Raw genomic sequence first — 144,179 nt, forward strand, 5'->3', positions numbered from 1 at the left:
CCACAATATACAGCATCCCACAGTATACAGTAGAGCAGTATAGCACCCCACAGTATACAGCACCCCACAGTATACAGTAACCCACATTATACAGTAGAGCAGTATACAGAACCCCACAGTATACAGTAGAGCAGTATACAGCACCCCACAGTATACAACACCTCACAGTATACAGTAGAGCAGTAAAGCACCCCATAGTATACAGTAGAGCAGTATAGCACACCACAATATACAGCACCCCACAGTAGAGCAGTATAGCACCCCACAGTATACAGTAGAGCAGTATACAGCACCCCATAGTATATATCACCCCACAGTATACAGTAGCGCAGTATATAACCCCACAGTATACAACACCCCACAGTATACAGTATAGCACACCACAATATACAGCCCCCCACAGTATACAGTAGAGCAGTACAGCACACAACAGTATACAGCACCCCACAGTATACAGCACCACACAGTATACAGTAGAGCAGTACAGCACACCACAGTATACAGCACACCACAGTATACAGTAGAGCAGTATAGCACACCACAATATACAGCACCCCACAGTATACAGTAGAGCAGTACAGCACCCCACAATATACAGCACCCCACAGTATACAGCGCCCCACAGTATACAGCAGCTTACAGTATATTAGTATAACAGCCCCTGTCACCTTTTCCTGATGTAATCTTCACAAACAAAGCTCCACAATTCTGGCAAACTTCTCCTGCAGCAACACTCCTGGTAGAAAGGACCTTTGATTACTTCATAGCCATGTGACCAGTAATATTGCTAGGTTACTGGTCACATGGTGATGATGTCATCTAAGGTCCTTTATCCTAAAAGAATCACAGCTCTCACAGTTCGCTGCCTGGAGTGCCAGCAGGCAGGGCATGGCAGCACCCCCCTGTGTAGCTGATAGCATGACACCCGGGGCAGTGGCCAGCAGGGCTCAAGAGTCAGCTGCCTTGGGCCCCCCAGGAGCAACTGGGCCCGGGGCAGCTGCCCCTTTTGCCCCTTGTTAAAGACGGCCCTGAGAAGGAGTCAGCAGATGGATTTAGGCGGACTTCACCTGACTTCTGCATCGGGGGATATGCAGAGACCCCTCAGGGTCTGTATGATCAGTCTGAGAGGCTCTGTGCCTCCTGAGACCCACAGCGTTTGTAACACCCACTAGTGGTGACTTGTGGTGGGACACGGGACCATTCAGATGACTTGTCTTCATGGGAGAGCCGCTGCTTGTTGGTGGGAACATAATAGTTAATGACATGAGCCCTAAAAGCCATAGTTTCCCAAATCTGCAATGTGCTGACCACTGACCCACTGTGCCACCATGTATGAGTGACTGAATGTTCTCCACCCTGGCATATCATTAAAAAAGTCATTAAGAAGGAAAAGACCCTCAGCCTGTAGAGTGCTGCTTCTGTGGCGTTCTTCTCATGTATATGGGGGGGGAGGGGGGCTATGTATGATTGGCATCTCAGTAGTAAAACTAATAGAGAGAAAAAACTGTGGATTGTCAGGAGGTTTATTACAGAATTTACCCAAAATCAGAAAATCTCTTCTTTTGCGTCCAGCATTTATATATTCTGCAGTACCAGCGATGTCCAGCATTTATATATTCTGCAGTACCAGCGACGTCCAGCATTTATATATTCTGCAGTACCAGTGACTAGAGATGTCGCAATCATAAAATTTTCCGTTCGCGAAAGGCGAACACGAATTTCTGCATATGTTCGCGAACGGGCGAACCGGGCGAACCGCCATAGACTTCAATAGGCAGGTGAATTTTAAAACCCACAGGGACTCTTTCTGGCCACAATAGCGATGGAAAAGTTGTTTCAAGGGGACTAACATCTGGACTGTGGCATGCCGGAGGGGGATCCATGGCAAAACTCCCATGGAAAATTACGTAGTTGATGCACAGTCGGGTTTTAATCCATAAAGGGCATAAATCACCTAACATTTCTAAATTGTTTGGAATAACGTGCTTTAAAACATCAGGTATGTGTCACAGGATATCAGGTGAGAAGCTGGGGATAAGGCCACCTCCTAGCAAATCCCTAACAGCTCTCCCTATACCGCTATCCCCACATTCGTGCCTGTCCTCGTGCCTGGGCTGAAAATACCCTAGAATCCCTGAGATGGTGAAAGGGGAATAGGGGCAGACTGCTCCCTCAAACCTGGAGGGGACAGACGTAACTCAAACAGCCTAGACAGCAAACAACAAGAAATCAGAAACCAACTTATCTTATCTGAGCAGGAACAGCCAATCCTTCCTTCCTTGCTTCCAAAGCCAGACAGAAGCTATAACCCGCACGGAACACTGGGAGTGGAAGTAATTTAAACCAACGACCCCACCCAGTGCACCTGAAGGGAGGCGGAACTAGCACGACTCCAAAACAAAAAACTAAACACGTGCTGCTAATCTGGCAGACCTCCGCACATAGTCAGAGCGGGGCATGACAGTACCCCCCCTTCTACGGGTGACCTCCGGACACCCCGGACCAACCTTATCCGGGTGGGATCTGTGAAAAGCCCTCACTAGTCGGCTGGCACTGACATCCAGCGCCGGAACCCACATCCTTTCCTCAGGGCCGTATCCCCTCCAGTGTACCAGGTACTGAAGGGAACCCCAAAGAACTCTAGAGTCGAGAACCCTGGAGATCTCGAACTCTAAATTTCCATCGACCAGAACAGGAGGAGGTGGCAATGGCGATGGTGCCACCGGTTTCACATATTTTTTCAGTAAAGACCTGTGGAACACATCATGGATCCTCCAAGTCTGCGGAAGATCCAGTCGAAACGCTACTGGATTGATCACCGCAGATATTTTGTACGGACCAATAAATCTTGGACCCAATTTCCAAGATGGCACTCTCAGTTTAATATTTTTAGTGGACAACCACACCAGATCACCCACACACAGGTCCGGACCAGTCACACGTCTCTTGTCAGCCATTCGCTTATACCTCTCACCCATCTTCTCCAAATTCACTTGGATCCTCTGCCAGATAGAAGACAAGGCAGAAGAAAATTTCTCCTCCTCTGGCATCCCAGACGAACTAGTCCCAGAAAAGGTACAAAACTGAGGATGAAAACCGTATGCGCCAGAAAATGGCGACTTACCCGTGGACTCCTGGCTACGGTTATTCAAAGCAAACTCTGCTAGTTTGACAAGAATGAGGACCAGTCCTCCTGATTCTCAGCCACAAAGCACCTCAAGTAGGTCTCCAGGTTTTGATTAGTACGCTCTGTCTGTCCATTCGACTACGGATGGAAAGCCGAAGAGAACGAAAGTTGAATGCCAAGCCGAGAGCAGAACGCCCTCCAAAACCTGGAGACAAACTGCGTGCCCCTATCGGAGACCACATCCGAAGGAATACCATGCAATTTCACAATATTATCAACAAAAATCTGCGCAAGAGTCTTGGCATTAGGCAGACTAGTTAATGAAATAAAGTGAGCCATTTTACTGAAACGGTCAACTACCACCAAAATTACTGTTTTACCGGAGGAACTTGGCAGATCCGTAATAAAGTCCATAGACAAGTGCGTCCAAGGACAAGACGGAATAGACAAAGAAAGAAGTGAACCAGCCGGTCGAGTATGAGCAACCTTTGACCGTGCACAGGTTTCAGAAGCTGCCACGTAATCCTCAATGCTCTTACGTAACCCTGGCCACCAGAACCTCTGGGACACAAGGTCACAGGTGGACTTACCACCAGGATGTCCAGCAAGGAGAGTATCGTGATGTTTCTTGAATACCTTGTATCGCAGTCCTTCAGGAACAAACAACCTCCCTGGGGGACAAGAACCAGGAGCCCTCTTCTGGGCTCCCAACACCTCCATCTCCAATTCGGGGTAGAGAGCGGAGACCACCACCCCATTTGCCAAAATCGGAGCAGGATCCTCTGAATCACCTCCCCCAGGAAAGCTGCGAGACAAGGCATCTGCCTTGACGTTTTTAACCCCCAGTCGAAAAGTAACTGCAAAATTGAACCTGGTAAAAAACAGTGACCATCTGGCCTGTCTAGGGTTCAGACGCTTGGCTGATTGCAGATAAGCCAAATTCTTATGATCCGTATATACTGTAATGGGGTGAGACGCCCCCTCCAACCAGTGACGCCATTCCTCAAAGGCCAACTTGATGGCTAGCAACTCTCTATCTCCTACATCATAATTCTTCTCGGCGACCGAGAGCTTCTTGTAAAAAAAAGCACGCGGGACCCATTTGCCAGGAGATGAATCCTGCGACAACACCGCTCCAACCCCCACTTCTGATGCATCAACCTCCACCACGAATGGCTGAGACACATCGGGCTGCACCAGAATGGGAGCAGACGCAAAACACTCCTTAATAGTTGAAAAGGCCTGCAATACCTCATCCGACCAGACAGAGACATCGGCGCCCTTCTTAGTCATATCAGTGAGAGGTCTTACAATGGTAGAATAGTTCGAATTTTTTTTCTATAATAATTAGAAAACCCCAAAAACCGCATCAAAGCTTTCTGATTTTCTGGTCGGTCCCATTCCAGAACCGCCCGGACCTTTTCGGGGTCCATACAAAAACCAGAGTCAGAAAGCAGATATCCCAAAAACGGAAGCTCCTGCACAGAAAACACACATTTCTCCAATTTGGCATATAATTTATTCTCCCGAAGGATCGTCAAAACCTGTCTCACATGATCCTGATGGGTCTTCAGATCAGGGGGGTAAATTAAAATGTCATCCAAATAAACCACCACGAACCTCCCCACCAAATGATGGAAAATGTCATTGACGAATCGCTGAAATACCGCTTGCGCGTTCGTCAACCCAAAAGGCATCACCAGGTTCTCAAAATGACCCTCGTGCGTATTGAAGGCCGTTTTCCACTCATCCCCTTCCTTGATTCTGATCAGATTGTAGGCCCCTCTCAAATCCAACTTGGAGAACACCTTGGCTCCAACAATCTGATCAAAAAGGTCGGAGATCAAAGTAAGGGGATACGGATCCCAGACCGTAATACGGTTCAATTCCTGGAAATCCAAACAAGGTCTCAGCGATCCATCCTTTTTCTTTACAAAGAATAAACCTACTGCCACCGGAGACTTAGATGGCCTAATATGACCTTTTGCCAAACTCTCGGCGATATACTTCCGCATGACCTCTCTTTCGGGTTGAGAAAGATTATGAAGCCGAGACTTTGGCAACTTAGCCCCTGGGATGAGATTAACTGGACAATCATAGTCACGATGAGGGGGCAATTCCCGAGCCCCACCCTCCGAAAAGACATCCGCAAAATCTGAGAGATACTGAGGTAGAGCCGTAGTGTACACACCAGAGATAGATGTGCCAAGACAATTATCCGAACAAAATTCACTCCAACGAATGATTTGTCTCGCTTGCCAGTCTATAATTGGGTTACGTTGTGTCAACCATGGTAACCCTAAGACTATAGGAACGGGCAAATCCTTAATGACAAAACAAGACATAATCTCAACATGTGAATCACCCACCCTTAACTGAATACCATGAGCAATATGAGTGAGACTCCTTTGAGAAAGAGGAGAAGAATCAATTGCAAAAACCGGAATCTCTCTTTCTAAAGTGCAAGTACTTAGACCTAGATTTTAAAGAAAAAGAAAGTCAATAAGATTTACCCTAGCACCACAGTCAAGGAATACTTCAACAAAAGAATTTCTTGAGTCTAGCGCCACCATAGCTGGAAGGAGAAAACGAGTATCACAGTGATCTTTCATACCTGCTTGCTCCACCACCCCATTTACACTACCAAGAGTCAGGGATGTTTTTTTTTTCTTTTTCTCATCAACATACGGTTTAACAAAAGGACAAGCAAAAATAAAATGACCACTTTTCCCACAGTAGTAACATAGTTTATGCAATTTCCTAAAGTCTCTACTACCAGAACAGAAAGATACCTGACCCAGCTGCATGGGTTCCTCCCCTACCCCAGAGTTACCTGTAGCATCACCCTGGGAAGCAGTTGAGACGAAACCACTCTCAGAAGGGATCCCTTGCGCGGAGGGAGCCTTACACCTCTCTCTAATATGTCTATTTAACCGTACTGCCAAAGAAATTGCATTCTCCAAAGTATCTGGGTACTCATGAAAAGCAAGGGCATCTTTCAATCTCTCAGATAACCCCTGACAAAACTGACTACGTAACGCGGGGTCATTCCACTCTGAATCGTTAGCCGATCTCCTAAACTCAACGCAGTAAACCTCTGCAGTATGTTCACCCTGTAATAAATTACGCAATTTAGATTTCCGCCATCGAGACCCGATCTGGGTCATCGTAAATTAATCCCAGGGCCTTGAAAAATTCTTCCACCGACCGGAGGACCCGAGAACCGGGCGGCCGAGAAAAGGCCCAGGATTGCGCGTCCCCTTTAAGCAGAGAAATGATTATACCAACCCTCTGACAGACCAAACTCCCCGTTTAACGCACCGCAAACAGCTGCAAACAGTCCATTTGCACAACCACAAACTCCCCATTTGGACAAGGTTGGATACCAAGCTAGCCATGTCCCGTTTCTTGTCCTCACTGATGTCATTGAAGGTCTCTTCCTCCACCCAGCCACGTACAACACCAAGGGTCCCCGAAAGGTGACAACAAGCCCCCTGGGATGCCTGCTGTGGTTGGTCTTCCACCTCCTCAAAGCCATTTTCCTCCTCTGACTCCTCTTCTTCAGACTCCTCTCTCTGCGTTGCCGCAGGTCCAGCAATCGATGACGACAAGGCTGCTTCTGGTGGTGATGGTGAACACAACTCTTCCTCTTCATGCCCATCTATGGCCTGATCCAGCACTCTTCGCAGGGCACGCTCCAGAAAAACCCCATATAGGAAGAGGTCGATGATGTTGCCTTGGGTTTGACTGACTAGGTTTGTCACCTCCGCAAAAGGACGCATGAGCCTACAGCCATTGTGCATGAGCGTTCAGTAACGCGGCAAAAAAATACCCAGCTCCGCAGAGGCTGTCCTCTTTTTTTATATAAAAAAAAAATCTGTTCTTACCAGTTTATTCTCTGTTTTGTCCCCTATCAGGGGCCGGTGTATGGAATAGATTTTAGGAACCAGGAGATGGAAAAAGATGCTTGGTCGGTTCTCCTACTTCCAATTTGGGGCACTGCGCGTGCGCCGTGCAATGTTCTGCGCCTCCAGATATGAGTGGTGTGTTAAGAAGTACTATTCCTATCAGTTTAATCTCTGTTACAAAGGGAAAAAAATGGAATAGACGGCTCTACCGCTCAGGCAAATGATCGAGGTGCGGAGCTGCTAGAACTGACTCACCCAGTCAGGAGTAGATAATTTGAAAGAAAATAAGTAAACAGGCACACTCTGATTTGGGTCAATATATTAATTTATTTGTATATATAGTGAATGTAAGATGTATTAAAATAATGTTCAATAAAGTGAGGCAAAGGTGTAGCAATAGTATGAAGAATCGTATTGGGGAATTGAGTTCTGCTAACTGTCCTTTTTAATGGACAGAAATAATGGATGTAGAGATGAGTGGGTTGTCACTAAAAGGTCACCAGCTGGTATTGCGGATGTTATGATAATAAAATATATATGTACAGTACAGACCAAAAGTTTGGACGCACCTTCTCATTCAAAGAGTTTTCTTTATTTTCATGACTATGAAAATTGTAGATTCACACTGAAGGCATCAAAACTATGAATTAGCACATGTGGACTTATATACATAACAAAAAAGTGTGAAACTACTGAAAATATGTCATATTCTAGGTTCTTCAAAGTAGCCACCTTTTGCTTTGATTACTGCTTTGCACACTCTTGGCATTCTCTTGATGAGCTTCAAGAGGTAGTCACCTGAAATGGTCTTCACTTCACAGGTGTGCCCTGTCAGGTTTAATAAGTGGGATTTCTTGCCTTATAAATGGGGTTGGGACCATCAGTTGCGTTGTGGAGAAGTCAGGTGGATACACAGCTGATAGTCCTACTGAATAGACTGTTAGAATTTGTATTATGGCAAGAAAAAAGCAGCTAAGTAAAGAAAAACGAGTGGCCATCATTACCTTAAGAAATGAAGGTCAGTCAGCCCGAAAAATTGGGAAAACTTTGAAAGTGTCCCCAAGTGCAGTCACAAAAACCATCAATCGCTACAAAGAAACTGGCTTACATGCGGACCGCCCCAGGAAAGGAAGACCAAGAGTCACCTCTGCTGCGGAGGATAAGTTCATCCGAGTCACCAGCCTCAGAAATCGCAGGTTAACAGCAGCTCAGATTAGAGACCAGGTCAATGCCACACAGAGTTCTAGCAGCAGACACATCTCTAGAACAACTGTTAGGAGGAGACTGTGTGAATCAGGCCTTCATGGTAGAATATCTGCTAGGAAACCACTGCTAAGGACAGGCAACAAGCAGAAGAGACTTGTTTGGGCTAAAGAACACAAGGAATGGACATTAGACCAGTGGAAATCTGTGCTTTGGTCTGATGAGTCCAAATTTGAGATCTTTGGTTCCTACCACCGTGTCTTTGTGCGACGCAGAAAAGGTGAACGGATGGACTCTACATGCCTGGTTCCCACCGTGAAGCATGGAGGAGGAGGTGTGATGGTGTGGGGGGGCTTTGCTGGTGACACTGTTGGGAATTTATTCAAAATTGAAGGCATACTGAACCAGCATGGCTACCACAGCATCTTGCAGCGGCATGCTATTGCATCCGGTTTGCGTTTAGTTGGACCATCATTTATTTTTCAACAGGACAATGACCCCAAACACACCTCCAGGCTGTGTAAGGGCTATTTGACCATGAAGGAGAGTGATGGGGTGCTGCGCCAGATGATCTGGCCTCCACAGTCACCGGACCTGAACCCAATCGAGATGGTTTGGGGTGAGCTGGACCGCAGAGTGAAGGCAAAAGGGCCAACAAGTGCTAAGCATCTCTGGGAACTCCTTCAAGACTGTTGGAAGACCATTTCAGGTGACGACCTCTTGAAGCACATCAAGAGAATGCCAAGAGCAAAGCAGTAATCAAAGCAAAAGGTGGTTACTTTGAAGAACCTAGAATATTACATATTTCCATTTGTTTCACACTTTTTTGGTATGTATATAATTCCACATGTGATAATTCATAGTTTTGATGCCTTCCGTGTGAATCTACAATTTTCATAGTCATGAAAATAAAGAAAACTCTTTGAATGAGAAGGTGTGTCCAAACTTTTGGTGTGTACTGTATATATATATATATAAATAAAATGATGCGCTAGTAAAACGAAGAAGGTAAAAAAATAAGTAAGATAGTTGTCCTTATAAATAGAATCGTCTTTTCATGAAATAATAGCCTCAGAATAATAATACGTTTTGCTCCTTCTATAGGGTGGTCTTATTCTTTTATGGTGATATCCTCTAGATAGGAGATAAATAAATAGGTGAATATTGCGCCTTGTGACTCCTTTTATATGATCCCGCTATTAAATGGAGGGTACGTGATGCGCCTTATTGTTATAGGTCAGTTAATTTTCATAGAGCCGCAAGCATGTACATGAGTATATTGTAGCAATAAAATGATGTTATGCTTCTCATGCGGGTGTCCCGCACTGTCTCTGGCTACAGAGGTCACTAACCCTTCACCCGGCGCTGCTGTCTTCGGTCCTCTGGCGGTGATCTGTTCTCCCTGGGCGGCTGTCTTGAATCCAGGAGTCGGCGGTGTATCTCGCGTTGCCAGGGACGCCGGGAGGCGTGGTTCGCGCGTCTGTAGGGTGACGTAGGCTGTCACGTGATCGCAATCTTTCCCGGCTTGTATTGAATGGTCCCGGCTTATTCTGAGTAATCCTCTAGCTCCGTTACGAGTAGTGGGTATTCCGACAATCCTCTGCTCCTTAAACGCGTTTCGGGAGTCTCACTCACCCTTCATCAATAAGTGGAGGATTGTAGTGAATACTGGAGTATTTATAGGGCAGAGGCAATTGACTCATTTATGATCTGATTGGTTTTTTCACTCATTGCATATATTTTGTTCTAATTGTCTTGTTGGAATCTAATATGGTAGAGTCTAGTTTGGCACATTTAGTTTATTACTCAGATAAAGAGATGGAGAATAATAAATGAATAAAAATATATAAAAATGAATAAATAAATGAAAAATATTGGAATATATGGAAAAGTGTGTCTAATTAAGATTATTCCTTTGATCTATTTTGCTGGGTATTGTGATTATGTTCTTAGTGCGAGGGGTAATAGTGATAGTTGTAGGTTCATTGCTTAAGGGCCTACATATAAACAGTGGGTCAGGTAATGATGGCCTATTTAGTGAGTATGGGCTGTTGTGGAATGGGGGGGATATTTATTTTCTGGATCTTCACAATTCATAGTGTTTATAGTGTAATAAGGTGGTTGTTGTTGTGGTTCTAGGTTTAGTTGATTATTTTCTATGTTTAGTGGATGAAGATTTTTATCTGTCTATACTGTATTGTTGAAGGTTCCTGGTAATTAATATATAGTAGTAAGATTTGCCCATTCTATCACTGGTCCGTGGGGTGAAAGACCCAATGAATGTCACTGTTTGTCATCCCTATATATTTAAATGAAGAGGGAAAATGCACAATTTAGCAAAAAGGGGTAGATATAGTGCGGCAGAGGAAGGTGCTTACTGTGTAAAGTGCAGTATGCAGCATAGAGAGGTACTTGCTATATAGATGTTGATATTGTTTTGTATAGGTTTATTTGTGTATTTAATGTCGATATGGGTATTTTATATATTTTATATATTTTCTTGTGGTATTACTGGTAGATCCTGATGTTCCCTGGTTGTAAGTGCACAGTCGGATGGAGCTAATATGTTGTTGGTCCGTAGTATAAAGACCCAGTGACTATTTGGGTTAATCATCCCTGTGCATCTCCAAGAGGGTGAGCGTCATATAACATAACAACATCAAGGATGGATAATGGAGTAGTGAGGGGTGGCCGTCTGCCAAGGAGCAACTGGAAGAAGTAGAGAAGACCCCACCGGTTACTCGTCGGCAAGCGGCAACCCCACATTAGAGGAAACCGAAAATTTCCATCTCTGCGTTCAGTCCATTTGGCAACACAGAGTTGAATTCGAAGATCCTCCTGGATTCTATTCTTGACATTTTGTGTATGAAATTGCCCCCCCCCCTCCAATATTTTTTTACCTTTTCAAGTGCCGCATATTTTAGTCCACTAGGGTCCTTGTTATGGGTTAGCCTTTTCTTATGTTTGCAATGTGTTCGGATACTCGTTTTTGGAGTGTTCTTTTAGTACGGCCAATGTATAATTTTTGACATGGGCATTCTAGGGCATATATAACTTCTGTCGAGCTGCATGTTAAAAATTCTTTGATTTCTTGTTTATGGAAGTTTGTTTTGGATATGACGCAGGTGGTTTTCTTCGGAAAGGATGTGGTCCGACAGTCCTTACATTTTCCACATCTAAAGAAACCTGTGATGTCTGCCCATTCTTGAATTGTTGTGGACTGTCTTGTGCTTTGTTTAATAGTGGGGGCAATTTTTAAACCTAAATTCGGAGCTTTAGTGAATGTGATTAGTGGAATATCTGTAATGGTGGACCCTATTCTTTTATCCTGTTTTATATGATACCAATGATTGTTTATGATCTTTTTGATTTTTTTGTATTGTGGATTGTAGGGTAGTATGATCCTGGGTGATATGTCCAGTTCTTCTTGTGTCTTAGTTGTTTTGTTAAAGAATGATTCCCTTTCCATTTTTTTGACTTTATTCAGTGATGTCTCTAGCAATTCAATAGGGTATTTTTTATCAATAAACTGAATTTTCATTTTCTCCGATTCCTCCTTAAAATGAGATTCTATTGCACAATAAAAAAATACCCTATTGAATTGCTAGAGACATCACTGAATAAAGTCAAAAAAATGGAAAGGGAATCATTCTTTAACAAAACAACTAGACAGAGGGTGAGCGTCACATAACATAACAACATCAAGGATGGATATAGACAGATAAAAATCTTCATCCACTAAACATAAAAATAATCAACTAAACCTAGAACCACAACAACAACCACCTTATTACACTATAAACACTATGAATTGTGAAGATCCAGAAAATAAATATCCCCCCCATACCACAACAGCCCATACTCACTAAATAGGCCATCATTACCTGACCAACTGTTTATATGTAGGCCCTTAAGCAATGAACCTACAACTATCACTATTACCCCATTGTCACGGCGGACAGGATCTCAGATACACAGACAACCAAATACACAAGTGTCTAGGCTAGATGCTGGGGACAGGTCACCTCCTAGCACATCCCTGACTTCTCTCCCTATACCGCTAAGCCCACATTCAGAACTTGATGGTAGGTATGAAGTGTCCTCGTGCCTGGACTGCAAACACCCTAGAATCCCTGAGATGGTGAAAGGGGAGAAGGGGCAGAAGACACACAAATAGCCTAGACCGCAAACCACACAAACAAAAATCAAACTTATCTGAGCTGGAACAGACAATCCTTCCTTCCTTGAATCCAAGGCCAGACAGAAATCTATAACCCGCACTGCCCTCTGGGATTGAAGCCAATGACCCCACCCAGAGCACCTGAAGGAAGGCGGATCCAGCATGATTCCAAAACAAACAAAAGGTTAGACACGTGCTGCCAATCTGACAGACCTCCGCACACTGTCCGAGCAGGGCATGACACCCATGCACTAAAGAACATAATCACAATACCCAGCAAAATAGATCTAAGTAATAATCTTAATTAGACACACATTTCCAATATTTTTCATTTATTTATTCATTTTTATATATTTTTATTCATTTATTATTCTCCATATCTTTATCTGAGTAATAAACTAAATGTGCCAAACTAGACTCTACCATATTAGATTCCAACAAGACAATTAGAACAAAATATATGCAATGAGTGAAAAAATCAATCAGCTCATAAATGAGTCAATTGCCTCTGCCCTATAAATACTACAGTATTCACTACAATCCTCCACTTATTGATGAAGGGTGAGTGAGACTCCCGAAACGCGTTTAAGGAGCAGAGGATTGTCGGAATACCCACTACTCGTAACGGAGCTAGAGGATTACTCAGAATAAGCCGGGACCATTCAATACAAGCTGGGAAAGATCGCGATCACGTGACAGCCTACGTCACCCTACAGACGCGCGAACCACGCCTCCCGGCGTCCCTGGAAACATGAGATACACCGCCGACTCCTGGATTCAAGACAGCCGCCCAGTGAGAACAGATCACCGCCAGAGGACCGAAGACAGCAGCGCCGGGTGAAGGGTTAGTGACCTCTGTAGCCAGAGACAGTGCGGGACGCCGCACTCAGGCACAGAGCGCCCCTTCCTCCCACCGCACCCGCATGAGAAGCATAACATCATTTTATTGCTACAATATACTCATGTACATGCTTGCGGCTCTATGAAAATTAACTGACCTATAACAATAAGGCGCATCACGTACCCTCCATTTAATAGCGGGATCATATAAAAGGAGTCACAAGGCGCAATATTCACCTATTTATTTATCTCCTATCTAGAGGATATCACCATAAAAGAATAAGACCACCCTATAGAAGGAGCAAAACGTATTATTATTCTGAGGCTATTATTTCATGAAAAGACGATTCTATTTATGAGGACAACTATCTTACCTATTTTTTTACCTTCTTCGTTTTACTAGCGCATCGTTTTTCTAGCGCACATTTTATTTATATATATATACATATATATTTTATTATCATAACATCCGCAATACCAGCTGGTGACCTTTTAGTGACAACCCACTCATCTCTACATCCATTATTTCTGTCCATTTAAAAGGACAGTTAGCAGAACTCAATTCCCCAATACGATTCTTCATACTATTGCTACACCTTTGCCTCACTTTATTGAACATTATTTTAATACATCTTACATTCACTATATACAGACGTGGACAAAATTGTTGGTACCCTTTGGTCAATGAAAGAAAAAGTCACAATGGTCACAGAAATAACTTTAATCTGACAAAAGTAATAATAAATTAAAATTCTATAAATGTTAACCAATGAAAGTCAGACATTGTTTTTCAACCATGCTTCAACAGAATTATGTAAAAAAATAAACTCATGAAACAGGCATGGACAAAAATGATGGTACCCCTAACTTAATATTTTGTTGCGCAACCTTTTGAGGCAATCACTGCAATCAAACGCTTCCTGTAACTGTCAATGAGACATCTGCACCTCTCAGCAGGTATTTTGGCCCACTCCTCATGAGCAAACTGCTCCAGTTGTGTCCGGTTTGAAGGGTGCCTTTTCCAGACTGCATGTTTCAGCTCCTTCCAAAGATGCTCAATAGGATTGAGGTCAGGGCTCATAGAAGGCCACTTTAGAATAGTCCAATTTTTTCCTCTTAGCCATTCTTGGGTGTTTTTAGCGGTGTGTTTTGGGTCATTGTCCTGTTGCAAGACCCATGACCTGCGACTGAGACCAAGCTTTCTGACACTGGCTAGTACATTTCTCTCTAGAATTCCTTGATAGTCTTGAGATTTCATTGTACCCTGCACAGATTCAAGACACCCTGTGCCAGACGCAGCAAAGCAGCCCCAGAACATAACAGAGCCTCCTCCATGTTTCACAGTAGGGACAGTGTTCTTTTCTTGATATGCTTCATTTTTTCGTCTGTGAACATACAGCTGATGTGCCTTGGCAAAAACTTCGATTTTTGTCTCATCTGTCCACAGGACATTCTCCCAGAAGCTTTGTGGCTTGTCAACATGTAGTTTGGCATATTCCAGTCTTGCTTTTTTATGATTCGTTTTCAACAATGGTGTCCTCCTTGGTCGTCTCCCATGTAGTCCACTTTGGCTCAAACAACGACGGATGGTGCGATCTGACACTGATGTTCCTTGAGCATGAAGTTCACCTTGAATCTCTTTAGAAGTCTTTCTAGGCTCTTTTGTTACCATTCGGATTATCCGTCTCTTAGATTTGTCATCAATTTTCCTCCTGCGGCCACGTCCAGGGAGGTTGGCTACAGTCCCATGGATCTTAAACTTATGAATAATATGTGCAACTGTACTCACAGGAACATCTAGTTGCTTGGAGATGGTCTTATAGCCTTTACCTTTAACATGCTTGTCTATAATTTTCTTTCTGATCTCTTGAGACAGCTCTTTCCTTTGCTTCCTCTGGTCCATGTCGAGTGTGGTACACACCATATCACCAAACAACACAGTGATTACCTGGAGCCATATATATAGGCCCAATGGCTGATTACAAGGTTGTAGACACCTGTGATGCTAATTAGTGGACACACCTTGAATTAACATGTCCCTTTGGTCACATTATGTTCTGTGTTTTCTAGGGGTACCATCATTTTTGTCCATGCCTGTTTCATGAGTTTATTTTTTTACATAATTCTGTTGAAGCATGGTTGAAAAACAATGTCTGACTTTCATTGGTTAACATTTATAGAATTTTAATTTATTATTACTTTTGTCAGATTAAAGTTATTTCTGTGACCATTGTGACTTTTTCTTTCATTGACCAAAGGGTACCAACAATTTTGTCCACGTCTGTATACAAATAAATTAATATATTGACCCAAATTTAGAGTGTGCCAGCTTACTTAATCCCTGTTATGTCCCTTATCAGGGGCCAGTCTATATAATAGATTTTAGGAACCGGGAGATGGAAAAAGATGCTTGGTTGGTCCTCCTACTTCCAATTTGGGGCACTGCGCGTGCGCCGTGCAATGTACTGTGCCACCCTATATGAGTGGTGTGTTTAGTACTATTCCTATCATTTTAATCCCTGTTATGTCCCCTATCAGGGGACGTGTATGGAATAGAGTTTAGACAACCACAAAGAGTTGTCAATAGTTGACACACTCATGACATACATTTTATTCCTCTATGCGTCAATCTTGCTGTAGTGATGACGGTGCTCGTGCGCACGTTTGGGAGATTGCAGGCGTTGGTGGTTTTTCAAAGCCTATGGTCGTGCTGAGGTAGTTCAGTGACAGTTAATTGAACCAGAAAACAATGATTCTGCAGTGTGGGCCCATTGCTGGCCTAGTAGGCTTTAATGATCACCTTAGATGATCACAAAGAAAATTAATGTTTTTTCTATTCAAAATTATCCAGCCAATCGCATTTGGTCTGTTCACAATGAAGCAACGACCTTATCATCTGGGGTGTGCCAACATTGCCATTGCCAACACACTCATAGAGGTGGTCGCTTCATTGTGATACGCAAGCCCCTTCACCACATCAAGGTAATGATCACGAAGGGGAATTGACACATGTATGTGCCTTTTTTTTTGGTTTTTGCAGCCAAAGTGCAGCACCAGAGGCCAGAAAAATTGATGTTTTCCAGGCAGAAAGTGCACTAAAACATTGCGGCTTGAACCCTAGTTGGTGGCGGAGAATTCACGCAAGTCATCCGGCATTCAGAGATAAAATGCAGCAGCGTGTGGACCATTTTTAGCCCAAGGCTCATCTCATCTCTTCAGGCCTTTTTTAGTCGAATGTATGGCCCACTGTCTGTCCCTTCGGGATCCATGCCTCATTCATCTTAATAAAGGTGAGGTAATCTAGACTTTTTTGACCTAGGCGACTTCTCTTCTCAGTGACAATGCCTCCTGCTGCGCTGAAGGTCCTTTCTGACAGGACACTTGAAGCGGGGCAGGCCAGAAGTTCTATCGCAAATTGGGATAGCTCAGGCCACAGGTCAAGCCTGCACACCCAGTAGTCAAGGGGTTCATCGCTCCTCAGAGTGTCGATATCTGCAGTTAAGGCGAGGTAGTCTGCCACCTGTCGGTCGAGTCATTCTCTGAGGGTGGACCCCGAAGGGCTGTGGCGATGCGTAGGACTTAAAAAGCTCTGCATGTTCTCCATCAACAACACGTCTGTAAAGCATCCTGTCTTTGCCAGCGTGGTCATGGTAGGAGGAGGATTACTTTCACCTCTTCCCCTGTTAGATTCCCGTTGTGCTGTGACACCCCCCATATACGCTGTGTAAAGCATACTTTTTAACTTGTTTTGGAACTGCTGCATCCTTTCTGACTTCCGGTAATTTGGTAACATTTTAGGCACTTTATGCTTATACCGGGTGTCTAGTAGCGTGGCCACCCAGTACAGGTAGTTCTACTTCATCCTTTTTGTTCGAGGGTCTCTCAAAAGGCACGACAGCATGAAAGACCCCATTTGCACAAGGTTGGATGTCGAGCTACTCATGTCCCGTTCCTCGTCCTCACTGATCTCACTGAAGGTCTGTTCTTCCCCCCAGCCACGTACAACACCACGGGTCCCAGATAGGTGACAACGAGCACCCTGGGATGCCTGTTGTGGTTGGTCTTCCTCCTCCTCCTACTCCTCAAAGCCACATTCCTCCTCTGACTCCTCTTCCTCACACTCCTCTTCCGGCGTTGCCGCAGGTCCAGCAATCGATGCTGATAAGGCTGTTTCTGGTGGTGGTGATGGTGACCACAACTCTTCCTCTTCCTTTTTACACTCATCTACGGCCTGATCCAGCACTCTTCGCAGGGCACACTCCAGGAAGAAAACAAATGGGATGATGTCGCTAATGGTGCCTTTGGTGTGACTGACTAGGTTTGTCACGTCCTCAAAAGGACGCATGAGCCTACAGCCATTGCGCATGAGCGTCCAGTAACGTGGCAAAAAAATTCCCAGCTCCGCAGAGGCTGTCCTAGCACCCCGGTCATACAAATACTCATTGACGGCTTTTTCTTGTTGGAGCAGGCGGTCGAACATTAGGAGTGATAAATTCCAACGTATCAGGCTGTCGCAAATCAAGCGGCTCACTGGCATGTTGTTTCGCCGCCGCTGAATATCTGAAAAGTGCGCCATGGCCGTGTAGGAATGCCTGAAATGGCCACACACCTTCCTGGCCTGCTTGAGGAGGTCCTGTAAGCCTGGGTACTTATGCACAAAGCGTTGTACGATCAGATTACTGTCATGGTCTTACCTCCTTGCTGTTCCCTTCGTTTGACATGTGCTGGCGGCCATCTTGGTTTCTGGGTTTTCTTGTAGCCTCCCACCCTGCGGCTCCTCCTTCCCACTGGGAGGAGCTGGATGCCTAGCTCATATATATAGGAGGTCTGTGGCTTCAGTTCCTTGCTTGGTCCTCCTGTGTTCACATGCTTCCAAGACTGCTGCTGCTTCTGGTTCCTGATCCTGGCCTCGTCTGACTACCCCGTTGGTTCCTGATTCCGGCTTCGTCTGACTACCCCGTTGGTTCCTGATTCCGGCTTCGTCTGACTACCCCGTTGGTTCCTGTTCCTGGCTTCGTCTGACTACCCTTCTGGTTCCTGACCTCTGTCTCCGCAAGACCCTGCTTCGGTTTAGCCATCCGTTCGGACTTTGCTACGGCTTGCTCTTCAATAAAACCTTCTTATTTTCCACTTATCTCTTGTTGTACGTCTGGTTCATGGTTCCATGACATTTACACACATGTGCCATGCACAGCAAATGTGTCAACTTGCCCAAATTCAATGCCGCCAACAAATTGCTTCCGTTGTCACACACCACTTTGCCGATCTCCAGTTGGTGCGGAGTCAGCCACTGATCCACCTGTGCGTTCAGGGCGGACAGGAGTGCTGGTCCGGTGTGACTCTCTGCCATCAGGCAAGTCAACCCCAAGACGGCGGGACGCTGTCGTATCTGGGATGTGGAGTAGCCCCTGGGGAGCTTGGGGGGTGCAGTTGATGTGGAGCAAGATGCCGCAGCAGAAGAGGACTCAGCCGAGGAGGTTATGGAAGAGGATGGAGTAGGAGGAGTAGAGGAGGTGGCAGCAGGCCTGCCTGCAAGTCGTGGCGGTTTCACCAACTCCTCTGCAGAGCCACGCATTCCATGCTTGGCAGCCGTCAGCAGGTTTACCCAATGCGCAGTGTAGGTGATATACCTGCCCTGACCCTGCTTTGCAGACCAGGTATCAGTGGTCAGATGGACCCTTGCCCCAACACTGTGTGCCAGACATGCCATGACTTCCTTTTCCACAATAGAGTACAGGTTTGGGATTGCCTTTTGTGAAAAGAAATTTCGGTCGGGTACCTTCCACTGCGGTGTCCCAATAGCTACAAATTTTTTGAAGGCCTCAGACTCCACCAGCTTGTATGGTAAAAGCTGGCGAGCTAAGAGTTCCGACAAGCCAGCTGTCAGACGCCGGGCAAGGGGGTGACTCTGTTACATTGGCTTCTTACTCTTAAACATTTCCTTGACAGACACCTGACTGTGGGCAGATGAGCAGGAACTACTGAAGGTGAGAGGCGGAGTGGCGGATGGTTGAGAGGGGGCAAGGAGGACAGCAGTTTTTGACGTGGCTGAAGATGCTGGACCAGGAGGAGGATGGTGGCTTTGAGTTTGTGTGCTGCTTGTACTCGTCATCATGTGTTGATCCCATAGGCGTTTGTGATGTGAGATCATGTGCCTTCGCAAAGCAGTTGTACCTAGGTGGGTGTTGGACTTCCCACGACTCAGTTTCTTTTGGCACAATTTGCAAATGGCATCGCTGTTATCAGAGGCAGACACACAAAAAAATGCCACACTGCTGAGCTTTGCAATGACGGCATTCTGGTGGTGGCAACAGCATGCGTTGATTGGCGTGCTGTCTGGCTGACCCCGGGTGCCGATACATGCTGTCTGACAGTGCCACTAGCTCCTTGCAACGCCCTCCCCCTGCTTCCAACTCGTCTCCTCCTCCTCTCTGTCTCCCCATCTGAACTTTCCCCCTGTTCTTCTTCTCTTCGAGCAGGCACCCACGTGGCATCCACGGACACATCGTCATCATCAACCGCTTCACTTGTATCTGACAACTCAGCAAAGGAAGCAGCAGCGGGTACAACATCATCATCATCACACCGTACGTCCATGTGTGTAATGCTGCCTGACTGAGACATATCCCTGTTATCTACATCCCCTGGCAATAATGGTTGCGCATCACTAATTTCATCCAACTGATGTGTAAATAACTCCTCTGAGGGATCAAGTGAAGCGGCTGTGGTGGTAGTGGTGCTAGTGTTGGTGGTGGTGGCAGGCGGGCGAGTGGTAACTTGAGAGGTGCCCGAAGCTGAGCTGGAGGAGGATGGTGCTTCAAGGTTCCGAGCGGAAGCTGTAGAAGATTGGGTGTCCTGTGTTAGCCAGTCAACTATGTCCTCAGAACTTTTTGAGTTCAGGGTACGTGGCCTCTGAACACTGGGCATTATTCTAGGGCCAAAGGAAATCACAGCACCACGACCACGACGGCCCCTGCGGGGTGGCCTGCCTTTGCCTGTCATTTTTTTTTATTTGTTGTATTATGCGTGCAAGCTACTGTGACACCAGATAGGATTGGTGGCACTGGGCAAGTGGGCACAGTATACGCTGTGGGCCTGACACACACGCTGGCAGGCAACTGCAATTAGATTAGAGGAGAAAAAAAAAAGCTGACTGATGCACTAGCCCTAAAAAGGGCTTTTTGGGATGCTGTCCTTACAGCAGATCAGATGAGTCTTTGAGGACTGGAGTGGACACTGAATACACTGGACTAGCTATCGCTTTCCCTATTAAATCATCAGCAGCAGCAGCATTGTCCCTGCTCTCACTAACACTGCAGCTTCCGAATAAATCTAAGATGGATGCTGTCCTTGTTTTTTGCTAGGAGGTGGGAGGGTCTGGGCGGGAGGGTCTGCTGCTGATTGGCTGGAATGTGTCTGCTGACTGTGAGGTACAGTGTCACCACCAGACATCTGAGAAGCTCTGACAGACGTTCTTCAAAACCTCCTGCTTGAGGTTCTTTTGTTTTGCTTTCGTTTTGTCATCTCGTTAGCCTCTCTCAGCTGTCATGTAGTTGCACTGATTGCATCCCTTTAAATCCCTTCCCATACTGCATCACTTTGCGGTTTATACAACTTCCTGGAGTGTGTACATGCTGGATCCTTGTCATGGTCTTACCTCCTTGCTGTTCCCTTCGTTTGACATGTGCTGGCGGCCATCTTGGTTTCTGGGTTTTCTTGTAGCCTCCCACCCTGCGGCTCCTCCTTCCCACTGGGAGGAGCTGGATGCCTAGCTCATATATATAGGAGGTCTGTGGCTTCAGTTCCTTGCTTGGTCCTCCTGTGTTCACATGCTTCCAAGACTGCTGCTGCTTCTGGTTCCTGATCCTGGCCTCGTCTGACTACCCCGTTGGTTCCTGATTCCGGCTTCGTCTGACTACCCCGTTGGTTCCTGATTCCGGCTTCGTCTGACTACCCCGTTGGTTCCTGTTCCTGGCTTCGTCTGACTACCCTTCTGGTTCCTGACCTCTGTCTCCGCAAGACCCTGCTTCGGTTTAGCCATCCGTTCGGACTTTGCTTACGGCTTGCTCTTCAATAAAACCTTCTTATTTTCCACTTATCTCTTGTTGTACGTCTGGTTCATGGTCCCATGACATTAGGACCAAGCCATGAATTCTGACGGTACAGGGCCACCCTCGCTACCTACGCTGGTTGCCAGACTTGATCAGCAGGATCACCTGTTGGGTCGGTTCGCTGTGGCGTTGCAAACCCTACTTGAACGCACGGCTCATTTAGCTTCCGTTGCCGATGGGTCGGTTGTCGCTCCTGGGCCCGCTCCTACTGCCGCTCCGGTTGTTGCGCCAGAGTCTACCCTGACACCTGTTGCTGCGCCTGTGGTGTTTCAGGGTATGACCGGTTCTGCCCCCCTTCCACAGCGCTTTGGGGGAGAGCCAACTCAGTGCCGAGGTTTCCTTAACCAGGTGGGCATTTACTTCGAGTTGCTGCCACATGCCTTTCCTACTGAGAGATCAAGGGTGGGCTTCTTGATCTCGCTGCTCTCGGACAAGGCCTTGGCCTGGGCCAGCCCTTTATGGGAGAACAACAATCCGGTGGTTGCCGAGTTTTCCGGTTTTGTTGCTTCTCTTCGGAAGGTATTCGATGTGCCGGCTCGTGCTGCCTCTGCTGCGAAGCTCCTTATGTCCATCAGACAGGGTTCACGATCCGTAGCTGAATACGCCATTGAGTTTCGTACCCTGGCAGCAGAGGTGGGCTGGAATAATGAGGCTCTGGTCGCTGCTTTCTCTCATGGTCTCTCGGATGCCTTGAAGGATGAGGTTGCAGCTAAGGACCTACCAGTGGAGCTCGAGTCTCTTATTTCTTTCCTGATTTTGATTGACACCAGACTCAGGGAGAGACCCTCCTTTAAGGAGAGCCTGCGGAGGCCTCCTAACAGATTGGCGCCTACGTTTGCTGTCCCACCCGTGCCTCCCTCTCCTCCCACGCCTCCTGGGGATGACTTGTCTGGGGGTGAACCCATGCAGCGGGGGTTTGCTCGCCTGTCTGAGGGGGAGAGGGTACTCCGGAGACGCGAGGGCCGATGCATGTACTGTGGTCTCGGTGGGCATTTTCGGTTGGCATGTCCGAACCGTCCGGGAGAACGCTCGCACCTGAGGTCCTGTCGGGGGCAGATCTTGGGTGGAGTCTCCTCGTCCCCGGTTTCCCGTGTTGACAAACCACTGATCACGGTTGTCCTCTCCTGGGTCGGGGGCTCGGTGACGACCCAGGCGTTGGTGGACTCTGGTGCTGGTGGTTTGTTCATTGATAGAGTGTTCATTGCCGCCAATTCCATTCCTCTGCAGCCTCGAGGTTCCCCACTGGCTCTTGAGGCGATAGACGGCAGACCCCTTCTGCCGCCACACGTGACTCATGAGACCCTTCCAGTGGGGATAGCCATTGGTGCCGTTCACAGAGAGTCGGTCTGTCTCCAGGTTATTTCGTCTCCACACTACTCGGTGGTCTTGGGGTACCCCTGGCTCCAGAAGCATAATCCGACTTTCGATTGGAGATCGGTCGAGATCCTCTCGTGGTCACCGCAGTGTGGGGCTAGTTGCATCCATGGGCCTGTCAAGTTGCTGTGTACTTCCTCGGACTCTCTGTTGCCTCCTGAATACGAAGAGTACCGGGATGTATTCGATAAGGTGCGCGCGGTTGCCCTACCTCCGCACCGCCCATACGATTGTGCCATAGAGTTACAATCCGGTGCCGTTCCTCCTCGTGGCAAAGTCTATCCACTGTCGGTAGCGGAGAATGAGGCCATGGAGGAGTACGTGAGGGAGGCGCTTTCACGCGGACACATTCGCAAATCCTCGTCCCCGGCAGGGGCTGGATTTTTCTTTGTGAAAAAGAAGGGCGGCGAGTTGAGGCCTTGCATCGATTACAGGGGTCTCAATCGCATCACGATCAAGAACGCTTACCCGATACCCTTGATTTCCGAGCTGTTCGATCGCCTCAAAGGGGCCACGGTCTTTACCAAACTCGACCTGAGGGCGGCATATAACCTGGTAAGGATCAAGGCGGGCGATGAGTGGAAGACCGCGTTTAACACCAGGACCGGTCATTATGAATCCTTGGTTATGCCCTTTGGGTTGTGCAATGCGCCCGCAGTCTTCCAGGAATTCATCAACGATGTTTTCCGTGACCTGTTGCAGCAGTGTGTGGTGGTCTATTTGGATGACATCTTGGTATATTCTGCATCCATGGAGGCCCACATTCTGGATGTCAGACGAGTGTTGCAACGCTTACGAGAGAACAAGCTGTTCGGTAAGCTTGAGAAATGCGAATTTCACCGATCCCAGGTAACCTTCTTAGGTTACATCATTTCCGCTGAGGGGTTCTCCATGGATCCTGAGAAGGTTTCGGCTGTCTTACAGTGGCCCCAGCCCAGTGGGCTTCGTGCCCTGCAGCGCTTTTTGGGCTTCGCCAATTATTATCGGAAGTTCATCAGGGACTTTTCCATGCTAGCCAAGCCTCTCACGGATCTGACCAGGAAGGGCAGTAATCCTCAGGTCTGGCCGCTCGAGGCCATCCGAGCTTTTGAGGCTCTAAAGTCCGCCTTTGTGTCGGCTCCGATTCTGTCGCATCCCAACCCTGGGTTGCCTTTTGTCCTCGAGGTGGACGCGTCTGAGACGGGAGTAGGCGCCCTCCTGTCTCAGCGTAGAACACCAGAGAGTCCTCTGCTTCCTTGTGGGTTTTACTCCCGGAAACTGTCTTCCGCGGAGTGCAACTATCAGATTGGTGACAGGGAGTTATTGGCCATCGTGCAGGCCCTTAAAGAATGGAGGCACTTGCTCGAGGGCTCGGTGGTTCCGGTTCTCATCCTGACGGACCACAAGAATCTGACCTACCTCTCTGAGGCCAAGAGATTGACACCACGTCAGGCCAGATGGGCTCTGTTCTTGTCACGTTTTAATTACGTGGTCTCCTACCTACCCGGCTCCAAGAACATCAGAGCGGATGCCTTATCACGGCAGTACTCCGAGCTGTCCGGGGAGGAGTCGATTCCGACTACGGTCATACCCCCGAATCAGATCCTGGCCGCTATTCGCACCAGCCTGACTTCTCCTCTGGGTGAGCAGATTTTGGCGGCTCAATCTGGTGCTCCCTCTGGGAGACCCAACGGCAGATGTTTTGTGCCTGAGGAGTTGCGCACTCGGTTGTTGCGAACCTACCATAACTCCAAGGCCACGGTGCACCCTGGAAAGAATCAGCTGTCCTGGGCGGTTTCACGTCTGTTCTGGTGGCCTTCTCTACGTTCCGACATCGCCGCATATGTAGCGGCATGCTCCGTTTGTGCCCAGAGTAAGTCCCCTCGGCACCTTCCGTTGGGCCTTTTGCAACCCATAGCCACCGGGGAGCGTCCATGGTCACACCTGGGGATGGATTTCATTGTGGACCTCCCTGCATCCCGAGGCCATACGGTCATTCTCATGATTGTGGATCGGTTTTCCAAAATGTGCCACTGTGTTCCTCTCAAGAAGTTACCCTCTGCACAAGAGTTGGCCTCGATTTTTGCCAGGGAGGTCTTCCGGTTGCACGGTTTGCCCAAGGAGATTGTGTCGGATCGGGGGAGTCAGTTTGTGTCCAGGTTCTGGCGCGCCTTTTGCTCCCAGTTGGGGATTCATCTCTCTTTCTCCTCGGCCTACCACCCTCAGTCCAATGGGGCCGCAGAACGATCCAATCAGGCCTTGGAGCAATTCCTTCGTTGCTATGTCTCCGATCACCAAGACAATTGGGTTGACCTCCTGCCTTGGGCTGAGTTTGCCAGGAACACGGCGGTGAACTCTTCCTCTGGGACGTCTCCCTTCATGGCCAATTATGGGTTCCAACCTACCGTGTTACCGGAGGTATTCTCTCCCCAGGATATTCCGGCTGTGGAGGATCACCTTTCCGTCCTACGTGCTTCTTGGGTACAGATCCAGAGGTCCCTTGAGGTCTCTGCGCAGCGCCAGAAACTCCAGGCTGATCGCAGACGAGCGCCCGCTCCTTCCTACCAGGTCGGAGACCGCGTATGGTTGTCCACCCGCAACCTCAACCTTCGAGTGCCCACTCCCAAGCTGGCGCCTCGCTTTGTTGGTCCCTTCCGAGTGCTTCGCAGGGTAAACCCGGTAGCCTATGCCCTTGCGCTTCCTCCTGGCATGCGGATCTCCAACGTGTTTCATGTCTCCCTGTTGAAGCCACTGGTGTGTAATCGTTTCACTTCCTCGATTCCTCGGCCTCGTCCGGTCCAAGTGGGCAATCGTGAGGAGTATGAGGTGAGCAATATCCTGGACTCACGCCTGGTCCGCGGCCGGGTGCAGTTTTTGGTCCATTGGCGTGGTTATGGTCCAGAGGAGCGTTCCTGGGTTCCCTCCGCAGATGTCCATGCTCCTGTCTTGCTCCGAGCCTTCCACGCACGCTTCCCTCAGAAACCGTTCCTTACTCCGCGGAGGAGGGGCCCTTGAGGGGGAGGTACTGTCATGGTCTTACCTCCTTGCTGTTCCCTTCGTTTGACATGTGCTGGCGGCCATCTTGGTTTCTGGGTTTTCTTGTAGCCTCCCACCCTGCGGCTCCTCCTTCCCACTGGGAGGAGCTGGATGCCTAGCTCATATATATAGGAGGTCTGTGGCTTCAGTTCCTTGCTTGGTCCTCCTGTGTTCACATGCTTCCAAGACTGCTGCTGCTTCTGGTTCCTGATCCTGGCCTCGTCTGACTACCCCGTTGGTTCCTGATTCCGGCTTCGTCTGACTACCCCGTTGGTTCCTGATTCCGGCTTCGTCTGACTACCCCGTTGGTTCCTGTTCCTGGCTTCGTCTGACTACCCTTCTGGTTCCTGACCTCTGTCTCCGCAAGACCCTGCTTCGGTTTAGCCATCCGTTCGGACTTTGCTTACGGCTTGCTCTTCAATAAAACCTTCTTATTTTCCACTTATCTCTTGTTGTACGTCTGGTTCATGGTCCCATGACAATCCTACAACTGATCCTTTCACAGATAAGTCTGTTCATTGATTTGTGTTTTCCTGTTTGCTTGATCCTAGGTGACCCTGACTCCCTCCGTATTAAGTGTAGGGAGCCGGTGGTCGTGTCCCCTCACTATTATAGGGTGTTCAGGTGTCATACAGTCGAGGCACGAGGGCATGCAATTTTCTATCATAGAGATCTTTGCATGGGCTGAGAAGACAGGGAGAGTTTCAGGGCTTAAATAGGGGTCACCCTTTTGTTCCTTAGTTTCGGATCAAGCCAGTCGGATCCTTATTTGTAACTTCTTGTTTTCTGTTACACCATCTGTGACATTATAAACCGCCAAAACCGTCTCAAGCATGGATCCGGTTTAACTTTTGACTGAACACATGCAGGGTCTTTCATTGGAGGTAGCAGATCTCCGTAAAACTGTATCTCAGTTTCAGGTGACCGGTTCAGCTTGTGTTCATGGAGTTTGTTCTGAGCCTAAGATCTTGCTCCCGGATACGTTCTCCGGGGGTAGTGAGAATTTTGTTCGTTTTAGAGAGGCTTGCAAACTCCATTTTTGCCTACTTCCCCATTCCTCTGGTAATGAGGAGCAGAGGGTGGGGATCACCGTCTCGCTGCTCAGGGATAACGCTCAGTCTTGGGCCTTTTCGCTGCCGGTGGGGGCACGGCCCCTCCGTTCAGTGGATTAATTTTTTTTAGCCCTGGGTCAGATATATGATGATCCGGATCGTATTGCTCTGGCTGAGTCTAGACTACGTCTTTTATGCCAGGGTAAACAGTCCGCAGAGATATACTGTTCAGAATTTCGGAGTTGGGCAGCTGATACTGGTTGGAATGATGCTGCACTCCGAAGTCAATTTTGCCATGGTCTTTCAGAGGGATTGAAAGATGCATTTGCCTTTCATGAGAGACCTACCTCCTTGGACACTGCCATGTCTCGGGCCGTTCGTATTGACAGGCGTCTTAGAGAGAGAGGAGAGATAACTCCTTCCTGTCATACTCAGTCCAAGTACAGTGCGGCGGTCTCATTCAGTGTTCAGGGGTCTCAGTCTCTCTCAATCCCCTCTGAGCTGGAGCCCATGCAGCTGGGTTTGCTTGCCTCTGACAATAGAAGATTCAGCTCTCAGAGGAGGGTTTGTTTCTGTTGTGGAGGTATAAATCATTTGGCAAATGTTTGTCCCTCTAGATGATTCAGGCAGTTTTTTGAGAGTATCAAAGAAACAAAAAGAAAAAAATCCTCTAAAAACGTTCCATCTGTTACTATTGGCAAGGTTGATGCGGAAATTGAAGGTTTTCCGTTTGCTTGTAGTTCCCGTTTAGTCCTACCTGCCAGGGTGGCGCTAGAGAGCAAGAACATTTTTTGTGAGATTTTTGTAGATAGTGGAGCAGCTGTCAATCTCATTGATAATCAATTTGCTATAACACATGGTTTCCAGGTATGCACTTTGGGAAAGGATATACCTGTTTTTGCTATTGATTCCATTCCACTTTCTCAGAAATCGTTAAAGGGCATAGTTCACAATACCCGTTTGATTGTGAGTGATACTCATGTTGAGGATGTGTCATGTTTCGTCCTAAGCGGGTTGCCTACTCCTCTAGTGTTGGGGCTACCCTGACTCACTAAACATAACCCCACCATTGATTGGCAAGGAAGGCAAATAAATGGTTGGAGTGACTTTTGCAGAGAGAATTGCCTCACGACATCTGTTTCAGAGGTTTCTACTAAGACTGTACCATCTTTTCTCTCTGAATTTTCGGATGTGTTTTCTGAGAGTGGTGTTCAGGAGTTGCCCCATCACAGGGAGTACGATTGCCCTATTAATCTCATCCCAGGTGCCAAGCTGCCTAAATCTCGTTTATACAATCTCTCCCAACCTGAAAGGGTCGCTATGTGTGCTTATATCTCTGAGATTCTGAGAAAGGGACACATACGACCCTCGAAGTCACCTGTTGCCGCTGTTTTTTTCTTTGTTAAGAAAGATGGTTCTTTAAGACCATGTCTGGATTTCAGGGAGCTGAACAGTATCACATTATCCGCTTCCTCTGATCCCGGACTTGTTTAACCAGATTGTTGGGGCTAAAGTTTTTTCCAAGTTGGATCTAAGAGGGGCATACAACCTGGTCAGGGTCAGAGAAGGAGACAAATGGAAGACGGCCTTCAATACCCCTGAGGGCCATTTTGAGAATTTGGTTATGCCTTTTGGTTTGATGAATGCTCCAGCCGTCTTTCAGCATTTTGTGAACAGCATTTTTTATCATTTATTGGGGAAATTTGTATTAGTGTATCTAGATGACATTTAGATTTTTTCTCCTGATTTCAAAACTCATAAGGACCACCTACGTCAGGTCTTGCTCATCCTGCGGGAGAATAAATTGTACGCTAAACTGGAAAAATGTGTGTTTGCGGTTCCAGAAATTCAATTTCTGGGGTTTCTTCTCTCCGCTTCTGGTTTTCGCATGGACCCCGAGAAGGTCCGTGCTGTGCTTGAGTTGGAGCTTCCTGAGAATCAGAAGGCGCTGATGCATTTTTTGGGTTTCGCCAATTATTACAGGAAGTTTATTTTGAATTATTCCTCTGTTGTTAAACCATTCACTGATATGACTAGAAAAGCGGTAGATTTTTCCTCCTGGTCGGTAGAGGCGCGTAAGGCCTTTTCTAGTATCAAGGAGAGTTTTGCTTCCCCTCCCATCTTGGTACAACCTGATATCTCTCTGCCCTTCATAGTTGAGGTGGACACTTCTAAGGTGGGTATGGGTGCGGTCTTGTCTCAGGGTCTCTCTCCTGCCAAATGGCGACCGTGCCTTTTTCTCGAAGAAACTCTCCTCCGCAGAGAGAAATTACGATGTGGGAGATAGGGAGTTTTTGGCCATCAAGTTAGCTTTCGAGGAATGGCGCCATTGGCTAGAGGGAGCCAGACACCCTATTACCGTGTTTACCGACCATAAGAATCTGGCCTACTTGGAATCAGCCAAGCGTCTGAACCCGAGACAGGCCAGATGGTCTTTGTTCTTTTCAAGGTTTAATTTTGTAGTCACGTTCCGCCTTGGGGTTAAGAATGTGAAGGCGGATGCCCTGTCATGTTGTTTTCCGGGAGGTGGGAATTTGGAAGACCCGGGTCCCATTTTGGCTGAAGGTGTGGTGGTCTTTGCTCTTTATCCTGAAATGGAGGCAGAGGTTCAGGCAGCCCAGGCAGAGGCTCCTGATCTTTGTCCTCCTGGGAGGTTGTTTGTGCCTCTCGCTTTAAGACACAAGGTTTTTAAGGAGCACCACAATACTGTCCTTGCTGGGCACCCGGGGGGTAGAGCCACAGTGGATCTCATCGCTCAGAGATTCTGGTGGCCGCCGTTTCATAAGTCGGTTGAGGGTTTTGTGGCAGCCTGCGAGACCTTCGCTCGTGCCAAAGTCCCTCATTCACGGCCATCAGGTCCTCTCCTTCTGTTAGTTTACCCATTCCTTCCCGTCCTTAGACACATCTGTCCATGGACTTCATTACGGACCTGCCTCGTTCCTCAGGGAAGACTGTGATTCTGGTGGTGGTGGACCGTTTTAGCAAAATGGTGCATTTCATTCCTTTTCGTTGCTTGCCCAATGCTAAGATGCTGGCGCAGGCATTTATTGATCACATTGTCAAATTGCATGGTATTCCTTCAGACATAGTCTCTGATAGGGGCACGCAGTTTGTTTCCAGATTCTGGAAGGCTTTCTGTTCTCGCTTGGGGGTTCGGTTGTCATTCTCTTCTGCTTTCCACCCACAGTCGAATGGCCAGACGGAGCGCGTCAATCAGAATCTGGAGACATATCTGCGCTGTTTTGTGGCGGAGAATCAGGAGGATTGGTGTTCTTTTTTGTCCCTTGCTGAGTTTGCTTTAAATAACCGTTGTTAGGAGTCCTCTGATAAGTCACAATTTTTTGGTGCATATGGGTTTCATCCGCAGTTTGGGACATTCTCTGGAGAGGGGTCTTCTGGTTTACCTGATGAGGACAGATTCTCCTCGTCTTTGTCATCTATTTGGCAAAAGATTCAGGATAATCTAAAGAGCATGAGTGAGAGATATAAGCGTGTGGCGGATAAGAGACGTGTGCCTGGTCCGGACCTGAATGTTGGTAATCTGGTGTGGTTGTCTACTAAGAATATCAAATTGAAGGTTCCCTCCTGGAAGTTGGGTCCTAAGTTTATTGGGCCTTACAAAATCTTGTCCGTCATCGATCCTGTTGCATACCATCTTGATCTTCCTCAGACTTGGAAGATCCATAATGTTTTTCATAAGTCCTTATTAAAACCTTATGTCCAACCCATTGTACCCTCGTCTTTGCCTCCTTTCTTCCGATTGTGGTTGATGGTAATCTTGAATTTCAGGTCTCTAGGATTGTGGATTCTTGTGTTGTCCGCGGTTCTCTCCAGTACCTCGTTCAATGGGAGGGTTATGGTCCTGAGGAGAGGATGTGGGTCCCAGTGACGGACATTAAGGCCACTTGTCTCATCAGGGCTTTCCATAGGTCCCATCCTGAGAAGGTGGGCTCTGAGTGTCCGGAGTCCACTCGTAGAAGGAGGGGTAGTGTCACCACCAGACATCTGAGAAGCTCTGACAGACGTTCTTCAGAACCTCCTGCTTGAGGTTCTTTTGTTTTGCTTTTGTTTTGTCATCTCGTTAGCCTCTCTCAGCTGTCATGTAGTTGCACTGATTGCATCCCTTTAAATCCCTTCCCATACTGCATCACTTTGCGGTTTATACAACTTCCTGGAGTGTGTACATGCTGGATGCTACAACTGATCTTTCTACAGATAAGTCTGTTCATTGATTTGTGTTTTCCTGTTTGCTTGATCCTAGGTGACCCTGACTCCCTCCCTATTAAGTGTAGGGAGCCGGTGGTCGTGTCCCCTCACTATTATAGGGTGTTCAGGTGTCATACAGTCGGGGCACGAGGGCATGCAATTTTCTATCATAGAGATCTTTGCATGGGCTGAGAAGACAGGGAGAGTTTCAGGGCTTAAATAGGGGTCACCCTTTTGTTCCTTAGTTTCAGATCAAGCCAGTCGGATCCTTATTTGTAACTTCTTGTTTTCTGTTACACCATCCGTGACATACAGGGTCAAAGTTTGCTCAATGATGACAAATAGGGGGCGAACCGAACATTGCATATGTTCACCCGCCACGGCGAACGCGAACAAGCGATGTTTGCCGGCGAATAGTTCGGGACATCTCTACCAGTGCCGTCCAGCATTTATATATTCTGCAGCACCAGTGACGTTCAGAATAGATCATTATAAATGATACAATTATACAGATTATTAGAACCAATCATAATACAACATACATAACATAACACAATATACATAGCGGTTAACCCTTTGTAAAAGAGTGTGTTTCATTTCCTCGCCATTTACAAGGTCTGTGCTTTCTGTCAGTGAATGGAAGCATTCTTATTTATAGTCTGTCTCTACAAATCTTTCCTGACCTAATTCCTATCACAGCTGAGAGTTTATTACAACTACAAACCGGATTCCAAAAAAGTTGGGACACTAAACAAATTGTGAATAAAAACTGAATGCAATGATGTGGAGATGGCAAATGTCAATATTTTATTTGTAATAGAACGTAGATGACAGATCAAACGTTTAATCCGAGTAAATGTATCATTTTAAAGGAAAAATACGTTGATTAAAATTTTCACGGTGTCAACAAATCCCCAAAAAGTTGGGACAAGTAGCATCAAGAGGCTGGAAAAAGTAAATTTGAGCATAACGAAGAGCTGGAAGACCAATTAACACTAATTAGGTCAATTGGCAACATGATTGGGTATAAAAAGAGCTTCTCAGAGTGGCAGTGTCTCTCAGAAGCCAAGATGGGTAGAGGATCACCAATTCCCACAATGTTGCGCAGATAGTGGAGCAATATCAGAAAGGTGTTACCCAGCGAAAAATTGCAAAGACTTTGCATCTATCATCTATCAACTGTGCATCACATCATCCGAAGATTCAGAGAATCTGGAACAATCTCTGTGCGTAAGGGTCAAGGCCGTAAAACCATACTGGATGCCCGTGATCTTCGGGCCCTTAAACGACACTGCCCCACAAACAGGAATGCTACTGTAAAGGAAATCACAGAATGGGCTCAGGAATACTTCCAGAAACCATTGTCAGTGACCACAATCCACCGTGCCATCCGCCGTTGCCAGCTGAAACTCTACAGTGCAAAGAAGAAGCCATTTCTAAGCAAGATCCACAAGCTCAGGCGTTTTCACTGGGCCAGGGATCATTTAAAATGGAATGTGGCAAAATGGAAGACTGTTCTGTGGTCAGACGAGTCACGATTCTAAGTTCTTTTTGGAAATCTGGGACACCATGTCATCCGGACCAAAGAGGACAAGGACAACACAAGTTGTTATCAACGCTCAGTTCAGAAGCCTGCATCTCTGATGGTATGGGGTTGCATGAGTGCGTGTGGCATGGGCAGCTTGCATGTCTGGAAAGGTACCATCAATGCAGAAAAATATATTCAGGTTCTAGAGCAACATCTGCTCCCATCCAGACGTCATCTCTTTCAGGGAAGACCCTGCATTTTTCAACAAGATAATGCCAGACCACATTCTGCATCAATCACAACATCATGGCTGCGTAGGAGAAGGATCCGGGCACTGAAATGGCCAGTCTGCAGTCCAGATCTTTCACCTATAGAGAACATTTGGCGCATCATAAAGAGGAAGGTGCAACAAAGAAGGCCCAAGACGATGGAACAGTTAGAGGCCTGTATTAGACAAGAATGGGAGAGCATTCCTATTTCTAAACTGGAGAAACTGGTCTCCTCGGTCCCCAGACGTCTGTTGAGTGTTGTAAGAAGAAGGGGAGATGCCACACAGTGGTGAAAATGGCCTTGTCCCAACTTTTTGGGGATTTGTTGACACCATGAAATTCTGATTCAACATATTTTTCCCTTAAAATGGTACATTTTCTCAGTTTAAACTTTTGTTCCGTGATTTATGTTCTATTCTGAATAAAATATTAGAAGTTGGCACCTCCACATCATTGCATTCAGTTTTTATTCACGATTTGTATAGTGTCCCAACTTTTTTGGAATCCGGTTTGTACATAGATATATTGCTAATGCAGCATAAGTCCATCAAGTTCAGCCAAGGGATGGATGGGGATGAGACCCATACAGCTAATCCTCAGTGAGCAGCTGCTGCCCAGCAGGCTGGAAGCTCAGAACTTCACTAACCTTCACTGGTAGGTTTTCTGTCTGAGGGTTTGTTACAGTTGTATCCAGTCCAGACAATATTCTGTGAGTGAATCAGCCCAGACTCCAGACTGATACATTATAACAAGCTATACAAGATAAAGGATTCCATTGTTTGTACAGTGTAACAAACCCTCAGCTGCTTGGTCAACATAGCTGTGGCCTCTGGATATCAGCAACATTTCCGTATCCTTACAGCAAGCAAAGCATCTGAAACAGGAGAAGAATTGCAACACAAAATATCTGTGTGTGACACCCCCCTCTATAAAATAAAGGGACGAGCAAGTGGGGTTCAGGTCACTTGGACAGGGGTGGGGTCCAGTTGTGTTTCGGGAGAAGGGTGAAGATGCACTCCAGACATTTCTGCTTATGAGACTTCTCAGGGTCCACAGACAAATCGAAAGTCCCCTGTGCCTTGACCACGATGTCCCTCTCGATGGCGTGCTGCAAAAACAACAAAACAATGGATATAAAGCACAATTATGGTATCAGGAGACTTCCACAACTTCCTTGTTTCAAGATCTTTGCTTGCTGTTAGTCAATTGGAGCATTCTCAACTGTCACTGGTGCAGGGCTTCTGAGAATTGAAAGCACTGATAACCAAAATATAGTGGTGGCTGTATAATCTGTATGTAGTGAGCTCCCTCTAGTGGTGGCTGTATAATCTGTATGTAGTGAGCTCCCTCTAGTAGTGGCTGTATAATCAGGTGATTTTCCTATTTCATGACGTAAAGTCATGATTTTATTAAAGACACGGAGGCGAGTATTGCTATTCTCCTTCTTTACTCTGACCAATAGCAGCAAAGAACAAATAAAAATATTGAAACATGTCATCAGCCCCTCCCCATAGTCTCTCTATAACAGGCCACACCGCCTGCAAATCCTCCTCTTTCTTTGTAAATCCGAACCGAACAGTCCAACCGAACCGCCAACCAGGAACCGGAACAGCCTGGGAACAAAAGCGCCATCCATCCGGAAGCGAACAGGAACACCAGGAACAACCTTGAAGAACCTCCTGAAGCTGTCCACGTCACATGACCGGCTGGAACCGAACTGCCGACCCTCCGAACCAGGACGTAGAACAAAGGACACCACGGAACTGACCGATCTCAACCTGAAAAAGGCGAAAACAGAACCATGATAGAAGCAAATCGGTGCATGGTATGCACAAACAAATGGTTGCGACAAACCTACTCCGGAAAGAAAACTCATAGAGTTAAATCAATATGCAAATGACATACAATCAAAATCATTCCAATATTAAACTCACATAGGGAGGGAAAACGTAGGGTGGGCAATACTCGCCTCCGTGTCTTTAATAAAATCATGACTTTACGTCATGAAATAGGAAAATCACCTGATTTTATTACAAGACCCGGAGGCTCATATTGCGAGTTCAAAGTTAAGACAAATTTTCAATGATTGATGAGAAAGCGTGAGGACCTGGACGGAAGTAAAATTCCCTGAACGTGGAGACTCTGGACCAGTCCGCCAATTTCAAAATGTCCTCCAACCTGGCGCCAGACACCGCCAAAGAGGTAGCGGATGCCCCCCTAGCGGAATGTGCCGAAAAAATGGAAGTGTCCACGCCCGCCAACTCCATGATCCACTTCATCCACCTAGCCAGCGTGGGAGTGGTCACCGGGGCAAAAGGACGAATGAAAGATGAGAAAACTCCCGTGATCGATGAAGGGAAGTGCGAGCTTCATACTCCTTGAGGCATTCCACCGGACAGAGAGAAGGCGAGGCCGGGAAAGACGGATAAGCGACTGAGCGTATGTGAGACTTGGTCCTCCTGGAGATGTCAAAGGAGACCCCCTCCGGAGTATACGAGCGGGCATCATGATCCAAAGCCCGGACGTCGGACACCCGCTTGCAGGAAATTAGACAGAAAAGAGTGACGAGCTTCGCCGACAGTTGCCTTAAGGAGAGGTCTGAATTCTGAGGCCAAGAAGATAGAAAGGAAAGGACACAAGACACGTCCCAAGTAGCCGAAAATCTAGGTCTAGGAGGCCGAGACATCCGAGAGCCGCGCAATAGACGGCATACCAAAGGATGTTGCCCCGCAGGAGTACCGTCAAACCCCTGGTGGGACGCAGAAATGGCCGACCTGAAAAGGCTGATCGTGCGATAGGCCTTGCCCTGGTCGAAAAGAGAAGATAGGAAGTGCAAGATCTCCGTCACAGGTGCCGAAACGGGATCCAAGATCCTAGCCACGCACCAGCGATCCCAAGATCCCCAGGCAGATCTGTAAGATCTTCTGGTCCCTGGGGCCCAGGCGTTCTCCAAAAGGACTCTAGCTGTTCCCGAAACTCCCGGGACCTCCCAGGGTCCCCTGAAATTCGACACGCCAACAGGCGCAGAGATCCGTCCAGGAGAAGAGGATGTAGCTGGTGATTCGGACCTCGGAGGAGAGTCTGAGATGTCGGGAGCAGGTACGGGGTCTCCATCATCATCTCCAGAAGGTGAGGAAACCACGACTGGGAAGTCCAAAACGGGACCAGCAGAACCAGATCCGCTGAATGACGGCGTACGTGAACCAGGGTCCTGGGAATCATTTGGAAGGGGGGGAATGCGTAGAGCAGACCCCGCGACCAATCGTGTAGGAACGCGTCCACAGCTTCGGCCTCTGGGTCCGGGCGCCAACTGTAGAAACGTGGCAGCTGCGTGTTCAGGCGGGAGGCAAACAGGTCGATACAGCAATGCCCCCAAAGAGACGTTAAGGACCGGAACACCGCTGGATGTAACTGCCAGTCGCTGGAGTCGGAGAGATATCGAGAGCTCCAATCTGCCCGAATGTTCTGGACGCCCGGAAGATATTCCGCCAAGACAATCAACTCCTTGTCCAGACAGTAGTCCCAGAAATCCTTCGCCAACCGAGATAGGATGGTGGAACGTGTACCGCCCATGCCATTGATGTAACGCACTGCCGACACGTTGTCCATGCGAAGTTGAATGCAGGCCTTGGCCGTGTCTCTCGTGAAACTCCTGATTGCGAACGAACCTGCCAACAGTTCCAGCGCATTGATATGGAATCCCGCTTCGTCCGCTGACCAGCCGCCTCCGGTTGAGATCCCCTCGCAGTGAGCTCCCCAGCCCGACAGGCTGGCATCCGAATCCACTACGAAGTCCGGACGATGACCGAAAATGGCTTTGCCGTTCCAAGCTTGTAAATTGTGGATCCACCAGGACAACTCCTCCTTGGTTTCCTCGTCCAGGGAAATCCAATCCGCATAGGAAACCCCTTTCCGGAGGTGGAAAATCTTCAGACGCTGGAGGGCCCGGTAATGTAGTGGGGCTGGGAAGACCGCCTGGATAGATGACGCTAGAAGCCCTATGATCCTGGCCAGTTGACGCAACGGGATCTGGGAGGACGACTGGGCTCTGCACAATTCCTTCCGAATGGACCGAACCTTGGACGGTGGTAGGCTGAGAGTCCCTGCCGTGGAATCCACCAGAAACCCCAGGAACTCCATCTCGCGAGCCGGGGTGAGACAGGACTTCTCCTGATTGAGAAGGAAACCCAGCTCCAACAGGAGATCCATAGTCCAGCGAAGGTGAGTCAGCAACACCGCATGATCCTGTGCCATGATCAGGATGTCGTCCAGATAGACGATGAGGCGAACTCCCCGACTGCGTAGCCAGGCCATAGCAGGGCGCATCAGCTTGGTGAAACACCACGGAGCTGAAGAAAGGCCGAAAGGGAGGCATGTAAACCGCCAAACCCTGTCCTTCCAAAGGAAACATAGAAGGTCCCTGGACGCGTCCTCGACAGGGACGGTAAGATAAGCGTCCTTCAGGTCCAACTTGACCATCCAATCGCCCACCTGAAGTAGGTCCCGAAGGAGATGGATGCCCTCCATCTTGAAATGGCGGTACCTGACGAACGCGTTGAGAGCGCGTAAATTGATGACGGGCCGTAGCTGGCCCCCTTTTTTCGCCACCAAGAAAATGTTGCTGATTACCGCGCCAGTGGATGCCGGAGCCGGCTCTATGGCCCCTTTGCGGAAGAGATCTGATAGCTCTGAGTCCACACGTATGCGGCTCTCTACCGACAGCACTGCCGGGTGTGGGGGCGGAATGGATAGATGAGAAGATGTCAGCTCTATGTGGAAACCCCTGACCGTGGAGAGAATCCAGTGGTCCGAGGTGATGCGCGACCAAGCTGGAGAAAAGAGCCGGAGTCTGCCCCCTACACAAACAGTCAAAGAATTGAAATGAGGCATCGGTCTTACCATAAGGTCGTCTGGAACCAGGGTTTCCTCTGTATCCTCTAGGCCTCCAGGATCCTCCCCGGGAAGGGAAAAAGGATGATGACTCTCGCCTCTGCTCCTGGAACGCAGGTCTCTGGGAGAAGGAGCCTCTGCCCGTAGCACGGGACTGAAAATGGGCACGGCCGGACAGACGGCCCCTGAAACTGCCGGCCCTGGTAGAGACCCTACCGTGAAACACCCGCTTCATTGAACTTTGGGCCTTATCGAGTGCTGTAAAAGCACCGACGAACCGTCCTAAGTCCTTAATAAAGGACTCGCCAAACAGCAGGCCCTGGGCCTCCTTACCGGCTTCGGTAAGCGCCAAGTTGGAGAGTTTAGGCTCAACCTTGAAAAGTATGGCCTTGCGCCGTTCAATATCCAGGGACGTGTTAACGTTTCCTGCTACGCAAATCGCGCGCTGCACCCACTCGCGCAGCTCTAGAGGGTCTACCTGCTTACCCTCGGCCTTGGCAACCTCGGCCAAGTCGAAAATCTTTGCCAGGGGGCCAAATATGTCCAGGAGCTTGTCCTGACACGCACGCAGGGCTGACTCCAGACCCTTTCTCGGATTCCACCCAGATTTGGCGAGGAATTGGGTCATTTTGGGGTCTACCGCTGGAGTCTCGCAAACCCTGTTCGGGATTATGGGTCTGGGGCATTCTGCCCTAATCTTGTTGCGCGCCTCTTTGGAGAGGGGGCAACGCACTCGGGCCTCCAAATATTTGGAGACGTGCTCCAACGGCAACCACTCCGCAGACCGAGGGTGGTGTAGGGAATCCGGGTCAAAGAGCGGTTCCCCTGATGGGTCTGTCAAGGACACGTCCGCTGCCGAACCCATGGAGCTGCACCCGGGTAAGGGGTTATCTTCCATGACCCCTGATGGGTCCTCCTCTGCCTCCTCAAAGGCGTCATCTAAAGCCTCCTCCTCAGATCCGATCTCAGAATCGGAATCCATTTCCTGCAGTGCTCTAGCACTTTTCCAGTTGCGCGTGCGTTCTGCCCGACGCGTACGGGCTCTCTTGCGCGGACCAAGCGCGCCAACATTGGTGGAAACATCATCACCCTTACTATTCCTTTTTCTGGAGGCAGAAATCACTGGCCCGGTGGGTGGGGACACCATGACGGGCTGTGGGGTTTGAGAGGTAGCTGGATGGGCCGCAAGGGCCTGGGCAATAGTCTGGGAGATGACAGAAGTCATAGATCCCATGGCTGCAGCAATGGCGCTAGATATGGACGCCTGAAAATCCGTATCATGACCGCCAGGGATCGGGGCATGGCCATCTTCCCCTGAAGGGGTTAATTCCATTAGAGGAAGATCCTCCTCTGCAGGGCCCTGGGCAGCATGCACATTCTTAGGCATGATGGCACTATTAATGCTGTCAAAAATATATAAGCTAACTGCAGTATTAATGATAGAGGACACTAGATGGGGAAGGCTGGCAGAGGGGATTTGCCCCAAGACCAGTAAAGGGATAGAACCGCTAAGAGAAAAACCTGCAAGAAAGACCGAGGACGCAGCGATGCAGCCGGAGCTCCGATCTGTGATGACGTCACAGGCGGAAGCGGAAGTGCCCGAGATCTCGCGAGATCTCGGGCGCGCCTGTCAGGAAGAGCCGAGGGAGACGCCGCAGCCGCGCTGAGGTAAGCGGCGGGAAAGAGACCCGCCAGAAAGGGAGGAGGAGCAGAAGAAGGGCACAGATAGGCGCAGTAAGCGCGGGGATATGAACGGAACGCAACTAAAGGGGAGCGCAAGAGTAACCTCCTAAATGCCAGCAGGCGAGGAGGTAATAAGGGAAAACCCAAGTTCACACAAACAGAAACCCAAAAGAGCACATATATATATATACAGGAATAAATATAGCAATAAATGGCCCCAAATCGCCCCAAAAAGGGGGAAAAAACCAAAACAAGATAAACCAAAGCCAAACAGTATCACTATAAATACATGTGAGTCATAATGACATGAACAGAAAATTCTCAATACTTATCTCTGCGGTCAGCAGCAAAGAAAGAGGAGGATTTGCAGGCGGTGTGGCCTGTTATAGAGAGACTATGGGGAGGGGCTGATGACATGTTTCAATATTTTTATTTGTTCTTTGCTGCTATTGGTCAGAGTAAAGAAGGAGAATAGCAATATGAGCCTCCGGGTCTTGTAATAAAATCTGTATGTAGTGAGCTCCCTCTAGAGGTGGCTGTATAATCTGTATGTAGTGAGCTCCCTCTAGTGGTGGCTGTATAATCTGTATGTAGTGAGCTCCCGCTAGTAGTGGCTGTATAATCTGTATGTAGTGAGCTCCCTCTAGTGGTGGCTGTATAATTTTTATCTAGAGAGCTCCCTATGGTGGTGGCTGTATAATCTGTATGTAGTGAGCTCCCTCTAGTGGTGGCTGTATAATCTACATGTAGTGAGCTCCCCCTAGTGGTGACTGTATAAACGGTATGTAGTGAGCTCCCCCTAGTAGTGGCGGTATAATCTCTATGTAATGATTCCCCTTAGTGTTGCCGGTATAACCTATATGCAGTGAGCTCTCCTTAGTGGTGGCTGTATAATCTGTATGTACTGTGATTCCTTTTGTGGTGGCTGTATAATCTGTAATTAGTAAACTCTCCCTAGTGGTATCTGCATAAACTATAAGTAGTGAGCTCCTCCTAGTAGTGACTTTATAAACTGTATATAGTGAGCTCCCTCTAGTGGTGGCATAATCTCTATGTAATGAGCTCCCTCTAGTGTTAACAGTATAATCTTTATGTACTGAGCTCTCCATAGTGGTGGCTGTATAATCTGTATGTAGTGAGCTCCCTCTAGTGGTGGCTGTATAATCTGTATGTAGTGAGCTCCCTCTAGTGGTGGCATAATCTCTATGTAATTAGCTCCCTCTAGTGTTAACAGTATAATCTTTATGTACTGAGCTCTCCCTAGTGGTGGCTGTATAATCTGTATGTAGTGAGCTCCCTCTAGTGGTGGCTGTATAATCTGTATGTAGTGAGCTCCCTCTAGTGGTGGCTATATAATTTTTATGTACAGAGCCCCCTATGGTGGTGGCTGTATAATCTGTATGTAGTGAGCTCCCTCTAGTGGGGGTTGTATAATCTGTATGTAGTGAGCTCCCTCTAGTGGTGGTTGTATAATCTTTATGTAGTGAGCTCCTTCTAGTGGTGGCCGTATAATCTGTATGTAGTGTGCTCCCCCTAGTAGTGGTGGTATAATCTCTTTGTAATAAATTGGCAGTATAATCTGTAAGTAGTTAACTTTCCTAAGTGGTTGCTGCATAATCTGAAAATAGTGAGCTCCCCCTAGTGTTGGCTGTATAATCTGTAGTTAGTGAGCTCCCTCTAGTGGTAACTGTATAATCTGCATGTATTGAGTTCCACCTGCTGGTTAACTGTATAATCTGTATGTAGTGAGCTCCCTCTAGTGGTAGATCTATAGCCTGTTTGCAGTGAGCTCCTTCTAGTGTTGGCTGTATAGTCTATATTTAGTGAGCTTCCCCTAATATGATTGTATAAACTGTATGTAGTAAACTACCCCTAGTAGTGGTGGTATAATCTTTATGTATGGAGCTCCCCCTACTGTTGGCAGTATAATTTGTATGTACTTAGCTCTCTCTAGTGGTGGCTGTATAATCTGTATGCAGTGTGCTTCCTCTAGTGATGTCTGTATAATCTGCATGTAGTGAGCTCCATCTAGTGGCAGTTGTATAATCTGCATGTAGTGAGCTCCATCTAGTGGCAGTTGTATAATCTGTGTGCAGTGAGCTTCCTCTAGTGGCAGGTCTATAATCTGTATGTATTGAACTCTCTCTAGTGGTAACTGTACAATCTGTATGTAGTGAGCTCCCTCTAGTGGTGGCTGTATAATCTGTATGTAGTGAGCTCCCTCCAGTGGTGGCTGTATAATCTGTATATAGTGAGCTCCCTCTAGTGGTGGCTGTATAATCTGCATGTAGTGAGCTCCCTTTAGTGATGGCTGTATAATCTGCATGTAGTGAGCTCCCTCTAGGGGTGAATTTAATCTGTATGTAGTGAGCTCTCTCTAGTGGTGGCTGTATAACCACTTCAACCCCCCTAGCTGAAGCACCCTTAATGACCAGGCCACTTTTTACACTTCTGCACTACACTACTTTCACCGTTTATTGCTCGGTCATGCAACTTACCACCTAAATGAATTTTACCTCCTTTTCTTCTCACTAATAGAGCTTTCATTTGGTGGTATTTCATTGCTGCTGACATTTTAACTTTTTTTGTTATTAATCGAAATTTACCGAAATTTTCACTTTCAGTTGTAAATCTTTTTTTAAAAAATGACATCCATATATAAATTTTTCCCTAAATTTATTGTGTTACATGTGCTCTGACTTTCTGAGCACCTGTCATGTTTCCTGAGGTTCTACAATGCCCAGGCAGTAGAAAACCCCCACAAATGACACCATTTCGGAAGAAGACACCCTAAGGTATTCGCTGATGGGCATAGTGAGTTCATAGAACTTTTTATTTTTTGTCACAAGTTAGCGGAAAATGATGAATTTTTTTAATTTTTTTTATTTCCTTACAAAGTCTCATATTCCACTAACTTGTGACAAAAAATAAAAACTTCCATGAACTCACTATGCCCATCATGAAATACCTTGGGGTGTCTTCTTTCCAAAATGGGGTCACTTGTGGGGTAGTTATACTGCCCTGGCATTTTAGGGGCCTAGATGCGTGAGAAGTAGTTTGAAATCAAAATCTGTAAAAAATGCCCTGTCAAATCCGAAAGGTGCTCTTTGGAATGTGGGCCCCTTTGCCCACCTAGGCTGCAAAAAAGTGTCACACATGTGGAATCGCCGTACTCAGCAAAAGTTGGACAATGTGTTTTGGGGTGTCTTTTTACATATACCCATGTTGGGTGAGAGAAATATCTCAGCAAAAGACAACTTTTCCAATTTTTTTATACAAAGTTGGCATTTGACCAAGATATTTATCTCACCCAGCATGGGTATATGTAAAATGACACTCCAAAACACATTGCCCAACTTCTCCTGAGTACGGCGATACCACATGTGTGACACTTTTTTGCAGCCTAGATGCGCAAAGGGGCCCAAATTCCTTTTAGGAGGGCATTTTTAGACATTTGGATCCCAGACTTCTTCTCACGCTTTCGGGCCCCTAAAATGCAAGGGCAGTATAAATACCCCACATGTGACTCCATTTTGGAAAGAAGACACCCCAAGGTATTCAATGAGGGGCATGGCGAGTTCATAGAAATTATTTTTTTGGGCACAAGATAGCGTAAATTTTTTATTTATTTTTTTTTCTCACAAAGTCTCCCTTTCCGCTAACTTGGGACAAAAATTTCAATCTTTCATGGACTCAATATGTCCCTCAGCGAATAACTTGGGGTGTCTTCTTTCCGAAATGGGGTCACATGTGGGGTATTTATACTGCCCTGGCATTTTAGGGGCCCTAAAGCGTGGGAAGAAGTCTGGAATATAAATGACAAAAAAAATTTACGCATTTGGATTCCGTGAGGGGTATGGTGAGTTCATGTGAGATTTTATTTTTCGACACAAGTTAGTGGAATATGAGACTTTGTAAGAAAAAATAAAAATAAAATTCTGCTAGCTTGTGCCAAAAAAATGTCTGAATGGAGCCTTACAGGAGGGGGTGATCAATGACAGGGGGGTGATCAGGGAGTGTATATGGGGTGATCACCCCCCTGTCATTGATAACCCCCTGTAAGGCTCCATTCAGATGTCCGTATGTGTTTTGCGGATCCACGGTGTCATGTTTTGCGGATCCACGGATCCGCAAAACACATACGGACGTCTGAATGAAGCCTTACAGGGGGGTGATCAATGACAGGGGGGTGATCAGGGAGTCTATATGGGGTGATCAGGGGTTCATAAGGGGTTAATAAGTGACAGGGGGGGGGGTGTAGTGTAGTGTAGTGGTGTTTGGTGCTACTTTACAGAGCTGCCTGTGTCCTCTGGTGGTCGATCCAAACAAAAGGGACCACCAGAGGACCAGGTAGCAGTTATCGATCCAAACAGCGTCTAATATACCTGTTAGGGGTTAAAAAAATCGCATCTACAGCCTGCCAGCGAACGATCGCTGCTGGCAGGCTGTAGATCCTGTCTCTTACCGGCCGATCCTGCGAACGCGCGCGCGTTCACAGGAAGTCACGCGTCTCGCGAGATGGCGCGTAGACGCGTGACTGTGCGCAGAGCTGCCGCCTCCGGACCGCGATCCTTCGTTAGGCGGTCTGGAGGCGGATAATCTGTATGTAATGCGCTCCCCCTGGTGGTAGCTGTATAATTTGTATGTAGTGAGCTCCCCCTAGTGGTGGCTGTATAATCTGTATGTAGTGAGCTCCCTCTAGTGGTGGCTGTATAATCTGTATGTAGTGAGCTCCCTCTAGTGGAGGCTGTATAATCTGTATGTAGTGAGCTCCCTCTAGTGGTGGCTGTATAATCTGTATGTAGTGAGCTCCCTCTAGTGGTGGCTGTATATATCTGTATGTAGTGAGCTCCACCTAGTGGTAACTGTATAATCTGTATGTAGTGAGATTCCTCTAGTGGTGGCTCTATATCCTGTATGCAGTGAGCTCCTTCTAATGGTGGCTGTATAATCTGTATGTAGTGAGCTCCCTCTAGTTGTGGCTGTATGATCTGTATATAGTGAGCTCCCTCTAGTGGTGGCTGTATAATCTGTATATAGTGAGCTCCCTCTAGTGGTGGCTGTATAATCTGTATGTAGTGAGCTCCCTCTAGTGGTGGCTGTATGATCTTTATATAGTGAGCTACCTTTAGTGATGTCTATGGGCGAGCAGCATATTATCCTGTAACTGTAAGTCTCCATAAAGTGTAACTGAGTCCTGATGTCTCCAAGGCTTCCACATTCCTTCTCTTCTGTAAGGTTCAGACAAATATTGGGCTGATTTTTTTCAGAATTGAGTTATGGATTGCTGCCAAGACTGGATGAACAATGGTGGAGGCTAGTGTTGAGTGAGCATGCTCGTCCGAATACCAGTTCTACTCAAGCATCGCTATGCTCGGAACATGGCGGTACTCGGCCAAGTACCACATGTGCTCGAGCGCCATGCTTGAGTCTCCTCCCCGCACGTTTCGCAGCTGCTAAGCAGCTTACATTACAGTGATTGGCTGACCGGAACGCGTCATCGGGTGCTATATAGCACCCGATGACGCGTGTTCGGCTCATTCTAAGTCAGGGAGAGCTGAGCATAGGAAGGGACAGATAGTGTAGGGAGTGTAATTGAATTACATTTTTCTACAAAAACATTTTATAGACCCAAAAGTCCTTGTAAGGACTATTGTGTGTGACAACAGCAATATATGTTTCTAAATTCAGTGTTAGGGAGAGCTGTGCATAGGAAGGGACAGACAGTGTAGGGATTGTAATAGGAAGATATTTATACAAAAAACTATTCAGAGACCCAAAAGTCTTTTTAAGGATTATTGTGTGTGATAGCAGCAATATATATTTTTAGCGCATCCTGAGCTAAATACTGTGTAATAGTCCGCTGCGGACAGTTAAATTATCTGCTCCAAATCTCCTGTGTAAAGTGTGCACATCCCTAAAATATCAGTGACATCCAGTGCATTTTTCTGTAGACGGTGTCCCCCGCGGACAGTTAAATTATCCGCGCCACATCTCCTGTTTAAAGTGTGCGCATTCCAAAAATATCACAAAATATCACAAATACCTTTGTACATTTTTTTGCGCATACACTTCCAAATTCTACACTTCTGTACGTGTGACAGACTTTCAAGCATATATAACATTTAAAATGAAGAAAGCGAGCAGTAAGGGACGGGGAGGTGGATGTGCTGCTGATGGTGCACGCAGAGGCTGTGGCCCTGGGCGCGGAGGAGCAGTGCCTGCTGCCAGAGCACAAGAAAAACAATCATCCAAGACACATAGCTTCATGTCCCAGTTTGCAGAGCTGCGCAGGACACCACTCTTGAAGTCAGACCAGTGCGACCAGGTGGTCGGTTGGATTGCAGCAGATAATGCTTCCAGTCGGTTAAGAACCACCCTGTCTTCCATCTAGTACAGTCTCAGTAGTCAAGAGTCTGGTCAACACAATCCTCACCCTGATCCTCCTTCCTCCCACCATTTACAGTCTGGCCAAACAAGTGATCCCACACTTGGATATTCCGAGGAGCTCTTTTCAGCGCCATTACTTGATTTGGCCCTCTCGCCAAGCAGGCTTGAAGCGGGACATGAGATCTTGTGCCCTGATTCCCCACTTCTTAAACATCCACAGTCACAAGAAGATGACGGTGGGGAACGGCAATTAGTGTTTAATGAGGTGGATGATGATGAGACACAGTTGTCAATAATTCAACCGCAATTACTGTCTCAAGAGGTTAATAAAGAGGATAAGACACAGTTGTCAATCACTGAGGTTGTGGTTAGGTCAACAAATCAGGAGGATGATCAGAGTGAGGAAGTGGAAGAGGAGGTGGTGGACGATGGGGTCACTGACCCAACCTGGGAAGGTGGAAAGCCGAGCGAGGACAGCAGTACAGAGGGGGAGGGATAGGCAGCACTGCAACAGGCTGGAAGAGGCAGTGGGGTGGCAAAAGGGAGGAGGCAGGCTACACCACACAGGCCCGCAACTGTTCCCCGGAGCACCAGCACCCCCTTGCGGCAATCTCCCTTGCCAAGGGGTAGGTGTTCCGCAGTCTGGTGCTTTTTTGAGGAAAGTGCTGACGACAAAAGAATTGCCATTTGCAACCTGTGCCATATGAAAATGAGCCGGGGCGTGAACACTAGCAACCTCACCACCAAAAGCATGATCCGCCACATGGCATCCAAGCACCGTGATAAGTTGGACGAACGCCTGGGTCCACAATCTTTTTCTGCGGTTCACACCACTGCCTCCTCTACCCCTATGGTACGTGCTGGCCAATCCCTTGTCGAAGGCGCAGGCCCGGATGCCTCCCGCCCTGCACCTGGACCTTCGCAAGCACCATCAGCGACCACATCCACTTCTATGTCCCAGCGCAGTGTACAAATGTCCTTACCCCAGGCATTTGAACGCAAGCGCAAATACCCAGCCACCCACCCACAGGCCATAGCACTAAATGCGCTACTTTCCAAATTACTGGCCCTGGAAATGTTGCCATATAGGCTTGTGGACACTGAGGCCTTCCGCAGACTGATGTCGGCAGCCGTCCCTCGTTACGCAGTCCCCAGCCGCCACTATTTTTCACGGTGTGCCGTGCCCGCCTTACACGAGCATGTGTCCTGTAACATCACCCGTGCCCCGACCAACGCAGTTACTGGGAAGGTCCACTTAACCACGGACACATGGACAAGTGCTGGTGGCCGGAGACGCTACATTTCCCTGACGGCACACTGGGTGAACGTTGTGGAGGCCGGGATCGACCTGTACCCTGGGATGGCACAGGTGCTACCGACGCCAAGGATTGCCGGCCCTACGTCGTCCAGGGTTTCCTCCAGCACCTACGTTAGTGGCTCTAACACCCACTTCTCCTCCTCTGCCTCCTCCTCCAATTCCACCTCCGAATTATCTGCGTGCACAGGGCCGAACTGGCCTACCGGGATACCGGGAAAATTCCTGTTAGGCCGGTAGTCCTGACTGAGCACGGCTGGCCGCAGGCGACAGCAAGGAGGCTACTTGGCAGGTGTAGGTGTGTAGCTGACTGCCGCACGGCTGGCCGTGCCGACAGCGAGGAGGCTCCTTGGCCGGTGTAGGTGTGTAGCTGACTGCCGCACGGCCGGCCGCAGGCGACAGCGAGGAGGCTCCTTGGCCGGTGTAGGTGTGTAGCTGACTGCCGCACGGCTGGCCATGCCGACAGCGAGGAGGCTCCTTGGCCAGTGTAGCTACTAGCTGACTGCTGCACTGCCGGCTGTGCTGATCACAGAGAGCAGGTCGGGGCAGCACAGGACTGCACAATGTGCTGTATGACGTGACGTCGCACGTCATCAGCGCTGCTGCGTGAGTGGCACATCCGACGGCGCGTACCTTTAGTTCAGGCGGGAGAGGCTGCAGAGCACGGGTGCGATTCTGTTCAATGCACAGGAGGACTATATATCTGAGTATAAATTAAATATGTACTAAGTTGGAATAACCTAGACGTCATCTGGATATCATCATTATAAATGTACAGCTAACAGCTGGTATAAATTATAAATCTTTAATGGACCATGCTGGTATAACCTGGGTACCTCCTGTATATAATGATATATGTACAGCTGGTATAAGTTACACACTGTATACAAGAAGATGTATAACTTATACCAGCTCTACATATATAATTGTATACAGAAGATACCCAGGCTATACCAGCATGCTCCATATCACTATATACAAGAAGATGCATAACTGATACCAGCTGTACATAAAGAATTATATACAGGAGATACCCAGGCTATACCAGCTGTACATATATAATTATATACAGGAGATACCCAGGTTATACCAGCTGTACATATATAATTATATACAGGAGATGCCCAGGTTATACCAGCATGCTCCATATCACTATATACAAGAAGATGCATAACTGATACCAGCTGTACATAAAGAATTATATACAGGAGATGCCCAGGTTATACCAGCATGCTCCATATCACTGTATACAAGAAGATGTATAACTTATACCAGCTGTATGTATATAATTATATACAGGAGATGCCCGGGTTATACCAGCTGTACATATATAATCATATACAGGAGATACCCAGGTTATACCAGCTGTACATATAAAATTATATACAGGAGATACCCAGGTTATACCAGCTATACATATATAATTATATACAGGAGATGCCCAGGTTATACCAGCTGTACATATATAATTATATACAGAAGATGCCCGGGTTATACCAGCTGTACATATATAATTATATACAGGAGATACCCAGGTTATACCAGCTATACATATATAATTATATACAGGAGAGGCCCAGGTTATACCAGCTGTACATATAGAATTATATACAGAAGATGCCCGGGTTATACCAGCTGTACATATATAATTATATACAGGAGATACCCAGGTTATACCAGCTATACATATATAATTATATACAGGAGATGCCCAGGTTATACCAGCTGTACATATATAATCATATACAGGAAATACCCAGGTTATACCAGCTGTACATATATAATTATATACAGGAGATGCCCAGGTTATACCAGCTGTACATATATAGTTATATACAGGAGATGTCCAGGTTATACCAGCTGTACATATATAATTATATACAGGAGATACCCAGGTTATACCAGCATGCTCCATATCACTGTATACAAGAAGATGTATAACTTATACCAGCTGTACATATATAGTTATATACAGGCAATGCCCAGGTTATACCAGCATGCTCCATGGTCACATAGTTTAGTATAACATTTTGCACTTTTTACCTCAAAAGGTTTATTTGCACTTTTTTCCCTCTTAAGTTTTTTTTTTGCACTATTCATCAACTACTGTTTTTTTGTGTGTTTAGTAACTAATATAAAGGAAGAGTTTGGAACTGTGTCTTCCATTCCTTAAAGTAAAGTTCTTTGATTATTCTTAGTTCTGACCCAATTGGAAGGGACAATGGTCTACTGTAGTGTTTCCCTACCAGGATGCCTCCAGCTGTTGCAAATCGACATCTCCCAGCATGCCCCGACAGCCAAACGCTGTCTGGGCATGCTGAGAGTTGTAGTTTTGCAATAGCTGGAGGCATCCTGGTTGGGAAAAGCTGGTCTACTGTGATAATATGAACAATGGGGGTTCTACAAAAGAGCTATTATGGGGCAAAGTTCATATTCGTGTTTTAAAATTAATGCTTTCCCCTTTTATAAACCAGTAAATAATGACGCAATGCTGTGGGGCCGGTATGCAACTTTTTCCAGGGATGGTTTTTCAGACATCAGTCGGTAGCTGGAAGCAGTGTAGCACTGCTGTGGGGAAGCGGCAACAGGCCATGCTGAAGCTGATCTGCTTAGGGGACAAACAGCACACCGCCGCAGAGCTGGGGATAAGGGACCTGACTGAGCTGTGGCTCTCGCCACTCAACCTACCACCCGGCATGGTTGTTTGTTGTGTCTGGTAATGGCCGTAACTTGGTGGAGGCTTTGGAGCTCGGCAAGCTCACACACATACCATGCCTAGCCCACATCTTCAACTTAGTGGTTCAGCGGTTTCTCAAAACCTACCCCAATTTGCCTGAGCTACTGGTGAAGGTGCGCCGTGTGTTTGTGTAACATCCCAGAGTTATGTTACTACACTCTTTTTTCCCGCTACCACATGTTAAGTGTATTTATCTTGTCATCTTGTATAATGTGATATCACATCCTCAATATTGTGCATTTTCTAGGCCTGTTTCATGAATTTGCTGTAATTTCCATGTACACCAGCAGGTGGCAGCAATGTGTCAGCAGGACCTTAGACAGTTTAGTGTTTCTAAACTGGAATAGTTTATTCCAGATTAGCTTCCCCTTTATGAGCAGAAGTGGGCTGGCCCATGTCCTGTCTCATGGGGAAGAAAGGAAGTTAGTGTTAGTGTGCCAGCTACCCCTGCTTGGGGAAGGCTGTGCAAGTAGGAGCTCCCAGTTCTAGGGATCCCAACCCAGGATCGTGCCTCGGCTGAGGCCAAAGATCACCATTCCCAGTATGAGCCCTTCAGCCTCAGCTGGTTGACAAGCAAGCAGCCACCTCCAGACCTCCAGGAAGAGCCATTCCCTGTGAGCATAACTGTGAGTAATATCCAGAGACCAGGAGAAGCCAAATTCCTCCTCAGCTAGTCAGTCCCCAACACAGCAGAAGACAGCGCAGAAGATAGATTCCTGCCACATATCACAGAGCCATAAGCAGACGACTAATCCTGCAAGAGAGCTCCAGGCACATGCTAGATGCAGAAGAGATATTGATCCCTGCCATACATTGCCAAATACCTGCTGGGACCTAAAAGACTAATGCTGTATCTCATATGGATTAATGCTGCCTTCAGTAAAGACGAGTTGAATTATACTTCAAGTCTGGATCTCATTTACTGCTACTAAAACCCTCATTTACTCCTACTAGCAACACACTCATTTATTGCAAGTGAGCCGGGATCCAGGAGTCCAGCCGTACCCAGGTAGGAGACACCATTGACACTATACCTACTATCACACAGAGACATTATACCACAATGGCATTCCTCACCTGGTACGTGAGTTGCAACACCTTAAAGGCCCTGAGACTGTACCCTGCGCCCGCTGCAATTGGCGTCACAAACAAAAACATAGACTATTATACACATATCCTGACCCACTGCATAATTGGTGTCCGTGTAACTGTACCCACTGTACGCCTCTCAAGAGCGCGAAGATGTCAAATACTGCCCCCTAGAAGCGGGAAAACTAAAGACTGCCCACCTTGAACTTTGTATTGTAAGCCAAGGGAGTAAAGACTTCTCCCTCTGGGCTCCACCCAAATCTCTGGCACTCTTCATGATCGAGGAAGCAGTGAAGATGGCGCTCCCTCAACCTAAATGGAACCAAATGGTTATCGAGGAGAGCTGGTGTATGAAGATCACCCACCAGAGATTTAAGTCTCTCAGCTAGTGAGGAAGAGTGGGCCCTCCGTCTTTGCCACAAGCCGGAGGCAGTGGATCCCTCCGCGGCTACCTTAAAGGGCCCTGAGACTGTACCCTGCGCACGCTGCAATTGGCGTCACAAACAAAAACTATAGACTATTATACACATATCCTGACCCACTGCATGATTGGTGTCCGTGTAACTGTACCCATGGTCCGGCTCACTGCATTTGTCCATTGACTTAAGGAGGTAAGATCATTTCCAGACTCTTCCCACCAACCACTCCCCCCTACCCCCAGTAAGCACGCAAAACCTGAATTCTTGGTGGAAAGGCTATAGCAGCCGTTTATTAAATAACAATATTTTATCCAACATTATTATAATGCAAACATGAGATATACATATATGCAAACATCAACAGTACAATGTCCCAACAATCCCTTTGCGGAAGGATCCTAGAAGGCAACCCAAGCAAGCTGCTATCTTCACTCCTCACATCTTATCCTTTTACCCTCGGCCGCACTCTCCGACCCAAGGGCACCGAATCCTCCAGAATCCATATCTTCCTGTACCCCTGTAGGCCTTTTAGCCCAACAGGAGCCCCCCAGCTTTCAGCTTACCAAACCACATAAGATGCACGCTCCAACGTGTCATGCACCTAATAAAACGTAGAATTGCCTTCCAGGACCCCCCGTTAACCTGCCATCGACGCACATAGGAGACACCTCACCTATGGACGTCCCGCCAAACCCTGAACGCTGACTCCAAACCCTCCTGAAGCCCCAGCGCCCACAAGTCCATCCCAACCTCATTAAGATGAACCCCATCAGCCCTGAGGAATTGAGGTGACGCAACCTCCAATTCCCGGTGACGCACCACCAAACCGCCCTGCCGCCGCACAAAGCGCCCCACCTCCTTGTTCACCTTCGCACGCGCCTTGTTAATGCGATCCACGGACCTCGCAAAATGCCACGAACTCCTCGCCACCACATCAGACCACACGACCAGCAAATCCGGGAACTCCTCAGCCAAACGCAGCAAATCCAACTTCACATCACGTATGACATCCCTCGAGCGGCGAACGCCCAAATCGTTCCCACCCACATGCAGAACCACAATGTCAGGGCACCTATCCAGGGACGCATACTCATGGAATACAGGTAACACACGCCCCCACAGCATACCCCGCACGCCAATCCACCGGACCTGCAAGTCCTCCGGCCGGAAACCCAACTGCCGCCCGTTCCTCCGCACGTCCGCTCTCAACGCTCCCCAATACACATAAGAATGGCCCAAAATCCAGGCCAAACAAGAAGGCGAACCTGAAAACAAACAAAAGAAATTAGCACCCAAACCTACAATAACAAATTACATGCAATCAACACACCCCCACCCACCGACCTTATAACATATGAGGACGAATATAGGAACGAAAGCAAGCGGACTCCCACCTGCCAATCCTCCTAATGGCCTCGTCCCCCAAACCCCATCTAGCGGCTTCAGTCGCCGCCCCAATACGAAATGAATGAGACGCAAACCCACTCGCCTCATAACCCGCCGCTGTCAAACATTGTCGGAAAACCGCAATAAATTGATAACGAGACAAAGCCGAACCGTCCACATGAACCAGCAACGAAGCCGGCCCGTCCGGCCGGACCGCCAGAAAAATCTCCAAACACCGCACCGGGCACAACACTGACCCCGGCAGAGGCCGCAACCAAACGCACACCCCTTTACCCACCTGGTCCGTCTTGGACCTACGCAACCTACACTGCAATCCAGCCTCACCAACACTCACATCCTCCCGCAGCAAACCACCGCCACTCACTCGACTGCCAGCCACCAGTTCCGAGACCCGAAAAGCCCCAAAGAAAGCCAAAGAAAACGCCGCCCGAAACAAACACACCTCATACCAGGACTTACACACCGCCTCCGCCCGGTCCCACAACGACTGCAACACCTGAAAAGAAACCGGACGACGGCCATCCTTCCGAACCCCACTACGACGATACCCCTTCAAAGCCTGCCGCACCAAAAAACTCCTGGAAACATCCGCCATACCCCGCAACTTCAACCAAAAAGCCACCGCCGCCACCCGTTTTGCCGCCGCCAAAAACGACAAACCCGCACTAAACGACACACCCACAAAATAAATCAGCAACGAATGAAAATCATCAACCCCCTCGCACTCCCCCACCTGCTCTATCAAACGTTCCCACTGAGACCACAGGGAAGAATAAGCCGACCACGTACTGCTACTCACGGACCGCTGAATCAGGTCTAACGAGACCCCAAGGCCACGCTCCAGAGCCACTGAGGACACGGCAGACCCGTCACTTCCGCGCCCGGAACCAGACTGCGAAAACGATCCCACTGGAAACGAGAAAGAGCGTCAGCTATGCAATTATCAACACCAGGAACATGCACCGCCACGAAACACGCATTCAACCTCAAACCGGTCAAAACCAGGTGCCGAAGCAACCGCACCACTGGTGGGGAATTGGCCGACTGACTATTCACCGCCTGCACCACCCCCAAATTGTCACAACAAAAACGCACCCGCTTGTTCCTCAACAACTCTCCCCACAACTCAGTGGCCAAAACTATAGGGAACAACTCCAACAAAGCCAGGTTCCCAAGCAAGCCAGCAACCCTCCATTCCTCCGGCCAAGCCCCCGCACTCCACTGCCCCTGACAAAAGGCACCATAACCACATGACCCCGACGCGTCCGTAAACAATTCCAAATCAACATTCGAAACGGGCGCCTCCATCCAAACAGAACGACCATTAAATTCCCTCAAAAAACGCTCCCACACTTCCAAATCCGCACACACCTCACCCCCCAACCGCACAAAATGAAAGGGAGCCTTCACACCCGCCGTGGCCCTGGACAAACGCCTACAAAACCCCGCCCCATGGGCAAAATCCTACAAGCAAAGTTCAATTTGCCCAAAACCGACTGCACCCGCCAGAGCCGCACCTTCCTCGCCTTACGCAAAAAACCAACCTCACTACATAAATCAACCACCTTATCCTCGGGCAGCCTACACTCCATAGCCACACTATCAATCACGATCCCCAAAAACTTCACAGTTGTAGATGGACCCTCCGTCTTCTCCCTCGCTAACGGAACCCCAAATCGCTCCGCCACCCGCTCCATGGTATGCAACAACACTGAGCACACCCTTGACCCAGCCGGGCCCAAAAACAAAAAGTCGTCCAGGTAATGCAACACTGAACTCCATCCCGCCTCTCGCCGCACTACCCACTCCAAAAAAGAACTAAACATTTCAAACAACGAACATGAAATCGCACACCCCATGGGTAAGCAACAATCCACAAAAAACCGCCCCTCCCACTTAAAACCAAGCAAACGAAAACTATCCGGATGAATCGGCAACAGGCGAAACGCCGCCTCAATATCAGTCTTAGCCAACAATGTCCCTTGCCCAAAACGCCGCACCCACCTAATCGCCTCGTCAAATGACGTATACGACACGGAGCACAAAACCTCATCAATTCCGTCATTCACGGAACCGCCAGCCGGGTAAGACAAGTTGTGAATAAGTCGAAATTTGTTAGGTTCCTTCTTAGGGACTACGCCTAAAGGCGAAACCCACAAATCCGGCAAAGGACAGTCCACAAAGGGGCCCACCACCCTACCGGCAGCCACCTCCTTTGCAATCTTATCAGACACAACCTCAGGACGCTGCAACGCGGAAGCTAAATTACGCGCCGCAACCACCGAACCCACCGCTGTGCACGGAATCCGAAAACCGTACCGAAAACCGGCCAACAACACTGCCGCCGCCTCCCTATTTGGATAGCTCTCTAGAAACGGCTCCATCACGTCCACCCTCACCGTGGTCACCCCTCTTCTGCGTAACCTCCAACCGGAGCACTCATGTTTGAAACGGCACTCCGACAGATACTTGCAGTGTCCCTCATTGAACTGCCAGCAACATCCCCTTTTGCTTCCTCCAGCCGCTTCGGACGCCGAGGGACCCCCGGCCGCCCCACGAAAATTTTGGCGCCGCCATCAACCGCATCCACAGACCAATGTCCTTATGCTCCCAACGAATACTAGGCCTAACCGCCTTCCTCTGGCGAAACTGCTCATCGTACCTGAGCCACGCCACCCCACCATAAGTCCGATACGCTTCCCCTATGGCATCCATATAGCAAAAAAGGGCCGAACAGTGCTCAGGCGCCTTTTCCCCCACCACACTGGCAAAAATAGCAAAAGCCTGCAGCCAATTAAAAAACGTACGCGGAATCAACCTGTACCTCCGCTTCTCCTCCTCCTCCTTTTTACTCTCATCCGGCTTTCCCCTATCCAAGTTAAATTTGTCCAAAGGAAGTAACGAGAATATCTCGACATACTCGTCCTTCCAAATCCTCTCCCTGACATCACTCTTCAAATGAGCCCCCAACGGCCCCTCGAAGCACACATATACCTCCCCTTTCGCAGCATCCGCCAACCGAACCTCGTCCACGGCAGCCCCCTTACTGCCTCCACTCCCGGCAGCCTCAACCACCGCAGACCCTGCCCCCACGACAGGGGTGTCACCAACTCCCGCCCCACTGAAACGCACACCCTCCCCAACCGCCGGCGCAGCAGCCCAAACGGCGGCCGGAGACGACCCCGCCCCGGTCTTCCACCGCGACAATAACGACCACATACCCGTCAACAATTCATGAGCCAACCCCTCCTCCCCTGGCACCGAAGTCCCACCCCCCCCAACAGGAACCGGACACGACGTCCCCTCACCTGGCCGTCCCTGGGGCATCCTCCCAGCAGCCGCCGACCTCACCGATGATCCTCTCTGCGTCGACCCAGCCGAGGACCTGGACGTCGAGGGACACGCGCCGTCCGCATCATCCATCCGACCACCGAACTCCCACGCCTCCTGGCTGACTTCTCCTTCCTCCAACGACCGATCGGCTGAGAAACCCCCGCCAGAATCCACGTGGCGTGGTTGCGCTGACGCCAACTCCCTGCACGCCGACCCACCGTCAAGTGGCCGCTGCGAAACTCCCGATCCAAGGACATCCCGCCCCAGCTCCACAGCCTGCCCACTGCGAGCCGCAACTTGCAATCCTGCAGAAAAAACGTTAACGTGCTGCACCGTGGGCGGAACGAAGTCCAACCCGCCGGCCAGCGCATCACTCAGCAAACTTCTGCCTGGCACAGAGGACCGACCAGCAGGTGGCAGCATGGCATCACTCCTTAGACTACTGCCTGATACCAAGGATCGACCAGCAGGTGGCGACATAGAAGACCTCCTCAGCCCTCTGCCTGGTGCCGAGGACTGACCAGCAGGTGGCAGCACCTCCTCATTCCCCTCACTGCTGCCTGATAGCGCATACCTACCAGCAGGTGGCGATGTTCCTGCACCCTCCCGACGAGACCGCACTTCAGAAGCCTGCCGCCGTCCCTCAGACCCGGACCTTGATGCCGCTCTCCGCCTCCTGCAATCATCCCCAGCCGCCTGGCCACCACCGGAGGTAAGTGAGGCCGCATCCGCATGTCTCCCCTCGCTGCTGCTGCCGCCGGTCACACGTACAGCCTGCTGCTCCGCCCGCTGAGCCACGTCGGATCCGCCGACCGCCAGGCCCGCACCAGCCACCAGCGCAGCCGCATCAGGCCGGCCTCCCCCACCGCTGCCGGACCCACTATCAGCCCGGCCGCCCCCCCGCACATCGCGCCGAACCACAGGACCACCGCGCACCCCCCCCCCGCCGGGACCGGGACACCCGCTGGGCACTAACCCTCGCCTCCACAGCAAGCGCACCACGCTGCGCCGAAGTCCTCCCACTGCACCGGCTGGCAGGAACACTCGCCCCCCCAGCCGATCGCAGCGGAGGGTCCCCTGAAGGGCTCCTCAAACGCCGCCGGGCCCGAGGAGTCGTCTCCGGGCTCAGACGTGCAGGCGGCACCGACCTCCTAGCCCTCAACCTTCCCCCTGCCGCAACCGGAGGCACGCTAGGAGCCCCCGCTGCGGCCTGCAAACTACTCACCAGCCAAGCCGAACCATGCTGTTCGGCCGCTGCCCGCACCGCCGCCATTAAATCATCCAGAGACGCCATAACATCCAACTCGCCAGAAACACTCCCCCTTTCCTAATCCATATTAACCCTAACCTGCCTGGACACTTCCCCCTTCCAGTCAATTTCCACTGCGCTACGTCTGCGCCTCGCTCCGCTGTCATACTTCCGCAAGTCATCGACAGCTTCAGCCGATCTGTCAACGCTGCAAATTGCCAGCTCACCGGCTGTTGTGCGACGTGAGCACACGCTGGAACTCCACGTTCCACATGTTGGCCAGGCTTTGTGAGCAGCAGAGGGCAGTAGTGGTATACCAGCTGCAACATAGTCGTCGCCTTTCCAGTCAGCTTCCGCTCTTCACAAGCGAGGAGTGGGCATTGATGTCCGACCTCTCTGTGAGGTTTTAAGAAACTTTGAGGAATCAACACAGATGGTGAGCGGCAATAACGCTATTATCAGCGTCACCATCCCACTTCTGTGTCTACTCAAACGCTCGCTGCTCACAATTAAGGAGGACGCTTTGCATGTTGAAGAGGTGGAAATGAAGGAAGAAGACATTACACAGGGTGATAGCCAGACCACGCTCAGATCATCTTCTCAGCACGAATTGGATGATGATGAGGAGGAGCAGGAGACGGTTGCCACCGCTACAGAGGGTAGTACTCATGGAAGTTTAATTCCATCTGTTTAGTGTGGATGGGTAGAAGAGGATGAGGAGATTGAGAGTGATCCTTCGGATGACGACAGCGAAGTCTTGCCTGTTGGTACTCTGGCACACATGGCTGACTTCATGTTAGGCTGCCTTTCCCGCGACCCGCGCGTTTCACGCATTTTGGACAACACGGATTACTGGGTGTTCACCCTTCTCGACCCTCGCTACAAAGAGAACTTCTCATCTCTCATTCCTGTGGTGGAAAGGACGAGCAAAACGATGCAATACCAGAAGGTACTTGTTGAAAAATTGCTCCAAAAATTTCCATCTGACAACGCTGGCGGCAGAGTCCGTACTTCCTTGGCCAACGAGGAGGGTAGACAAGGGGAACACACAGCAGTTCCAACAGAGGCAGGGAAACACTTTCCAAAGCCTGGGACAGTTTCATGACATCCCGCCAGCACCCTCACCCTGAAGCACGGCCTAGTGTCACAAGGAGAGAAAAGTTTTGGAAGATAGTGAAGGAGTACGTAGCAGACCGTGTCAGCGTCCTCAATGATCCCTCAGTGCCTCACAACTACTGGGTGTCCAAGCTGGACACGTGGCACGAACTGGCGCTCTATGCCTTGGAGGTGCTGGCCTGCCCTGAGCGGGTATTTAGTGCTGGTGGTGGCATAATAACGGATAAGCATATCCGTCTGTTAACTGAAAATGCTGACCGGTTGACTCATAAAAATGAACAAGGCCTGGATGGAACCTGACTTCTCGACTCCAACAGAGGAAAGCGGCTGAACATAAAGGCACTTTAAGTATAAGCAAGATATTGCTGCATTTGTGGGAGGGGAGGCTGATTACAAGGCCATTCATACGTACCTGTGAGTCCAGGCTGGCTGATTGCTAGGCTATTTATAGGCACCTGTGGGGCCAGGCTGACGCCGATTCAGCTGATTTCACTACCTCTGAGTCAGTGCTAGGATACAGCAGCATGGTGTGGGGGCTCCTTACGGCTGGGCGACGGCAGAATGTCTCAGGAGGGCGCTGGTATTCATGGTAGGATCGGAGTTGTTGCATGGGACCGCCACATGTAGTGCTCTGGGATGAAGCAGAGTTGGGCGCTAAGGGTCGAACGATGGTTGTATTGTTTGTCCGGCTATTTCAGAGGCCTGGTGGGGCCATTGCATACAGTATTGGGGTAGCATGTGCTTAGAGTGGGCATGGTTGTATGTTTTCTGATACCTGGTTTACATGCGGGGAGCGTGTCTGCAGTTGGCTCAAGCTATGCATGCTGTGTTTAAGTGATGGTAAATGTGGATGGCGATTAAAAAAATAAATAAAAAAATAAAATAAAGCGGCTACATTGTGCGGAGGCTCGTTCACACTTTGGCAGCGGCAGAAAGTGCCAGGCGAGTGCTGGTGTTCACGGTAAAATCAGACTTGTTTGCACGAGACCCACATTGCGGTCTGCGCATACGCTGGGACGAAGCAGAGTTGGGCGCTAATGGTCAAATGACTGTTGTTAGTATAGTTTGTCTGGCTGTTTAGGGGCTTGTTGGAGGCTATTGCATATTGTTATTGGTGTAGCATGTGCCTAGAATAGGTCTCTCACGCATGGCTCCGCCATTAGAGTCTCTCACGCATCGCTTCTTCGTTTTAGCGTTACACGTATGACTCCGCCATTAGAGTCTCTCACGCACCGCTTCTTCGATGTGTCTGCATTTACGTTTTGTCCTATACACCATTCACTACTAGAGCTGCGTTCATGCGTCCGCTGCGTTCATGCGTCCTCACTTTCAGATTGCATTCATACGGCTGCTTCATACCATGTTCTTCATGCTCATACTCAGAGCTGTGCCCATACCATGTTTTTAGGCACCACTCACATTCAGAGCTCCGTTCACTCACTTGTTCTTACATTATGTGTTATACTCTGCTTCCACTTAAAGCTGCATTTCTTTAAAAAAAAAAAGGTTTGTGTTCTTTAGTCCTGGATTGCATTCACTCAGACTGGTCTCCTTTACTTCTGGGTTTGCATTTACTCAGATTGGTCTCCTGCCCCAGTTAACCAAATAGCTCCCTAGCAGTCAGTGAGCCAATAGGAGTGAGTTCCTACTATGTTTTCACAGTTGTTCATTCGTTTGTCACGACAAGGGTCTTCTCTTAGCGAACCGTAATGCCTCTGGCTCTTGATTTTTCTCCCATCTGTTTCAATTTTGCGGTTGGTTTAATGTTTCATTTAGGCACGTGGTTCAGATCATTAATGTCTATGCATTTTCCATTAGGTCTGGCTCACGTTTTAATTACTTATCGTCACTGTAAGGTCATCCAGGTCAGTCTCTTGACTAGTTAGCGTCCTAGGTTTATTGTCTGAGAGGGTCATGGTTCTGAGAGTCCACAAGTCATACTGGTGCTGCATAAGTGGTATATAAAAAATAAAAAATAAATAAAAAAATAGAAAAAGGGAATAAGAAAAATTCCCCATTAGTCGCTCACACATGGCTTCTCCGTTCAACTTTTACACACAGGACTCTGCCATTAGTCTCGCACGCATGACTCTGCAATTAGAGTCTCACGCATGGCTTCTCCGTTTTAGTTTACACGTACGGCTCCGCCATTAGAGTCTCTCACGCACGGCTTCTCTGTTTAGTGTTACACATACGACTCCACCATTAGTCTCCCACGCATGGCTTCTCAGTTAAATTTTACAGACATAAACTCCGCCATTCGAGGCCGGCTGCGTGGTCCCACCACAAGCAGGTTCCATGTCTTTTTCTGCCCTCAGACCTGCTCGCATGGCTCGGTCATCTATGGCTCGCAATACAATTTTTCTTGTGGTGGCTCGCACGCGTGGCTTGTGCCATTAGAGCCTCTCTCACATTATCGTTTTCTCCGACTCTTATTTTCTAGGTTGTTGGGTCTAAAAGAAAATCGTTTTCTTTATAAGCAGTCATCCCAAGCCTGCCTTTGCGGACATCACCTTCTCCCAGGCATGCTTACTTCATCTACAAACTCGGGCTGAGGGTTTGGTGTCCGGCCTAAGGCCTGGGTATCGGTCCGTCTTCCAGTAGGAGGTACAGTAATAAGGCGCAGTTTACGAAGTCTGTCATGACTACAGACACGACAAGTCCTATCACGACTACAGGTGCAGCATACATGGTGTATCACAACTGCAGGTATTATGTGTACGTTCTGTCCTTATTACAGGTAACATTAGCTCGTTAATCGAAATAGCCATGTATTCCTGTGTATGGTTCCCCAGCCCTGGTGAGTTTACACGTTTCACTTATTCTACTACTAGAGTAAAATGGCATATGCCATGTTTTAACTTTTGGGTCCTTTATAAAAAAATATAAATAAAAGCATGGCCTGGGGAATAAGTAGAGGTGAAGTATTTTGCTAGCAGGAGCAGCTGGTGTCCGATCAGGGCCCTTGGCGAATGGTTGGAGTTCATTTAGGCCCTTCCAACAGATTCGCCATTGTGTCAGTCTGCAGCTCTCAGGATTCAGACCTTCTCGTTATATTTTCATATGTTGTTAGTCAACATAGGAGTGAATCGTTTCTGGTTACAGGCCGCTCTTCCAAATAGCACTGGCCACCCCCAAGAACGATGTGCCGGTGCACAAGACAAAGAGGTAAGGTAGATGAAAGTCACTGTTATATACGGTATATTCCGCGCCTTCATCGTGAAAGGTCTTTTACATTCAAAAGTGGGTGTCATCACGGTATGTATATATTTACTCCAAACTAAGGTCTGCTCTTTTGGCCACTTTAGGCTGCCCTATCACAGCAGTTATGGCATAATTCTACTGCTTGTTGTAGATAGGGTTAGATAGGTTAGGTTCACCTTTCTGATAGCCGATCCGACCACAAATGTGTTGTTTAATGTAGTGAATACGCTGTATTCCCATGCACCCCTTCCACCACAAACAAGGGTATATGGTTGAATCTTCCTTTTCTCATCCTCCTCCTCTCATATATGCCCTCGCATATAATCTTTTACATAGATAGCTCACTAGCAGGCCCTCGCATATAATGTTTTACAGGGTCAGCTCACCTGCAGGCCCTCACCTAATTATACCTAATAGGTAATTTGCGCGCATGCTGCCTTGCTTGGATGTGGTAGCCGTTGCTGTCTCTAAGGCTCCCTTTTTGAAATTCAACCATGATTCTCCGTTACTAGGGATGAGCGAACTCGAACTATATAGTTCGGGTTCGTACCGAATTTTGGGGTGTCCGTGACACGGACCCGAACCCGGACATTTTCGTAAAAGTCCGGGTTCGGGTTCGGTGTTCGTCGCTTTCTTGGCGCTTTTGTGACGCTTTCTTGGCGCTTTTTGAAAGGCTGCAAAGCAGCCAATCAACAAGCGTCATACTACTTGCCCCAAGAGGCCGTCACAGCCATGCCTACTATTGGCATGGCTGTGATTGGCCAGAGCACCATGTGACCCAGCCTCTATTTAAGCTGGAGTCACATAGCGCCGCCCGTCACTCTGCTCTGATTAGCGTAGGGAGAGGTTGCGGATGCGACAGTAGGGCGAGATTAGGCAGATTAACTCCTCCAAAGGACTTCACTTCATTAATCGATCGATCTGCAGCTGTGCATCATTGAGCTGCTGAAATTCAAATGCTCACTCACTGTTTTTAGGCTGCCCAGACCGTTTGTCAGTCACTTTTTTCTGGGGTGATGGGCGGCCATTTTGTGTCTTGTGCGGTGCTGCAACCAAGTGCATCCAAGCTGCGACCAAGTGCATTTAACCCTCAATGGTGTGGTTGTTTTTTGGCTAAAGCCTACATCAGGGTGAAGCTGTCACACCAAGTGCATTTAACCAGCAATAGTCTGTTCATTTTTTGGCCATATACTACATCAGGGGCAAGCTGCGCCCGTCACCAAGTGCATTTAACCAGCAATAGTCTGTTCATTTTTTGGCCATATACTACATCAGGGGCAAGCTGCGCCCGTCACCAAGTGCATTTAACCAGCAATAGTGTGGTTATTTTTTGGCCATATCCCAGTCTAATTCTGTCACTAAATCCATACCGGTCACCCAGCGCCTAAATACTAGGCCTCAAATTTATATCCCGCTAAATCTCTCGTTACCGCTGTCCTGTTGTGGCTGGGAAAGTTATTTAGTGTCCGTCAAAGCACATTTTTTGTTCTGGGTTAAAATACAATTCCCAATTTAGCAATTTCATAATTTAGTGGTTTCTGCTATATCAGAGCTATTTGAAATCTATCCCTAAAAGGGTATATAATATTCAAGGTGCACATTGGGTCATTCAGAATAACTTCACACACACCCGCTACTGTGTATTTCCAAGTCTAATTCTGTCACTAAACCCATACCTGTCACCCAGCGCCTAAATACTAGGCCTCAAATTTATATCCCGCTGAATCTCTCGTTACCGCTGTCCTGTTGTGGCTGGGAAAGTTATTTAGTGTCCGTCAAAGCACATTTTTTGTTCAGGGTTGAAATACAATTCCCAATTTAGCAATTTCATAATTTAGTGGTTTCTGCTATATCAGAGCTATTTGAAATCTATCCCTAAAAGGGTATATAATATTCAAGGTGCACATAGGGTCATTCAGAATAACTTCACACACACGCTTCTGTGCATTTCCAAGTCTAATTCTGTCACTAAACCCATACCGGTCACCCAGCGCCTAAATACTAGGCCTCAAATTTATATCCAGCTGAATTTGAATTCAATACATTGGGCCAAATAATATTTTTGTTGTTGTGGTTATTCTGAATCGGCTGCAAAGGCTATGAATGTGGTTTTCAGTAGCACATGGAGCTCATTGCCCTGAAGAGATTATTCATCCCAAAACAACTTTCCAGATAGCTTACTCAGTCCCAACTCACATGAAAGAAGATCTGGCGATGTTTATTCGTCGTATGATCCGTAGAATGCAAGTTACAACAGGTAAAAGAACGATTCTTCCATGCAGGTATAGAGAATAGACACAGGTCAGATGAATTACAGCATTAAAATGGCTGATACAGCAAAGAGGGGGAGGAGACTGAGCAGCATGCAAACTAAGGAATGCCACAAGAGACAAACTAGATAGGCATTAAAGAGACAGTACATAATAAAAAATAATATCATGTAACATGACACTACCCGCATGAAATCTTTAGATTTCAAAGTCTATTACATATATAAAGATAAGTCCAACTTGAACCTGTAGGGGAAGAAACGTTAAAGGTAAAACTGGTGTGTAAACCATAGATACGAGATACCCGCAAACACAAGAAGGTATGCAGTAAATGAACAATGAAACATGACGTCCAAAAAACAGATGGCTTGAGTCCTGCGGTATATCGTTTGTAATGGTGGGACTTCAACAGTAGCACAGTCAATAGTGATAGTGATATTCTCCCCGCCATAACAGGTATAGCCGGTACTCCTGCCTAAGTCACTCACTTGGGAGAAGAAGCACCAATTGATTGGTCGTGAGAAAGTCCGAGCAGAACCTCCTTTAGTTATCTTAACTTCAACCTTTCGAACCTTTCCGTCGTCGCTGGGCATTACGCCTGTTACAAGACCCATAGGCCACTCATTGCGACAGACTTCTCTATCTTTCAGAAGAACAAGGTCTCCTACTTTGAGGTTAGGCTTGGGTGTTTGCCATTTGGAACGGCTTTGAAGGGTATGCAGGTACTCCATTCTCCAGCGGTGCCAAAACACATTGGCTAGGTGTTGCACCCGTTTCCATTGACGCCTATAGATATCCTTCGGGTCAATCTCGGCAGAAGATATCACGGTAGTTCCAACCTTCTGAGTAAGGAGTGTGGCTGGGGTAAGGATCATTGGAGCATCAGGATCGGAAGATACTGGTACTAGAGGCCTTGCATTAATGATGGCGGATACTTCTGAGAGAAAGGTACTCAAAGTCTCGTGAGTCAATAGTGAAGACTTGTGGTCCTGCAACATGGAATCGAGAATTCTTCGAGCGATTCCAATCATTCGCTCCCAGGATCCTCCCATATGCGAAGAATGTGGTGAATTAAACAGCCAAGTACATCCATTGTTTGCTAAGAAATTGTCTAGTTGAAGTTCTTTACAGGCTCCAACGAAGTTGGTACCACAGTCGGATCTTAGTTGTTTGACAGGTCCTCGGATGGAGAAGAATCTTCGTAAAGCGTTGATGAAACAAGACGAATCCATTGACTCGATCACCTCGATATGTACAGCTCGTACGCTGAGACAGGTAAACAACACGGCCCACCTCTTGCTATTGGCTGCTCCACCGCGAGTCCTACGAGTTACCACAGTCCATGGACCAAATACATCAACTCCAACGTAGGTGAAAGGTGGGTCTGTACTCAGGCGATCAAATGGCAGGCTTGCCATTTGTTGTAGTTGGTGTCTACCTCTTAACTTGCGACACTTGACGCATTTAAAAAGCAGGGAAGAAACACATCTCTTCATTCCAACAATCCACAAGCCAGCTGACCTGATAGCACCTTCTGTAAATTGTCGGCCTTGGTGCTGTATTAGTTCGTGATGGTGCCGTATTAGAAGAGTGGCAATGTGGTGCTGACCTGGTATGATGACGGGGTTTTGTTCCTTGCTGCACAGGTCAGATTTCTCTATTCGGCCTCCAACTCGTAGCAACTGATTGTCATCGACTACAGGGTTCAGATTAAATAGTGAACTACCCTTTGATAGAGGTATTCCACCTTTGAATCTGTGCAACTCTTCCCTGTACACTTCTTGTTGTACACAGCGAATGATTACCCTTTCCGCCTTTTCAATTTCCGTTGCAGTAGGGAGGTTGGTACAGATATGCCAGCCATGACATTCTGAAGTTGAGCTCCATTTAAAACAATGGGCAATGTGTATCAAATAAGCAACGGTCCTAACAGCTGATGACCAGGTTGAGAAACGTTCAAAACGATGCGACTTTAGTTTTTGTTCTGAACTCGCAGAGGTACACAGTGTGGTGTACATAGACCTGATTTCTTTATCATCGTCAGGATGTACCAGTTCATAGGTAGTGTCCGTGGGAATTGAGTAGGAGTTTTCAAAAAGAAATCTTGGAGGCGACAGCCACAAGCAGTCGAGGAGAGCTACTGGAGATATAGCTCTTGTCCCACAATCGGCAGGATTAAGGTCAGTGGGAATATGATGCCATTGCTTTGGCAAGGAGAACCTTCTGATACGTTCTACTCTATTGCTGACGTACACGTAAAATTGTTTAGTTTGGTTGTAAATGTAACCAAGCACTATCTTGCTGTCTGTGTAAAATGTGAAGGAATCAATGTTAATGTCCATTTCACTCTTTATGACTTCAGCTATTTCCACTGCTAGCACAGCTGCACAAAGTTCAAGTCTGGGTATGGTATGTGCGGGTTTTGGTGTTAGCTTTGTCTTGCCTAGAACAAAGTTGCAGTGTATGTCTCCATTAACTCCTGAGGTCTTCAAATAGGCCACTGCAGCTATAGCTTCAACTGATGCATCAGAGAAAATATGGATTTCCCTCTGGACAGCGGCTGAGATGGAGACTGGGGCATAGCAACGTGGAATTTGGAGCTGTTCTAATGTCTTCAGAGAACCTCTCCATTTCTCCCATCTTCGTTGTTTCTCAATAGGTAACGGAGTGTCCCAATCTATGTTATCAGTAGTAAGCTGTCTTAATAACATCTTACCTTGGATGGTGACTGGGGCTATAAATCCCAGTGGGTCGTAGATGCTGTTCACTACGGACAAGACTCCTCTCTTGGTGAAGGGTTTGTCACAGGTTGACACCTGGAAGGCGAATGTGTCTACTTTGATGTTCCACAGCAGACCTAGACTTCTCTGCATAGGGGGTGCGTCTGACCCAAGGTCAAGGTCTTTCACACTGGCAGCATAGTCCTCAGGGTGAAATGCATTCATTAGCTCTTGGCTGTTAGATATAATTTTGTGAAGTCTCAAGTTTGCTACAGCTAGCATCTCTTTTGTTCTGGTAAGAAGATTAATTGCTTCTTTAGCAGTAGGAAAGGATTTGAGCCCGTCATCTACGTAAAAGTTCCTTTCAACAAATTGACGAGCATCGGATCCATACTCAGCTTCTCCAAGCTGAGCTGTCTTTTTTAGTCCATAGATTGCTACAGCTGGGGAAGGGCTGTTCCCAAAGACATGTACCCTCATTCGGTAATCAATTACCTCTTTGTTGATGTCGTTGTCCTTGTGCCATAGAAACCTGAGGTAATTCCTGTTATCTTCCTTGACGATGAAGCAGTGGAACATTTGTTGAATGTCGGCCATCACCGCTACAGGTTCTTGACGAAAGCGAATTAGGACTCCAATGAGGTTGTTGTTCAAGTTAGGCCCTGTGAGGAGCATGTCGTTAAGTGAGAAGCCTTCATGTTGGGCACTGGAGTCAAAGACAACTCTGATTTGGTCTGGCTTTCGTGGGTGATACACACCGAAGGAAGGGAGGTACCAGCATTCTTCTCCTTCTTTCAATGGGGGTGCGGGTTCGGCATGACCCCTGTCAAAGATATTCTGTATGAAGTCCACAAAATGTCTTTCCATCTCTGGCTTCCTGCTTAAGGTACGCTTTAAGGAGGAGAATCTTTTGACTGCTTGATGTAGATTGTTTGGTAGCTTCTCTCTCGGGAGGCGAAAGGGTAGGGGTGCTACCCAGCTATTGGAATCTTCCTGAAAGAACTCATTGTCCATTACTTTAAGGAATTCTTTGTCTTCTGCCGTAGGAGCCAACTTGTCGTCTTCACTGCTTACATTGAAGACTGTAGAACCAAAGCTGTCATCGTAGGTGGGGGAAAGGTTTGTGTTGCGATGTTGCAACTTGCAGCTAGTTACCTTCTCCTTCACCCAGTAGTGATGTGGGCATGGCTCAAAGTGAGTATTACGACCATTTGGCAATACATTTGTCTTGAATGAAGAAATGTTAGTAGGCCTTTTCATTTTGCCTATACAGACGTTGCCTATGATGACCCAGCCTAAGTCCAGGTACTGGGCGAATGGGGCCTCTGGAGGTCCGCTGACCTGCCTGTGTACCTTGTGGATCCTTAGAATATCTCTTCCCAGCAGAAGAAGGATTTTAGCATCTTTGTCAAGTGGTGGGATTTCACTGGCTATTGACCTTAGATGAGGGTGGTAGAAGGCAACTTCTGGTGTAGGTATTTCTTCTTTGTTGGCTGGTATCTGGTTACACTCTACAAGTGTAGGTAAGGGTAATTGTAGGTTATTTTCTAGGGAGGACACAATAAATCCATGAGCCCTTCTTCCAAAAACCTCTGTAGTTCCACTACAAGTGCCTAAGGTGTAAGGGTGAACCTCTCCTTTTGTGCAAAATAGATCGAACAGTTCGGATCGTGCAAGCGATCGATTGCTTTGATCGTCTAAGATAGCATACACCCTTAAAGTCTTTTCTGGCTGATCCTTGTGATGAATATTCACTAGGCATATTTTAGCGCAAGATTTGTCACAGTGGTCTTCCCCACAGACTTCAGTGCACGAAGAAAATACCATGGTGGAATTAGGTACGTGATCTGTACTCTTCCCGCTGTGGTTCTGCCCAGGAGGAAGGTCTGCATGTTGTGAAGGATTGGACTCAAGGGGATGGAGTGCTTGCACATGGTCCTCGGAACCGCACTCTATGCACTTGATAGGAGTTTTACATTCCTTGGCAAAGTGATCGGTGGAAGCACAGCATCTATAACATACCCCAAAAGTCTTTAGGAGTTCCTTTCGTTCTTGTAGGGGCTTCTTTCTGAAACCGATACATTTTTTGAGGGGATGAGGCTTCTTGTGGATGGGACATAATCGGTTTGGGTTTTCGATCTTGCCGCTCTTGTTTGGGGCGGGAGTGGGAATAATGTCTGTCTTCCTAACGGACACGGGACCTCTGCGGTTCCTGTAGCTAGTATGTAGGTTGTCACCTTTAGGTGAGGGAGTATTGAACTCGTTGAATGCAAAACTAGGATCGTTCTTGGTGTCAGCAATGTTCCTGACGAAATTGCAGAAGTAGGAGAACGGGGGAAAGGAAACCTTGTTTTCCCGTTTGTATGATGACCCAACTTGGATCCACTTTTCTTGTAGGCCATGCGGAAGCTTGCAAATGATAGGGTTAACTCCTCGAGCAGTGTCCAGGTAACTGAGGCCAGGTAGCTTAGGGTCAGTTTTGGCAAGCTGGACTTCGAGAAGAAGGTCGCTGAGTCTCTGGAACTCTATATTGTCCTTACCAGATATCCTTGGGAAATTTTCCAATCGTTTGAGCAATGCATTCTCTATGGCTTCAGGACTACCGTAAGTCTGTTCTAGACGCTCCCATGCTGCGGTGAGACCTGCAGTTGGATTGTCGATGTAAACTGACCTGAGGCTCTTGACACGTTCTGTTGACTGTGGGCCAAGCAACCCGATCAGCAGATCCAGCTCACGATCGGCAGTAAAACCGATACCGCCTAATGTAGTTTTGAAAGCGGCTTTCCAGCTTCTATAATTTTCAGGATGGTCGTCGAAGTTTACTAGGCCTGACTTGGCGAGCTCATGTCGAAGTAAGTACTTTACTACCTCTGTTGTATCGGTTGCCTCTGACTTTACATAGGAGGTTGCTGGTTGATTGTTGTGGATCGCATTGTTTATGGTATCGTTGCAAAGAGACGTGGGAAGATATGGTGCAGCAAGGGCATTCAGCTGAATTGTTGGGTGAAGGTCTGGAACAGTACTGTTAGCAGGAGGCTGGCGACTTGCTTGCGGCTTAGTGTGCCGTTTTGTGACATATGCGTGGAGGTAATTGAGTGTTCACTGCTGTGGTTTAGAACATAGTTCTTAGTGCGTTCAAAAGGATCTGCTACATCTGCCTTGACGCTGACCCTTTCGCTAGCATTTTCATCTGCACCGATAGCTTGTTCCAAAACCTTTAGTTTTGCTGCAGCTGCCTCGTAGTTGCTCTGTTCCTTTAAAGCTTCAATTGCTGCCCTTTGACGTGCCGTTTGAGCTTCTATTGCTGCCTTTTGATGCGCTGCCTCGGCTTCCATTACTGCAACCTCGGTCTCCATATCTGCTCTTTTTTTTGCATATGCGGCCCGTACCTTGATAGCCTCTGCTTCGGCGCGGGCATTCATTAGCTGTTCACTAAGCGTTGAGTGCTTTGAACTTCGGGATCTAGAGGAACCTTTAGAACGTCTGGTGGATACAGATTTGTGAGATACAGTGTCCCGTGGCAGCATTAATTTTGCTTCTGCCTTTTGCTTTAGTTCGCTGGATAAAGCTTTCTCTTTCCTCATTAAGAAGCTGGGCATTGTTAAGTTGCTCTAAGGACTCCTCAGTGTTGATGCTTTGCAGAATAGTTTTATATTTGTTGCTTGTAGTCTGGTACAGTTCGTATGAAGCAGAGAGATGCTTTATGGCGCCCTCTAGTTGCAGTACCTCATGGCTGGGACATGAAATCACATCAATGTGGGTGAGGATTTTATCCCAAATCTGCTTCAAACTGGTTGCTAGTTCAGTTCTCATGGATTCATAGTTCTCTTTAACCTTCCAAGTGGGTTTCACAGAGCGTTTGGTCGATGCAGTGAACTCTGGGTCCTCATCCTGACTTTCTCTGTGTGAAGCATGCTGTGGTGTTTCATCACACACTGAGCCCTTTCCACTCATGATGGCCTGCAGTACACAGGCTTGACTGTAGCAGTGAAGAGTGTCTGTATACTGTGAGGGGCTGTAACAAGCTGTGCTGGGGTTGTATGCAGAATTCTCGTGCAATACACACAGTTACACTTCACTATGATCTGTCCTGTGACGCAGTTATCTCTGTGCAGGCTGCTGGATACGTTCTTTTACTATTCTGAATCGGCTGCAAAGGCAAGAATGTGGTTTTCAGTAGCACATGGAGCTCATTGCCCTGAAGAGATTATTCATCCCAAATCACCTTTCCAGATAGCTTACTCAGTCCCAACTCACATGAAAGAAGATCTGGCGATGTTTATTCGTCGTATGATCCGTAGAATGCAAGTTACAACAGGTAAAAGAACGATTCTTCCATGCAGGTATAGAGAATAGACACAGGTCAGATGAATTACAGCATTAAAATGGCTGATACAGCAAAGAGGGGGAGGAGACTGAGCAGCATGCAAACTAAGGAATGCCACAAGAGACAAACTAGATAGGCATTAAAGAGACAGTGCATAATAAAAATAATATCATGTAACATGACAGTGGTGAACGATAACAATGAGGAAAACATCTAGTAAGGGACGCGGACATGGTCGTGGTGGTGTTAGTGGACCCTCTGGTGCTGGGAGAGGACGTGGCCGTTCTGCCACATCCACACGTCCTAGTGTACCAACTACCTCAGGTCCCAGTAGCCGCCAGAATTTACAGCGATATATGGTGGGGCCCAATGCCGTTCTAAGGATGGTAAGGCCTGAGCAGGTACAGGCATTAGTCAATTGGGTGGCCGACAGTGGATCCAGCACGTTCACATTATCTCCCACCCAGTCTTTTGCAGAAAGCGCACAGATGGCGCCTGAAAACCAACCCCATCAGTCTGTCACATCACCCCCATGCATACCAGGGAAACTGTCTCAGCCTCAAGTTATGCAGCAGTCTCTTATGCTGTTTGAAGACTCCGCTGGCAGGGTTTCCCAAGGGCATCCACCTAGCCCTTCCCCAGCGGTGAAAGACATAGAATGCACTGACGCACAACCACTTATGTTTCCTGATGATGAGGACATGGGAATACCACCTCAGCATGTCTCTGATGATGACGAAACACAGGTGCCAACTGCTGCGTCTTTCTGCAGTGTGCAGACTGAACAGGAGGTCAGGGAGGAAGACTGGGTGGAAGACGATGCAGGGGACGATGAGGTCCTAGACCCCACATGGAATGAAGGTCGTGCCACTGACTTTCACAGTTCGGAGGAAGAGGCAGTGGTGAGACCGAGCCAACAGCGTAGCAAAAGAGGGAGCAGTGGGCAAAAGCAGAACACCCGCCGCCAAGAGACTCCGCCTGCTACTGACCGCCGCCATCTGGGACCGAGCACCCCAAAGGCAGCTTCAAGGAGTTCCCTGGCATGGCACTTCTTCAAACAATGTGCTGACGACAAGACCCGAGTGGTTTGCACGCTGTGCCATCAGAGCCTGAAGCGAGGCATTAACGTTCTGAACCTGAGCACAACCTGCATGACCAGGCACCTGCATGCAAAGCATGAACTGCAGTGGAGTAAACACCTTAAAACCAAGGAAGTCACTCAGGCTCCCCCTGCTACCTCTTCTGCTGCTGCCGCCTCGGCCTCTTCTGCTGCTGCCGCCTCGGCCTCTTCCTCCGCCTCTGGAGGAACGTTGGCACCTGCCGCCCAGCAAACAGGGGTTGTATCACCAACACCACCACCACCTCCGTCACCAAGCGTCTCAACCATGTCACACGGCAGCGTTCAGCTCTCCATCTCACAAACATTTGAGAGAAAGCGTAAATTCCCACCTAGCCACCCTCGATCCCTGGCCCTGAATGCCAGCATTTCTAAACTACTGGCCTATGAAATGCTGTCATTCAGGCTGGTGGACACAGACAGCTTCAAACAGCTCATGTCGCTTGCTGTCCCACAGTACGTTGTTCCCAGCCGCCACTACTTCTCCAAGAGAGCCGTGCCTTCCCTGCACAACCAAGTATCCGATAAAATCAAGTGTGCACTGCGCAACGCCATCTGTGGCAAGGTCCACCTAACCACAGATACGTGGACCAGTAAGCACGGCCAGGGACGCTATATCTCCCTAACTGCACACTGGGTAAATGTAGTGGCAGCTGGGCCCCAGGCGGAGAGCTGTTTGGCGCACGTCCTTCCGCCGCCAAGGATCGCAGGGCAACATTCTTTGCCTCCTGTTGCCACCGCCTCCTACTCGGCTTCCTCCTCCTCTTCTTCCACCTGCTCATCCAGTCAGCCACATACCTTCACCACCAACTTCAGCACAGCCCGGGGTAAACGTCAGCAGGCCATTCTGAAACTCATATGTTTGGGGGACAGGCCCCACACCGCACAGGAGTTGTGGCGGGGTATAGAACAACAGACCGACGAGTGGTTGCTGCCGGTGAGCCTCAAGCCCGGCCTGGTGGTGTGCGATAATGGGCGAAATCTCGTTGCAGCTCTGGGACTAGCCAATTTGACGCACATCCCTTGCTTGGCGCATGTGCTGAATTTGGTGGTGCAGAAGTTCATTCACAACTACCCCGACATGTCAGAGCTGCTGCATAAAGTGCGGGCCGTCTGTTCGCGCTTCCGGCGTTCACATCCTGCTGCTGCTCGCCTGTCTGCGCTACAGCGTAACTTCGGCCTTCCCGCTCACCGCCTCATATGCGACGTGCCCACCAGGTGGAACTCCACCTTGCACATGCTGGACAGACTGTGCGAGCAGCAGCAGGCCATAGTGGAGTTTCAGCTGCAGCACGCACGGGTCAGTCGCACTACAGAACAGCACCACTTCACCACCAATGACTGGGCCTCCATGCGAGACCTGTGTGCCCTGTTGCGCTGTTTTGAGTACTCCACCAACATGGCCAGTGGCGATGACGCCGTTATCAGCGTTACAATACCACTTCTATGTCTCCTTGAGAAAACACTTAGGGCGATGATGCAAGAGGAGGTGGCCCAGGAGGAGGAGGAGGAGGAGGAGGAGGAGGAAGAGGGGTCATTTTTAGCACTTTCAGGCCAGTCTCTTCGAAGTGACTCAGAGGGAGGTTTTTGGCAACAGCAGAGGCCAGGTACAAATGTGGCCAGACAGGGCCCACTACTGGAGGACGAGGAGGACGAGGATGAGGAGGAGGTGGAGGAGGATGAGGATGAAGCATGGTCACAGCGGGGTGGCACCCAACGCAGCTCGGGTCCATCACTGGTGCGTGGCTGGGGGGAAAGGCAGGACGATGACGATACGCCTCCCACAGAGGACAGCTTGTCCTTACCCCTGGGCAGCCTGGCACACATGAGCAACTACATGCTGCAGTGCCTGCGCAACGACAGCAGAGTTGCCCACATTTTAACCTGTGCGGACTACTGGGTTGCCACCCTGCTGGATCCACGCTACAAAGACAATGTGCCCACCTTACTTCCTGCACTGGAGCGTGATAGGAAGATGCGCGAGTACAAGCGCACGTTGGTAGACGCGCTACTGAGAGCATTCCCAAATGTCACAGGGGAACAAGTGTAAGCCCAAGGCCAAGGCAGAGGAGGAGCAAGAGGTCGCCAAGGCAGCTGTGTCAATGCCAGCTCCTTTGAGGGCAGGGTTAGCATGGCAGAGATGTGGAAAATTTTTGTCAACACGCCACAGCTAACTGCACCACCACCTGATACGCAACGTGTTAGCAGGAGGCAACATTTCACTAACATGGTGGAACAGTACGTGTGCACACCCCTCCACGTACTGACTGATGGTTCGGCCCCATTCAACTTCTGGGTCTCTAAATTGTCCACGTGGCCAGAGCTAGCCTTTTATGCCTTGGAGGTGCTGGCCTGCCCGGCGGCCAGCGTTTTGTCTGAACGTGTATTCAGCGCGGCAGGGGGCGTCATTACAGACAAACGCAGCCGCCTGTCTACAGCCAATGTGGACAAGCTGACGTTCATAAAAATGAACCATGCATAGATCCCACAGGACCTGTCCGTCCCTTGTCCAGATTAGAAATTAACTACCTCCCCTTAACCATATATTATTGTACTCCAGGGCACTTCCTCATTCAATCCTATTTTTATTTTCATTTTACCATTATATTGCGAGGCTACCCAAAGTTGAATGAACCTCTCCTGTGTCTGGGTGCCGGGGCCTAAATATATGCCAATGGACTGTTCCAATGTTGGGTGACGTGAAGCCTGATTCTCTGCTATGACATGCAGACTAATTCTCTGCTGACATGAAGACAGATTCTCTGTTACGGGACCTCTCTCCTCTGCCTGTGTGCTGGGCCTAAATATATGCCAATGGACTGTTGCAATGGTGGCTGACGTGAAGCCTCATTCTCTGCTATGACATGCAGACTGATTCTCTGCTGACATGAAGCCAGATTCTCTGTTACGAGACCTCCCTCCTCTGCCTGGGTGCTGGGCCTAAATATATGCCAATGGACTGTTGCAGTGGTGGCTGACGTGAAGCCTGATTCTCTGCTATGACATGCAGACTGATTCTCTGCTGACATGAAGCCAGATTCTCTGTTACGGGACCTCCCTCCTCTGCCTGGGTGCTGGGCCTAAATATATGCCAATGGACTGTTGCAGTGGTGGCTGACGTGAAGCCTGATTCTCTGCTATGACATGCAGACTGATTCTCTGCTGACATGAAGCCAGATTCTCTGTTACGGGACCTCTCTCCTCTGCCTGTGTGCTGGGCCTAAATATATGCCAATGGACTGTTGCAATGGTGGCTGACGTGAAGCCTCATTCTCTGCTATGACATGCAGACTGATTCTCTGCTGACATGAAGCCAGATTCTCTGTTACGAGACCTCCCTCCTCTGCCTGGGTGCTGGGCCTAAATATATGCCAATGGACTGTTGCAGTGGTGGCTGACGTGAAGCCTGATTCTCTGCTATGACATGCAGACTGATTCTCTGCTGACATGAAGCCAGATTCTCTGTTACGGGACCTCCCTCCTCTGCCTGGGTGCTGGGCCTAAATATATGCCAATGGACTGTTGCAGTGGTGGCTGACGTGAAGCCTCATTCTCTGCTATGACATGCAGACTGATTCTCTGCTGACATGAAGCCAGATTCTCTGTTACGGGACCTCTCTCCTCTGCCTGTGTGTGTGCTGGGCCTAAATATCTGACAATGGACTGTTGCAGTGGTGGCTGACGTGAAGCCTCATTCTCTGCTATGACATGCAGACTGATTCTCTGCTGACATGAAGCCAGATTCTCTGTTACGGGACCTCTCTCCTCTGCCTGGGTGCCGGGGCCTAAATATATGCCAATGGACTGTTGCAGTGGTGGCTGACGTGAAGCCTCATTCTCTGCTATGACATGCAGACTGATTCTCTGCTGACATGAAGCCAGATTCTCTGTTACGGGACCTCTCTCCTCTGCCTGTGTGTGTGCTGGGCCTAAATATATGCCAATGGACTGTTGCAGTGGTGGCTGACGTGAAGCCTCATTCTCTGCTATGACATGCAGACTGATTCTCTGCTGACATGAAGCCAGATTCTCTGTTACGGGACCTCTCTCCTCTGCCTGGGTGCCGGGGCCTAAATATATGACAATGGACTGTTGCAGTGGTGGCTGACGTGAAGCCTCATTCTCTGCTATGATATGAAGACTGATTCTCTGCTGACATGAAGCCAGATTCTCTGTTACGGGACCTCTCTCCTCTGCCTGTGTGCTGGGCCTAAATATATGACAATGGACTGTTGCAGTGGTGGCTGACGTGAAGCCTCATTCTCTGCTATGACATGCAGACTGATTCTCTGCTGACATGAAGCCAGATTCTCTGTTACGGGACCTCTCTCCTCTGCCTGGGTGCTGGGCCTAAATTTATGAAAATGGACTCTTACAGTGGTGGGTGACGTGAAGCCAGATTCTCTGCTATGGGACCTCTCTCCAATTGATTTTGGTTAATTTTTATTTATTTAATTTTTATTTTAATTCATTTCCCTATCCACATTTGTTTGCAGGGGATTTACCTACATGTTGCTGCCTTTTGCAGCCCTCTAGCTCTTTCCTGGGCTGTTTTACAGCCTTTTTAGTGCCGAAAAGTTTGGGTCCCCATTGACTTCAATGGGGTTCGGGTTCGGGACGAAGTTCGGATCGGGTTCGGATCCCGAACCCGAACATTTCCGGGATGTTCGGCCGAACTTCTCGAACCCGAACATCCAGGTGTTCGCTCAACTCTATCCGTTACCCATGGTCTACATGGTTTGGGCTGAAAATAACATGGAAAGTTGATAGGGCAGACATCCGACTGGATCATCGCATCACGGGGACGTGCAGTAATCCCCAGGTTATCTAGAGTCACCATGGCGGCAGCAGGCCCTCGCCCCTAAGGTTTTAGATGGTCAGATCAGCAGGCCCTCGCTCCAAATGTTTTTGAGGGTAACCACTAGGCCATCAATCATAATTTTTCAAGGCTATGTATGATGCCCTCCTTTATGTGTAATAAAGGGAGTATTGAAGTGCCGGTTCCTTGTAATTTTTGGCAGCCCTTTCCCTTAGTGCATAGGCTTTATGAGTGTAGGAGTGCCACTACCTGAACAATTGTACCACAATGTGAATGAGGCCTCCTTTATGTGATATACAGGCTGTATCGGAGTGCCTCTTCCTTGTAATTTTTGGCAGCACTTGCACTTTATATACAAGTAAATATACAGGAAAGAATGTTTCCTAACAATTTTTCCTCTAAAATCGATTTTTTTTTTCTTCGGTTTTGTGCGTATTATTGTCAGTCTGTAAAAGTGCCGTACTGCTCGGACAACATCGTTCCCAGCAGCGACCTGGGAGTCCAAGATGCATCCAGACATCCCCCCAATGCTGTTCCCGAACCATTTCGGTGGTTTTTCCATCAATTTCTAACCTTTTCTTATAAACCAGTCACCCTCCCCTCTTCAGAGCAGGTGGTGCCTGGTTTAATGCTCGGGTTCTCCCATTGACTTCCATTATACTCGGGTGCTCGGTCGAACACCCAAACATCCCGATGTGTTCGGCTCGAGCACCGGAGCACTACGGTACTCGATCACCACTAGTGAAGGCCCTATTACAAGACATTAGGGGAGACCATTTCATGCTATTGGAAGAAGGTGAGCAGAGAACATGCTAGGGTCCCCTCAGGATGCTATCTCTACACCCCCTATAGCTATACCCCTGGGTGATAGACTATCTGATATATTCTGTATCTGTTGTGATGGGGCAGGGCGCTGTGTCTGCTTCTTCCTGCAGGTATGAGGTGTGCCAGCTCCTGTGCCAGCTGATTTCTGCTCTGGTATTGCAGCGCTTGTTATACATTGTGTCATCTGTGAGTCAGGAAACAATGTAACCAAACAAGAATCACTGAGCTGAAACTGTAGCAGATGAGGCTGTGACCTGTGCTGGGACTTGTGGGTAAACAGTCCTCCTTCTCAGCAAAGGGAGATGGGGACATGGATCAGTGTATGGCAGGCCTGGTCCTCCATACTGCACCCCTCTTACCTCTCTGCTCGCTGTAGAGCTTTTCTTCATACATTGTCCTTTGATATTTTTCTGCTGGTGATCAGTGATAATATCGGCCACACACGCCATAACCTCCTGCACATGAGCAGAAATCAAGGACAGCGTCACATACAGGTCTGACTGCGGGTAAATGGTCACACATTAGAGGAGTTGGCTGGGTTTGTGGACTGTAATATACAAAAGTAGCTTAACTGTTACCAGTAATAATAAAGCTCAATATCTGATGTAATAATAATAAATAATAATCATAGTAACATAGTACATAAGGCCGAAAAAGCCCTCTGTCCATCCAGTTCGGCCTGTTACCCTGCAAGTTGATCCAGAGGAAGGGAAAAAAAAAAAACTGTGCGGTAGAAGCCAATTTCCCCCCTCATGTATGTGTAACGCCCCCGAGTGGCATTACCACTCCTATGCCCTGCTTCTATCTGTGTACTCTAATACAATGTCATCTTATGCATTTATTTCCAGGTCCCTCGACACTGTGCATGTATAGTAATGTTATGTAATTGTTCATGTAATGTGCCTGGTTCACCAGCAGGTGGCAGCAAGTATGGCAGAGCTACACTTGGAGAGAATGGAGCTCACCATTCCATTCTCCCCTCCTTTTTTGGTCAGAAGTGGGCCAGTCCTGCTTGCTACCAGAAGGAGGTAGGGAGTTCTGGTGTGTGCTGGAAGGGACTCCATGTTGGAGCTGCCAGGATTCTAAACTATTCCCTGGCATAATCCAGAGTCAGACTACAGAGAGAAGTTGCAGCATCCTGCAGAAGCAGAGATTCCATTTAAGCCTGGCAGCACAGCAGAGCCAGAGAGCAACCGATGTAGCAGAGTTGAGATTGTTTGCCTGCCAGAGTTAATGCTAAAGCCTGCTAGAACCAAGATAAAGTCTGTAAACCGTTTTGGGGAAAAAGTTTGTGCAAAGTAAAGCTGCCATTGAACTTCATCCCAAGTTCTGGACTCAATTACTTCTTCAAATCCCTCAATTGTTCACCTTATTTGTCTGTTTCAGAGCCAACGCCTGGGGTCCAGTATATCCAGGTAGGAGCACCGTGACATGTGCACAAAACATTAAGGGATATTTAGGCCACCCTATACCACTTGGCTATTCCTACACCTGGGTACCAACACCATTTCTTGGAGGGACTCTGCCCTGTTGGTGCTTCATTGCGACTGGCGTCACAAAACACTTATCTCATCTTAAAAGGACCCCCTGCGGACCGCTTTGTTGCATATGTCATTACTTACACTGAACCAAAGTTCTATGTATCTACCTAAAGTGTATAAATATATAGAGGGACTAGAGTTATATGGGCTTTATTTCTACAGTGTTCTCTATGAGATGAAACTGACCTGTTCCCTTCACTCTTTGGGTCACTGTGATTGATACCACTGATATAGCCGTGTGCTGCCCGGTCCTGTGCACTGTTACAGACACTGATATAGCTGTGTGCTGCCCGGTCCTGTGCACTGTTACAGACACTGATATAGCTGTGTGCTGCCCGGTCCTGTGCACTGTTACAGACACTGATATAGCTGTGTGCTGCCCGGTCCTGTGCACTGTTACAGACACTGATATAGCTGTGTGCTGCCCGGTCCTGTGCACTGTTACAGACACTGATATAGCTGTGTGCTGCCCGGTCCTGTGCACTGTTACAGACACTGATATAGCTGTGTGCTGCCCGGTCCTGTACACTGTTACAGACACTGATATAGCTGTGTGCTGCCCGGTCCTGTGCACTGTTACAGACACTGATATAGCTGTGTGCTGCCCGGTCCTGTACGCTGTTACAGACACTGATATAGCTGTGTGCTGCCCGGTCCTGTGCACTGTTACAGACACTGATATAGCTGTGTGCTGCCCGGTCCTGTACGCTGTTACAGACACTGATATAGCTGTGTGCTGCCCGGTCCTGTGCTCTGTTACAGACACTGATATAGCTGTGTGCTGCCCGGTCCTGTGCGCTGTTACAGACACTGATATAGCTGTGTGCTGCCCGGTCCTGTGCACTGTTACAGACACTGATATAGCTGTGTGCTGCCCGGTCCTGTGCACTGTTACAGACACTGATATAGCTGTGTGCTGCCCGGTCCTGTGCTCTGTTACAGACACTGATATAGCTGTGTGCTGCCCGGTCCTGTGCACTGTTACAGACACTGATATAGCCGTGTGCTGCCCGGTCCTGTGCACTGTTACAGACACTGATATAGCTGTGTGCTGCCCGGTCCTGTGCACTGTTACAGACACTGATATAGCTGTGTGCTGCCCGGTCCTGTACACTGTTACAGACACTGATATAGCTGTGTGCTGCCCGGTCCTGTACGCTGTTACAGACACTGATATAGCCGTGTGCTGCCCGGTCCTGTGCACTGTTACAGACACTGATATAGCCGTGTGCTGCCCGGTCCTGTACGCTGTTACAGACACTGATATAGCTGTGTGCTGCCCGGTCCTGTGCACTGTTACAGACACTGATATAGCTGTGTGCTGCCCGGTCCTGTACACTGTTACAGACACTGATATAGCTGTGTGCTGCCCGGTCCTGTGCACTGTTACAGACACTGATATAGCTGTGTGCTGCCCGGTCCTGTGCTCTGTTACAGACACTGATATAGCTGTGTGCTGCCCGGTCCTGTGCACTGTTACAGACACTGATATAGCTGTGTGCTGCCCGGTCCTGTGTGCTGTTACAGACACTGATATAGCTGTGTGCTGCCCGTTCCTGTGCTCTGTTACAGACACTGATATAGCTGTGTGCTGCCCGGTCCTGTGCACTGTTACAGACACTGATATAGCTGTGTGCTGCCCGGTCCTGTGCGCTGTTACAGACACTGATATAGCTGTGTGCTGCCCGGTCCTGTGCGCTGTTACAGACACTGATATAGCTGTGTGCTGCCCGGTCCTGTGCTCTGTTACAGATAGAGTTGAGCGAACACCTGGATGTTCGGGTTCGAGAAGTTCGGCCGAACATCCCGGAAATGTTCGGGTTCGGGATCCGAACCCGATCCGAACTTCGTCCCGAACCCGAACCCCATTGAAGTCAATGGGGACCCGAACTTTTCGGCACTAAAACGGCTGTAAAACAGCCCAGGAAAGGGCTAGAGGGCTGCAAAAGGCAGCAACATGTAGGTAAATCCCCTGCAAACAAATGTGGATAGGGAAATTAATTAAAATAAAAATTAAATAAATAAAAATTAACCAAAATCAATTGGAGAGAGGTTCCATAGCAGAGAATCTGGCTTCCCGTCACCCACCACTGCAACAGTCCATTCTCAGATATTTAGGCCCAGCACACACACAGGCAGAGGAGAGAGGTCCCGTAACAGACAATCTGGCTTCATGTCAGCAGAGAATCAGTCTTCATGTCATAGCAGAGAATCAGGCTTCACGTCACCCACCACTGTAAGAGTCCATTTTCATAAATTTAGGCCCAGCACCCAGGCAGAGGAGAGAGGTCCCGTAACAGAGGATCTGGCTTCATGTCAGCAGAGAATCAGTCTGCATGTCATAGCAGAGAATCAGGCTTCACGTCAGCCACCACTGCAACAGTCCATTGTCATAAATTTAGGCCCAGCACCCAGGCAGAGGAGAGAGGTCCCGTAACAGAGGATCTGGCTTCATGTCAGCAGAGAATCAGTCTGCATGTCATAGCAGAGAATCAGGCTTCACGTCAGCCACCACTGCAACAGTCCATTGTCATAAATTTAGGCCCAGCACCCAGGCAGAGGAGAGAGGTCCCGTAACAGACAATCTGGCTTCATGTCAGCAGAGAATTAGTCTGCATGTCATAGCAGAGAATGAGGCTTCACGTCAGCCACCACTGCAACAGTCCATTGGCATATATTTAGGCCTAGCACACAGGCAGAGGAGAGAGGTCCCGTAACAGACAATCTGGCTTCATGTCAGCAGAGAATCAGTCTGCATGTCATAGCAGAGAATGAGGCTTCACGTCACCCACCACTGCAACAGTCCATTGGCATATATTTAGGCCTAGCACACAGGCAGAGCAGAGAGGTCCCGTAACAGACAATCTGGCTTCATGACAGCAGAGAATCAGTCTGCATGTCATAGCAGAGAATCAGGCTTCACGTCAGCCACCACTGCAACAGTCCATTGGCATATATTTAGGCCTAGCACACAGGCAGAGCAGAGAGGTCCCGTAACAGACAATCTGGCTTCATGTCAGCAGAGAATCAGTCTGCATGTCATAGCAGAGAATGAGGCTTCACGTCACCCACCACTGCAACAGTCCATTGGCATATATTTAGGGCTAGCACACAGGCAGAGCAGAGAGGTCCCGTAACAGACAATCTGGCTTCATGTCAGCAGAGAATCAGTCTGCATGTCATAGCAGAGAATCAGGCTTCACGTCAGCCACCACTGCAACAGTCCATTGTCATAAATTTAGGCCCAGCACCCAGGCAGAGGAGAGAGGTCCCGTAACAGACAATCTGGCTTCATGTCAGCAGAGAATTAGTCTGCATGTCATAGCAGAGAATCAGGCTTCATGTCAGCCACCACTGTAACAGTCCATTGTCATATATTTAGGCCTAGCACACAGGCAGAGGAGAGGTTCATTCAACTTTGGGTAGCCTCGCAATATAATGGTAAAATGAAAATAAAAATAGGATTGAATGAGGAAGTGCCCTGGAGTCCAATAATATATGGTTATGGGGAGGTAGTTAATGTCTAATCTGGACAAGGGACGGACAGGTCCTGTGGGATCCATGCCTGGTTCATTTTTATGAACGTCAGCTTGTCCACATTGGCTGTAGACAGGCGGCTGCGTTTGTCTGTAATGACGCCCCCTGCCGTGCTGAATACACGTTCAGACAAAACGCTGGCTGCCGGGCAGGCCAGCACCTCCAAGGCATAAAAGGCTAGCTCTGGCCACGTGGACAATTTAGAGACCCAGAAGTTGAATGGGGCCGAACCATCAGTCAGTACGTGGAGGGGTGTGCACACGTACTGTTCCACCATGTTAGTGAAATGTTGCCTCCTGCTAACACGTTGCGTATCAGGTGGTGGTGCAGTTAGCTGTGGCGTGTTGACAAAAGTTTTCCACATCTCTGCCATGCTAACCCTGCCCTCAGAGGAGCTGGCCGTGACACAGCTGCCTTGGCGACCTCTTGCTCCTCCTCTGCCTTGGCCTTGGGCTTCCACTTGTTCCCCTGTGACATTTGGGAATGCTCTCAGTAGCGCGTCTACCAACGTGCGCTTGTACTCGCGCATCTTCCTATCACGCTCCAGTGCAGGAAGTAAGGTGGGCACATTGTCTTTGTAGCGTGGATCCAGCAGGGTGGCAACCCAGTAGTCCGCACAGGTTAAAATGTGGGCAACTCTGCTGTCGTTGCGCAGGCACTGCAGCATGTAGTCGCTCATGTGTGCCAGGCTGCCCAGGGGTAAGGACAAGCTGTCCTCTGTGGGAGGCGTATCGTCATCGTCCTGCCTTTCCCCCCAGCCACGCACCAGTGATGGACCCGAGCTGCGTTGGGTGCCACCCCGCTGTGACCATGCTTCATCCTCATCCTCCTCCACCTCCTCCTCATCCTCGTCCTCCAGTAGTGGGCCCTGGCTGGCCACATTTGTACCTGGCCTCTGCTGTTGCCAAAAACCTCCCTCTGAGTCACTTCGAAGAGACTGGCCTGAAAGTGCTAAAAATGACCCCTCTTCCTCCTCCTCCTCCTCCTCCTGGGCCACCTCCTCTTCCATCATCGCCCTAAGTGTTTTCTCAAGGAGACATAGAAGTGGTATTGTAACGCTTATAACGGTGTCATCGCCACTGGCCATGTTGGTGGAGTACTCGAAACAGCGCAACAGGGCACACAGGTCTCGCATGGAGGCCCAGTCATTGGTGGTGAAGTGGTGCTGTTCTGTAGTGCGACTGACCCGTGCGTGCTGCAGCTGAAACTCCACTATGGCCTGCTGCTGCTCGCACAGTCTGTCCAGCATGTGCAAGGTGGAGTTCCACCTGGTGGGCACGTCGCATATGAGGCGGTGAGCGGGAAGGCCGAAGTTACGCTGTAGCGCAGACAGGCGAGCAGCAGCAGGATGTGAACGCCGGAAGCGCGCACAGACGGCCCGCACTTTATGCAGCAGCTCTGACATGTCGGGGTAGTTGTGAATGAACTTCTGCACCACCAAATTCAGCACATGCGCCAAGCAAGGGATGTGCGTCAAATTGGCTAGTCCCAGAGCTGCAACGAGATTTCGCCCATTATCACACACCACCAGGCCGGGCTTGAGGCTCACCGGCAGCAACCACTCGTCGGTCTGTTGTTCAATACCCCGCCACAACTCCTGTGCGGTGTGGGGCCTGTCCCCCAAACATATGAGTTTCAGAATGGCCTGCTGACGTTTACCCCGGGCTGTGCTGAAGTTGGTGGTGAAGGTGTGTGGCTGACTGGATGAGCAGGTGGAAGAAGAGGAGGAGGAAGCCGAGAAGGAGGAGGTGGCAACAGGAGGCAAAGAATGTTGCCCTGCGATCCTTGGCGGCGGAAGGACGTGCGCCAAACAGCTCTCTGCCTGGGGCCCAGCTGCCACTACATTTACCCAGTGTGCAGTTAGGGAGATATAGCGTCCCTGGCCGTGCTTACTGGTCCACGTATCTGTGGTTAGGTGGACCTTGCTACAGATGGCGTTGCGCAGTGCACACTTGATTTTATCGGATACTTGGTTGTGCAGGGAAGGCACGGCTCTCTTGGAGAAGTAGTGCCGGCTGGGAACAACATACTGTGGGACAGCAAGCGACATGAGCTGTTTGAAGCTGTCTGTGTCCACCAGCCTAAATGACAGCATTTCATAGGCCAGTAGTTTAGAAATGCTGGCATTCAGGGCCAGGGATCGAGGGTGGCTAGGTGGGAATTTACGCTTTCTATCAAATGTTTGTGAGATGGAGAGCTGAACGCTGGCGTGTGACATGGTTGAGACGCTTGGTGACGGAGGTGGTGGTGGTGGTGTTGGTGGTACATCCCCTGTTTGCTGGGCGGCAGGTGCCAACGTTCCTCCAGAGGCGGAGGAAGAGGCCGAGGCGGCAGCAGCAGAATAGGCCGAGGCGGCAGCAGCAGAAGAGGTAGCAGGGGGAGCCTGAGTGACTTCCTTGGTTTTAAGGTGTTTACTCCACTGCAGTTCATGCTTTGCATGCAGGTGCCTGGTCATGCAGGTTGTGCTCAGGTTCAGAACGTTAATGCCTCGCTTCAGGCTCTGATGGCACAGCGTGAAAACCACTCGGGTCTTGTCGTCAGCACATTGTTTGAAGAAGTGCCATGCCAGGGAACTCCTTGAAGCTGCCTTTGGGGTGCTCGGTCCCAGATGGCGGCGGTCAGTAGCAGGCGGAGTCTCTTGGCGGCGGGTGTTCTGCTTTTGCCCACTGCTCCCTCTTTTGCTACGCTGTTGGCTCGGTCTCACCACTGCCTCTTCCTCCGAACTGTGAAAGTCAGTGGCACGACCTTCATTCCATGTGGGGTCTAGGACCTCATCGTCCCCTGCATCGTCTTCCACCCAGTCTTGATCCCTGACCTCCTGTTCAGTCTGCACACTGCAGAAAGACGCAGCAGTTGGCACCTGTGTTTCGTCATCATCAGAGACATGCTGAGGTGGTATTCCCATGTCCTCATCATCAGGAAACATAAGTGGTTGTGCGTCAGTGCATTCTATGTCTTTCACCGCTGGGGAAGGGCTAGGTGGATGCCCTTGGGAAACCCTGCCAGCGGAGTCTTCAAACAGCATAAGAGACTGCTGCATAACTTGAGGCTGAGACAGTTTCCCTGGTATGCATGGGGGTGATGTGACAGACTGATGGGCTTGGTTTTCAGGCGCCATCTGTGCGCTTTCTGCAGAAGACTGGGTGGGAGATAATGTGAACGTGCTGGATCCACTGTCGGCCACCCAATTGACTAATGCCTGTACCTGCTCAGGCCTTACCATCCTTAGAACGGCATTGGGCCCCACCATATATCGCTGTAAATTCTGGCGGCTACTGGGACCTGAGGTAGTTGGTACACTAGGACGTGTGGATGTGGCAGAACGGCCACGTCCTCTCCCAGCACCAGAGGGTCCACTAACACCACCACGACCATGTCCACGTCCGCGTCCCTTACTAGATGTTTTTCTCATTGTTATGGTTCACCACAACAACAAATATATTATTTGGCCCAATGTATTGTATTCAAATTCAGCGGGATATAAATTTGAGGCCTAGTATTTAGGCGCTGGGTGACCGGTATGGATTTAGTGACAGAATTAGACTTGGAAATGCACAGAAGCGTGTGTGTGAAGTTATTCTGAATGACCCAATGTGCACCTTGAATATTATATACCCTTTTAGGGATAGATTTCAAATAGCTCTGATATAGCAGAAACCACTAAATTATGAAATTGTTAAATTGGGAATTGTATTTAAACCCAGAACAAAAAATGTGCTTTGACGGACACTAAATAACTTTCCCAGCCACAACAGGACAGCGGTAACGAGAGATTTAGCAGGATATAAATTTGAGGCCTAGTATTTAGGCGCTGGGTGACAGGTATGGGTTTAGTGACAGAATTAGACTTGGAAATACACAGTAGCGGGTGTGTGTGAAGTTATTCTGAATGACCCAATGTGCACCTTGAATATTATATACCCTTTTAGGGATAGATTTCAAATAGCTCTGATATAGCAGGAACCACTAAATTATGAAATTGCTAAATTGGGAATTGTACTTCAACCCAGAACAAAAAATGTGCTTTGACGGACACTAAATAACTTTCCCAGCCACAACAGGACAGCGGTAACGAGAGATTTAGCGGGATATAAATTTGAGGCCTAGTATTTAGGCGCTGGGTGACCGGTATGGATTTAGTGACAGAATTAGACTGGGATATGGCCAAAAAATAACCACACTATTGCTGGTTAAATGCACTTGGTGACGGGCGCAGCTTGCCCCTGATTTAGTATATGGCCAAAAAATGAACAGACTATTGCTGGTTAAATGCACTTGGTGTCACAGCTTGACGCACCACACTACTGAGGGTTAAATGCACTTGGTGACGGGCGCAGCTTGCCCCTGATGTAGTATATGGCCAAAAAATGAACAGACTATTGCTGGTTAAATGCACTTGGTGTGACAGCTTCACCCTGATGTAGGCTTTAGCCAAAAAACAACCACACCATTGAGGGTTAAATGCACTTGGTGACAGGCGCAGCTTGCCCCTGATTTAGTATATGGCCAAAAAAATGAACAGACTATTGCTGGTTAAATGCACTTGGTGTGACAGCTTCACCCTGATGTAGGCTTTAGCCAAAAAACAACCACACCATTGAGGGTTAAATGCACTTGGTCGCAGCTTGGATGCACTTGGTCGCAGCACCGCACAAGACACAAAATGGCCGCCGATCACCCCAGAAAAAAGTGACTGACAAACGGTCTGGGCAGCCTAAAAACAGTGAGTGAGCATTTGAATTTCAGCAGCTCAATGATGCACAGCTGCAGATCGATCGATTAATCAAGTCCTTTGGAGGAGTTAATCTGCCTAATCTCGCCCTACTGTCGCATCCGCAACCTCTCCCTACGCTAATCAGAGCAGAGTGACGGGCGGCGCTATGTGACTCCAGCTTAAATAGAGGCTGGGTCACATGGTGCTCTGGCCAATCACAGCCATGCCAATAGTAGGCATGGCTGTGACGGCCTCTTGGGGCAAGTAGTATGACGCTTGTTGATTGGCTGCTTTGCAGCCTTTCAAAAAGCGCCAAGAAAGCGACGAACACCGAACCCGAACCCGGACTTTTACGAAAATGTCCGGGTTCGGGTCCGTGTCACGGACACCCCAAAATTCGGTACGAACCCGAACTATACAGTTCGAGTTCGCTCATCCCTAGTTACAGACACTGATATAGCTGTGTGCTGCCCGGTCCTGTGCACTGTTACAGACACTGATATAGCTGTGTGCTGCCCGGTCCTGTGCACTGTTACAGACACCAGTGGCGTAACTACCGGGGAAGCAGGGGAAGCAGCTGCTTCGGGGCCCGGGCTGCCAAGGGGGCCTGGCGCCCTAAGCAGCATGTGTGACAGTTTATTTTCAAGTTAGATAAATATCGTGTTCAGGGCCCCTTCACAGCCGCTAGAGTGATCTAATTTTACTGTCTGCTAAAAGTCTCCTGGTCTGGGATTCGAACCCACAACCTCCAATCTATAAGTGAATCAGTGGCAAAGCATTTACCCTCACAGCCATAAAGGCTGCATTACAACTGACTGTAAAAAAAAAAAAAAAAATACATCTATACACATGACAGCTGCCCAAACACACCTAGCACTGCTATATCTGTATATGACAGCTGTCCCTGCACATTCAGCTCTGCTACATCTCTATATATGAACAGCTGCCATGTGTATAGATGTACACTTAGCCAGCTATAACAGTAGAAGTCTCATATTTTTTCACTCAGCCTCAAGGCAGCTCTTATGGTCTAGTGGATAGCTGCTCTGCCTCTGAAGCAGAAGGTCCTGGGTTTGAATCCCAGCAGACTCTTTTCTGAAATACAAGCACTGACTCCATATAAGGGCATACAGGGCGGGACAGAATACAAGGCGGGACACAGGAAGAGGCTGCATCGCATCGCTGACATGGAGGTAAGTAGAAGTGTTTATTATTTTTTTTTTAATACCCGACTGTTACTGCCATGGGGGAGCGGAAGGCACCTGATACTGGCACATGGGGGGAGGGGGGTTGGCACCTGATACTGGCACCTGGGGGGGGGGGGGGTTGGCACCTGATACTGGCACATGGGAGTGGGGTTGGCACCTGATACTGGCATGGGGGGGGAGGGAGAGAGGCACCTGATACTGGCATTGGGGGGGGGGGGGGGAGGGAGAGAGGCACTTGATACTGGCACTTTTTTTGTGGTGGTGGTGGGGGGGGGGGGGAGATGGCACTATGATACTGGGACATAGGGGGGGGGGGGAGGCACCTGATACTGGCACCTGGAGGGGAGAGGGGGGGTTGGCACTTGATACTGGCACATGGGGGGGGGCACCTGATACTGGCACATAGGGAGGGGGGAGGGAGAGAGGCACTTGATATTGGCACTTTTTAGTGGCGGGGGGGGAGATGGCACTATGATACTGGGACATGGGGAGGAGAGAGGCACTTGATACTGGCACATGGGGGGTGGGAAGGAGAGAGGCACTTGATACTGGCACATGGGGGGAGATGGCACTATGATACTGGGACATGTGGGGGGGGAGAGGCACTTGATACTGGCACATGATAGGGGCACTTACTGGCACATTATTGGGGGGCATTATGGGGGACACTAGGCCGGCAGCCTATCAGAGGCCGGACACTGAGCGGCATCTACTGGGGCACTATATATGGGGCATTTTATACTGGTACATTTTGAGGGGGCACTAGCAGGAAGGGGGGAGAGGAGCACTATGGGGGAAGTTACTGGGGGCACTATATAGGGGTATTTTATACTGGCACATTTTTTGGGGCACTATGGGGACATTAGCTCAACTGGGGGCATTACAAGGGGGTATTTTTTGCACTGTCACATTATAAGGAGAATTATTACTACTGGGGGGGGGGGGGGCATTATGGTGGGTTTTATTACTGCCCCATGGTATGACCCCCTAGTAGCGGCACCAGCCTCTCCCTGCTCTGCTATCCCTCTGCCCCTTCTCCAAATCCTTATTATAAAATCTTTCTCATTAGGATAAAACACAACATCAGCTCCGCCGAGCCCCCGGCCAAAGTGTGGAAGTGGTGTCCGAGATCCCCAAGGACCAAGCCATGTAACTGTAAGTGTTCATGTGGAGTATGTTTATGTTATACACATATAGCCTACACTGTGCCACACAATATACAGTATACCGCTACACTGTGCCACACAATATACAGTATACCTCTATACTGTGCCTCACAATGTACAGTATACCGCTACACTGTGCCCCACAATATACAGTATACCGCTACACTGTGCCACACAATATACAGTATACCTCTACACTGTGCCTCACAATATACCGCTACACTGTGCCACACAATATACAGTATACCGCTACACTGTGCCTCACAATATACCTCAACACTGTGCCACACAATATACAGTATACCGCTACACTGTGCCTCACAATATACCTCTACACTGTGCCACACAATATACAGTATACCGCTACACTGTGCCACACAATATACAGTATACCTCTATACTGTGCCACACAATATACAGTATACCGCTACACTGTGCCACACAATATACAGTATACCTCTATACTGTGCCACACAATATACAGTATACCGCTACACTGTGCCACACAATATACAGTATACCGCTACACTGTGCCACACAATATATAGTATACCTCTACACTGTGCCACACAATATACAGTATACCGCTACACTGTGCCAAAGGAGTGGGGTTTACACAGGAGGAGGGAGGTGCGAAGCGCGCTGAGGGGGGCCCTTACAAATATTTGCTGTGGGGCCCAGTCACTTCTAGTTACGCCCCTGACAGACACTGATATAGCCGTGTGCTGCCCGGTCCTGTGCACTGTTACAGACACTGATATAGCTGTGTGCTGCCCGGTCCTGTGCACTGTTACAGACACTGATATAGCTGTGTGCTGCCCGGTCCTGTGCGCTGTTACAGACACTGATATAGCTGTGTGCTGCCCGGTCCTGTGCTCTGTTACAGACACTGATATAGCCGTGTGCTGCCCGGTCCTGTACACTGTTACAGACACTGATATAGCTGTGTGCTGCCCGGTCCTGTGCACTGTTACAGACACTGATATAGCTGTGTGCTGCCCGGTCCTGTGCACTGTTACAGACACTGATATAGCTGTGTGCTGCCCGGTCCTGTGCACTGTTACAGACACTGATATAGCTGTGTGCTGCCCGGTCCTGTGCGCTGTTACAGACACTGATATAGCTGTGTGCTGCCCGGTCCTGTGCGCTGTTACAGACACTGATATAGCTGTGTGCTGCCCGGTCCTGTACACTGTTACAGACACTGATATAGCTGTGTGCTGCCCGGTCCTGTGCGCTGTTACAGACACTGATATAGCCGTGTGCTGCCCGGTCCTGTGCGCTGTTACAGACACTGATATAGCTGTGTGCTGCCCGGTCCTGTGCGCTGTTACAGACACTGATATAGCTGTGTGCTGCCCGGTCCTGTACACTGTTACAGACACTGATATAGCCGTGTGCTGCCCGGTCCTGTGCGCTGTTACAGACACTGATATAGCCGTGTGCTGCCCGGTCCTGTACACTGTTACAGACACTGATATAGCTGTGTGCTGCCCGGTCCTGTACACTGTTACAGACACTGATATAGCTGTGTGCTGCCCGGTCCTGTGCGCTGTTACAGACACTGATATAGCTGTGTGCTGCCCGGTCCTGTACGCTGTTACAGACACTGATATAGCTGTGTGCTGCCCGGTCCTGTGCGCTGTTACAGACACTGATATAGCTGTGTGCTGCCCGGTCCTGTGCGCTGTTACAGACACTGATATAGCTGTGTGCTGCCCGGTCCTGTGCGCTGTTACAGACACTGATATAGCTGTGTGCTGCCCGGTCCTGTGCGCTGTTACAGACACTGATATAGCCGTGTGCTGCCCGGTCCTGTGCACTGTTACAGACACTGATATAGCTGTGTGCTGCCCGGTCCTGTGCACTGTTAGACACTGATATAGCCGTGTGCTGCCCGGTCCTGTGCACTGTTACAGACACTGATATAGCTGTGTGCTGCCCGGTCCTGTGCACTGTTACAGACACTGATATAGCCGTGTGCTGCCCGGTCCTGTGCACTGTTACAGACACTGATATAGCTGTGTGCTGCCCGGTCCTGTGCGCTGTTACAGACACTGATATAGCTGTGTGCTGCCCGGTCCTGTGCGCTGTTACAGACACTGATATAGATGTGTGCTGCCCGGTCCTGTGCACTGTTACAGACACTGATATAGCCGTGTGCTGCCCGGTCCTGTGCACTGTTACAGACACTGATATAGCTGTGTGCTGCCCGGTCCTGTGCGCTGTTACAGACACTGATATAGCTGTGTGCTGCCCGGTCCTGTGCACTGTTACAGACACTGATATAGCTGTGTGCTGCCCGGTCCTGTGCACCGTTACAGACACTGATATAGCTGTGTGCTGCCCGGTCCTGTACGCTGTTACAGACACTGATATAGCTGTGTGCTGCCCGGTCCTGTGCACTGTTACAGACACTGATATAGCTGTGTGCTGCCCGGTCCTGTGCAGTGTACAGACACTGATATAGCTGTGTGCTGCCCGGTCCTGTGCACCGTTACAGACACTGATATAGCTGTGTGCTGCCCGGTCCTGTACACTGTTACAGACACTGATATAGCTGTGTGCTGCCCGGTCCTGTGCACTGTTACAGACACTGATATAGCTGTGTGCTGCCCGGTCCTGTGCGCTGTTACAGACACTGATATAGCTGTGTGCTGCCCGGTCCTGTGCACTGTTACAGACACTGATATAGCTGTGTGCTGCCCGGTCCTGTGCGCTGTTACAGACACTGATATAGCTGTGTGCTGCCCGGTCCTGTGCGCTGTTACAGACACTGATATAGCTGTGTGCTGCCCGGTCCTGTGCGCTGTTACAGACACTGATATAGCTGTGTGCTGCCCGGTCCTGTACACTGTTACAGACACTGATATAGCTGTGTGCTGCCCGGTCCTGTGCACTGTTACAGACACTGATATAGCCGTGTGCTGCCCGGTCCTGTGCACTGTTACAGACACTGATATAGCTGTGTGCTGCCCGGTCCTGTGCGCTGTTACAGACACTGATATAGCTGTGTGCTGCCCGGTCCTGTGCACTGTTACAGACACTGATATAGCTGTGTGCTGCCCGGTCCTGTGCACTGTTACAGACACTGATATAGCTGTGTGCTGCCCGGTCCTGTGCGCTGTTACAGACACTGATATAGCTGTGTGCTGCCCGGTCCTGTACACTGTTACAGACACTGATATAGCTGTGTGCTGCCCGGTCCTGTGCGCTGTTACAGACACTGATATAGCTGTGTGCTGCCCGGTCCTGTGCACTGTTACAGACACTGATATAGCTGTGTGCTGCCCGGTCCTGTGCACTGTACAGACACTGATATAGCCGTGTGCTGCCTGGTCCTGTGCACTGTTACAGACACTGATATAGCTGTGTGCTGCCCGGTCCTGTGCGCTGTTACAGACACTGATATAGCCGTGTGCTGCCCGGTCCTGTGCACTGTTACAGACACTGATATAGCTGTGTGCTGCCCGGTCCTGTGCGCTGTTACAGACACTGATATAGCTGTGTGCTGCCCGGTCCTGTGCGCTGTTACAGACACTGATATAGCTGTGTGCTGCCCGGTCCTGTGCACTGTTACAGACACTGATATAGCTGTGTGCTGCCCGGTCCTGTGCGCTGTTACAGACACTGATATAGCCGTGTGCTGCCTGGTCCTGTGCACTGTTACAGACACTGATATAGCTGTGTGCTGCCCGGTCCTGTGCACTGTTACAGACACTGATATAGCTGTGTGCTGCCCGGTCCTGTGCGCTGTTACAGACACTGATATAGCTGTGTGCTGCCCGGTCCTGTGCGCTGTTACAGACACTGATATAGCTGTGTGCTGCCCGGTCCTGTGCACTGTTACAGACACTGATATAGCCGTGTGCTGCCCGGTCCTGTGCACTGTTACAGACACTGATATAGCTGTGTGCTGCCCGGTCCTGTGCACTGTTACAGACACTGATATAGCTGTGTGCTGCCCGGTCCTGTATGCTGTTACAGACACTGATATAGCTGTGTGCTGCCCGGTCCTGTGCACTGTTACAGACACTGATATAGCTGTGTGCTGCCCGGTCCAGAGAGGCCGGACCTGGACGGAGGTAAGGGGAGGGCGCCATGATGGGTTTTGGTAGGAAGGGCCGGGTGGGAATTGGTTAACTGTGTGGGGGGGAAGGAGGAGTTAGGGTGATTAGTGGGGTGGAGTTTAGGGGGTTAAATAGGGGTGACCGGCAGTCAGCCGGCGCCATTTTTGTGAGGAGAAATCTTGGAGAGATCGTGCTGCGGCTTACCATGGCGGCCGTGGAGGAATTGTTGCAGCAGCTGCGGGCGGAGGCGGCGGTCCGAGGTCCGGAGTGGCTGCAGGGTCAGGTAGCTGGTTTGCTGAGCGGGGGGGCGGCGGGTGCTGTTAACTCGCCGCCGGGCGTTACACGGCCGCGGCGGGTCCGGCCGCCGGCGCGCCTGAGCCCTGAAGTTACCCCCCGGGTCCGGCGCCGGGTCAGGAGCCCCTCCGGGGACCCTCTGCGCTGGGGGGCCGTTGTTCAGACTCCCTCCAGGTCCTCCCGGCGCGGGAGGAATCCATGCGGTCGGCGGGGCCCAGTGGGAGGCGGGGCGGCAAGTGCTCCGTCTCCAGCAGCCTTCAGCGTGGTGGCCAGAGCTGGTACTGCAGGCTCCCCTCTCCAGGAGGGGGGGGGGAGCTGCTCGGCGTGGGAGAGGCGGCAGTGGCAGCAGGGGACACGAGGCTGTGCACCAGGATGGCGGCGTGGTGCACAGGCCTTTGCAAGGTGACGGACAGCAGGCCGCTGGTCCTGCTCATCAGGAAGAAGAGGAGGATGGCTCGTTTTCGGCGCGCAGCGCGTCCAGCGTGGAGGACGCTGGGATGCCCGGTCCGAGTAGCAGAGTGGCGTCCGGCGTGGTCGTTCCGGTGACGGGGTCGCATCGTCAGGATTCAGGACTGCCAGCTGCGGGGTTCACAGCGCCCCGGCAGCCAGGTGAGGCGGCGTTGGGTGCTTTTCTTGCGCTGGCCCAGGGGTCGGGGCTGGGGGGTGTCGGTGGGGGGCAGGTTGATATGCTTGCGGGTTTGGGGCGGTTGTTGTGTGGGTTGGCGGGTGTGGAGTCGGGGGGTAGTGTGTCCGGGGGGGGCCCTTTGCAGGCGTGGGGGGTTGGGTCTGGTGTGGGCATAGGGCCAGGGGGCGTAGGGCCGGGGGGCTCGGGTGTCGCGGCGGCGGCTTCGGTGTCGGTGCAGACGCAGGCTGGCGGCGACGAGGAGCGACCGCGGGTGGGTGATGCTGCCCGTGGGGAGGTTTATGTGTGCTTTGAGGGCCCGCTGGGTGCGCACTTGAAGCAGGAGGTTAGGGAGCGGATTTGGCAGGGGGAGTACGTGGATATTTTTTCACTGCTCCCCCTGGAGCGTTTTAATCTGGACGTGGCAAGGCGGGACGGGTCGAAGAGGGAGGAGGATGAGAAGCGGCGTTATAGGCTGATACCGCGGACGTTTGCAAATTGGCTGCAGGCGTTTGCCATTTTGGCTAGCGTGATTGGGGAGAGGGCGCCTGACAGCTGTTCGGGGCTGTTCTGCTATTTGGACGCGATTGGGGAAGCGTATAGGGTGTATGGGGGGTCGGGGTGGTTGCGGTATGACGAACAGTTTCGTCAGCGGAAGGCGGTCCGCCGGAGTATGCGGTGGGACCATAAAGATATAGGGTTGTGGATGAAGGTGATGGCGCCGTTGAGGTCTGGGCAGCCCTTTCGGGGGGAGCAGGGGGGATCAGGTCAGTCGGGCTTTGCAACGGCAGCGGCCAAGGGATTGTGTTTCCTTTTTAACGAAGGGAGTTGCAAGTTCGGCCCCAAGTGCAAGTTTAAGCACGAGTGTTCTTCGTGCGGGGGGGGAGGTCACGGGGCCAGCCGTTGTTTCAAGGGGGCGAGGCAGAAAGGTGGCGAGGCTGGTGGAAAAGGGCAGGACGCCGGTGCGGGGGGACGTGATGGCGGGGTTCCTCGATAGGTACCCGGACAGGAGGGCGGCGGAATTTTTGCGGAAGGGATTCGCGGAGGGGTTTAGCATTCCGTCTCGCCCGGCGGAGAGGGGGTTTGGGGTTGGTAGGAACTTGAGGTCGGCGTTGGAGCACAGGGAGGTGGTGTCGGAGAAGCTGGCCAAGGAGGTGGCGCTGGGTAGGATGGATGGGCCGTTTTCTGAACGGCCTTGGGAGGATTTGAGGGTTTCTCCTTTGGGGGTGGTGCCCAAGAAGGAGCCGAACAAGTTTCGGCTCATTCATCACTTGTCTTTCCCAAAGGGGGCGTCGGTCAACGATGGTATTGACCCTGAGCTTTGTTCGGTGGTTTATACTTCCTTTGACGCAGCGGTAGGTTGGGTGCGTAAGTTGGGGCCGGGGGCCTTGTTGGCTAAGACGGACATCGAAGCGGCGTTTCGGTTGTTGCCCGTGCATCCTGATAGTTTGCACTTGTTGGGTTGTTTTTGGGATGGCGGGTATTTTGTGGATCGGTGTCTGCCGATGGGGTGCTCGGTGTCTTGTGCTTATTTTGAGACCTTTAGTTCCTTCTTGGAGTGGGTGGTCAAGGATGTGTCAGGGTGTGGGTCGCTGATTCACTATCTTGATGATTTTTTGTGCTTGGGTCCGGCGGAGTCCCGGGTTTGTTCATTGTTGTTGTCTACATTACAGGGTGTTTTTGAGTCGTTCGGAGTGCCGTTGGCGGGGGAAAAGACGGTGGGTCCCGTGACGGAGTTGAGTTTTTTGGGCATAGTCATCGATACGGTTCGGATGGAGTGCAGGTTGCCTGAGGAGAAGGTTAGGGATTTGAGGGGAGCGGTGGGGAGTGCGGTGAAGGCGCACAAGATTCGTTTGAGGGATTTGCAGTCGCTGTTGGGTAAGTTGAATTTTGCGTGTCGGATCATGGCGATGGGGCGAATTTTTTGTAGACGGTTGGCGGCTGCTACCGGCGGTGTGGTTGCACCGCACCATTTTATTCGCTTGGGTCGGGAGTTGAAGGGTGATTTGTTGGTTTGGGACCAGTTTTTGAGGCATTTTAACGGCAGGGCATTGGTGCTGGGTGAGGTGGTGGACAGTTTTGATTTTGATTTGTATTCGGATGCGGCTGGGGGGATAGGTTACGGGGTGTTCTGTGGTGGACAGTGGTGTGCGGGTCCGTGGCCGGAGTCCTGGGTGTTGAGGGGTTGGGTTCGTAACGTGGCATTGCTTGAATTGTTTCCGATTGTCTTGGCAGTGGGGCTCTGGAGGGATAGGTTCCGCAATAGGAAGGTTCGGTTTCACTGCGACAACCTCGGGGTGGTACAGGTGATTAACGGTTTGACGGCCTCTTCCCCCCCGGTGGTGAAATTGTTGCAGCATTTGGTTTTGTGTTGCTTGGAGATTAACGCTTGGATTGTGGCGGTGCATGTGCCTGGTGTTGAGAACGGTGTTGCTGACTCTCTTTCTCGTTTGCAGTGGGAGCGTTTTCGGCAGCTCGCCCCGGAGGCGGAGGCAGTCGGGTTGGTGTGTCCGGAGTCCCTCTGGGAGCTCTTGGAGGTACGGTAGCTGGGTTGTTGAGGGAGTCTCTGAGTGCTGGCACCTGGGTGGCGTACGGTAAGGCGTGGAGTGAGTGGGAGGGGTGGTGTGCTGAGTTGGGGGTGGGGGTTGATGGGGGTGAGGTTCCGTTGGTGTTGTTTGTGGGGAATTTGGCGGAGAGGGGGAGGTCGGTGGCGCAGGTGAATCGGGTCATGGCGGGGTTGGCTTTTGGTTTCAAGCTTAGGGGCTTACCCGATTGTACGAAAACCTTTTTGGTTCGGCAGGTGTTGAAGGGGTGTAAGAGGGGGAAGCGTGTTGCGGATCAGAGACGCCCGGTTTCCTTTGCTCTGTTGTTACGGTTGGGGGAGCGGCTTGGTCTGGTTTGTCGGTCTGAGAGTGAGGTGCGGTTGTTTGGTTTGGCTTTCTCGTTGGCTTTTTTCGGGGCTTTTCGGCTGGGTGAGTTGGTGTGTCCCAGTGTTTCTAGGGAGGGGAGTTTGTGTTGGGGCGATGTGGATTTGTATGGGGACCGGGTGGTGGTGCGGATTCGGGTGTCAAAAACGGATAGGGAAGGCAGGGGGTGCAGTGTGTCGTTGTTTGAGATTCCGGGGTGCGGGTTGTGCCCGGTGCGTTGCTTGCGGCGGTATCGGGAGGGGGCGAGTTTTGGGGCCAGGGGGCCCCTGTTGCGGCATGTGGATGGTTCGTTTCTGTCGCGTTTTCAGTTCGTGGCAGTGTTTAAGAGGTGTTTGGAGGCGTTGGGAATGGACTCTAAGCTTTTCACGGGTCATTCCTTTAGAATTGGGGCTGCTACGGAGGCGGCGAGATTGGGTTTGAGCGAGGAGGTGATTAAGAAGATAGGGAGGTGGGAGTCTTCTCGTTTTCGGTCTTACGTGCGGTTGGGCGGTTGTTGAGTTGTTGGCATTAATTTTCTTTTGTTTGTGTTGCAGGTGCGGTGTTGGTGTGGATTCTGGGGCACTCCTTTGTTTTCTGGGGTGCGCTGCGTGCGGATGTGCGGCCGGAGGGGCGTCAACTTGGTTTTAGCAGGGACGAGGCGGTGCTGCGTTGGTTGGGGTGTAGGGGTATGTTGTGGGGCAGTGTATTGAGGGAGGTGCATCGCTTTGTGAGGCTGGATCGTGCCCCCGATGTGTTGGTGTTGCATGTCGGGGGGAATGATTTGGGGGTTAGGCCGTGTAGGGAACTTATTAAGGATATTAAGTTTGATCTGTTGAGGCTGTGGTCTTTGTTTCCGGGTATGGTGACGGTCTGGTCGGATATTGTGGCCAGGAAGAAGTGGAGGGAGGCGCGTTCGGTTGAGCGGGTCAACAAGGCTAGGGTGAAGGTGAATAGGGCTATTGGGAGGTTTGTGGCACGGAATGGTGCGGTGGCGGTTCGGCATACGGACTTGGAAGCGGGGAGTGGTGGTTTTTGGAGGGCGGATGGTGTTCACCTGAATGCGGTGGGCATTGATCTGTGGGCTTTGGGCTTGCAAGGGGGAATCGAGCGTGCTTTGCGTTTGTGGCGGAACGCGCAGGCTTGAGGGAGTGTGTTGGGTTCAAGCTGCGCCTTGTTGGCGGTGGGAGATCATAGAAGCTGGTGGTTTATGACGGTAGTGGAAATGGGAGAGCCTCAATGGTGGGGCTGGACTCTCATAGTTTAGGTACTTGGTTAATTGGAGAAGGCATCCATCAGCTGGTGTCTTCGAGCTGGTGCTTACGGCTGGAGGCAAGATGGAGTTGCCAGGTTGGCTTATGGTGGATGGTAGCATTTTGTGGCTTCTACGATCTCCCTCGTCAGGGGTTATTGTTAATTGTAATGTTATTATTATTATTTATGGATGTATTTATTTTATTAATAAACGGCTGCTGTGGCCGATTTAATCCAACAAGAAGTGTGTGGTGTCTTATTGGGATGGTATTTGGTTGGGGGGGTAAAATGGGGAGGTTATGGTAGGCCCTGAGGGAATAACCAATAACCCATCATGTGCACTGTTACAGACACTGATATAGCCGTGTGCTGCCCGGTCCTGTGCGCTGTTACAGACACTGATATAGCTGTGTGCTGCCCGGTCCTGTGCGCTGTTACAGACACTGATATAGCTGTGTGCTGCCCGGTCCTGTATGCTGTTACAGACACTGATATAGCTGTGTGCTGCCCGGTCCTGTGCACTGTTACAGACACTGATATAGCTGTGTGCTGCCCGGTCCTGTGCGCTGTTACAGACACTGATATAGCTGTGTGCTGCCCGGTCCTGTGCTCTGTTACAGACACTGATATAGCTGTGTGCTGCCCGGTCCTGTATGCTGTTACAGACACTGATATAGCCGTGTGCTGCCCGGTCCTGTGCGCTGTTACAGACACTGATATAGCTGTGTGCTGCCCGGTCCTGTGCGCTGTTACAGACACTGATATAGCCGTGTGCTGCCCGGTCCTGTGCACTGTTACAGACACTGATATAGCTGTGTGCTGCCCGGTCCTGTGCACTGTTACAGACACTGATATAGCTGTGTGCTGCCCGGTCCTGTGCACTGTTACAGACACTGATATAGCTGTGTGCTGCCCGGTCCTGTGCGCTGTTACAGACACTGATATAGCTGTGTGCTGCCCGGTCCTGTGCACTGTTACAGACACTGATATAGCTGTGTGCTGCCCGGTCCTGTGCACTGTTACAGACACTGATATAGCTGTGTGCTGCCCGGTCCTGTACGCTGTTACAGACACTGATATAGCTGTGTGCTGCCCGGTCCTGTGCACTGTTACAGACACTGATATAGCTGTGTGCTGCCCGGTCCTGTACGCTGTTACAGACACTGATATAGCTGTGTGCTGCCCGGTCCTGTGCGCTGTTACAGACACTGATATAGCTGTGTGCTGCCCGGTCCTGTGCAGTGTTACAGACACTGATATAGCCGTGTGCTGCCCGGTCCTGTGCTCTGTTACAGACACTGATATAGCTGTGTGCTGCCCGGTCCTGTGCGCTGTTACAGACACTGATATAGCCGTGTGCTGCCCGGTCCTGTACGCTGTTACAGACACTGATATAGCTGTGGCTGCCCGGTCCTGTGCGCTGTTACAGACACTGATATAGCCGTGTGCTGCCCGGTCCTGTGCACTGTTACAGACACTGATATAGCTGTGTGCTGCCCGGTCCTGTGCACTGTTACAGACACTGATATAGCTGTGTGCTGCCCGGATCCTGTACACTGTTACAGACACTGATATAGCTATGTGCTGCCCGGTCCTGTGCACTGTTACAGACACTGATATAGCCGTGTGCTGCCCGGTCCTGTGCGCTGTTACAGACACTGATATAGCTGTGTGCTGCCCGGTCCTGTGCACTGTTACAGACACTGATATAGCCGTGTGCTGCCCGGTCCCTGTGCACTGTTACAGACACTGATATAGCCGTGTGCTGCCCGGTCCTGTGCACTGTTACAGACACTGATATAGCTGTGTGCTGCCTGGTCCTGTGCGCTGTTACAGACACTGATATAGCTGTGTGCTGCCCGGTCCTGTGCAGCTGTTACAGACACTGATATAGCTGTGTGCTGCCCGGTCCTGTGCGCTGTTACAGACACTGATATAGCTGTGTGCTGCCCGGTCCTGTGCACTGTTACAGACACTGATATAGCTGTGTGCTGCCCGGTCCTGTGCGCTGTTACAGACACTGATATAGCTGTGTGCTGCCCGGTCCTGTGCGCTGTTACAGACACTGATATAGCTGTGTGCTGCCCGGTCCTGTACCTGTTACAGACACTGATATAGCTGTGTGCTGCCCGGTCCTGTGCGCTGTTACAGACACTGATATAGCTGTGTGCTGCCCGGTCCTGTGCCTGTTACAGACACTGATATAGCCGTGTGCTGCCCGGTCCTGTGCGCTGTTACAGACACTGATATAGCTGTGTGCTGCCCGGTCCTGTGCGCTGTTACAGACACTGATATAGCTGTGTGCTGCCCGGTCCTGTGCCTGTTACAGACACTGATATAGCTGTGTGCTGCCCGGTCCTGTGCGCTGTACAGACACTGATATAGCTGTGTGCTGCCCGGGTCCTGTGCAGTGTTACGACCTGAGATAGCTGTGTTGGCCTGCCCGGTGCCTGGTCCAGTGTTACAGACACTGATATAGCTGTGTGCTGCCCGTCCTGTGCGCTGTTACAGACACTGATATAGCTGTGTGCTGCCCGGTCCTGTACACTGTTACAGACACTGTATAGCTGTGGCTGCCCGGTCCTGTGCTCTGTTACAGACACTGATATAGCTGTGTGCTGCCCGGTCCTGTGCACTGTTACAGACACTGATATAGCCGTGTGCTGCCCTGTCCTGTGCACTGTTTACAGACACTGATATAGCTGTGTGCTGCCCGTCCTGTACGCTGTTACAGACACTGATATAGCTGTGTGCTGCCCGGTCCTGTGCACTGTTTACAGACACTGATAGAGCTGTGTGCTGCCCGGTCCTGTGCACTGTTACAGACACTGATATAGCTGTGTGCTGCCCGGTCCTGTGCACTGTTACAGACACTGATATAGCTGTGTGCTGCCCGTCCTGTGCACTGTTTACAGACACTGATATAGCTTGTGCTGCCCGTTCCTGTGGCTGCTGTTACAGACCTGATATAGCCATGTGCTGCCCGGTCCTGTGCACTGTTACAGACACTGATATAGCATGTGTGCTGCCCGGTCCTGTGCTCTGTTACAGACACTGATATAGCTGTGTGCTGCCCGGTCCTGTGCACTGTTACAGACACTGATATAGCTGTGTGCTGCCCGGTCCTGTGCGCTGTTACAGACACTGAATATAGCTGTGTGCTGCCCGGTCCTGTGCACTGTTACAGACACTGATATAGCTGTGTGCTGCCCGGTCCTGTGCGCTGTTACAGACACTGATATAGCTGTGTGCTGCCCGGTCCTGTGCACTGTTACAGACACTGATATAGCTGGTGCTGCCCGGTCCTGTGCGCTGTTACAGACACTGATATAGCTGTGTGCTGCCCGTCCTGTACGCTGTTAAGACACTGATATAGCTGTGTGCTGCCGGTCCTGTGCGCTGTTACAGACACTGATAGCTGATGTGCTGCCCGGTCCCTGTACGCTGTTACAGACACTGATATAGCTGTGTGCTGCCCGGTCCTGTGCGCTGTTACAGACACTGATATAGCTGTGTGCTGCCCGGTCCTGTACACTGTTACAGAACTGATATAGCTGTGTGCTGCCGGTCCTGTACGCTGTTACAGACACTGATATAGCTGTGTGCTGCCCGGTCCTGTACGCTGTTACAGACACTGATATAGCTGTGTGCTGCCCGGTCCTGTGCGCTGTTACAGACACTGATATAGCTGTGTGCTGCCCGGTCCTGTAGCACTGTTACAGACACTGATATAGCTGTGTGCTGCCCGGTCCTGTGCACTGTTACAGACACTGATATAGGCTGTGTGCTGCCCGGTCCTGTGCACTGTTACAGACACTGATATAGCTGTGTGCTGCCGGTCCTGTGCACTGTTACAGACACTGATATAGCTGTGTGCTGCCCGGTCCTGTGCACTGTTACAGACACTGATATAGCGTGTGCTGCCCGGTCCTGTGCAGCTGTTACAGACACTGATATAGCTGTGTGCTGCCCGGTCCTGTGCCCTGTTACAGACACTGATATAGCTGTGTGCTGCCCGTCCTGTACACTGTTACAGACACTGATATAGCTGTGTGCTGCCCGGTCCTGGCACTGTTACAGACACTGATATAGCTGTGTGCTGCCCGGTCCTGTACACTGTTACAGACACTGATATAGCCGTGTGTGCTGCTCCGGTCCTGTACACTGTTACAGACACTGATATAGCTGTGTGCTGCCCGGTCCTGTGCACTGTTACAGACACTGATATAGCCTGTGTGCTGCCCGGTCCTGTGCACTGTTACAGACACTGATATAGCCGTGTCTGCCCGGTCCTGTGTACACTGTTACAGAACTGATATAGCTGTGTGCTGCCCGGTCCTGTGCACTGTTACAGACACTGATATAGCGTTGTGCTGCCCTGTCCTGTGCACTGTTACAGACACTGATATAGCTGTGTGCTGCCGGTCCTGTGCTACTGTTACAGACACTGATCGATAGCTGTGTGCTGCCCGGTCCTGTGCACTGTTTACAGACACTGATATAGCCTGTGTGCGGCCCGGTCCTGTGCAGCTGTTACAGACAACTGATATAGCTGTGTGCTGCCCGGTCCTGCTGTGCTACTGTTACAGACACTGAATATAGCCGTGTGCTGCACGAGTCCTGTACACGTTACCGACAATGATATTAGCTGTGTGAGCCCGGTCCTGTGCACTGTTACAGACACTGATATAGCTGTGTGCTGCCCGGTCCTGTACACTGTTACAGACACTGATATAGCTGTGTGCTGCCCGGTCCTGTGCCTGTTACAGACACTGATATAGCTGTGTGCTGCCCGGTACTGTGCTCTGTTACAGACACTGATATAGCTGTGTGCTGCCCGGTCCTGTGCGCTGTTACAGACACTGATATAGCTGTGTGCTGCCCGGTCCTGTACACTGTTACAGACACTGATATAGCTGTGTGCTGCCCGGTCCTGTGCCGCTGTTACAGACACTGATATAGCTGTGTGCTGCCCGATCCTGTACGCTGTTACAGACACTGATATAGCTGTGTGCTGCCCGGTCCTGTGCACTGTTACAGACACTGATATAGCTGTGTGCTGCCCGGTCCTGTGCACTGTTACAGACACTGATATAGCTGTGTGCTGCCCGGTCCTGTGCGCTGTTACAGACACTGATATAGCCGTGTGCTGCCCGGTCCTGGTTATAGACACTGATATAGCTGTGTGCTGCCCGGTCCTGTGCACTGTTACAGACACTGATATAGCCGTGTGCTGCCCGGTCCTGTGCACTGTTACAGACACTGATATAGCCGTGTGCTGCCCGGTCCTGTGCAGTGTTACAGACACTGATATAGCTGTGTGCTGCCCGGTCCTGTGCGCTGTTACAGACACTGATATAGCCGTGTGCTGCCCGGTCCTGGTTATAGACACTGATATAGCCGTGTGCTGCCCGGTCCTGTGCACTGTTACAGACACTGATATAGCTGTGTGCTGCCCGGTCCTGTGCGCTGTTACAGACACTGATATAGCTGTGTGCTGCCCGGTCCTGTGCACTGTTACAGACACTGATATAGCTGTGTGCTGCCCGGTCCTGTGCACTGTTACAGACACTGATATAGCCGTGTGCTGCCCGGTCCTGTGCACTGTTACAGACACTGATATAGCTGTGTGCTGCCCGGTCCTGTGCACTGTTACAGACACTGATATAGCTGTGTGCTGCCCGGTCCTGTGCGCTGTTACAGACACTGATATAGCTGTGTGCTGCCCGGTCCTGTGCACTGTTACAGACACTGATATAGCCGTGTGCTGCCCGGTCCTGTGCACTGTTACAGACACTGATATAGCTGTGTGCTGCCCGGTCCTGTGCACTGTTACAGACACTGATATAGCTGTGTGCTGCCCGGTCCTGTGCGCTGTTACAGACACTGATATAGCTGTGTGCTGCCCGGTCCTGTACGCTGTTACAGACACTGATATAGCCGTGTGCTGCCCGGTCCTGTGCACTGTTACAGACACTGATATAGCTGTGTGCTGCCCGGTCCTGTGCACTGTTACAGACACTGATATAGCCGTGTGCTGCCCGGTCCTGTGCACTGTTACAGACACTGATATAGCTGTGTGCTGCCCGGTCCTGTGCGCTGTTACAGACACTGATATAGCTGTGTGCTGCCCGGTCCTGTGCACTGTTACAGACACTGATATAGCTGTGTGCTGCCCGGTCCTGTGCACTGTTACAGACACTGATATAGCTGTGTGCTGCCCGGTCCTGTGCACTGTTACAGACACTGATATAGCTGTGTGCTGCCCGGTCCTGTGCGCTGTTACAGACACTGATATAGCTGTGTGCTGCCCGGTCCTGTATGCTGTTACAGACACTGATATAGCTGTGTGCTGCCCGGTCCTGTGCGCTGTTACAGACACTGATATAGCTGTGTGCTGCCCGGTCCTGTGCACTGTTACAGACACTGATATAGCTGTGTGCTGCGCGGTCCTGTACATTTTCTGTTTTCTGTATCTGGTCTCTATTCTATATCTAGTCCTCTTGACTTTTATCTTGTATTTCTGGTCTCTATGTCTGGTTGCTATCAGTTTTGTATTATATCCAGTTTGTACTGTACATGGTCTTTTTTCTACATCTGCCCTGATTTTCAGTTTATATAAGGTCTATGCAGCATATTTAGCTGCTCCTGTAGACCAGAGACCTGTTGTGAAAAAGTTGCAAAGTAAAGCCCTCGACCCATAAGCAAAATTTCTGCACTGTATCCAATCTATATCTAATATTAGTCATGTATTGACACTGACCCCATCATTTTTAAAGTCACACTTTTCAAGATCATAACTGTCAGAGGTCAAACACGTTGTCTCCTTTATGGAAAATTTCAGAACTTTTCTTCCTGTTGAGGTTTCCTGAAGAAAAGGAAAAATGTAATGAAATCATACAAGCAATAAGATGTGAAAGTCTCTTTCTCTCTCTCTCTCTCTCTCTCTCTATCTATCTATCTATCTATCTATCTATCTATCTATATCTATATCTATATCTATATCTATATTGTGGTGATGTGTACGATGTGACTGCTGAAAGGTATGTATATCCCACCCAGATACCTTAGCTGGGTGAGATTTAAAAAAATCCAGAAAGCTGCAGGGGTTTCAGCAAAGTGTAGTTTGCTGAGGCAGCTTTGTTTACATTTTGACATTTTGTTTTGGGCTGGATTTCATTTGGACTGGTGGATAGGTTTGGTAGTGGGATCTGCCAGTCCACACCCTTCCAGTCCGTGTATTGTATTTTACCTGAGGTCGTCGCAGGTGAAGCCTGCTGCAATCAAGGAGGGATAAAACCAACCCTCTGTGTGTTAGTTGGGGGAGAGAAAGACATGGAAACAGAGGCCTAGAGAGGCTCTGGGTGGTCTCAGCCTGGAGGGCTAAGGGGCCACGAGGCTACGTGTAGCCGGATCTCCTCCCTGTCTGGATGTGTGTCTCATGAGCAGACCTGCTAAGGCTTGGAGCCTGAGACCCTGTGCTTAGAGGTGACTCAGGGAAAACTACTTTGTATTAGTTAGAGCCCAGACGGGCAGGAGTTTGTTTTTGCTGTTTTGTTTGTGCTGGTGCCAAAATAAATGACCACTTGGACTTACTAGATGTCTGTGATTGTGACCCCCTGAGAGAGAGAGAGTGATCCCTTACAATATATATATACAGTATCACAAAAATGTAGACTTTAAATCATCATTTAGGGTGATGATCATGTGGAGACCGTCATGTGTTTCAGTTAGTCACCAGATACAATGTCTGGCTCCCTAAGTCTTCCAAGCCAGCAACTGCCTCTTAAAATTTATAGCTCTTTCAGAGAGGCCCTTGTGGCTGTCATCGGGGTATTGTGACTTTCATGGGGGGTGTTGTGACTGTCAAGCGGCCATTAGGGTCTTTTGACTGTCATGAGGGACCTTGTGGCTGTCATGGAGGTATTATAGCTGTCATATGGTGCATTGTGGTAGTCATGGGTAATTGGGAATGTCATTGGGGGTCACATTGACTGTCATAGGGTGCATTGTGGCAGTTGTAGTGCCCTAGAGTAGAGGTACTCTGAAGTCTGGACATTTGTGGACATTTGCCCGTTTTCCCTATGCAAAGTCATCAACTTACTTTATTTCACTTTAAAGGGTTAATGTCCACTGACCTATACTGTTTAATGCTGTGTAACTGCATTTTATTTATTTTTTGCTATGCTATATCCTGCTCATTTACACTGTATTTGCCTTTCAATGTGGAAGGGGTTAAGAAATACTGTGATATTTTTGGGACTTTCTAGCTAATATTGAGAGGCTAATAATTTTCAGCAGCTACCACAAGGTTTAAAGAAGAGCATATTGTGGAGGAAAAGGGCCGGACTTGTTTACCACCAAAACCAGACAGACTGACCTTGTGACTGTCTGGTTTAGCTCTGTTATGTCTAGAATTTAGTTTTTGTCTGGAAAAACTGCTGTGTCATTGCCATTAAATATCATTGAAGCTCTAATGCAAGTCTATGAGAGACGGAAAGTGTAACATTGTATTTGTTTGTGCTGAGTTTCTCCACTCCACCCCTCCCACTAGAACTGTATATAAGGAAAGCAGTCAGGGCCCTAGTGTTCTGCAGATAGGGATCAGTGCTTAGAAGAGGAGACTCTCCCAGACTATTGAGTGACCAAAAGTAGACGTTGAGATGGGGATACTTCTCCACAAAGCCTGGATCACCAGCCCTGTGACCAACGAGCCAGCTGACTACTGAGCCACACACAGTGGGACTTCAGCCTTTGGCCAAGGTACCAGCCTTCTAAAGAGAAAGAGGGACAGCTAGCTCAGGCCTTTCCTTATCACAGAACTTTCTTCTGCCAGACAGGAGACTGGAGAAGCAAGCCCTATGCCTCGCCTGTATTGTTTTGCACATGAGTTCCTCAAGTAAAGAAGCACACTGGTTACTGCAGACCCTGACTATCTGGACTTATTTCCCATTGGGGTGCACCATGCCTTACCATCCCTTCCAGAGAGCAGCAACACGAGGTGACACCTCGATGGTGTCCAGGGGACCCAGTGTAGCGTTGAGGCCACCCCAAACCCAGCCACTGGACAGTCATGGGACATTGTGGGTGTCATGGAGCAGGGATCTTTAAACATGTGAGTAATAGATAGAGAAACTGGAAAATTGTTGAACTTTTCATTATATGTGGAATAATGTTTTTATTTTGCTGAAAATGGATCATTCCTTTAATTCTGCAGATATCCATCTGATCAGCGCAATAATGACTCCTCCACATAAATCCATCATGAAAAACACTTACCTGCAAGTAGGATTCATCCTCATCTTCAACCCTCAAGAACTTAAACAGGAAATTCTTTGACAAAAGTTTATTGCTAAAATGAATTATTTCTGCGATGTCCTCTTTAGATGAGAGAATGGGGGCAGCCGTTATGGTCAGTAAGTGGCCACAGAGGAATAGATACTTCAAGGAAAGCTCCATCAGTTGTGTCTTGAGTGCTGGATCTCAGCAGCTTTCCTCCAGGTCTCTCCAGGTAGAATGATGGGTGAGGAGGCTGCGGAGGTGTCCCCATCTGGCTGAAGTACAAGGACCTACAAGTGTTCGGGTCAGTAAACACTCATAGATCAGAGCACATATTTCTGAAGACGTGCTGAGTATGGTGAAATGAGCTGCAGGTCCAGGAACCACTCCCTGTACAATCTACTGGAATCATTCCATCAGATAAATCCTCTGTTATATCAGTGAACACAATGTTTGTTCTTCTTTGTGATGTGTGTTTATGCCTTTATATACTTTTATATATTATAGCATGTAAAGGAGAAATCCCCTTCCTTTCCTTTTTTCTTCCTTCAGTCATTCGGTTTTTCTAACTTTTTTGTTAGTCCATCCTTCCATTTTTTACTTTCCTTTTCATTCCTTACTTATTTTACTCCCTCCAAACCTTCCTTCCTCTTCCCTTTCTTCTTTAACTTCTCTCCTTTGTCCTAACCTTTCTTCCTTCCTCCCTCCAAACTTCTTTCCTCTCTCCCTTTGATCCTTCCCTTCCTTCTCCTTCCTTCCTCTAAACCTTCCTTCCTCTCACCCTGTCTTTCCTTTTCCTTCCTCCCTCCCTTCAAACCGTTCTTCCTCTCTCCCTTCCTTTCCTACCTTCCTTTTCCTTCCTCCCTCTAAACCTTTTTTCCTCCCTCCTATCCTTCCTTCCTCTCTCCCTTCCTTCCTCTCTTACTTCCTTTCCTACTTTCCTTTTCCTTCCTCCCATCCTCAAAACTTTCCTTCTACTTTCCTTCCTTCCTTCTTTCACTTTCCTCCAAATTTTCTTTTCTCCCTCCCTCCAAACCTTTCTTCCTTCCTCCCTCCCATCCTTGCTTCTATCCTGTTGCACATATGTAGCAGACCTCCCAAGTGTTCTTCTTTTGGAGGGACAGTCCCTAATTTTGATCCAAGTCCCTCTGTCCCTCTTTTCTCCTTAAAGAGGACCTGTCATCATTTTTTACATAGGATAATTATGGTATTACCTTGTAGGGCGACCTCCACTGATGCCATGGGTGTTTTTTTTTTTTTAAACCCTCCCACCACCGTTCGTCTGCTGTGGTCCCCCGATAGCTTGGCGCGCTGTATTGTAATGAGCTGTAACTTTGCAATGGTGCGGAGACGCAGAGTCTTCTGCTGTGGTCATCTCCTTCTCCCTGGCTGTGAGCGCAATCCAATCAGAGTAGACCGCTCACAGTCAAGGAGAAGGAGCGAGATTGGATCGGATCTGTGTGTTTCCACATGACCTCCTTGTGTGGTGCATACAGAGACCATATGACTTCTGATTTCTTGCCTGCCTCTAAACCGGGCCTCCATGCTCAAAGTCTAGGGGACGAATCGCATCATTCACTGACAGCAACCAGAAATATTGAAATTGCTGAGTAACTGAAGAACTAAGTCAATTAGAAAGATGCAGAATGTTTCATTATACAGGGATGAAGTTTTATTTGCAAAAGACATAAGAGGCCCTTATTAGGGGCCCTAAAGCAGCTGCCACTCCATGGTTCAGTCTCGAGTTGAATCGCAAGCTCGTCATCTTCTCATTATCATTGGCAAAAAAAGTAACACCTGTTTACCCCGAAATACATAGATAGTTACAATTCTTAACAGTAAAGCATCAGAGTAAATATGTAAACCTACCACCCCCAACATGTCAGCACATGCTGGGAGCTGTAGTGCTAGATGGCTTATGAGAAGGTTCTCAGAAGACCATGGAGGAGATCATCTCCCCGAGTCTTTTGAGCTTGTTTTGGGATTCAAAAAGTCGAATATGCAGTGGAGGCAGGAGAAGACGGCGTGGCTGCTGACAGAATCCTTCTCAATCTGCATGAAGCTGCTTTCTGCTTTCTTCCTGTCGTTTCTTAAGTCTTTGAAGATGTGATGATTTCTGGCAGTCTCGGACTTCGTGTTTTCTTCGCCCTGTAAGGTATCATTCAGTAGAGAGAAGGAGAGAGTTCTGCGATCAGACGTCAGTGCTCTGAGACCGCGGGACAAATTTACATTAACTAAAGTGTTTGCGCTTGTTTTTAGTTGAAAAGAATGCTATTTTAGACAGTCGTATTTTTTAGTCGTATTTTTTTAGTCGTATTTACTACTGATATTGCGCCAGTTTTGGAGACTTTTCAGCCTTGTTCGACTATTTAGATTTTTTTTTATTAATTCAGAAGTTTTTGCGACTTTTTTTCTGACCTATTTACGTACGTGCACTTTTTTTTACTCCTTAAATTGTCGCAAAAACAATCTAATTTCTGCTCCGCTCCAGGGCTGGCGTAACTTTCAGTGGTGAAGTGAAATTTGTTAGTATTAAAAGTCGCACTTTCTGGGAGACGTGACTTTTCTCCACGAAGATGCGACCAGTCTTTAGAGATGAACAAAATTTTGAAAAATTCGATTTGGCTGCATCGCCAATATTCGATAAGAAATTCGATTTGTTACAAATAACCTTGTCACAAATCACTTTCCATTGTATGGAGCGGGCGCAATGATGGGGAACGGAGATTGCACCTTCCCCGCCCCCGGTCATTTATTTAACCCCTCAGAGGCCGCGTTCAACGCTGATGAAGGCATCCGTGACTCACATTCAGCCTTTCAGGGGTTAATCAATAGTTAAAAAAATACTCACCTCATCCACTTGCTCGCGGAGAGGCCATCCACTCCCGTCTTGATTGAAGAAAAGCCACCAAAGGACCTTTGGTGGGTTCTCTTCAATCAAGATGGAAGCGGACGGCCTCTCCACGAGCAAGTGGATAAGGGGAGTATTTTTTTTTAGCCACCATTTTAGGAAAAAGTGATTTGTCACCAAGAAGCCCAAGGAAATTTGACTTTGTGACGAAACGAAGTCCACTTTGGATACTTCAATTAGCTGAACACTACCAGTCTTAGTGAATATGAACCTGTCATACTGAAAATCAACCACCAGATGTCAGACTAATAAAAATACGCCGAGTCTAATTAATCAATGGCTGTGCAACTTGTAATAAATAATCGTCAAAAGAAAGACAGACGAATGAAATACACGGTCTAATTTTATGGCCAAAAATAGGTGAGCTTAATAAATTTGCCCCATTGCCTGCTGCCCGATACTGCCTGCTGCCACAATGATAGCGGTCATTTACTATGCGTGTCACGCCACTTTTTTGTTGGGTACTATCTCTTCCTGGGAAGAGAGCACCTTACTTAGCGTGAGGAGACTTAGGCCATACAAACGTCTCTGGAATTCTGGGAAGAAAGTATGCAAATGAGCTCTTAACAAGCTCTGCCTCTTCTGGTGGCATTAAAAAAGTTGCAAGACACCGTTTTGCTACTTTTTAATACTTCACAACAATATTTTGTCACATGGGCGTTTTTGCACCGTGCTCACCTCTTGGAAGTTGCAGGGGCCGGGGCCATCAGTTCAGCCCTGTCTGGAAATAGGTGTAAAAGAGAAATAAAAACTACTCCAGTCAGGAGCTATCAGTCAGGGGCTATCAGTGAGGAAGTATCAGTCTGGTTGCTATCAGTCTGGTTGCTATCAGTCAGAGGCCGTTGTAGTTTTACACTAGGTGCACAGACTGCTGGAGTTGTGCCTAATTTATCATGAGACGCCGTTTTTTTCCCTAGTATTAAAAGACAAGAAAATCGATATCTATAGGTATTGCCGTAATTGTACTGACCTGGAGAATGACGAGCACCAGTTAGTTGTACTGCACAGGGAGCGCCGCAAAAACAAAACCCATAGAACTCTTCCCACTACATTGTTTTCCATATTAAATAGTGGAATTAGAAAGTACAACTTGTCCCGCAAAAAACAAGCCCTCATACAGCTATGGGAGTGGAGAAACGAGAAAGCTATGGCTCTGGGAAGGGAGCGGAAAATCGCTTCGTTAACCCCTCCAACTCATCTCATCACTATTAACCCCTCCACTTCATCTGATCACTATTAACCCCATCACCTAATCTGAGCACTATTAACCCCCTCCACCTCATCTGATCTCTATTAACCCCCTCTACCTCGTCTGATCTCTATTAACCCCCTCCACCTCGTCTGATCTCTATTAACCCCCTCCACCTCATCTGATCTCTATTAACCCCCTCCACCTCATCTGATCTCTATTAACCCCCTCCACCTCATCTGATCTCTATTAACCCCCTCCACCTCATCTGATCTCTATTAACCCCCTCCACCTCGTCTGATCACTATTAACCCCCTCCACCTCGTCTGATCACTATTAACCCCCTCCACCTCGTCTGATCACTATTAACCCCCTCCACCTCGTCTGATCTCTATTAACCCCCTCCACCTCGTCTGATCTCTATTAACCCCCTCCACCTCGTCTGATCTCTATTAACCCCCTCCACCTCATCTGATCTCTATTAACCCCCTCCACCTCATCTGATCTCTATTAACCCCCTCCACCTCATCTGATCTCTATTAACCCCCTCCACCTCATCTGATCACTATTAACCCCCTCCACCTCATCTGATCACTATTAACCCCCTCCACCTCATCTGATCTCTATTAACCCCCTCCACCTCATCTGATCTCTATTAACCCCCTCCACCTCATCTGATCACTATTAACCCCCTCCACCTCATCTGATTACCATTAACCCCTGCACCTCATCTGATCACTATTAACCCCTCCACTTAATCTGATCACTATTAACCCCTCCACCTCATCTCATCACCATTAACCCCATCACCTAATCTGATTACCATTAACCCCTCCACCTCATTCAATCACTATTAACTCCTTTCTTTTCAGTGTCCTCATTTTGGTCAGGAGATGGAGAAGGACAATAAACCTACCGCAATGTCTATAGTCTGGCATCTGACTTCAAGACGTCTTCCTTCGGGTTTTGATGCCGTGCATCTTTTCACAACCTGTAAGACGAAATATACATTTTGACACCAATGATTGGGGTAAATCCGTACGAATATTCATCCCACATGGCCACTTACTCCGTCCTCCTTGAAGGGACATTTTCCATCTTTTTCGGCTGACTTCACGCAGACGGTCTCCTTGATGATGAATTTGTCACGCAGATTGTCCTGAGGAAAGACAATACACGTTACCCTCTTCATAATCACAATTTTTAACCCCTTCCAGGTGGGCAGGGCGCGGTCGCGCAGGTGATAGTCTTCTAGGTTACATATTAATTTTAATACTATTGCACGCTGGGCGCTGTTCTCTGAGCGTTGGAGCCGGACTGGAATTTTCTGCATTACGAAATCCCCAAAGGCCCACCAGTGCCTATGAAAGTGACCACTCCATGTGCAGATAGCGGGGGCGTTCCTGCTCCGTCTTATGCCCTCCCTTGAAGTTTTTTCCACGTGTGATGATGGAGCCGCACCCGGAGCAGCTGTAGATTTCTGCACCGCAGGAATGTGAGACTTTTCTTCAGACAATGCTGAGGAATGAAGAAACTCCGACATCTCCGGAATACACTCTGCACCAACAGACATGTCGGATTACCAGACCTCCCGGACCATCGGACTGAGCTCACATTGTAAATGACCCCCCCCCCTTTCCCTTGTGCCTGCTGAGCTGCAGATAGGACAAACTGGGGGAGTCCTGACATATCGTGTGACCCCGTCCTGGGAACATCACTACTGTGTGGGGGCTCTAAGGGGGTATCTTTACTGTTTGGGGAGCATTAAGGGGTCATTATTCCTCTGACGGGTCACAAAGGAGGCATCATTACTGTGTAGGGGCACTTTTACGGATTGGAGGATATGTAATACTGGGGGCACAAAGGAGGCTAAGTAAGAGTGGGCGTGTACAGAGAAGAACTGGGCGGGGTTGGAAGTGTAGAATGTCAATACAAATAACAATACAATTGTTACAATGTCAGCACAGTGCACCACAGCTGCAACTTAACCCCTGCAGTCAATAGCAACCTCAACATCTAAGTGGTTAAGAGCGCCCCACCCCCAATAATAAATGAATATAAAAAATAAATAATAAATGAATATAAAAACTGATAAACCCTTTTTTCATTTAAAACTTTTTTTTACTCTGTTTACAAAATATACAATGCAACAACCCATTCAATAAATGTAACAGATTATTTAGTTACACTGCACAATGAATAGCATAAATATAGTGGATTTGCTGTCCCCCCCCCCCCAAAAAAAATAAAAATAAATAAAAAATACAAGTAGTATGTGTTGTGTGCCCAAAAATAGTACCAATAAAAACCACAACTCGTCCCAGAAAAAAATAATCGCCCCTACTACTACATCAGATCAAATGAAATAGTCACGGTCATTAGAGGGTTAATCAGTTTACAATGCCAGGTGTCGGCCTCAGTGTATTTGGCCTCATGCACACGACCGTTGTTTTGGTCCACATCCGTGTACTGTCCGCATCCGTTGCTCCGTTCCGGATGCAGTTATATCAATGGCTGTCCGTGCCGTTCCGCAAAATGCGAAACACACACGGAAGCCATCCGTGTTTTTCCGATCCGCAATTTGCAGACCGCAAAACACACAACGGTCGTGTGCATGAGGCCTTACACGGATCTGTATATGTATATAGGACACAGAGAGGACAACTTACGTATACAGCACATACCTGGAGTATTCCAAAGAGAAATCCTGCGCTGCTCAGACCCTCATTATACACGTCTAGAGCGTCGTCCAGGGTCCACTGCGGGGGGCTGCTGTGCGGTACGGGGGCAGAATACAGAAATGCTGCCAGCCCCAGCGCCAGACACATTTGAAAAAAACTCTTCATTCTCCAGAATAAACCGAAAAATTTCTTCACAGTCTGGAGTACTCCCTGGTGTCCCAGTCCCCAACTATGTGTATCTAATCCTAGACTATCCCTATTATCCTTACCTACGTGCACTTGGGTGTATCTAACCCTGCAGTCTGCAGTTCCTCCTCTGCAATGTGCAATGTCTGTGGTATCTAATTCTGGATCATTCCTCCTTTCCTCCACTCTAAGCCGTGTAGTGTATCTAAGCCTTTGCTACCCAGTGTACTCCTGCACTGTTCTCTGTGTGATGGTACTAAGTCTAGACTGTCCTCAATGTGATGGTCCTCAGCCTGCACTGTCCTCAATGTGATGGTCCTCAGTTTAGACCGTCCTCAATGTAATGGTCCTCGGTCTGCACTGCCCTCAGTGTGATAGTCCTGAGCCTGCACTGTCCTCTGTGATGGTCCTCGGCCTGGACAGTCCTCAGCCTGCACTGTCCTCTGTGATGGTCCTCGGCCTGGACTGTCCTCAGCTTGAACTGTCCTTTCTTTGATGGTCCTCAGCCTGCACTGCCCTCAATGTGATGGTCCTCAGCCTGCACTGCCCTCAATGTGATGGTCCTCACCCTGCTCTGTCCTCACGGTGATGGTCTTCAGCCTGCTCTGTCCTCACTGTGATGGTCTTCAGCCTTGTTCTGTCCTCACTGTGATGGTCTTCAGCCTTGTTCTGTCCTCACTGTGATGGTCTTCAGCCTGCTCTGTCCTCTCTGTGATGGTCTTCAGCCTGCACTGTCCTCTCTGTGATGGTCTTCAGCCTGCACTGTCCTCAGTGTGGTGGCACATCACCCGGACTGTCCTTCTGTCTGTAGGGTTGTGTATACAGCGCTCAGCTTTATATATTGCTTAATTGCACAATAACACAAGATGCTTCTTATTATCAGTCTGGGGACAAGTTCTAGAGAGTGACGAGGAAATATTTAATGAGGAAGGATCCAACGACAGGAAATGTTGACTTTATCACAATGAGGCTGTCAGATTATAATCTACAAATTATGTTCCATCATGACGGATCAGCAAATCTGTCCAAGGAAGAAATTCAGGAAAAATTTCCAAAAAACTGGTCTTAAGGTCAGAGAAAGACAAGACAATGAAGTGTGCAGAAAAGAGGCCGATCGCGTGGAGAAAGGGGGTCTGCCTCTAGTGGTCCTATCACTCTCCAGGGGAACTGTTAGCAAGTAATGGACATGGAAAGTGTGTAAAGGGTGAATAAATCCTGCACCATAATTATGGGCTCATCTTAGTCTTTGCTGTGGGGCCCCTGTAAGAAGTCATGCCCTCAGCAAGGGTCCTGTATTGGGAATAGTCCGTAGGCAGTAGTGAGCACCCTATGCAGGGGGATGAGGATTATTATCTTCCTACCTGCCCTGACTAATAGGGGGTAAGAAGTGAAGAAGAGAACTGTGATTCAGTGGCGTGCCTAGGGTGTTTGTCACCGGGGGTGGGTCCTTTCTATCCCCCCACCCCCCCCCCCCCCCCAATACTTGACCACATACCTCTTACATCCAGGGACATCTTCTGTCATGTAGACCTTCTCTTTACTCTTCTCCTCCGTTAGACCCTGACCGTCTCAGAGTTTGTAACACAGACACGTTAGATTTCTCAGTTTTTCCATCAACCTCCCCATCCTGTGCCCGTTGTGCCCCCCAATGTCCCAGGTACTATACTGCTGAAAAAATTGTTACCCTAACAGACATAATTGGGGTCATTTATCAAACTGGTGTAAAGTAGAACTGGATTTCCAAAAGAGCTGTCAAATATGAAAGGTGGAATCTGATTGGCTGCTCTGGGCGACTAAGCCAGTTCTACTTTACACCAGTTTGATAAATTACCCCAAATGTCCCTATAGTGTCCACAGCAGCTATAATGCCCCCTAGAGACCCCCAATAATAATAACACTGTATATTGTGCTCCAGGTAATAATCCCTGTATAGTGTCCCCAGAAATAATAAAATTGCCCCTACAGTGCCTCCCCAATAACAACGCCCACCCCACACTGCCCCCATATAGTAATTTCCCCCACACTGCCCCATGTAGTAATTTCCCCCACACTGCCCCATGTAGTAATTTCCCCCACACTGCCCCATATAGTAATTTCCCCCACACTGCCCCCATATAGTAATTTCCCCCACGCTGCCCCATATAGTAATTTCCCCCACGCTGCCCCATATAGTAATTTCCCCCACACTGCCCCCATATAGTAATATCCCCCACACTGCTCCATGTAGTAATTTCCCCCACACTGCCCCATGTAGTAATTTCCCCCACACTGCCCCATGTAGTAATTTCCCCCACACTGCCCCATGTAGTAATTTCCCCCACAGTGCCCCATTTAGTAATTTCCCCCACACTGCCCCATGTAGTAATTTCCCCCACACTGCCCCATGTAGTAATTTCCCCCACACTGCCCCCATATAGTAATTTCCCCCACACTGCCCCATGTAGTAATTTCCCCCACACTGCCCCATGTAGTAATTTCCCCCACACTGCCCCATGTAGTAATTTCCCCCACACTGCCCCATATAGTAATTTCCCCCACACTGCCCCATATAGTAATTTCCCCCACACTGCCCCATGTAGTAATTTCCCCCACACTGCCCCATGTAGTAATTTCCCCCACACTGCCCCATGTAGTAATTTCCCCCACACTGCCCCATATAGTAATTTCCCCCACACTGCCCCATATAGTAATTTCCCCCACACTGCCCCATATAGTAATTTCCCCCACACTGCCCCATATAGTAATTTCCCCCACACTGCCCCATATAGTAATTTCCCCCACACTGCCCCATATAGTAATTTCCCCCACACTGCCCCATATAGTAATTTCCCCCACACTGCCCCATATAGTAATTTCCCCCACACTGCCCCATATAGTAATTTCCCCCACACTGCCCCATGTAGTAATTTCCCCCACACTGCCCCCATACAGTAATTCCCCCACACTGCCCCATATGGTAATTTCCCCCACACTGCCCCATATAGTAATTTCCCCCACACTGCCCCCATATAGTAATTTCCCCCACACTGCCCCCATATAGTAATTTCCCCCACACTGCCCCATATAGTAATTTCCCCCACACTGCCCCATATAGTAATTTCCCCCACACTGCCCCATATAGTAATTTCCCCCACACTGCCCCATATTGTAATTTCCCCCACACTGCCCCATATAGTAATTTCCCCCACACTGCCCCATATAGTAATTTCCCCCACACTGCCCCATATAGTTTTTGCCCCCTCATAGTATTCCCTAATCCCTTCCATAATTTTTGCCCCCACATAGTAATCCCTCCCATAATTCACACACAGTTTCCCATCATAATGTTCCCCCCCCCACGTCCTCCTGTGTCCCCCAAAGTTGGCACATAAAAATAAAAAATAAAAAAAGAGAGGAAAAAAACAAAAAGCTAAATACTCACCTATGTCCAGGAGCTTGCTCGCAGAGGAAGGTGCGCACACTTCACTGTGCTGCTGTGTCCTGGCACATGCCTGCGCCGGGATTTCACTACCGCATAGCCCTCAGGCCTACTAGGCCTGAAGCCTATGGGGGTTATTGGTGGTGGGGTAGGCAGGAAACTATGCGCTCCCGTGCCCCGCTGCAGTATGCGGGCGTCAGCGCTCCAGCACCCCCGTGAGAGTCGGCACCCGGGGCGGAACGCCCCCCCCACCCCCAGGCACGCCAGAGCGGAGGACACAATACTGTACATAAGGCACATGCAGAGATAATGTCCCATCATATGGACTCCATGTTGTAGTGATTGCGGATTTATTAATCCACCATGGAGCAGACATTATGAATAGTGTTGAGCAAATCGGACTCCACAAGGTTGAATTTGACCCGAATTTCATCGTACTTCATGGTAACTAATCGATTTTCCCTAAATGGCGGTAAAAAAAAATAAATCATACCTACCTCATCCGTTTTAGCGCAAAGAGCCACCATCTTGATTGATGATCCCACGCAAAATACCGTGCGCAATGACGTCACCACGCCAGTCGATGTGATTACATCATCACGGGCCGCACAAGATTTCGCATTAGATCTTCAGTCAAGTTGGCCGCGCGATCAAATGGATGAGGTAAGTATGATTTTATAAATTCTTTGTAAGTTTTACGCTGTAATATTGCTGTTAGATGCAGCAATCATCTATGAACGCAGCATCTGAGAGGTTCAATGACTGAGAGCGCCACGCAACCGCAGCTCCCGGTCATTAAACCCGCTACTTACAAAGAAATGCGCTTTGTGATGAAGTAATTCATTACAAAGTGAATTTTTGGGTAAAACTCTGCGAAGCAGCCGGATCAAATCTTTTCAATACTTCGCTCATCTCTAATAATGAACGCTGATTGGCGTGATGTCCTGCCCATCCTCCGCAGCCTTACTTAGACACTTACATGTAATCTCAAGGACTGGAGAGAAGGTAAACATTGCGGTAGAGACGGATTATCTGCGGGTTTATCTGGACGTTATGTAACGCTCAGGAATTGGCTCAGTGTCAAATTCTGCTGGTGGAAAAGAAAACAATGTATCTATGTCTATGAGATCCTTTACTCAATACTTTAACATCGCATATGAAGGGATAATGTGAGCCCGCTCAGCAGCCAGTGCACTGTACTCTGGGCTAGTCACTAGCTATACTGTAGATATACAGTTGCAAGAAAAAGTATGTGAACCCTTTGGAATGATCTGGGTTTCTGCACAAATTGGTCATAAAATGTGATCTGATCTTCATCTAAGTCACAACAATAGACAATCACAGTCTGCTTAACTAATAACACACAAAGAGTTAAATGTTACCATGTTTTTATTGAACACTCCGTGTAAACATTCACAGTGCAGGTGGAAAAAGTATGTGAACCCCTAGACCAGGGATGGCCAACCTGAGGCTCTCCAGATGTTGCAAAACTACAACTCCCAGCATGCCCAGACTGCCAACAGCTATCAGCCTACAGCAGGGCAAGGTGGGAATTGTAGTTTTACAACATCTGGAGGGCAACAGGTTGACCATGCCTGCCCTAGACTAATGACATCTCCAAGAGCTAATTGGAGTGAGGTGTCAGCCACCTGGAGTCCAATCAATGAGATGAGATTGGAGGTGTTGGTTACAGCTGCCCTATAAAAAACACACACCAGTTCTGGGTTTGCTTTTCACAAGAAGCATTGCCTGATGTGAATGATGCCTCGCACAAAAGAGCTCTCAGAAGACCTACGATTAAGAATTGTTGACTTGCATAAAGCTGGAAAGGGTTATAAAAGTATCTCCAAAAGCCTTGCTGTTCATCAGTCCACGGTAAGACAAATTGTCTATAAATGGAGAAAGTTCAGCACTGCTGCTACTCTCCCTAGGAGTGGCCGTCCTGTAAAGATGACTGCAAGAGCACAGCGCAGACTGCTCAATGAGGTGAAGAAGAATCCTAGAGTGTCAGCTAAAGACTTACAGAAGTCTCTGGCATATGCTAACATCCCTGTTAGCGAATCTACGATACGTAAAACACTAAACAAGAATGTATTTCATGGGAGGATACCACAGAGGAAGCCTCTGCTGTCCAAAAAAAACATTGCTGCACGTTTACAATTTGCACGAGAGCAGCTGGATGTTCCACAGCAGAACTGGCTAAATATTCTGTGGACAGATGAAACCAAAGTGGAGTTGTTTGGAAGAAACACACAACACTATGTGTGGAGAAAAAGAGGCACAGCACACCAACCTCAAAACCTCATCCCAACTGTGAAGTATGGTGGTGGGGGCATCATGGTTTGGGGCTGCTTTGCTGCGTCAGGGCCTGGACGGATTGCTATCATCGAAGGAAAAATGAATTCCAAAGTTTATCAAGACATTTTGCAGGAGAACTTAAGGCCATCTGTCCACCAGCTGAAGCTCCACAGAAGATGGGTGCTGCAACAGGACAACGACCCAAAGCATAGAAGTAAATCAACAACAGAATGGCTTAAACATAAGAAAATACACCTTCTGGAGAGGCCCAGTCAGAGTCCTGACCTCAACCGGATGGAGATGCTGTGGCAGGACCTCAAGAAAGCGATTCACACCGGACATCCCAAGGATATTGCTGAACTGAAACAGTTCTGTAAAGAGGAATGGTCAAGAATTACTCCTGACCGTTGTGCACGTCTGATCTGCAACTACAGGAAACGTTTGGTGGAAGTTATTGCTGCCAAAGGAGGTTCAACCAGTTATTGAATCCAAGGGTTCACATACTTTTTCCACCTGCACTGGGAATGTTTACATGGTGTGTTCAATAAAAACATGGTAACATTTAACTCTTTGTGTGTTATTAGTTAAGCCAACTGTGATTGTCTATTGTTGTGACTGAGATGAAGATCAGATCACATTTTATGACCAATTTGTGCAGAAATCCAGATCATTCCAAAGGGTTCACATACTTTTTCTTGCATTTGTACGTTCTCCTCACACAGTGCTATTACACTTAGTAACCTGCAGTGGCGCTACAGATAGCACAACTACTGTGAGGCTCCGGGGGGACGGGACGCCTAGCGCTGCGCTCCTTCTGTTTCCAACATGGAAGCACAGCAGTTTCATGCATCTGCCACTAATGGGAGAGATTTATACAGCTTTCATTGCAGTCAATGGTAACTGTATAACTCCCTATGCACTTAGCTCCTCCTAGTGGTGGCTGCAGACACTGAGGGAAGTCAGACGTAGATCTGTATGGGGGGAGATTTATCAATGTGTTCATTGTCTGCCATTGTCTTATCAAGCAGCTTTTTCAGACACAGAAGTCACATAAAGTGGGTGAGGTTTAGGGTTCCTTTTTTATTTTTTTATTGCACTTTATATTAATAAAAATTGATTCTGCATAATAAACAATAAAAAGTAAATTCATCCAAAATCTGGGGGTTGCGCTTTACATTCCATGCTGCTTAGGAGTGTCTGATGCACGCTTATATTGGGAACATGTGTGGGGCAGGGGACCCATACTAAGGTATGGTACGGGGCCCCCCCGCTGTCCTGATGCCACCATTACTCAGCAGTGATACTGTGTTTATTATGTGACATTGCACTTATGTATCATGTAATCTGTGTAATGTTTGTAAACACTGAGTAACCGTTACACCTGTCTATAAAGGGATATACTGTGCCCGCCGCAGTCCTCTGCCAGTTACCACCCGTCCTGACATCTCTGTTTAACTAGATCATGCAATCTCTTCATTGTTCAGTTCCTCAGTTATGCCTACTAGAAATGTATGAATCAATAGCCAACTGGGTGTTACCAGCTGGTGGTGTGTCCCTGCCTAGTGTCAGTCAATCAGTGCTGCCAGTCTCTGATGGTGACAGGGACACGGCCCCCCATTAGTAACACCTAGTTGCAGATTCATTAAAGGAGACCTGTCCTAAGGATATTAGATCTGCAGAGGTTGACACCGCTGACCAGCTCTGCTTGGTATTGTAGTGCAGCAATATAGCCCACGTGACATCACTGCCTAGGAAGAGGCCGCGGCGCTCACAGGGACGGTGGATCTCTGTCCTCTCTGACAGTTTTCTCATACTTCCATGGAGAGTTCTCATGACTGACCCAACCTTGAAGTGATGGGATTGTGAAATCTCTTGTGACGTCATCAGAATCAAAGGTCTGTAAAATCCTCCTTATCGGACATGAAGCAATGTCTCAGGGCGCAATGCGCCAGCGTGAATCACCCACTCAGCCCTGTTTGAAGCCGGGGGGATATTTATATCTAAACTTCTGTAAAGGTGACTCCTCGTCCATTTCCCATTTTTACAGAATTATTATCAAGTGATGACGAACCATAACATACACATAGAGTGAGTCGACCGCTGAGTCATCATAACTCTGCTGGACTTTGGAAACAGTCAGCAATTCCAGACCATCAGATGCCGGATCAGAGGACTGTTACAGTACGTTTACTGAGCTTCATTAAAGCGTTTGTCCCGAGAGCGATAGCTGACTTTTGTTCAATGGAAATTCCAGATGACACAAGTGCCGGACTGTCAGACGTTCTGGACTATCAGGAATGTTACTGTAACACCGGAGGAGGAGAAAGTATCACAATGTAACAATGTCTGAATGGAATCCAGAATTATTGGAAGATTTATGAGTTCTCATGTTTTTCTGGAAATCTCTTGTTATTATTTCCTGAAACTAACAGAATTTACTGAAGTCTCCAATCTGCTTAAGTCAATAGAAACAAATGTTTGGAGAACGACATTGATATCCGGGTGTTTGACTTCCTATTGGCTGCGGCACAAAGCACATAGAGAATGTTCTTTTCTGATGACTCCATTCCATAAAACGCTTTATCTGCAAATATCAGCTATGGAAATCCTGGACGCCTTCTGACCGCGGTGGCTCCAGCTTTCCTGCACTGTCTATTGGGGCCTGAAGTAGTCTGAAACTGTCTTCAGCCTAGGGTAGAGATGGAGGCTGTAGGAACCACATGGCTACTATGGAGCACAGGTGGGGGTCCTGTCCAGGCCTCATCTCTATTCCTTACGGCTGGGGGGAGCCCACATGGGTTTTCCCTCTTTTTACAGAACTGTAAGTAAAGGGGGGGGGGCAGAGGTAGAAGTCGTATCCAGACCCAAGAGCCACAAGTTACACCTCTGTCTGGCCACAGAGGAGGATATTGCAGTAGTCTAGGTGGGAGATGATAAGGGCATGTACAAGCATTTTTTGCAGACTCAAAGTTGAGGAAAGCGCGGATGTGGGAGATGTTTTTAAGTTGGAGGCGGCAGGTGGTGGAATGGGCTGTGCGGTCGGAAGGAGAGGGCAGAATCCAAGGTCACTCCAAGGCAGCGGACTTGGTTGACCGGGGAGAGTGTGCAGCCATTGATTGTGATTGATAGGTCTGATGGAGGGGTTGAGCAAGATGGGGGAAAGATGATGAATTCAGTTTTATCCATGTTAAGTTTTTGAAAGCGAGAGGAGGAGAAGAAGGATGATATAGAAGATAGACATTGTGGGATTCTGGATAGTAGGGTGGTGATGTCTGGACCAGAGAGGTAGATTTGTGTGTCGTCAGCATAAGAGTGATACTGAAAGCCATGGGACTCTATGAGATGTCCCAGGCCGAGGGTGTAGATGAAAAGAGTCCTAGGACAGAGCCTTGCGGGACACCAACAGAAAGGGAATGAGATGAGGAGGTGGTGTGAGAATGGGAGACGCTAAACGTCCGGTCTGTGATCCAGGAGAGGGCCAGGTCATTGATGTTAAGAGATAAGAGAGTTTTTAACAGAAGGGAGTGGTCAACAGTGTCGAAGGCAGAGGACAGGTCAAGGAGAAGGAGGACAGAGTATTGTTTCTTGGTTTTGGCTGTTAGTAGGTCATTGGTGACTTAGGGCAGTCTCGGTCGAGTGGTGGGGTCGGAAGCCAGATTGTAGGCGGTCAAAGAGGGAGCAGGAGGAGAGGTGAGAGGACAGTTCAGAATGGACATGTTGCTCAAGTAGCTTTGAGGCATACGGAAGAAGCGATATGGGGCGATAACTGGACAAAGAAGATGGGTCTAGTGAGGATGGGTGTAATGGTAGCATGTTTAAAAGCAGAGGGGAAGACACCAGAAGTTAGTGATAGGTTGAAGAGATGAGTTTGGGTTGGGATAAACACTGTGGTGAGGTTAGGGATGAGGTGGGATGGGATTGGGTCAAGTGCACAGGTGGTGAGATGAGATCTGGAGAGTAGAGTGGAGAGTTTTTCTTCTGTAATGGTGGAGAAGCGGGTTTTTAGAAGAAGAGGACCGAGCAGTTGTGTAGAGGGTCTGTGGGGACGGTGCGCTGAAGCTTTCTCTGATGTTGACCATCTTTTGTTTGAAGTATGTGGCAAAGTCCTCAGCTGAGATGAGAGGAGAGGGGAGTTAAAAGTGCTAAAAAAATATGAGGGATGAGAAGTCGCCTGTTTTGCATCAGCGAGTGAGGATTTGAATATGAGAAGGGATTGCTTGTATGTGGTGAAATGATCTTTAGAATGGGATTTCTTCCATCGCCGCTCAGCAGCCCTGGAAGCTTGTCTGAGTTTTTTGGTCCGGTTGGTGCCAGGGTTGTCTGTTAATTTTTGGGGTTTTGTTGTGTGTGAGGGGGGCAACAGTGTCCAGAGCTGTACTTATTGTGGTGTTATACAGGGTGGTGGCAGCATCTGGGTCTTGGAAGGAACAAATGGTAAAGAGTGGGAGAAGAGAGTCAGAAAGCAAGTGAAAGTCGAGATGTTTAAGGTTCCTGCGGGGGTGTGCTAGTGTGTGGACCGGGGGAGCAGCAGAAGAGACCAATGAAGAGAAGGTGAGTAGGTTGTGGTCGGATAGAGGGAGAGGCGAATTAGAAAGGTTAGATAGGGAGCAGAGGCGGGTAAAGATCAGATCCAGAGTGTGACCATCTCTGTGGGTGGGAGCTGAAGACCACTGTGAGAAGCCGAAGGAGGAAGAGAGCGACAGGAGTTTAGAGGCGGCTGAGTGGCAGGTGTCAATAGGGATGTTGAAGTCGCCCATGATGATAGTGGGGAGGTCGGCAGAAAGAAAGTGTAGTAGCCAGGTGTTAAAGTGGTCAAGAAAGATGGTGGCTGGGCCTGGAGGGCGGTAAATGACAACTACTTTAAGGTTGGAGGTAGAGTAGATGCAAACAGAGTGTACTTCAAATGAGGTGAGCGTAATGGAGGGTGGCAGTGGAGTGGGGCTGTAGGAGCAGGTGTCTGATAGGAGAAGACCAACTCCTCCACCATGTTTGCATCCGGGGTGGGTGTGTGTGAGTGAAATTAAATCCACTATATGAGAGTGCAGCAGGAGAGGAGGTGTCAGAGGGTGTATGAACAATACTGACAGTAGAGTGCTCCCTCATAAACAATACTGACAGTAGAGTGCTCCCTCATAAACAATACTGACAGTAGAGTGCTCCCTCATAAAAAATACTGACAGTAGAGTGCTCCCTCATAAACAATACCAGGGTCAGACTGGGGTTCCTTGGGCACACCAGAGAAAATTATTCTTGGGGCCAAACCCCATATCACCAGTAAAGTACAATAGGTTTTGATTCAAAGAAATAGACCCTAGTGGCAATTTATTGTTTCTAAAGGCAGCTCCAAATTGTTGTTTTTTTGTCTGGACCTTTGAATCCCACTATGGTATCAGAGCCTAGGTCCACCGGAGGATCCTCTGGTACTCTGGAGGGGCCAGCCCAACACTAAATAATAGTGACTGTAGAATTCTCCACTGCTAGCAGAATGTGTCCTCATATAATACTGACTGTAGAGTGCTCCCTTCTGATAGAGTGCTCCAATACAGTAACCTCCAGTATAGTGCTCCGTGATACAGTAACCTCCAGTAGAGTGCTCCATGATACAGAAGCCTCCAGTAGAGTGCTCTATCATTCAACACTGTCAGTACCTGCTCCCTGATGTGATGCGCCCCTAGGAAACAATACTGCTAGTAGAGTTCACTCAATAGATAACACTGGTAGTAATAGAGTCCCCTAATAACCAATATGGTTAGTATTTCTACCACCTGAATATCAGTAGGGCCCCTGTAAACAATGCAGTCAATGGTGCACTCCCTGACAGTGACAGCTACGGCCTAATAAATAATATTGTCAGTGCTCTGCTCCTCCTATAAAGAGTGACAGCAAGGTGCCCCCTTCTACACAATACTGCCAGTAAAGTGCCCCCTGTAGCCAGTGATAGTACAATGTCCGCTGATATCCAGTCCCCGAGTACAGTGGCCCGTTATAACCAGAGCCAGTAGAGTGTCTCCTGATAACCAGTGCAAAGCAGCCGAATCAAATTTTTGAAAACTTCGCTCATCTCGAGTTAGAACGTTGCACTTGTCCAGTGTGTCCTGCCCTGACTAGGGAGCCTTGTGATCTCATCTATGAGTCCTCTTCGAGGTGCAGATACCCATTGATATTATTAATATTATATATTGTTATTGTTTATTCTCATTGTTTTTTGTATATTACAATATTTATCAATATCAGATGTTTTATACATGTACATCCCCCTTAATTAAAGCCTCCATACATGACCTGCAGGAGGCAGACTACTTGAGTTGAGGACTTGTGGTCTAGAACAATGGTGCCCAAACATTTTTCATCTGATGGCCGCACTTTGCATTATATAAACTCCACGGGCCATGAGCAGACATCGCAGCTCCCAGGTAAGTATGAAGCTTCTACAAATTGCTAAGCAACCATGGCAACCGGGACTGCAGTAGCATCCCGGTTGCCATGGTTACCGATCGGAGCCCCAGCGATTACACTGGGACTCCGATCGGTAGTCTCCACTGCCACCAATGATAGGGGGGGCGATTTTAATTAGGAGGGGGAGGGAGGGGAGAGGGCCCACTGGACACCAATGAGTTATCTACAGAGGAGGGGGGGGGCCGCCGCACTGGCCACCAATGAGTTAACTACAGGGGAGAGGGGGGGGCCCACTGGACACCAATAAGTTAACTACAGGGGAGGGAGGGGGGCCCACTGGCCACCAATGAGTTAACTACAGGCAGCAGGGGGCAGTCATGTACACAGTTTTTCAGTATATTCTAACCTGAAGCGTCCCCATCACCATGGGAACACCTCTGTGTTAGAATAAACTGTCGGATCTGAGTTTTCACAAAGTGAAAACTCACCTCTGAAAAAGCTTTTATGCAGACTGATCTTCAGATCCGTCTGTATGAAAGTAACCTACGGACACGGATGCCAATCTTGTGTGCATCCGTGTTCTTTCACGGACCCATTGACTTGAATGGGTCCGTGAACCGTTGTCCGTCAAAAAAAGTAGGACAGGTCATATTTTTTTGACGGACAGGAAACACGGATCACGGTCTCGGCTGCAAAACGGTGCATTTTCCGATTTTTCCACGGACTCATTGAAAGTCAATGGGTCCGCGAAAAAAAACGGAAAACGGCACAACGGCCACGGATGCACACAACGGTCGTGTGCATGAGGCCTAACAATGCTATTTTCAGACCTTTGTATGGCTCCGTTTCACTAAAAAACGAACTTTTATTAATATGCTAATGAGCCTCTCTGTGCTATGGGGGCGTCTTTTCAGCACCTAGAGGCTCGGTCTACTCACACTGTATGCCACCCCGCTCGTCCGTCAAGCCCGCCCATCTCCTCTAGAATGCCATCCTCCATCTCAGCCAGCGGACGATTCTCGCACCTGCGCCGTGCGCGTCTGTATTCGGCTCAGGCGCAGTGAATGTCTGACCACTCCCTGCGCCGGCATCTCCACTGCGCCTGCGCCGATTACCTCAGAGTGCTCCGCGGAACAGATGGCGCAGGCACAGTGGAGATGCCGGCGCAGGGAGCGTTCAGACAGTCACTGCGCCTGCGCCGAATACAGACACGCACGGTGCAGGCGCGAGAATCGTGTAGTGTCCCACCAGGTAAAGGTGGGCACTGCACAGGTTAATGTGTTGCATTGCATTAAATGTCATGTGCATGTTTTTCCCTGTATTAGGGAGCATTCACACGACCGTGTTGGTTTTGCGGTCCGTAAATCACGGATCCGTGTGTTCCGTATGTCTTCAGTTATCTTTCCTTTTCCGTTCCGCAAGTCCGTATAATACGGACGTGGTGCTTCCGTGTGTCATCCGTTATTCACGGTCCGCAAAAAAAACTGATGGGTAATGAAATGGGGTTTCCTAGAATGTTTTCAGTCCAAGGGTCCGTTAAAAACGGATGACACACGGATGCATTTCCGTGTGCTATCCGTTTTTCACGGACCCAATGACTTTCTATGGGGCCACGGACCGCGATTTGCGGCCAAGTATAGGACATGTTCTAAAACACACGGAACGGACACACGGAACGGACAGCACACGGATGAGAATAAAAGGCATACCGCAATTTTCACGGACCCATAGAAATGAATGGGTCCGTGCATTGTCCGTCAAAATTGCGGAACGGACACGGAACGGACACGGAAGAAAAACACGTTCGTGTGAATGCTCCCTTATCTGGGTGTCAGGCCTGTCAGGGTGTAGTTTAGCCTCCCAGACGTTAGAGGGAGCTGGAGAGCCCTAGTTACATATAGGAAGGCCCAGACAGGGAAGTGTTAGTGTATTCCAGGGGACTAGAGGAGTCACCTCGTCCACCTGAAGCTCCTGAGGCTAGATCAGCTCAGTAGAGATACCCCAGTTGAAGGATCCAACCTCCTGGGAGAAGCTTACAGTTACCCACCTGAAAGGAGGAGGCGCCCCAGGGTAAGCGAAGTGCCCCTGATAGGCAGAAGAACTTAGGAACCATTGTAAGCAGTATAATACCTGAGGAAGGAGGTAACTAAGGATATAAGCCACCCTTTTAGGCATCCGGGCCTTGGGAGATATCAAGCCAGAGTGGGAGTTCTATAAAGTACAGTGATTCTAGGAAAAGTACAACCTGCTGCTGAGTGCTTGTGGAATTTACCCTCAGTGTAACTTGCATGACTATTGCCTGCCATATTTGTGAATAAGCCCCTTTTGTGAAACTGTGATACAGAGACTGTGCTACACCTGCTGTACAAAGTTGGATTGTTCCAGTAAAGTTTACGTTTGGTTCACTGCATACTTGTGTACCTTCATCATTCCAACCACCAACCGGCGTGCCACCGTCCAAAGGCACTGGCGTCACGAATACCACAGGGACCTTGCCCCAGGCACACAAAATACCTGTAACATCCAGGGCACCTCAACTACCATCAGGCCTGGTCCCTATCTACAGAGCGTGCCCCAGAGGAACTGTGTCTACCTCTCCTTCACTGCCACGTGCCTGCCCAGGGTTCTTCAAATATAGTGAGTACCCTCGATTGCCCATAACTGTGACCTCACTTCGTCATACCCTGCAGGTCTGGCGTGTTGCATAAATTGGCGTCACGAACAGGATCCGAATATTCCTGCGCCATAGCGGATTTAAAAACTGTGTGCTGAAAATTGTCTTAAAGTGACATGCCCCAATTGTTTTATTGAAAATTGCTGGGCCAAAGTGAACTGTAATATTTGCGGTGTGAAGATTGCATTGTATGGACTGTTTTCTGCTTATTTAAGCCACCGCTTGCTGTCAATGAATAGACAGCTATTTTGCTCAAAGATGGCCGCTGAGCTTGCTTGAAATTGTTTGCTGCGTCATCTTCATCATAAATTGGTGGTAAAAATTGGCGCCTTCTGCTAAAAGTGCGGGAAGGCTGTATGCTGGCGCCACCGCCCTGTCTGGACATTTGCATGTCTGCTGTGATGGACTCCGCCTCCCCAATACTGGAGTACCTGGGGGGCGGCCTCCCAGTGCAATGGGAGGATCTGTCTGAACTTATTGGCGCCACCCTGTCGCTCTCCAGAGAAGGATCAAGCATGTTGAGGAGTGAGGACTTTCCTGATGATATGTCCGCGCCTGACCGGCTCCACCGGCCTACTCTCCGGGACCGGAGAGACCCGCCTGCCCGCCACCGAGGACGCAACCGGAGACCTATTATGGCTCCTGGAGAGACTTCTTCCAGCCCTCGTTCAAGTGGTCCGCATTGATGGCAGAGATCCGGGAGGCCGCAATTAAGAAGACGACTAAAACCAAGATTTACTATGAAGAACTGGCAAAGACCGTTCACGAGTGCCACACTGACACACAACCCCGCCTGGAAAGGAGAATGGGGTTGGTTGTGGCCTTTGACAAGGACCGAGGCTTCGGTTTCATAAAAGACTACCTGACTGGACGAGACTTATATGTCAACAGGAGGTCCGTCAAGCGGAGTTACCTCCCAGAACGTCTACACAACCTCCGCGAGGGAGAGGAGGTTGAATTTACCCCTGCTGAGGGCCTGCGAGGCCCCTACGCCACTGCCGTGTCCCGTCCTAAGAAGAAGACAGAGGACTGGGACTTTGGTGAGGACTACTCTGGCTGCGAGCGTGAGTCTGTGCGCTCTCCGGAGGACAACCCTGGCTGCGAGCGTGAATCTGAATGCTCTCCAGGACCGGCCCATCACGCCTTCCAAGAACGGGGCTCTTTCATTGGCCCAAATGTGTTCTGGCAGCCGACAGTGGTAGAGAAGAGGGTTAGCCCATGGCCCTCACCTGAGTTGCCTCGCAGGGAGAAAACTATCCGTGAGCTTCAGGATGCAGAAAGATTCAAAGCTGCCCTGGAGAATATCCGCAGAGGGAGGAAAGCGGACGCCTCGTCTGAGCCTGCAGCGGCTGCGCAGGACGAATCACCCACCTTCCAAGTGCCGACGGCGACAGCGGAGACCAGCGATCCCAACTCTGAAAGCCTGGACGACCAGATCGTGCGGCTGGAGCTGAAACTGCGGGAGCTGCGCCAGACTGCCTCCGCTAGGATCCGGACTCCACCTGACCTACAGGAAAGAAGACGTAAGGACTCGGACGTCTCCGGGTCTAAGGTGAGAGTACCTGTCCCTGCCAGTCGTCCCTCCTTAGTACCGGCACCTGCGGTGGGATCCTTATATGCTGTGCACAGAGCCGGTCGTCCCAGAACCCACCGGACCGCTTGCAACAGCGGTACCCAGGCCAGTGCAGCAGCCTACAATAGTTATGCCTGCTCCGGTGAGGTCAGCGACTGTGATAACCCCTAGGCCTATGGGGCCTATACCTATTAGGGGTCCATTTGTGTTACAGTTGCCCCCCAATACGGTGTTGTGGGCACATCCATCTGTTGAATCGCAGTACAGGCCCAATATACAAATGGAGCCAGGGAGCACCACTGAAATGCAAAGTGAATATGACATGCCCCTGTGAATTGGCCTGCTAGGCCCTTGATGTTTGCTTGTTTTGCCAAGGGATCCTAGAGAAGATTTAACTCTTTCAGGACAGGAGTCCTTCGTTGTTTTGGCCCTCTGTTGCTGCTGCCAGTTACCCACGGCTCAGTGGAGGCGGCAAGCCACTGAAGTACCACGTGCAGCAAGGCCATCTTGTTTACAGGACCTCCTGCCTGCTTACTCAGAGTGAAAACCCAGTTGCGCCTGTTTTCATGTTGCACCTTTTAACCCTTTAACCCCCTTTTCAGGTTGATTAAGGGTATTACAGCACTTATTTCTATATGTATGCCATTCAAATAATGTGGACTATTTTATGTGCTGTCATTTTATTATGCAACTGGAATTTAAAAGAATTGGGCCCAGGGATAGACTCAAATGCACATGAGCCTCTGAGATTTTGCTACTATTTTAAAGTATTGTGCCCAGAGATGGACTCCACCCCGTGCGAGCCTCTGTGATTCTTACTGCCCTTTAGGGTCGCCTCTGCCTATATCTCTACTTAGCTGTGGAATGAACGAAAAGAAAAGAACCGGGGTACGGACTCATTTTAAATGCTTTGAGCCTCCAAAGAATTGTTATTTAATGTTTACATTTTCCATGGACTACAACTGTTCTATCATGGACAATTTGCACTTAAAAAAGTATTATATGGACTATCCTGGTATTTATTGTTACGCTGTGCCAGGTCAGCGCCCCTGTTCCCATTGTTTTATCCTGAGAAGAGAACGACGCCCCTTTTCACCATTACTTGCTCCTATTCCAGTGGAACTGCCTAATATATGTATACATATAGTGTATATTTTGCAAATGTAGATGTGTTTGCCTGCTTTGCTTTATTGTCCTCATTACAGGTGCAGTATCCAGCTGTGCAGGGACCCTCCATGTTGCGCCGAGGACGGGCAACGTTATAGCGTGGGGGTATGTAGTGTCCCACTAGGTATGGGTGGGCACTACACAAGGGTCAATTGGTGTGCGCATTACTCTTACTTACAAGGAACAGAAATGTCATATTTTATTCTGCATTTAATGTATGTTTTACTGTGTTGTTAGATGCAATGTACCCCTGTCTAATGCAGCAGCAGGCCTAGTTGGGTGTAGTTAGACATCCCAGACACTAGAGGGAGATAGGGAGCCCCTAGTATAAATGTCCAGGCCCAGATAGGGAGAAGGGAGTGCAGAGTCAGGAGTCTGAGAAGACACAGGTTAAGAAGCCTGCTCCTGACATGCAGCTGGATAGCCCTGGCTGCTAGTGATGTCCAGGAGGCTAGTGAGAAGCTCCAGCCTGCCTGAAGAACAAGAGAGCCTAAGTTAGCTCTGAAGACACCCCAGTTGCAGGAACCAACCTCCTGGGAGAAACCGACAGTTATCCACCTGATAGGAGGAGGCGTCCCAGGGTAAGTCACGTGCCCCTGATAGGCAGAGGAACTTAGGAACCATTGCAAGCAGTATAATACCTGAGGAAGGAAGTAACCAAGGATATAAGCCACCCTTTTAGGCATCCGGGCCTTGGGAATTATCAAGCCAGAGCAGGAGTTCTATAAAGGACAGTGTAAAAGTACAACCTGCTGCTGAGTGCTTGTGGAATTTACCCTCAGTGTAACTTGCATGACTATTGCCTGCCATACTTGTGAATAAGCCCCTTTTTGTGGAACTGTAATACTGAAGACTATACTACTCCCTGCTGTACAAAGTTGGATTGTCCAGTAAAGTTTACGTTTGGTTCACTGCATACTTGTGTACCGTTATCTTTCCAACCACCAACCGGCGTGCCACCGGCCAAAGGCACTGGCGTCACGAATACCACAGGGACCTTGCCCCAGGCACACAAAATACCTGTAACATCCAGGGCACCTCAACTACCATCAGGCCTGGTCCCTATCTACAGAGCGTGCCCCAGAGGAACTGTGTCTACCTCTCCTTCACTGCCACGCGCCTGCCCAGGGTTCTTCAAATATAGTGAGTACCCTCGATTGCCCATAACTGTGACCTCACTTCGTCATACCCTGCAGGTCTGGCGTGTTGCAATCGTCCGCTGGCTGGGATGGAGGATGGCATTCTAGAGGAGATGGATGGGCTTGACGGACGAGCGGGGCGGCATACAGTGTGAGTAGACCGAGCTTCTAGGTGCTGAAAAGACGCCCCCATAGCACCTAGAGCATGGGCGTAGGGATCACCATAGCAGCCATAGCAATGGCTATGGGGCCCTACGCCACTGGGGGCCCAGGCCGCCGGCTGAGGATTATATATTTTTTTTAATTCATGTGGTGTAGCTACAAGGGTCGCAGGCCCCTCCAGGACAGACAAATAAAGCGCTATCTGCAGGGCCTGCAGGTTGTGGGCGATAGGGCGCGGCCGGAGGCAGAGTGGCATACCTGCAATGAGGAGATGGAGTGGTCCCGCTCCCAGTCTGGGCGGCAGTCAAACTGGCTGGAAGTGGGGGATGCAGAGCATACAGTGAAGCTGCGTGCTGCTGGGCCTGGCAGCGCTGCTGGAGTGTGGGCGCGCAGACGTTCAAGTGGCTGTGAGGTGAGGGCTGGCTGACTCTGGGACTGGTAAAACTTACTCTGGAGTCCTGGACCATTATATCTGGGGAGGAGGGGGGAGCAGCACCCTGGAGGTCTGGAGCAGTACATTTAACGAGAAGGGCGGAGCAGGACCCTGGAGGTCTGGACCAGTATATTTAAGGAGAAGGGGGGAGCAGGACCCTGGAGGTCTGGTCTGGACCATTACATAGGGGGGAACAGGACACTGGAGGTCTGGACCATTATATTTAAGGAGAAGGGGGATCAAGACCCTGGAGGTCTGGACCATTATATTTAAGAAGGGGGGAGCAGGACCCTGGAGGTCTGGACCATTATATTTAAGGAGAAGGGGGGAGCAGTATCCTGGAGGTCTGGACCATTATATAGGGGGGAACAGGACACTGGAGGTCTGGACCATTATATATTGGGAGTAGGGGGAAGCAGGATCCTGGAGGTCTGGACCATTGTATATGGGGAGTAGGGGGAAGCAGGACACTTGATGTCTGGACCATTATATCTGGGGACTGGCCGTGGGAGATTTAGGGTGGGGGTGGGAGGTCTAGGGGGGGTGTGGGGATGTTGGGGTGGGAGGTCCTGGAAGGGTGTTTGGGTGGGAGCTCTGGAAGGGGTGGGGGTCTGAGAGGTATGTGGGGGTGGGAGATCTGGGAGGGGGGGCCCATAAAAAAATGTTGCTATGGGGCCCAGTCATTTCTAGCTACGCCCCTGACCTAGAGGCTCATTAACATATCAATAAAAGTTCGTTTTTTTTGTGAAACGGATCCACACAAAGGTCTGAAAATAGCATTGTTAGGTAGATCAGACACTAGCAGATCACTAATGTCTGAGAGCTAATTAGGTCAAAATGAGGTGGCAGAAACCCTTTAAAAGAAGAAAAACTGCTACAAGAGGACATCGTTTTAAATTAGAGGGGCAAAGGTTTAACAGTAATATCAGGAAGTATTACTTTACTGAGAGAGTAGTGGATGCAGGGAATAGCCTTCCTGCAGAAGTGGTAGCTGAAAATACAGTCAAGGAGTTTAAGCATGCATGGGATAGGCATAAGGCTATCCTTCATATAAGATAGGGCCGGGGGCTATCCATAGTATTCAGTATATTGGGCAGACTAGATGGGCCAAATGGTTCTTATCTGCCGACACATTCTACGTTTCTTTGTTTAGTTGTGGCTGTATATATATATAAATGTAGTAATCTCCTGAGCTCCTCCAGTGGTGGCTGTATATATCTGTATGCAGTAATCTCCTGAGCTCCCCCTAGTGGTGGCTGTATATATCTGTATGTAGTAATCTCCTGAGCTCCCTCTAGTGGTGGCTGTATATATCTGTATGTAGTAATCTCCTGAGCTCCCTCTAGTGGTGGCTGTATATATCTGTATGCAGTAATCTCTTAGGCTCCCTCTAGTGGTGGCTGTATATATCTGTATGTAGTAATCTCCTGAGCTCCCTCTAGTGGTGGCTGTATATATCTGTATGTAGTAATCTCCTGAGCTCCCTCTAGAGGTGTCTGTATATATCTGTATGTAGTAATCTCCTGAGCTCCCTCTAGTGGTGGCTGTATATATCTGTAAGTAGTAATCTCCTGAGCTCCCTCTAGTGGTGGCTGTATATATCTGTATATAGTAATCTCCTGAGCTCCCTCTAGTGGTGGCTGTATATATCTGTATGCAGTAATCTCCTGAGCTCCTCCAGTGGTGGCTGTATATATCTGTATGTAGTAATCTCCTGAGCTTCCTCTAGTGGTGGGTGTATATGTCTGTATGTAGTATTCTCCTGAGCTCCTCCAGTGGTGGCTGCATATATCTGTATGTAGTATTCTCCTGAGCTCCCTCTAGTGGTGGCTGTGTATATCTCTATGTAGTAATCTCCTGAGCTCCCTCTAGTGGTGGCTGTATATATCTGTATGTAGTAATCTCCTGAGCTCCCCCTAGTGGTGGCTGTATAAATCTGTAGGTAGTAATCTCCTGAGCTCCCTCTAGTGGTGGCTGTATATATCTGTATGTAGTAATCTCCTGAGCTCCCTCTAGTGGGTGCTGCATATATCAGTATGCAATAATCTTCTAAGCTCCCTCTAGTGGTGGCTGTATATATCTGCAAAGAAAAGGGGGTTAGTCAGCACATCCCAATGCGCAGGTGCACGCTGCCATGGCTGAAAACATAGAGAAAAAAGACAATGCAATTGCACTCTGCAAACCAGATAAAGTACAATAATGTCATAGTCACAATTTTTTTTTATAGTGCTAACACTATGCCTATTTATATAGTGAGATGCTCGGCAAATGCATTTTGTACCATTTGAGCCCGTCTGCCCAACATTAAAGCGATCTCTGTAAGACGTTTCCTAACACTAAATACTACCTGTTATGCATCATAATGGTGGCCATACAGTTCAGGAAGTGTTGGTTCCACATGCATGCTGGGTCCACTCTGCCTTTTACCATTTTGGTGCCAAAATGGCCTCCATTACTTCCAAGGGATGCAGGTACCAACATGCATGCCGAGTCCACTCCATACCTTTCCTTGTGCCAGACGGCTTCCAATGAATGGAGTGAATGTAGTGAGAGCAGGCCACAGCTTTATACTGAAACTAATTAAAATCAGCCTATGGGGCAGACAGGCTAATCAGGAGTGCACGACTCGACAGAGTGACTATGGCATTATTGTACTTTATCTGGTTTGCAGAGTGCTGTTGCATTGTCTTTTTTCTCTGTTTTCAGCCATGGCAGCGTGCACCTGCGCATTGGGATGTGCTGACTAACCCCCTTTTCTTTGCAGATTTACAATGCTGGAGATGTGGCACTCTGTCGAGTCGTGCACTCCTGATTAGCCTGTGTGCACCATAGGCTGATTTTAATTAGTTTCAGTATAAAGTTGAGGCCGGCTCTCACTACATTCATTGGAAGCCGCCTGGCACAAGGAAATGTATGGAGTGGGTATGGCATGCATGTTGGTACCTGCATCCCTTGGAAGTAATGGAGGCCATTTTGGCACCAAAAATGGTAAAAGGCAGAGTGGACCCAGCATGCATGTGGAACCAACACTTTCTGAACTTTATGGCGCATAACAGGTAGTATTTAGTGTTAGGACCCGTCTTACAGAGATCGCCTTAATGTTCGGCAGACGGGCTCAAATGGTTTTGTACAAAATGCATTTGCCAAGCATCTCACTTTATAAATAAGTATAGTATTAGCGCTATAATATTTTTTGTGACTATGTCATTATTGTACTTTATCTGGTTTGCAGAATGCAGTTGCATTGTCTTTTTTTCTCTATGTATATATCTGTATACAATAATCTCATGAGCTCCCTCTAGTGGTGACTGTATATATCTGTATGCAATAATCTCCTGTTGTACCCTTAGTGGTGGCTGTATATATCTGTATGTAGTAATCTCCTGAGCTCCCTCTAGTGGTGGCTGTATATATCTGTATGTAGTAACCTCCTGAGCTCCCTCTAGTGGTGGCTGTATATATCTGTATGTAGTAATCTCCTGAGCTCCCCCTAGTGGTGGCTGTATATATCTGTATGCAGTAATCTTCTGAGCTCCCTCTAGTGGTGGCTGTATATATCTGTATGCAGTAAGCTCCTGAGCTACCTCTATTGGTGGCTGTATATATCTGTATGTAGTAACCTCCTGAGCTCCCTCTAGTGGTGGCTGTATATATCTGTATGTAGTAATCTCCTGAGCTCCCTCTAGTGGTGACTGTATATATCTGTATGTAGTAATCTCCTGAGCTCCCTCTAGTGGTGGCTGTATATATCTGTATGCAGTAATCTTCTGAGCTCCTTCTAGTAGTGGCTGTATATATCTGTATGCAGTAATCTCCTGAGCTCCTTCTAGTAGTGGCTGTATATATCTGTATGTAGTAATCTCCTGAGCTTCCTCTAGTGGTGGCTGTATATATCTGTATGTAGTAATCTCCTGAGCTCCCTCTAGTGGTGGCTGTATATATCTGTATCTAGTAATCTCCTGAGCTCCCTCTAGGGGTGGCTGTATATATCTGTATGTAGTAATCTCCTGAGCTCCCTCTAGTGGTGGCTGTATATATCTGTATCTAGTAATCTCCTGAGCTCCCTCTAGGGGTGGCTGTATATATCTGTATGTAGTAATCTCCTGAGCTCCCTCTAGTGGTGGCTGTATATATCTGTATGTAGTAATCTCCTGAGCTCCCTTTAGTGGTGGCTGTATATATCTGTATGTAGTAGTCTCCTGAGCTCCCTCTAGTGGTGGCTGTATATATCTGTATGTAGTAGTCTCCTGAGCTCCCTCTAGTGGTGGCTGTATATATCTGTATGCAGTAATCTCCTGAGTGCTCTCTAGTGGTGGCTGTATATATCTGTATGTAGTAATCTCCTGAGCTCCCTCTAGTGGTGGCTGTGTATATCTGTATGCAGTTATCTCCTGAGCTCCCTCTAGTGGTGGCTGTATATATCTGTATGTAGTAATCTCCTGAGCTCCCTCTAGTGGTGGCTGTATATATCTGTATGTAGTAATCTCCTGAGCTCCCTCTAGTGGTGGCTGTATATCTGTATGTAGTAATCTCCTGAGCTCCCTCTAGTGGTGGCTGTATATATCTGTATGTAGTAATCTCCTGAGCTCCCTCTAGTGGTGGCTGTATATATCTGTATGTAGTAATCTCCTGAGCTCCCTCTAGTGGTGGCTGTATATATCTGTATGTAGTAATCTCCTGAGCTCCCTCTAGTGGTGGCTGTATATATCTGTATGCAGTAATCTCCTGAGTTCCCTCTAGTGGTGGCTGTATATATCTGTATGCAGTAATCTCCTGAGCTCCCTCTAGTGGTGGCTGTATATATCTGTATGCAGTAATCTCCTGAGCTCCCTCTAGTGGTGGCTGTATATATCTGTATGTAGTAATCTCCTGAGCTCCCTCTAGTGGTGGCTGTATATATCTGTATGTAGTATTCTCCTGAGCTCCCTCTAGTGGTGGCTGTATATATCTGTATGCAGTAATTAAATAGATGTTCAAGGGTGGACATTCACGTGAATCACGATGGTTGTAGGTAGCTCATGTAATGGTTGTGTTGGAGCAAGCACACAGTTCTGCTGAAGTGAATGTTTTGCTAATAATAGAAGAGATATGGAGGTTGGAATGCAGATTATTTTCTTGGTAATATTTCAAAGAAGCATCCCAGACAAAGAAATTTTCCTTGCATCTTCCTCTTTTTGGTTCTAGATACAAGATGTTTTTCATTGTCATTTTCTGCTTGTGATGCCAGGAGCTCCACTGTGACTTCTTTATCTTTGTCATCTTCTAGAAACGTCTTATCATTTTCATCCATGATGATAACATTGTTCTTATTAGAGGCATCTTCTTGGCTTCTTGCACCTTCCAGGGTATTGCTCGTGGGATCATTCTGTATCTTGTTAAAAGAAGAGGAAAGGGACAACTAAATTAAAACTAATGATGATGATGAGAAAAGCCTAAAAAGTCTACATTCCTCTCATATAAATAAATGGACTCTAAAACAATGGTCTTATTGTTTTTTTATGTCTATTGGGATCGTACTGATCTGTAATACATTGAGTTCTGTGAGACCTGTAACTTAAGGCTGAGTCATCGGTATTAAAGGGGCTTTTCACCATTTTTCAGACCTTCCAGAGTGTCCAGACCTGCAGTAATGATCATACTTACCATTTCACAGGTACTTCTAATTAGTGTGATACATATTGCTGAGTTTTCTCCTTTTATTGGATGCCTGGTGGCGCACAGGTAACAATTGCAGCAGCACAGTTTATGTACTCATTTTGAGCTAAAAATCATTTTTTCAATTGGCCGTTATTAAAAAAAATGTTGAGCCCCTTTCTCTGTATAGCCTTGAGATTTTCTAGTAGCAGGCTCTGTATTTTTACTTTAGATTAAGCATAGAGATACATATAGAGAGTCCCTGGTAGCGTTGATCGCGAATATTCTAATCGCAAATTTTTATTGCGAATATCTAGAATATAGTGCTATATCTTCGTAATCGCGAATATTCTAGACTTTATTTTCATCAGTACCCATGATCCCTCACTGCTTCTTGCTTGTGGGCCAATGAGAAGGCTGCAATATCTTTGACTTTAGGAGTAGTGTTGATCGCAAATTTTCGTATCACTGACTTTTTATCGCACATTTTCCGATTGCTAATCTTTGCAATCAAGAAAATAATGACGAGATCAAAAAAAAATTGAATTAAAAAATATATGACCAATATTCGCCCAAATATTCCCGAAATATCGCGAATTTGAATATTGCCCCTGCCGCTCATCACTGGTCCCTAGTTTGCCGAGTACATGTATGCAATATTGTAGGCCAGGCGATGCCTCTTAGTTTCTGAGAAACATATTCAAATTAGCTTTCCTAAACCTATCCGATATCTGCAGATGTTAGACATGATCATTTGCATATATTTTCCCCAGAAATCAAGTGGAGCGTAGTCTAGCCTACAATAGTCGTCATGTATATCAACTGGTCTCCATAATAGAAATAGTACCCACCCAGAGGTTCCCCTTAAGGCCTTGCACCTGGAAAAATTTGCTTTGCTAAATAACTTTTGTGATGAAAGAGCTAGGTGCAGATGTGAGGCTGGGTTAGCTATTTTACTATCTTTGCTATGTAAGCCTGTTTCAAAAGCTGGGAAACTTCTTTGCTAATCCACTTTGTGAAAATACTATAAAAAAACAACATTCATATGGATGCTGTGTTCATCAGTATAGCAAAGACACATAACGCCTTTAGCAATTCTATTTCACTATTTTGGATCAACTTCAGATGAAACAGAGACCTCCAAAATAACATTGATCAGAACGTGAGACAAGAGAGTTGCACCATCCCACAAAGCTTACACATCTCTCAATGAAACATGTTAGCTAGGTTCTTATTTAGAAGAACAAGAAAAACAGAACATCTTAGACATTTGCATTACTTGATTGACTGGCCTCTTTATCATTAGGGTGACCAAAAATATGCATGAGTATTGTATGCCAGGCAACGTTATTCTTGGTTTCTAGGAAGAGTATATACCAATCACATATTGTAATTCTTCTGGTATTTCATAGCATATCCTCTCTTTTTTTGTCAGCCAAACGAATTGACTTTAGGGGGGGGGGGGGGGGGGGTGAATAAATATGCACATTGACTTTTTCTGTTATTTTGTCCTATTTGTTGTTTGCTTCACAATAAAAAAAAAAGAAAAACATCTTCACAGTTGTCGGCATGTTCTGTAAATTACATGATGCAAATCCTCAAACAATCCATGTTAATTCCAGCTTGTGAGGCACCAAAATACGAAAAAAGTCAAGGGGGTGAATACTTTTGCAAGGCACTGTACGTCTGTAGATACTTGGCAGGGTTGCCAACTGTCCAGAATTTCCTAGACAGTCCGTAAAATAGTGTCCGTCAAAAACGGAGATATGTCCGTGATTTGTTTTGCGCAGTAATTGCAGGGATGTGATCAGTACTAGTATCTGACCTATAGACATGTATCACTCATAACCTTTATAGCTCATTATAGTTTTTCAATTTGTGCGTAAAAATGTTGGCATTCTGTGATTTTTGGATAAATTGTCCAGAAAAAAAGGAAACATTTTGGTTGGCAAACCTCTTACTTGGCTGTCACCCAACTTTCCCAGAAGCAGATATAACACAATAGTGTCCATTACTGATGACCCTGCGATATACGGTAGGTATAATGAGACGCTCACCTCAGCGGGGACTCCCAGGAGTTTATAGACTACTTCTCCATCAGATTCAGAGTTGTAGAGGGCAGCTCGCTGTGACTCCTGGGGGCGTCCTGCGCTCGGTGATGTGGCTGCAGCGAACAGCAGGACGGTGAGGAACCAGGCAGCCATGTTCTGGTGACAGTCGTACGTGTGACAGAGCTCTAGTACATGATGAGAGCGCACAGACAGGCGACTAACCTGCAGACGCCCCGGACACGTGTTTCCTCCATGGCACCTGCAGCAGGAACGTCATTAGCATTCTGCAGGAGATTAGATGTTTCTGTGTCTTCCTTCTCTGCCTATGACATATGGAGTACGAGACCTGAATGGAAGGTTCTACAGACGTCACACAGATCTGTTACTTATAGCTATGGTCAGTGTGATCCCCCATTCTTTACACTGCAGCTCTGCTCCATGGTTAGCGACTAAACTAAGAAGCATTGTCTACTGAGGTCTGAGGTAGTCTGAAATCCACTTCCTAGATACCCCATGCTTTACACTGCAGCTCTATTCCATTAGGATGCAACTATAATCAGTGACTCTGCACCTGTGACTTTCCCTGCTTCTTTACACTGCTGCTCTGCTTTATTAGGACACAACGATGATCGGTGACTCCAGCTGCATTGTTGATTGGAGTGTGAGGTAGCCTAAAATCGATCATCTGTCAAATCAGAGGCATGAGCTGTGGCTCTTTTCCCCTCCCCCATGCTATACACTACATCTCTGCCCCATCAGGACACAACTGTGATCTATGCAGTAGCAGTTTGTGATTGTCCTCCATGCTGTACACTGCAGCTCTGCTTGTCTAGTTTAGCTACACTGTATCAGCGCAAGCTCAGCAGAAAGTCTATGAGAGATGATTACATTACAGCAAGGACTGGAGATTATAAACTAAAGGAAATTACAAGGACTGGAGAAATGGAGGACGAACACCTCCATGTGTGCAGTGGGTACAAACAGCGCCACATTTGTCCACAGGTTATTTGTGGTACTGCAGCTCATCCCCATTCATGACCAATGGACAGGCAGCCGTGTTTTAATCATCTTGGACATCCCCTTTAATTAAAGCCTCCGTGCAAGACCTGCTGGAGGGACAGTACTAGAGCCGAGGTCTTGTGGTCTCCAAGAACCTCTGGGCTGCTCATTAACCCTTCATTGACTCTGAATTAGTCCAGCTGATTAGTTGAAGAAGTTATAGAGACGATTATAGGAGGAATATGCAGATAGATGGGCGATGGAGCTGGGCGACCGGGTGACCAAATACCAATTCCTGGCTGCCTATAGAGTCATCTTCCTGATTCAGCACCTAGGGGTCCATCCGTGGGTCCTGTCATGGAAGGGGGTCTGTGCTCCTCGTCTCTCATTATGAGGTATTCTGCATCTTTTCACCTATCGTTATATCAGCTATTCAAGTGCTATTTGTGCTGCTAACAGAAGGAGGCGCCACCACCTCGCTGTGTATGATGGTTTAGGAACCCAACCCTGTGACTAGATGTTCAGATTTACTTTGCTCCCTTATATAACGATGACATATTGCGCGGCGCTCTACAGACATTAGCATCGCTCCGTCCCCAATGGAGCTCGCAATCTAAGTTCCTGGAACACAAACACGGGGAGAACCTACAAACTCCTTGCAGATGTTGTCCGAGATGGGATTCCAAGCTAGGACGCCAGCGCTTCCAGACACCAGTGCTAACCACTGAGCCATCGCTAACCACTGAGCCACCGCTAACCACTGAGCCACCACTAACCACTGAGCCACCGCTAACCACTGAGCCACCACTAACCACTGAGCCACCACTAACCACTGAGCCACTGCTAACCACTGAGCCACTGCTAACCACTGAGCCACCACTAACCACTGAGCCACCGCTAACCACTGAGCCACCGCTAACCACTGAGCCACCGCTAACCACTGAGCCACCGCTAACC

At 48.7% G+C, this 144,179-nt stretch overlaps 2 protein-coding genes across 4 annotated transcripts; both read right to left on the reverse strand.

Annotated features, from left to right (window-relative positions):
- Window positions 1-33,318: 33,318 nt before the first annotated feature.
- LOC122938950 (cathelicidin-4-like) lies at window positions 33,319-108,701 on the reverse strand. 2 transcript variants are annotated; one of them, XM_044294836.1, is made up of 4 exons: window positions 108,312-108,696; window positions 105,796-105,900; window positions 78,083-78,178; window positions 33,319-33,921 (listed from the first exon to the last, which is right to left on the reverse strand). In XM_044294836.1, the coding sequence occupies exons 1-4, from the start codon at window positions 108,489-108,491 to the stop codon at window positions 33,775-33,777; spliced, it is 528 nt and encodes a 175-aa protein (XP_044150771.1). In that variant the 5' UTR covers window positions 108,492-108,696; the 3' UTR covers window positions 33,319-33,774. The 2 variants fall into 2 exon arrangements, with proteins under 2 accessions (XP_044150771.1, XP_044150772.1); XM_044294837.1 differs by lacking the exon at window positions 33,319-33,921 and adding an exon at window positions 34,252-34,591 and having other exon boundaries at window positions 108,312-108,701.
- Window positions 108,702-109,960: 1,259 nt separating this feature from the next.
- On the reverse strand, window positions 109,961-116,152 carry LOC122938340. 2 transcript variants are annotated; one of them, XM_044293791.1, is made up of 4 exons: window positions 115,096-116,152; window positions 113,481-113,570; window positions 113,328-113,402; window positions 109,961-110,459 (listed from the first exon to the last, which is right to left on the reverse strand). In XM_044293791.1, the coding sequence occupies exons 1-4, from the start codon at window positions 115,255-115,257 to the stop codon at window positions 110,262-110,264; spliced, it is 525 nt and encodes a 174-aa protein (XP_044149726.1). In that variant the 5' UTR covers window positions 115,258-116,152; the 3' UTR covers window positions 109,961-110,261. The 2 variants fall into 2 exon arrangements, with proteins under 2 accessions (XP_044149726.1, XP_044149725.1); XM_044293790.1 differs by lacking the exon at window positions 115,096-116,152 and adding an exon at window positions 113,688-113,999.
- Between the last annotated feature and the right edge of the window lie 28,027 nt (window positions 116,153-144,179).

Source organism: Bufo gargarizans, chromosome 5 (assembly GCF_014858855.1).
Source record: "Bufo gargarizans isolate SCDJY-AF-19 chromosome 5, ASM1485885v1, whole genome shotgun sequence".
Lineage (NCBI taxonomy): Eukaryota > Metazoa > Chordata > Amphibia > Anura > Bufonidae > Bufo > Bufo gargarizans.

Excerpts from the sequence above, each read along its gene's own strand:
- LOC122938950 (XM_044294836.1), bottom strand. The coding sequence starts at position 108,491 with ATGGAGCTTTCCTTGAAGTATCTATTCCTCTGTGGCCACTTACTGACC. Across the intron at positions 105,901-108,311 it reads AGGATGAATCCTACTTGCAG|GAAACCTCAACAGGAAGAAA; the intron begins GTAAGTGTTTTT and ends CCTTTTCTTCAG. Across the intron at positions 78,179-105,795 it reads GTGACTTTAAAAATGATGGG|GAGGTTATGGCGTGTGTGGC; the intron begins GTCAGTGTCAAT and ends GCTCATGTGCAG.
- LOC122938340 (XM_044293790.1), bottom strand. The coding sequence starts at position 113,984 with ATGTCTGTTGGTGCAGAGTGTATTCCGGAGATGTCGGAGTTTCTTCAT. Across the intron at positions 113,403-113,480 it reads GTCCCTTCAAGGAGGACGGA|GTTGTGAAAAGATGCACGGC; the intron begins GTAAGTGGCCAT and ends TTCGTCTTACAG. Across the intron at positions 110,460-113,327 it reads GCCAGACTATAGACATTGCG|GGCGAAGAAAACACGAAGTC; the intron begins GTAGGTTTATTG and ends GATACCTTACAG.